Here is a 144,179-nt window from a genome sequence, read left to right as displayed (position 1 = left end):
GGCTTCCTTGACCCCACAGGAGTCTGGGAAAGCCATAGCCCAGGCCTATGCATTTGGTTTCCTACTATACAGCCTATGAGCAGGCTTTCTTTTCTCACTGATTATCACCCCAGTTTCCTACGAACTGGGCAACATGTTTCCATGGGCTGGTTTGGAAGAGGGCTGGCTGGTGTGACAATTCAGCATGTCCCTCGGCTCTCAGCCTTCAGCAGCTGTGTCTGCAACGGGATCCCTTGCTCAACCTCCCCTCATTTGGGGCAGCTCCTTTCCCCGGTGAGAATATTGTTTTGTAGGGGCAGCCAGTTGTCCTTGATTTGTAAGAGGGTGGATCTTGGGGTAAGGCCGAATGTTAGCCTGGACATGCTGTGCAGTAATCACAGGGAGCTTATGTAAGAGAGACCCAGGTGCGACTGAAACCAACATGTCTGGGGTTCCTATGAGCACATGGTTCACGCTGTTGTGACAGGACTCTCACAAAAGGAAGGAAGGAAGGAAGGGGGAGGGGAAGGGGAAAGGGAGGGAAGGGAAGGGGAAGGGGAGGGAAGGAAAGGGAAGGGAAAGGAGAAAGGGAGGAAGGAAATAAGCAAACCCCACTAATTCATACTACAGAGAAGAGCATGGTAAATGCATGTCACACCAGCATGCTGTTTGAGTGTAGAAGGGGAATGACTTGCAGGGTGCTTGTGTGTGCAGGTTGGTGGAAGGCTAGTGGCAAGAGGATGAGGATAGTGCATGCATCACAGAAGAAAAAAACATTTTGTTCGCCCATTCATTTATTCATTCATTCAACAAATATTGTTTTCCTTCCTTAGCTAGCAAAAACAGACTTGTTCACTGCCCTCTGAGAACTTGTGTCATGCAGAAGACCAGCAAAACAATGTAATGAGTGTGATAAAGTGCAAGACTGTGGAAGGTGCAGGAAGGTGAGAGACGTGCTGCTGGGAGGTGTCATCGGCTCAGGGAGGTCAGAACTGGATGCACTGGGGTAAGTGAGGGTTTCACCAAGTGGAGGGAGGGAAGGCTGAGCAGTGAATGGGTCTGGAAAGGGCTGGTTGTGTTCAGGGGAAATGTGAGTGGTCCTGACATCTAAGAAAGGTAGGGAATGAGCATGTTTTGGGACAACTATTTGCCAGCCAGACATTTCTCATGTTCTGAGCTTATGTTATGCTAGAACAACCCTACAATGTGAGAATTCCCTTAGTTTTGGCTCCCCTGAAGGTGAATTCTGGGAGGAAGACGTGGATGCAGATCATTTATGGGGGAGGTGATTCCAGGAAATAGGAGGGAGGGAGCCCAAATAGGGAGGCAGGAAGTAAGGAAAAAAACATGCCAAGGGTGATTTATGGGTGTGACCACTGGGGCTCTTGTCCCTGGGATCTCCTGGAAGGCATATAGAAGGTCCCCCATAATATTTTACTTGAAGGAATGGACAGAGATCAGGAGTGAGGGGCCCCTGAGACACCTGTTGTAGGTATTATATTCATTTAAAAGGCAAGGATCAGAAAATTTTAGCCTCTTGCCCAATTATTTTTACTGCCAGTGAATTACAGAGCAGGGATTTGAACCCAGGTAGGCGATGCCTGCGAAACTCACACCCTTACCACCATTTTCTGCTGGAATGGATGTTAGTATCAGTGTTGCTATGATATTTTTCTAACAGTCACTAATTCTGCCAGGCCTAAAAGTGATGCTAAGTCTGCTGCTCGCTACAGCACCTGCAAAAGACGAATCACGTCCTTGGGAGCTAGTGAGGGATGACACTGTGTCATCTGCAGAGCAAACTCGATGCCCTAACCCAAGCATAAACTGGTGAAAGGGACGACAGCAGGGTCTGTGGTAGACAAAAGATGGTCGGAAAAAAGAAAGATGGTAGCAAATTCTTTGCAACTTCTCTCATCAAAAGTGGCATTTAAATCTCCTCCTTCTAAATGCAGTCTGGTCTTAGTGACTTGCTTAACCGATAGAGTGAGTCAGGAGTAACTTCCTGAGCCATTCAAAGTTTGCCCACAGGGATCTCTGTAGCTTACAGCTGGGCGTCTTGACTGGAACACTTGCTCTTGGTGCCATGGGCTGCCATATTGGATTTCTAACTTCCCTGAAGCTGCCAGGCTGGAGAGGCCCCAGGTAAGTGCTCTATTGGAGAGTATCTGCTGAGCTCAGTGTCCCTGGTGCCCCTGCCAAGGTGCCAGTGTATCAGAGACCCACTACACCAGGCCTCCGCCAACCAAGCGCCAATGACCTCTGTTGATGCCGCATGGAACAGATGAGTCACCCAGCTACCCTTATTCTTGACCTACAAAATTGTAAGAGGTAATATGCTTGTTATTTTAAGTTTCTAAACTTTGAAGTAATTTGTTCCTCAGCAGTAGATAACTGGAACCTAGCAACTACTTTCTGTTTCCAGTAGTCACTGAAGTCTTACTCTTCTTAGAAGGAAATGTACCATTTTGAAATTTAGGCCAAAATGTCCCTGCTTCGACTAAGTTCCAATAATACACACATTTACAAATCATGGGGAAGTTTGGGCATCTCTCTCTTTTTCTCTATGATCCGTAACTGGGATCTGGGATCAAGCCTCTGAAGAACTTGCCCGTAGGAGGGGAAAGCACACTTCCATTCTCAGCATTGACTTTTAAGCGGAGGACCTGAGTCTCCAGAGTCAGTCTGTAAACATGAGGGCACAGAGCAGTAGAAATGTTGTGTAGTGTGAGGAGATTTCCAGGAGGGGTTGCAGGTAAAGCAATGACTATGGTGAGCTTTCTGAGAGGAAGTAAAGCAGAAGTACAACCACAGTTTGGGGGAGTACCCACAGATGAGGCCACGGGTCTGAGGCGGCCAGCTGGGTGCTTGGAAAGTGAGGAGCTTGTTTGTTGAGTTCATGTCCAGGCTTGGGGAGGGATTCCAGTAGGAAACACTGGTGTCCAGTACCACTGTGAGGTCCAGAAGACTGGCCGTGCACATAAGACCACCGCCTTCCTCACCTTGCAAGCGACCTCAGTCACATAGGTGTTGATGGAAAAAAGATATCTTTCACCAATTGTGTAACTGATTTATTCAGGCATCTCACCTCTTTGGAGGCAAAAGCATGACGTGGTTTGTAAATTCTTTTTTGATAACTACTGCCAGCTTTGTCCTGACATACACATTTTCCTCTGGGTGGGGATCCCCCTAATGACTCATCAGTCCATTTCCATGACTTTTCAGTAATGTTGAGTTATTGCAACAGTCTAGTTCTGATTGCTGAGATTCAGTATTGATCATTTAAAAAATTTAATCTCATGACATATCTTCCATTTACCCACTGCTCTGTGTGTGTGTGTGTGTGTGTGTGTGTGTGTTGTGTTCTTGTGTATATGAAAGGGTCTGTCATCCTACACCCTCTTAGTTTCCCCTGAATGAACACCTCTGTGTTGGTTGGGGTTGGCAGGGGGATAGGGAAAGCCTTTGAAGTTTCTACGGATGGCTGCCTCTGGCCGGGCTCCTGTCCTTTTTCTACTGGCTCTCTCTGCTTTTTGATCTTGAGCTGAATGGGTCTGGGGTCTTTGTGGTGCTTTCTACCAAGTGTTGGCTCTCTGGAGGTGGGACAGGGCACTGGTCTGTTTCTCAAGGGTCTTGGGGAGGGTAGTCTCATCATACATACTCTCCTGGTTTGTATGATAACATTAGTATCCCTAGTGCCATGACCTTTTCTGGTTGAAAATCCTCAACATGGTGGGCTCCCATTCCCATTGCATGCTTCCCATTAAAAGGCAGATCATGATTTTTTGAGCCTTAGTAAATTCCAGCCATCATGAGAGATCTTTCACTAATGTTACCTGACCAAATCCTCTGAACTCCAGGGGAATTCTGCCCAGGCCACACCCACTGTCAGTGGCCGTGCTGGGATTTTCATCCAGTTCTCTGCCTTCTTGTCTAATGTTTGTATACCTTGTACATATCTTTGCAACTATCATTTGTGCTCTGAGAGTTTCTCTGAGCCTCTTTTTAAAGATGTGGTAACCCAAAGTTCACATACTTTTCCAAATACGGCTGGAAATTGGTTTTGGGTAAACGCACAATGCCCGTTTCTGATTGCGGTGGCTTTACTACACTTTGACTCAGTGGGGTGATGGGTAAATGTTGCCAAGAAATGGACACAGTGAATGGCTGTGTTTCTTCCTAGGGTTATGATGGGTAGGCTGACATGTTTGTCTTATAAAAACAGGAGAGATGACTTTTCTGAAAGTCATTTGAAGGAAAAGTATAATTATTAATACTTCCAGAGAAGTACAGCTGTAGATTCCTGCCTACTATTCATTTCTTTGAATGCTCTTTTGGCAGTTGAACAGCTTGCCATTTTATCATTTGGAAGAATTGAGGCATCGGCAAAGTTAGAGATTTCTTTGTGTCGTCCCACATTTTGGATCATGTTGAAGTATTTGTACATCTCGAAAGTTGGTTTTTGTCCCTAGGTTTCCTGTCCAGCATGATCAATGCTTGCTTCTCTACAAGCTGTATCTTGAAGTTGTCAGGTTAGATCTGGGGCAGGTCTGAAGTAGGACCAGGATCCAGAGGAGATGATGACTTCCAGAGGAGGTCATTTATCAAACCTGGGATTTCCACCTGGGCAAGTCAAGAATGGGTACCATAAGCTTATATAATGACGAGGTAATTTAAATCGGATTTACTCAACATTCTAGGATGTATTAGAGGGAGCCATTTGATGTTTGAGTGGGACAAGGGCGATGAAATTGTCCTTTGAATATCATTAAAGAAGGGGATAGAAGTCATTCATGAAAAGGTGGCATCTAGTAAAATCCCAAAAGGGTCAAGTAGAGTTGGGGTTAATATTTCCACAACAGTAAATGCATGTCTACAAGAAAACTTTTAATGGTATGAATGATATTCCCTTGAGTCAACATCTCAAAAATTATTTAACCAATCTCTGCCACAGGGCATTAAGTTGTCTCTAATTTTTAGTTATTATAAACATCCTTGACTCTGCCAACACCTATTTAATAGTTCCTTATGGTAAATTCCTGGGACTGAATTTGCTGAGCCCAAGGGATGTGCATTCCAAGGGCTTTAAGTAAAATACCCCCTAAAATGTACTACATGCTTACCTTTTTACCAGCAGTGGTGGAGATGCCCCAGTATTCCTGTGCCTGACATTGTTAGGAGGATATTTTTCTTTTAGAGAAATTCAAGGTGAATGAGCCATTAAGCCCAGGAGGTGGAATAATTGCTTTTCAGGATGCACACTTTGAGCAGAGAAGTTGATGAAGTCCTTACTGCCCCTCAATTTCTGGTGTTTGCTTTTTCACATCAAAAGTATAGATGGAATATATCCAAAGTTTGGAATCAGCTATTTAATGGCAGTGACTATGATGTCATTTGGTGCTGCCAAGCCCCAGGGAATCCTCAGTCTGTGAATTTAGAACTGGGCTCCACTTGACTAAGGGGCGGGCCTTGGAACATGGCTCTGAGGGGATGCTGCCCTGGGGTTCTGTGAGCCTTGCCCACCCAGGATGGTCAGCACCAGGGCAGACAGGACATTATAGAGTCAACTTTTCAGGATCCTGGCTACAGAGGTAGTTAAGCAAACATTCTCACCTGACCAGGGACAGCCCTCAAATCTTGGAAGAACCCAAGAGCAGATTATTGTTTTTAATAGATACGCGAATTTAAAAATTATTTTTTGTATCAATTTCTATAACAAACATTTAACCAAGAGTGGTTGACCAGATGTCTATAAGATAGGGTGTTAGAGATACTAAGGATGAAAGTATTTTCTTCCATTTCCACAACACCCTTTGCTCTGAGAGCTGTTTTTCCGACAATGTCCTCCTCCTACTCTAATTCATTTCATATTTTAAAAAATCTGGCCACAAATTGCCTCAGAATTGTCCTTTACCTCTGACCATCCCACCTCCTTCCTGGATGTCTCCAGAATGCATCAGCCTAGGAGATGACGTCATAATGTGGTGGCTGACTAAGCACCAGGCTAGCCTGGGTTCAAATCCCAGCTCAGCCAATTGCTCACTGTGTGACATTGGACAGGGTCCTTAAAATCTCCATGAACTAGGACAATAATGCCTATCTCATAAAGTGGCTTTAGGATTAAATTAAATGAAATAATAAACGGTGGTGGTCTGTCACAGAATAAATGATCCTTCAATTGTCATAATCTTCAGATGACATTGATCATGATTTCCAAATCCTGGTTTCTCTGAGCCTAGGTTCTGGGGGATTTTCGAATTACAGTGATTTCTCTGATTGTTGGTTGATTTCCTGGCTTACTGGGGAGTTATCATTCCCTTGGTGTCCCAAGGCCCCCTTCCAGGCAAGCACCCTCTCAGCAGATGCTGATATGTGCCCCCCCCAGACCCAAGCCTTGCTTGCAATAAACTCAGTTACTCATTGCAAACCAAGGGTGGTTTTTATGGGCTGAACAAATCAGGGAGGGTGCCCGAGGGCAGGCTCCGTGGTTGGGACAGGACAGCCTGGAGAATACAAATCTGTAAAACTATTTTAAAAAGATACTTTTAGACTGAAAATGGACTTTGCCCATTTTCTCCTGGAGCAGGAGAAGCAGGGTATGCTAGGCAATACATGGAAGATCTCACACACACACACACACACACACACACACACACGCACGCACACGACCCCACAGAACAGGGAGTAAGTTCATGGAACATGCTGTCCCCAAAGATGGCACAAAATGAAGAACGGGTTTTGTCAGGGATCTAGAAGAAGTTGTGGAGAGGGTGTCATAGCAACATGTGCCCAGAAATCAGTGGGAACATCTTGAACCTTTTGAGGTTGCCCTGAGGGAAAAGAGTCTCCCCACTGTCACAGTCTTCTCCTTGTGCCCTGCAGACAAAGCTTCCTCAGGCCACTTCACCTTGTCCCTGCGCATCTCCTTCCTCTTGGAACCTTGGTCTATCTGGTGAGCCCCCTCATTCTGGGTCTTTCTTTCTCTTCCTTCCCGGAGTCTGGTTATGGGCTAGAAAATCATGAGCTCATACTTTAACTTAGCTTATACCGAACTCATTTCATCCTTGCAACAACCCATGGGAGTGGTGAGGCAGTTCTAACTACACCCATTTAATTGAGGTTTGAGAAAGCGAGAGAGAGAGAGAAAGAGTGCACAAGCAGGGGGAGCGGAGGGCAGATGGAGAAGCAGGCTCCCCTCTGAGCAAGGAGCCTACTGCTGGACTCCATCCTGGGACACTGGAATCATGACCTCAGCCCAAAGCAGCCGCCTAACCGACTGAGCCATCCAGACATCCTGATGGAGGGGTGTTTTCAGCTCCGCGGGCAGGGAAAATAACTTTCTGCATAAATGTCCAAGCCAAAAAGGATTTTCCCTAATGTGGTGAAATACCAAGGGCCATGCCGCATGCCTATTACAGGTAATCTCACTAAACGCCCAGCCAGGGTTCAGGGCTTTTGCCTTTAAGTTCATTTAGCCCAACTTTAGGTGGGCAGCATGCAGAGTGCCAGCTGGGGCTGTGTTCCGCCAACAGGAATGAGTGTGGAGGGAGCACGTGCAAGACCTGGCAGGTGAGGACTATCTGAAGTGGGCGTGGGCCTGGTGGCATGTCATCAATACAAACAGTCCTGGTTGTGCTTGTAGGAACACCCAGAGCGATCACATTGACTCACTGGTTTGTGGGAGAGAAGTTTATCTGTGTATATACTGACGATACTTTCTCAGTCTGGAACGTTTCTGAGGATGCACGGAAGCCTGGTTAATGTCGCTGTCTCTGGGGAGGAGGACAGATGTGCTGGGATGGGAACAACACTACTTTTCAAAGCACTGTTTAACCAAACGCATATATTCCTCTTCCATTTCATTAACCAGACTGACTTTCTCTAGCTGTATCAGGGCTAATGGTGAGATCTTATCCACCTGTCACCAAACGTGGTGGAATTTCATGTTTCTTATTTGCAAAACAAAGGAGTTGAGTTAGAGACATTTTAACATCTTTTCTGGCTCCTTCGAAGGATTCCTTTTAACACTGAAGTACTTTAGGAAGTTAGTTGTACCTAAAAGCAATTTTTCATCTGAGATGTTTAAGTTGGCCACGATGTCTGCACAGGGTTTTGCAACCCAGCCAACCCTGCTCCGCAGATGGCCAAGACAATGGAGACGTCTAAGATCAATTACACATGCCCCTGTCTCCTCACATGGCCAGAAAGGGAGAGCGTGTATCACTTCCAGTACATTCGATAGATGCAGTAAACCTTCCTGTTTGTGTGGATAGGTGGGGCTGTTTAAATCCTTGTCAAGCTGACAACCGGGATTCAGGCCAACAGTTGGAGGAAGCCAGTAGCCTGTTTGATCAGGATGCATGAAGGCTTCTGGGATCTTCCATCAAATGGCCTTGTTTTCAGAAGTTTCCTCTTGCTTCTCATTGATATCAACCAGTGCTTTGAAAGCCACTATTGAACGATGGCTGGCTGGTTTTCTCCGAAAAACACTTCCAGAATGGAAATAATCATGTTTCACTAAAGCAAGGAACTTAAATAAACAGTCATTTCTTCCCTCAGTGGAGGACTTTAATCAGTTGGACTTTACTGTTAACGTTTCTTTGAAGCAAACTGATAAAACAGGGTCACTTATGGGAAGGGTTGCAGATGTGCTAAGGCAAAGTTTGGCCTCCCCAGAATTCTGTCCCAGGGTGACTGATGAACTGTGCACTGAAGGGCCTGGCTGGTGACTCAGGAAAGACTTTATTAGGGCCATTGCCCTGTGTGTGGAGCCACTGAGGTCTTCAGGAAGGTTACACTGCAGCCAGAAACTTCACTTTGTTGGTGCCCAGTGATGTTCAGGTTCCCACAGCTGGGCTCATTCTAATCAAATTTAAGAAGCTATTAAATTCCAGAATGCCCATTTGTTCCTTATAGCGGGCATATCCCTTCCAGTGATCTATGGAGGAAACTGTGGGACTAAATTTGGGATCTGAAGGCTGCATGAAATCAATCCACCATTAATGTAGGTGGAATTTTCCTGAATAGAATTTTCGGACAGTATAGTACAGCCATTAAGAGCATGGATTCTGGACCCAGACCGGCCAGCACCGAGGCACTGAGTCCCAGCTCCTCTTATGTTGGTGACATTGGAGAAGGTTCCTTAAGCTCTTTCTCTGCTACTGTTTCCTTATCTGTGAAACTGGCATAATTTCATTGGATGTTTTCAAATCTTGGTGTGAGGATGCGATATGATATGTATGGTACCTAGAACAATGCCCAGCACATAGTAAGTACTAGAAATGTTAATGGCTGTCATTATCTAGAGAAGGGGTCAGCAAATTCTTTCTGTGAAGAGTCAGATGGTAATACTTCAGGCTTTGCTGGCCACACAATCTCTATCTCAACCACTCAATTCTGTCATTTCAGCACAGAAGCAGCCATAGATGTTAGGTAAAGATGTGAACATGGTTGGAAAAACAGGGAGTGGGCAGAATTCTGTCCTTGGGCTTGATCTACTGGTCCCTCATCTATAGAATCCCTGGGATCCTGGAGCACCAGGTAGAATTGCTGATATGGGCAAGGGGCCAAGAAGAGGATTGTTTAGTCTTTATCCTCAAGGTAATAACTCTCTCACCCTTTGGGAGTTTGGAAGGGCAAACAGGGAGACTGAGGCACCCATTCTCATAGAATGAAGTTGGCAAAATTGGATTCCCCCGAATTTTTCCCTAAGCCTGAGCAGGTCAGTGCTCACACAGATAGCAAGAATCCCTTACGCTCATTTGAAAGGAATGAGGGATGTAAAATCCTACCCAAGGACTAGCTGCCAGTGAGGGATATTAAAGGATCATGAAAGATGGGATCTCCACTGAAAGGGATCTTAGTGGTCAACTATGAGATGCTGCTATCCCCTCAAGTGCACCCTGATCAAGGAGGAGTATGTTGACTCCTCTATTGGCCTTGACTAAGAGCATCCTCTAGCAAAGGCATCCATGATGGCTGGGCTCAGAACTGCCCTTAGGTCTGTAAGACAGCCCTGCCCCAGGCCCCACACTATAGAGAAATAAGCTACAAATCCCAAAGACTTCTTTTTTTAAATTTAATGTCAGTTTCCTAAGGAATTTTTTTGAAGGTTTGGCCAAACACTGAGCAAAGAGGGATTATGGAAGGAAGTTGTTTGAAACAAACTGGACCCCTCTGAGCCTAGGGATACTGGGGTGGGAGCACTGGGTTTGTGTGGGAAGAGGAGAAAATCACAGGTCTGCTCTGAGGACCCAGAGATAGTTGCTCCTTCTGTTTAAAGTTAACTGCCCCCAGTTGCTAAAAGTGGGTGTCTTGGCAGGAGCTGGGATCCCTGGATAACTATAGTCTCTTCCTCCCTTTGGCTGGGAGGATGTGGTTTTGGAACTGCTTAGAAACTCTGAGTCAGAAGAGTGGGGTATGGCTTGGTGGGGATGGCAGGGAATCCTCCAAAGTTTTAGGGTCAGAGAACCACCTGGTTGCTAGCCATAGGCCCCAGACATAAACAGGTAGAAATTCAGGTTTAGCATTCTTAAGTCTATATTAAATACCTTAGAAATATCCAGATACATGGAATGTGGCCTGTCTTTGGACTCTCATTTCAAGCCTCAGAAATATTAGGAGTGAGCCTGGCTAAGTTCACAGCACCCTGTGTTCCTGGATCACCTGATTTTCCTGGTTTGGCTCCTAAATATGTCCCTTCTAGATATTTTATCAACAGACACTTAATTTTGGTCAAAGCTCTCCTGGCCGGGGTACACTCCTTTCCCTTAGAGTACCTTTCATGCATCAAATTTTATCCATTTTACATAGGTCAAAGTAATCCCAAATTCCCAAGGTTCTAATTTTGTACTGCGATTGCGTGTGTGTGTGTGTGTGTGTGTGTGTGTGAGAGAGAGACAGAAAGGGGTGGGGCAGTGAGAGACAGTACACATGCATATGTGTATATATGTGTACGTGAGTGTGTATGTATATGTGTGTATGTACATATACATATGGATACACATATATGTTATTTAGTTTTTTATTTTGTCTTCCAAAATCGCCTCCTGGATTTCCGGAATATGAGGAGGGTTGGGGTAGTGAGTACATGAGCCGTATATTTGCCACTCTCAGTTATGCCCTTAATAGAGTTAACAGTTTGGAATTGAGTGAAAAAATACCCTCTGCAAGCTGAAATAGACACTGTAGTGGTTATCTGTTGCTGTTCAATAAATTTCCCTTGCTTGAACAAGGACAACTGTTTATTAGCTCACAGTCTCTGAGGGCCAGTGATTCAGGAGTGCTGGCTGGGCTGCATTCTGGCTCAAGACCTTGAAGAGATTGTAGTCAAGATGCCGGCCGGGGCTGCCATCATCTGAAGGTTTGACTGGGACCGGGAGTTCTGCTTCCAAGAAGGCTCATGGCTGACCAAGTGATGCTGACTGTTGGCAGGGACCTCCCTTCCCCACCTTGCACACGTCCTACAGGGCAGCTGAGGGTCTTCATAACATGCGGATGGCTTCCTCCAGAATGTGGGGTCCTAAATGCCACTGTGGAAGCTCCAATGCTGTCTATGTCCTAGCCTTAGGAGGCCTCTGCTCTTATTTCTGCCGGTCAGTCCTGATTAAGCAGTTGAGGTATAGGGCGTGCCTACTAGAAAGTGAGGATCATCTGGAAAGGATCATCTTAGAGGCTGGCTACTGCAGGTGTTATAACGTTCCTGGGTAAGATGTAGCACCTGAAGACCTGAATCCACCCTATTCAGGCCCAATTTATTTATTTTTTTAATTTTAAAGATTATTTATTTATTTACTTGACAGACGGAGATCACAAGTAGGCAGAGAGGCAGGCAGAGAGAGAGGAGGAAGCAGGCTCCCTGCTGAGCAGAGAGCCCAATGCAGGGCTCAATCCCAGGACCCTGAGATCATGACCCGAACTGAAGGCAGAGGCTTTAACCCATTGAGCCACCCAGGTGCCCCTCAGGCCTCATTTTTGAGAATGTTGCTTTCTCGGATTGTCTTTGGTGGGCCCTGGGCCTATAGATGTTGCCTCCACCTGTTTCACCTACAGCTCCCCACTCATGCCCAAAGAAGTCCTTGGATTCAAGATTTTGTAAGAACCACCCAAAGAGTATGTGATTACCAGATCCAGAGAGTCAAAGATCCACGTGAATATGTGTACACCGATTCAGCACAATGCACAGGTATCGGCACAGTGTTGTCCTGTTAACCACTGATGCTTTCTCATTGAAGAACTAGCCACAGATGCTGCCCCAGAGAGCTCTGGCAGTAGGTCTGTCCTCCTCCTGGTCCTCTTCACTGACTGACCTTGAATAGCTTCTGCATCCCACTCAATGCATTGCTTTTCTCAATTCTAATTCAGTTGACACGACAGTTTGAAAGAGTCTCTGTATTGCCGAGGATCATCTTTAAAGGACTGAGTCCTACTGGCAGAGTCCAATGAGCTCCATGAACTGTTTCTAGTGCTCAAGATCCTTGTGTTCTCATTTGCTCACTCACTCATGCTTTCATTCATTCAATTGTGACTGTGTGTGCGCTATGTGCGGGACTGGTGTGGAGCCCTTTTGCTCTTGGGCTGGCAATTGCATGATGTGTCAGACACTGCAGAGCTCAAACTTGGTGCTCCCTCATCAGGGGAGGCTCTGCTAATGGCTTCTGCAAAGCATTCTTCTACAAAGTGGCAGAGGAAGCTGCCTGCAGCCCAGGGAGACCAGATTTGAGAGATAGCTCTCACTGTAGGTGAACAAGGCTTTCTGGGCTCACTCTACTGAATGGACCCTTGGAAAGGTCCTTCTTATTGTTGTGTGGCTCTCTTTGCTGTTGTTTCTGAGGTTCCAGCATCCTAGTTACAGATGCTCAAAAGGCTTGTGGTCTTGGTGGGACTTTGCTTCTTTCCTGATTTTTTGGATCTCTTCCACAACGGAAAGTTCTCTGGTCTTCTCCAAGAATATATATATCCTTTGATACTTGGATATCTGGCCTCCCAAAGGAGAAAGGATTCAAGTCAGTTCTTTTAAAAGGGGGAATGACTGGCAGAAGCAGGTAGTATGACAGTAACCTGAAGAGGCCGTGGAAGGAGATTGAGGAAACAGATGACACAAACCAGAAGTGAATACTCAGAAGGAGTGTGCCTCTGGAGACATTCAGACACAGGGCAGGCTGACCCAATGTCTTGGTTAAGAGCCCACATAAACTCTGGCATGTTCATCACCCAGCATTTGGGGCCATGCACAAAGTCTGTTCTACTGAAGGGGCTCCCCATTCATAAAGTTCTACTGGGATCCAGGGACTATGTGACTATGTGAAAATGGATGCTCTCTGCTCAAAAAAGTGACCTAGAGGGAGTGGGGAGGTCTCTAGAACTCAGGGGGTGATGGCAGCTTTTTCTTCTGGTTAGCTAGCTCAGACCTACGGAGTTAGCTCCCAGCTCAGCTGCCATGGGAGGAAATGATCCTGCGGGGCCATTTGGATTGGTCTTTCATCAAGGTCTCCATCCCTGGGGTGACCATAAAGGTCTGCTTGGATGTGGACTCTGAAGGAGTCACCAAGAATTGACAGGTCAATTGTGTCGTCTTCTCTTCTTGAGGGGATGGTTTGGGGAGTGTGTGTGTGTGTGTGTGTGTGTGTGTGTGTGTGTGTGTGTGGTGACTTGCTGGTTCAGAATCATTAGTTTCTTCCCTAGTTTGAACCCTGTGAAGATGTGAAAACGTTTGAGCACTGACCTTGCTCCTTTTCTGCCAATAGAAGGAGAGTTTTCTAGGCCTTCCCCGTCTAGCACCCAAGTCCATCTTTATGTCAAGCTCCAAAACAGTTTTTTAAGATATGCTAATTACCTGAAGAGAGCTCTTTCAAGGGGAAAACAAATGAACTACTTAATTAATACACCCAATTCCATGTTTGCAGTAGGCACACAGGGAAAGGGAAGGGATGGCTTTATCAGCACAGGCCGCAGGTTCCCCGCTATTGGGGGACCCTGTGCATCCCATCTTTGACAGCACACAGCTCCCTATGACCCTTTTCAGGCTTTCCAATCAGAGAACCGGGTGTGAACCTAAAATGCAGTTGGGTACCCAGCCACATAGGATGGAGACAAGGAAACTTAACATTTTTTGGCTGCCTGCTGTAGTCAGGCATCCAGGCAAACCCTAGTCACTGGAGCACATCCTCTGCCTGCCCCCACACAGTCTGAGTCAATACTCTGCTGGTCTCCATCCCTGGTTTGACTTAGGGGCTTGGTGAAATTCTTCTGCTCTGGAGAGTGGGGTGAAGAATCATTCCTGTCCCCTTGAGGGCTTGAATCTCACATGCGATCCCAAGCCACTTTGGGACTGTTCCTCTCCCTTCCTCCACCTCAGACCCACTGGCCCCCTCGCTGTCGAAGGTTCATTTGTTCTTTCTCCCAGCACTCCTCAAGGGTAGCCATTTTGCAGGGCGCTCACCTTCTGGTCCTATAGCGATGAGTCACTTTCCGCCACTTGGATCCGACCATCCCAACCTCTGTAACTTTGTACCCAAAGCCACGATGCAATCCCTGCTTTTCTTTCTTGATTGCCTCTCTCCAGTATTAGTAACTTGGAATCATTTGAAAGAGTACAGCTAGTGGGCAGACCACTGGAAAGGAATTCTGGGCGTCTGGCTGGTTTGGGCCCAGCCGCTGTGAGCTACCATGAGTGCCTACTTCTGTAGGTGCTTCTGGAAGCCTCGCTGAGCAAAGGGAACCCCAGCTTCAGTCTGAGTCAAAGACAGGGATGTGAGCCATGCTCAAGGCCTGATAAGGGCTGGGGGTGGAGAGTTTCGGCTACTGTTTTATGGGATATGATCTCTTCTGCCTGTCCCTTCCTTCCCTTCTCCATATGTATTTCTGTATATGGGAATATATATATGCATCTGCGTGTGTGTACCTGAGTCTGTCATACATGTCTATCTCTATACACATACACACAAATGAGTCAAAGTGAAATAATTCAAGCTCTGCTTTCAAAATGACTTTTGAACATTTTCAAAATTCTGCTTTAGAATTGCTTATCAAAACATTAAAACCGATTTTTCAAACAAAAGGAAAATGAAAAAAAAAAAAATCCCTGTTTTACAGGCATAGTGGATGTCTCCAGAGTCTGGGGGAGCTGGAATCAGGCAAAACCGAGCGAGTCTGCTCACCTGTCACCGTACAGGATTAACCATGAGCTGGAGGTCTGGCCCTGGGCACCAGTGGAGGGCAAGCATGTGGCAAGGTGGGAAATCTCGTGGGGCAGAGTGCTCTGGCAGGTGAGTGACATCCCGGTTTGGGTCTGACCTCTGTCACCAGGTGTGCCCATGTGACCTTAGACACATCACTTCCTCTCTCTGGGCCTCTGTTTTCCCCTAAATAGAAAAAGCATCCCTAAGTGACCCATGAGTTCCTTGCAGAACCAGCATTCCTTGACTTACAATCTTGGGGCAGTGGAATCTGAGGACCGTTGTCATGGGTCAAGTGTCATCCCAGGGGCCCAAGTATCACAGCACTGTGGAGGATAATCCCGTGGCCTTGGTTCTATTCTGACATGCAGAGGTGAGGATGGCAATGGTTTGGGACTGATACACTTGCCACATGGATTTTCTTCATCATTTCCAAATGAGACCCAGAGTGAAAGGGGCTGGGGACACCCCCACTAGGGTCTGGGATTCCAGCTCCTTCCCTGAACAGGTCTCTGATCTTGGGCACCGAATTGTTACCTTTGCCCTCAGGGGTTTCTCTAGCAGAATATGTCTCTGGACAGGCCAGAGTTTGGACTGTGCCTATGGCAATGGCTTCCTCATGGCGTTGTTCACACTGTGATGGTGAGTGCATCTCACAGCCTCTGGAGTGAACGAGGTTGGCATAGGAATCCTGGCCATGAGTATCAGCAGACCAGAGCTCAGAGCCATGGTTTAACAGGCATTTTGTTAATAACACATCTTAGCGAGTGCAAAGCAGCAAATCGATCTTCCAGAAAACACTTGACTTTAGATTCTTGGAAGAACACTTGAATTTAGATTCTTTTTATAGCTTCACAGCTATAAACGTTTTTCTCTTGGATTGAAAGACTGAAGTGGGTTCACCGAGCATTCTGGGTTTTGTGAGTGTTTCCCTTGGATGGCATTCAGAGCAGCAAAATCCTCTTACAGATCCCAGCTTGGAAAGTCCCCATTTTGACTCTAGTTGACCAAGGATTAACTTCACGTTTGTATTAAATGAGCAGGCCATTTCTCTCATTGACATATTTATGAAGATAATATTTTTAAGAGTTCTAATTTATGTTTTCTTTACCTAGGTCACTTTTTTTTGAATTGTGGTAAAAAATATAAAGATGACTAAAAATATAAAATTTTGCATATAATCTCACTCCTTATAATGAAGCACTTATATTAGTAAATTTTTTTATTTGTAACAACCCATCTCAAGCTAACATGTGAGGGAGGGAGGGGAAGAGAGAGAGAGAGAGAGAATCTATTGGATTAAAAGACAGTAAAGTTAAGTAAAACCTGGGGACAACACAGCTGCAGGTATGGTTGAATCCAGGGGCCATCAGGGAGTCTTATCTTTGTCTCCTTAATGATTCTCTCCCTATGGTGGGCATATTAGTCACTGGTAGCTCAACCTTTATATTTTCACAACAACCCACCTGAGAAAAGATAATCTTCTCAGATATTTCTGTTCAGCTATGTCCTATGGTTCTCCCTGGACTGCTCACTATGGCCATGGGCATGGTATCATCTGATTGATGAGGCCTGGGTGACATGTCCTCACTCATTCTACAACTCATGTGGCATGCTTCTGTCTTTGTATCACTGTTTCCTCATTTCTAAACATAGAAGAATATTCTTCTGGTTTGTTTTGTAAGGCTCTCTCATAGGTAAATTGTTTGGTGATTGCATTCCGTCCTGTGCTTGATTTTTCTGGGTCTACAGCATTGCACTACAGTTGCAGGTGGGCACGGACATGGGTGGTAGCCATCGTAAGCTCAGGCAGTCCCTGAATCTGGTCCTATCCCTCTCTCTCAGGATTTCCAGAGAGCTTTCTCCTTTCCTGAGATTTTTAGTGCCTACAATTAATTGCACCCAGAGCCCAAGGTAGAAAATCAGGTCGAAATGAAAAGCTTGGGATGTTCTTGACAAATCGCAAAGCCTTGCAGTGTGTCTCTCACTGGTCAAAATCCAAGGCTGGTGCATTCAAATGAAACTTGGTGACCATTTACCTTATTTGACTAATGCTCAACATCATTGCTGTTTCGGTGAATGGTTTGTCCAACACAATGGCTGTTGTAGAAAGTGATTCTTGGGGTGCCTGGGTGGCCCAGTGGGTTAAAGTCTCTGCCTTCGGCTCAGGTCATGATCCCAGGGTGCTTGGGATGGAGCCCCGCATTGAGCTCTCTGCTTAGCAGGAGGCCTGTTTCCTCCTCTCTCTCTGCCTGCCTCTCTGCCTACTTGTGATCTCTGTCTGTCAAATAAATTAAAAAGAAAGAAAGAAAGAAAGAAAGAAAGAAAGAAAGAAAGAAAGAAAGAAATATCTTTAAAAGAAAAAAAAAAAGAAAGTGATTCTTTTTCCTCTCTTGAGATGAGGCTGTGGAATCACTAGGGACACCTCCCTTCCCAGGAAATCCCCTTGAGAGCTGGAAAAAGTCACCATTTTCTCAGGCTATGCTGAGAGCTCAGTGAATTGGTATTAATTAAAATTCCCATTTTTGTGAGATTTTCCTTCAAGACCCGGAAACAAATGACTGGGGAAAAATGAATAACATGACACCTTAAGTATCAAAAGACCTGAAATTTTTCCGTGTGTGTCGTCTTACTTGGAGAGTCAGAGAGATGGGCTTGCACTGGGTTTGTAGGTGGAGAAGTTGAGGGTCACTTGAGCCATTTGTCTAACGTCACAGGCTAGTTGGGGCCCAGTTAGAACCCTGACTCTTTTTCTGGGTCTCACAAGCTCAGACATGGCGGCAGACAGCTTCAGTTGTATGTTTGGGGTGACTTATTTTCATATCCTCCCGAGGAAACCAGACCTCCCATAGTCAACAGAACTTGATACTACACATCCTAAAATTTGAAAACTCACCTGACCAAAAAGACCTTGCAATTTTATTTGCTTGAACAGGGCTCATAACCTTCCACAGAGCTTCCATGTCACACTCTGAATAAATAATCACTCCCCCTGTTATCAAATGTCCTTTGGCCTCTTTTCAAGAACCTGTGACCAGTTTTCCCTTTCAAACAGCTCTTTGAAGTTTGTTTAGTGTGAGCACAAGGCCTTCCCTCCCCTGAGGGTCACAGAGCAATTACTGGAAGGTTGGTGGGAGGTGCTTCTTGGCTTCCAGTACACATGAGTGCGCATCTCTGAGGAGGCTGGTGTTTAATATTCAGGAACTGGAGCCCTTTGGTCAGAAGAAATGTGCAGGTCACCTCAAAATATGGGAAGAAAATGCGAAGCCACTCCCTTGCAGTCAGGGAGGGAAGGCAAGAGCCTGTGCCCCCGACACCCTCAAGGCACATCAAGGAACCCTAAGGTTCCTCTGAACACAGTCTGAGAACCACTGGACTGGAGGCTCTGTATGAAGTTCTAGTTGTAAGAGTCTGTGAGATCTGTGGTAGGGGGTTGCTAGCAAAGACCTGCCCCTCACCAGAGGCCTCCAAGGAGTAGACATTGGCCTCACATGCAGGCAGATTCCTTTCCTCTCTTTGCTTCCTACCTGCCAGGCAAGATGGTAGGTTTCAGGGAAAACAGAAGGTTATGATTTGACCTTTTTCCTCAAAGAGCTTGTCACTCAGTTTTCATAGTAAATGTTCCATACATATTTGATGAACAGAGGAGAGAACCCCTTCTGAGGTATACAGAAGCCAAAATGGATGCCTAAAGTGCAGTCCTCAGTAAGAGACCATTTGACATCGCATTCAGAACATACATCCATATGCATGGGTGCAACTGAACACTGAGCTGTACTCCATTCCCTTTCTTCCAGCAGTAGTGACCCCCAGAAGTGTTTCCATAACCCGTTGATGGGGTCCTGCTCGGGAGAATGCTGCTGAGGGTGTGCTCGCTGGTCATTCTCCCAAACTCACACTGGGTTACCTTTAAGCTTCTCCTGCTACATCAAGGGTTAGCAAACTGCAGCCCCCAGGCCAAGTGCCTCCTATCACCTGTTTTTGTATGGCCCAGAGGTACTGGCCGAGCACCACAAACTCAGGTTGGTGTGTCCCCCCTCTCTGCTGTTCCCTACTCTGTTCCCAGCACCTGCTGGACACCATACTATGGGCTCCCAGTCTGGGAGCTAGAGCCTCAATAACCTCACTTCTAGCCTCCTGAGGCAGACAGGCTTTCAAGGAAGAGAGGGTCTGGGGGTCACTTGGCAAAGAGAATTGACAGTGGGGGCTCAATCCCCTTCAACTCCCCCATCGCACTGATCTGGCCTACAGGGCACTCTTCTTCCCGAGACTGTCTCCAGCAGATGCACCTGGGCCCAGAATGGGCTTCCCACCCAGGACAAATAGATATTTGCTTCTTGGATCACAATGTCTAAAGTATTTACTATCTGGGATTTTACAGGAAAAGTTTGCCCAACACAGTGCTCTACGATGATGGGCTGTGCATAACATAATTCTATAAAAATTCATCCACTTTTAAAAAAAATTTAATTAATTAAAAAAAGATTTTATTTATTTGAGAGAGAGAGTGAGCAGGGGGAGGGAGAGAAAGAGGGAGAGGGAGAGAAGCAGACTCCCCACTGAGTGCAGAGCCCGACATGGGGTTTGATCCCACGACACTGAGATCATGACCCAAGTCAAAAATAAGAGTTGGACGCTTAACGGAGAAAGTCACCCAGGTACCCCAATACTCATCCACTTTTTTTTTTTTTTTGACAAACAGAGATCAGAAGTAGGCAGAAAGGCAGGCAGAGAGAGAGAGAGAGAGGGAAGCGGACTCTCCGCTCAGCAGAGAGCCCGATGCGGGGCTTGATCCCAGGACCCTGTGATCATGACCCAGGCCGAAGGCAGAGGCTTTAACCCACTGAGCCACCCAGGTGCCCCCTCATCCACTCTTAATAACAATAAACAGTAGTATTAACTATCACTTATTGTGGCTCAGAAAGGTTAAGTAACTTGCCCAAGGTCACACAGCCAGTAAGTGGCAGACTGCGATTTTGCAGCGATGGTTTGGCAGGAGAAGAGAAGAAACCAGAGTTGATACCCAGCCATTTTGCCCATGTGTTGATACCCCAGCCTCAGCTTCTCCAGGGCCCACCCTTGCCCCAGAACCACAGGGCAGCTGCCTAATGTCTCTCGTCATAAGCCCACTCTGGGGTGGCTGCCAATGATTTTTTTTAAATTATCGTGGTCCTGCCTTGGAACACTGTGGCCAGAAGCTTCTATCTGTCTGGGATTTTCTTTCCTGTGTGGCCTCCCAGACTTAGTGGTTCCTTTGTGACTTGGCTAACTCCCCTCCGGAAACTTAGGTTTCCTCTTCAACTTCACCCCGTGGTTCAGGGAGGAGATCGCTGTTTTTAAGTGGTACCGTGCTCAATTTCTGGTGCGTCAGAGTTGACAAGCCCCCTTGCCTCTTATCCGCCCCTGACTCACCCTCACAGAGCAGACACATCTCATTACTGGGCACCATCCAGGAATGTGCTCTTAAATGGATTTTCCAGGAACCAGAGCTCACTGCTGCGAATACCCAGCTTCGGAAACTTGTAACTATTTTGCACAGTCATCTTTGTAAGATAAATGACACCGTGTTTTGTGTTCTTTAGCAGAGCTCCTTGAGCGCAGTTACTCTTTCCCCGAAAACGTAGTAGACTCATTGAAAACATGAGTTATTGTCAGGTCAGGGCTGTGACCAAAAGGCAGCGTAAGGTGGTGAACTGCATGACTTTGAGAGATTTACATAAAACCTTGACGTTTCTGTTTCCTTATCTGTGAAATGGGGATGATACTCTGACTGACCTGCTAGAACCAGATGAGGGAGAAATGAGAAGATTCTCGTAAAGACTTTGACAACGTGATTGGCACGCAGCGTGCTCCCACTAGGTGACTGATACTATGACTCAGACCTCATCCCACCTGGGGTAGTAGCTCTCAATCCTGACTGTGCACTGGAGACCCTGGGGGGAGTTTGGAAAGCCTGATGCCGGCCCCCCGACTCTCCCCAATCAGTTACGTCAGGATCTCGGGTTGCTAGAGCTTCAGCATGAATGCTTTTGTTTTGATTTGCCTACATTTATGCCTCCTTCCTCCCACCCCCATGTACTACGCCCTTGCCCTCTCTTAAATGCAGCTAGAGCTGGGGACCCATGTTTGGAGGTGTGTGCAGCTATTTGCTCCAACACTAAATAGCCCGATTCTCTTGATTCTTTCAAGAATTTCTAGTTTTATTTCAGAGCTTTTCTGCTCCCCTTAAGAGCAGCCAATATTTATTAAGGGCTTTACAAGACACTTTGCCTGGCTTGATCAACCCTTCCCTGCACCCCCACCTAGTTCCTGGTACCAGGGAACACAGTTTAAGGAGGCACTCACTCTCAGGGGCCCACACTGCCCTCAGTGTGCATGTCATCATCAGTTTTGGGCCCTGGGTACCTGTTTGTCTCTCCCAAGTCTCTGTCTCACCCCATCAACCACTTGGCCCTTCCTTCTCCATAAGGACTGGAATATGTGTCTGTTTTATTGCCTGAGACAGCACAATCCCTCTAGAACTGTGACTGAACATGCTAGGTGCTCATGCATGCATGAACAGATGGCCTTTGCAGGAGCCTTGTGCCTTAGGTACCATCACTATTCACCATGCCTCTTACATGTGGGGATACTTAGGCACAAAAAGGCTAAGTAGTTTGCCCAAGGTCTCCAGAAAGTGGCAGCTCCAGCGTGGGCTAGCACCCTGCTTCCTGATTCCATCACTCCCCCTGCCTGGAGAAGTGCTGGGTCCCAAGGCTATCTGGTCCAGGAAGCCAGTAATCATGTTTAAAAAAAGAATTGGCTGGTATGTAACTGAGCCCTGAATATCTAAGAAATGTTATTTCCTCCCCTTTTCCTGATGCTCGAAGCCCAGCTATTATTTGTCAACAAATAAAACTGTTAGCTCAGAAAGTTGGAAGTGTCCTTTCTTTCCGTAATGCCAGCCCAAATCCCAGGCCTGCTGCTGATACCGCCCTCCACCGTGGAGATGTCATCCCGGAGGGTGCTATGGGGCCCACACTGACCACCCTGATCCAGCCACAGGAAACATAAACATCACCCGAGAGGGAATCTGGCCGGGCAGGAGGGTGCTGAAAGGTGTGGAGATACGCAGCAACAGCAGCGAGTTGGTGGGGGGGGTGTCCTGGCCAGTGGGGAAGGACCTGAGCGCTGGTGGAGGAGGGGTCCTGAGGACAGTGGGGTGAGGAGCTCTCAGTGTGGCAGCTTGGCATGGAAGGCTGAGTCAAAGGGAGGAAGAACCGCTTCTTTCTGAGAAGCGGAGTAACGTCTGAGTCATGGTACTATCTGACCCTGTCTGACAGACAGACTGCCAGCCTAGCTTCCAGGCCTTAGAGTGGCAACCCTACCAAGTAGCTCCTTCCTCCCACCAAACCCATCTCCCCAGGGGAATTGTTTACCAGACTCTCGGTTGCGCATTCATTCCCCCAGGACAAAATACGCTCACCTTAGACTTCTCTAGACTGTGATTTTGAACCGTATGCTTCTATTGTTTCCTAAATTTATTGCAAATACACCGTTAAAGTCATACATGATCAATGCCTCAGAATTTCATGTCTGTTCTTAACCTCCCCATAAGGAGGGTTAGCTAAGAATGATGTAGAGACAGGGGTAAAATTGTTTGGACTCTGAACTTGCTTCCAGAAAACTCTGCACCGGGAGGATCTGATTACATAAACTCCCCAGCAAGCCAGGTTTTCTTGATACACCCCTTGAAGCAAGAGCCTTATGTCGTTGCATCCTGCAGAATAGCTTGTTTCTGTAGAACTCATTGACTGTCACCGGGGGTGGGACTTTGTATCCAAGTGGCGTTAGGGTAGGTCTGCACAGCCCGGAGTGAATGGAGTTACTTAGGGCCACCCATGAATGCAGAGAGAGCAGGTGATGGGATTGTTGGCGAGTGAGAACCTGTGGGCACCCCTCTCAGCTGGGCCGGTCTCTTGTCTCGGATCTGAAGTAGGTCAGTGGGGTGCACCTGGGGAGAGGTTATGCTTCCAGGAAGCCTGATGTGGAGCTAATGTGCCCTGCAGAGAGAATTGAGGAAGGTTTTGTTCTGAGTTTTGGTAAAAAGCAGAGAAGATCATGAACATGGGACACTGGACACAAGAGCAATCGCTCCCCAATTGTCCCCCTTCTTCTCGATCTTGCCCTGAATGATGGTTGGCCTACTCATCAAGGCAAGATTTCATGGTTTACCCAACTTCCTAGTGTTTTTTTGTTGTTGTTGTTGCTGTTTTTAGTAGGCTCCATGCCCAGCATGGAACCCAACGTGGGGCCCGAACTCAAACCACCAGATCAAGACCTGAGCTGAGATTAAGAGTCAGACGCTGAACTAAGCCACCAGATGTCCGCCACCCAAGGGCTCTTAATCTTCTAAAATCTGCTGCATCTGCTACCAAAACATGTATTTATGTTCTTCCCTGTGTCTCCACTGCCTTAACCCAAACCCAGCCTGGTAACTGGTCTCCCTTCTAGTTTCACCTCACTCCAATCGTCCCCTGATTCTAGTTGGAGCATCCTTCCGAAGCCCAGAAATCTTCCAAACTGTTACTAACAGCAGTGACCCTTGACTGTCACTCTGTAGCACAGGGAAGCTCCCACTCAGAGGGAATGCCCTCCTCCTCCCTTCCTTAAGAAAACACAGCAGCCTGCACACGAGGGGGTCTACACTGCAGCTGCTCTCTCCATGAATCAGGACTTCATGATTGAGCAACACTAGCCCAAAGGTGTGGACACACACAGCAACAGCAGTGAGTGGGGGGGTGTCCTGGCCAGCGGGGCAGGGCCTGAGTCCAGAGGGCCTTTTGCAAACTCTCCCTGACCTAACTTTCTTTCCTTTTTTTTTTTTTTTCACTTTTTAAAATTTCTTTTCAGCGTAACAGTATTCATTGTTTTTGCACCACACCCAGTGCTCCATGCAATACGTGCCCTCCCTATTACCCACCACCTGGTTCCTCAACCTCCCACCCCCCCGCCCCTTCAAAACCCTCAGGTTGTTTTTCAGAGTCCATAGTCTCTCATGGTTCATCTCCCCTTCCAATTTCCCTCAACTCCCTTCTCCTCTCCATCTCCCTATGTCCTCCATGTTCTTTGTTAGCTCCACAAATAAGTGAAACCATATGATACTTGACTCTCTCAGCTTGACTTATTTCACTCAGCATAAACTCTTCCAGTCCTGGCCATGTTGCTACAAAAGTTGGGTATTCATCCTTTCTGATGGAGGCATAATACTCCATAGTGTGTATGGACCACATCTTCCTTATCCATTCGTCCATTGAAGGGCATCTTGGTTCTTTCCACAGTTTGGCAACCGTGGCCATTGCTGCTACAAACATTGGGGTACAGATGGCTCTTCTTTTCACCACATCTGTATCTTTTGGGTAAATACCCAGTTGTGCAATTGCAGGGTCATAGGGAAGCTCTATTCTTAATTTCTTGAGGAATCTCCACACTGTTCTCCAAAGTGGCTGCAGCAACTTGCATTCCCACCAACAGTGTACAGGGAGGAGTCAAGATGGCGGAGAAGTAGCAGGCTGAGACTACATCAGGTAGCAGGAGATCAGCTCGATAGCTTATCTAAACATTGCAAACACCTACAAATCCAACGGGAGATCGAAGAGAACAAGAACAGCAATTCTAGAAACAGAAAATCAACCACCTTCTGAGAGGTAGGACTGGCGGAGAAGTGAATCCAAAACAACCGGAAGATAGACCGCGGGGGGAGGGGCGGGCTCCCGGCAAGCGGCGGAGCAACAGAGCACAAAATCAGGACCTTTAAAAGTCTGTTCCACTGAGGGACATTGCTCCAGAGGCTGAACTGGGGTGAAGTCCACGCGGGGTCAGTGTGGCCCCAGGTCCCGCAGGGGTGTCGGAGTGTAGCAGAGCTCACAGGTATTAGAACGGGGAAGCCGGCTACAGAGACAGAGCCAAGGACTGAGCTCTCAGCTCGGGGTTACCTTGAACTGGTTGCAGGCTGGGTGAGCTTGGAGCGCGGCCAGAGGCCGGGGATACGGGAGTGATTGGGCACTGCTTTCTGGGGGCGCACTGAGGAGTGGGGCCCTGGGCTCTCGGCTCCTCTGGGCCGGAGACTAGGAGGCTGCCATTTTCATTCCCGTCCTCTGGAACTCTACGGAAAGCGTTCAGGGAACAGAAGCTCCCAAAAGCGAATCCAAGCAGATTACTTAGTCCAGCCCCTGGTAAGGGCGGTGCAATTCCAACTTGGGCAAAGACACTTGAGAGTCACTACAACAGGCCCCTCCCCCAGAAGATCAACAAAATATCCAGCCAGGATGAAGTTCATCTACCAAGGAAAGCAGGTTCAATACCAAGGACAGCAGCGGAATTCCAGAGGAGGAGAAAGCAAAGCACGGAACTCATGGCTTTCTCCCCATGATTCTTTAGTCTTGCGGTTAATTTAATTTTTTTTCAATTTTTTTTCTTCTTCTACTAAATTTTTTTTTAAGATTTTATCCTTTTCTTTTTTAACGTTTTTTAACTAGTTTATCTAATATATGTATTTTTTCTTTCTTTTTTATATTTTTTAATTTGTTTTCTTTTTAAATTTTTTCTTTTTTTTTTCTGAACCTCTTTTTATCCCCTTTCTCCCCCCCACGATTTGGGGTCTCTTCTGATTTGGTTAAAGCACATTTTTCTGGGGTCTTTGCCACCCTTTTAGTATTTTACTTGCTCCTTCATATACTCTTATCTGGACAAAATGACAAGGCAGAAAAATTCACCACACACAAAAAAAAAAAAAAGAACAAGAGGCAGTACCGAAGGCTAGGGACCTAATCAATGCAGACATTGGTAATATGTCAGATCTAGAGTTCAGAATGACGATTCTGAAGGTTCTAGCCAGGCTCGAAAAAGGCATGGAAGATATTAGGGAAACCCTCTTTGGAGATATAAAAGCCCTTTCTGGAGAAATAAAAGAACTAAAATCTAACCAAGTAGAAATCAAAAAAGCTATTAATGAGGTGCAATCAAAAATGGAGGCTCTCACTGCTAGGATCAATGAGGCAGAAGAAAGAATTAGTGATATAAAAGACCAAATGACAGAGAATAAAGAAGCTGAGCAAAAGAGGGACAAACAGCTACTGGACCACGAGGGGAGGATTCAAGAGCAAGTGACACCATAAGACGAAACAACATTAGAATAATTGGGATTCCAGAAGAAGAAGAAACAGAGAGGGGAGCAGAAGGTCTATTGGAGAGAATTACTGGAGAGAATTTCCCTAATATGGCAAAGGGAACAAGCATCAAAATCCAGGAGATGCAGAGAACCCCCCTTAAAGTCAACAAGAATAGGTCCACACCCCGTCACCTAATAGTAAAATTGACCAGTCTTAGTGACAAAGAGAAAATCCTGAAAGCAGCCCAGGAAAAGAAGTCTGTAACATACAATGGTAAAAATATTAGATTGGCAGCAGACTTATCCACAGAGACCTGGCAGGCCAGAAAGAGCTGGCATGGTATATTCAGAGCACTAAAGGAGAAAAACATGCAGCCAAGAATACTCTATCCAGCTAGGCTATCATTGAAAATAGAAGGAGAGATTAAAAAGCTTCCAGGACAAACAAAAACTGAAAGAATTTGCAAACACCAAACCAGCTCTACAGGAAATATTGAAAGGGGTCCTCTAAGCAAAGAGAGAGCCTAAAAGTAGTAGATCAGAAAGGAACAGAGACAATATACAGTAACAGTCATCTTACAGGCTAATAATGGCACTAAATTCATATCTCTCAATAGTTACCCTGAATGTTAATGGGCTAAATGCCCCAATCAAAAGACACAGGGTATCAGAATGGATTAAAAAAAAAAAACCATCAATATGTTGCCTACAAGAAACTCATTTTAGATGCGAAAACACCTCCAGATTTAAAGTGAGGGGGTGGAAAACAATTTACCATGCTAATGGGCATCAGAAGAAAGCTGGGGTGGCAATCTTTATATCAGATCAATTAGATTTTAAGCCAAAGACTATAATAAGAGATGAGGAAGGACACTATATCATACTCAAAGGGTCTGTCCTACAAGAAGATCTAACAATTTTAAGGTATCTATGCCCCTAATGTGGGAGCAGCCAACTATATAAACCAATTAATAACAAAATCAAAGAGACACATCAATAATAATACAATAATAGTAGAGGTCTTTAACACGCTCCTCACTGAAATGGACAGATCATCCAAGCAAAAGATCAACAAGCAAATAAAGTCCTTAAATGACACACTGGACCAGATGGACATCACAGATATATTCAGAACATTTCATCCCAAAGCAACAGAATACACATTCTTCTCTAGTGCACATGCAACATTCTCCAGAATATATCACATCCTGGGTCCTAAATCAGATCTCAACCGGTATCGAAAGATTGGGATCATTCCCTGCATATTTTCAGACCACAGTACTCTGAAGCTAGAACTCAATCACAAGAGGAAATTTGGAAAGAACCCAAATACATGGAGACTAAACAGCATCCTTCTAAAGAATGAATGGGTCAACCAGGAAATTAAAGAAGAATTGAAAAAATTCATGGAAACAAATGATAATGAAAACACAACGATTCAAAATCTGTGGGACAGAGCTAAGGCAGTCCTGAGAGGAAAATATATAGAGCTACAAGGCTTTCTCAAGAAACAAGAAAGGTCTCAAGTACACAACCTAACCCTACACCTAAAGGATCTGGAGATAGAACAAGGAAGAAACCCTAAACCCAGCAGGAGAAGAGAAATCATAAAGATCAGAGCAGAAATCAATGAAATAGAAACCACCAACAGTGTAAGAGGGTTCCCCTTTCTCCACATCCTCTCCAACACACAGTGTTTCCTGTCTTGCTAATTTTGGCCATTCTAACTGGTGTAAGGTGATATCTCAATGTGGTTTTAATTTGAATCTCCCTGATGGCTAGTGATGATGAGCATTTTTTCATGTGTCTGATAGCCATTTGTATGTCTTCATTGGAGAGTGTCTGTTCATATCTTCTGCCCATTTTTGGATATGATTATCTGTTTTGTGTGTGTTGAGTTTGAGGAGTTCTTTATAGATCCTGGATATCAACCTTTTGTCTGTACTGTCATTTGCAAATATCTTCTCCCATTCCGTGGGTTGCCTCTTTGTTTTGTTGACTGTTTCCTTTGCTGTGCAGAAGCTTTTGATCTTGATGAAGTCCCAAAAGTTGATTTTTGCTTTTGTTTCCTTTGCTTTTGGAGACATATCTTGAAAGAAGTTGCTGTGGCTGATATCAAAGAGGTTGCTGCCTATATTCTCCTCTAGGATTCTGATGGATTCCTGTCTCATGTTGAGGTCTTTTATCCATTTTGAGTTTATCTTTGTGTATGGTGTAAGAGAGTGGTCGAGTCTCATTTTCCTACATATAGCTGTCCAGTTTTCCCAGCACCATTTATTGAAGAGACTGTCTTTTTTCCACTGTATATTTTTTCCTGTTTTGTCAAAGATTATTTGACCATAGAGTTGAGGGTCCATATCTGGGCTCTCCACTCTGTTCTGCTGGTCTATGTGTCTGTTTTTATGCCAGTACCACGCTGTCTTGGTGATCAGAGCTTTGTAGTAAAGCTTGAAATCAGGTAACATGATGCCGCCAGTTTTATTTTTGTTTTTCAACATTTCCTTAGCAATTTGTGGTCTCTTCTGATTCCATACAAATTTTAGGATTATTTGCTCCAGCTCTTTGAAAAATACCAGTGGAAGTTTGATCAGAATGGCATTAAAAGTATAGATTGCTCTAGGCAGTATAGACATTTTAACAATGTTTATTCTTCCAATCCAAGAGCATGGAATGGTCTTCCATCTTTTTGTGTCTTCTTCAATTTCTTTCATGAGTGTTCTGTAGTTCCTCGAGTACAGATCCTTTACCTCTTTGGTTAGGTTTATTCCCAGGTATCTTATGGTTCTTGGTTCTATAGTAAATGGAATCGATTCTCTAATTTCCCTTTCCGTATTTTCATTGTTAGTATATAAGAAAGCCACTGATTTCTGTACATTGTCTTTGTATCCTGCCATGTTACTGAATTGCTGTATGAGTTCTAGTAGTTTGGGGGTGGAGTCTTTGGGGTTTTCCATATAAAGAATCATGTCATCTGCAAAGAGAGAGAGTTTGAATTCTTCATTGCCAATTTGGATACCTTTTATTTCGCTTTGTTGTCTGATTGCCATTGCTAGGACTTCTAATACTATGTTGAACAAGAGTGGTGAGAGTGGGCATCCTTGTCGTGTTCCTGATCTCAACGGGAAGGCTGCAAGCTTTTTCCCATTGAGGATGATATTTGCTAAGGGTCTTTCATAGGTAGATTTTATGAAGTTCAGGAACGTTCCCTCTATCCCTATACTTCGAAGCGTTTTAATCAGGAACGGATGCACTGGATTTTGTCAAATGCTTTTTCTCCATCTATTGAGAGGACCATGTGGTTCTTCTCTCTTCTCTTATTGATTTGTTCTATCACACTGATTGATTTGCGAATGTTGAACCATCCTTGTAACCCAGGGACGAATCCCACCTGGTCATGGTGGATAAACTTTTTAATGTGCTGCTGGATCCTGTTTGCTAGGATCTTGTTGAGAATCTTAGCATCCATATTCATCAGTGATAATGGTCTGAAATTCTCCTTTTTGTAGGGTCTTTGCCTGGTTTGGGGATCAGGGTAATGCTGGCTTCATAAAGAGAGTCTGGAAGTTTTCCTTCTGCTTCAATTTTTTGAAACAGCTTCAGGAGAATTGGTGTTATTTCTTCTTTGAAAGTTTGGTAGAATTCCCCAGGGAATCCATCAGGTCCTGGGCTCTGGTTTTTTGGGAGGTTTTTGATTACTGCTTCAATCTCGTTACTAGATATCAGTCTATTCAGGTTGTCAATTTCTTCCTGGTTCAAATTTGGGAGTTTATAGTTTTCCAGGAATGGATCCATTTCATCTAGGTTGCTTAGCTTGTTGGGATATAACTGTTGGTAATAATTTCTGATGATTGTTTCTATTTCCTTGGTGTTAGTTGTGATCTCTTCCTTTTCATTCATAATTTTATTAATTTGGGCTTTCTCTCTTTTCTTTTGGATTAGTGTGGCCAATGGTTTATCAATCTTATTGATTCTTTCAAAAAACCAGCTTCTAGTTTCATTGATACGTTCTACTGTATTTCTGGTTTCAACCTCATTGAGCTCTGCTCTAATCTTGATTATTTCCCTTCTTGTGTGTGGAGTTGGTTTGATTTGTTGTTGATTCTCCAGTTTTAAGGTGTAAAGACAGCTGGTGTATTCTGGATTTTTCATTTTTTTTGAGCGAGGCTTGGATGGCTATGTATTTCCCCCTTAGAACCACCTTTGCTGTATCCCATAGGTTTTGGACCGAAGTGTCTTCATTCTCATTGGTTTCCATGAATTGTTTAAGTGCTTCTTTGATCTCCTGGTTGATCCAAGCATTCTTAAGCAAGGTGGTCTTTAGCTTCCAGGTGTTTAAGTTCCTTCTGAACTTTTCCTTGTGATTGAGCTCCAGTTTCAAAGCACTGTGATCTGAGAATATGCAGGGAATAATGTCAGTCTTTTGGTATCAGTTGAGTCCTGCTTTGTGACCGAGTATGTGGTCTATTCTGGAGAAGGTTCCATGTGCACTTGAGAAGAATGAGTATTCTATTGTTTTAGGGTGGAATGTTCTATATATATCTATGAGGTCCATCTGGTCCAATGTTTCATTCAATGCTCTTATTTCTTTATTGATTTTCTGCTTCAATGATCTGTCTATTACTGAGAGAGGCATGTTAAGATCTCCTACTATTAATGTATTCATATCAATATGACTCTTTATCTTGATTAATAGTTTTCTTATGTAATTGGCTGCTCCCATATTGGGGGCATAGATATTTACAATTATTAGATCATATTAGTGGATAGTCCCTTTAAGAATTATGTAGTGTCCTTCTGTATCTCTGACTACAGTCTTTAGTTTAAAATCTAATTTATCTGATATGAGAATCACTACCCCAGCCTTCTTTTGAGGCCCATTGGCATGAAAGATGCTTCTCCTTCCCTTCACTTTCAGTCTGGGTGTATCTTTAGGTTCAAAATGGGTCTCTTGTAGACAACATATGGATGGGTCCTGTTGTTTTATCCAATCTGCAACGCTGTGTCATTTTATGGGCGCATTTAGGCCATTCACATTGAGAGTGATTATTGATAGATATGTTTTTATTGACATTGTGTTACCTTTGAAGTCTTTCTGTCTATAGATTGCCTGACTGAACTTTCAATTCTTATTTTACATTCAGTGGCCTCCACCCACCCCTTCTGTGCCATTCCTGCAGCACAGGGTTTGTGTTCTTCCTTGCATGGATGGGCGGTTTCTGCAGGGGGTTCCGTTTTCCATTTGCTCCGTTCCTTTGACATTTCTGCCCCAGGCCCATGGCCAAGGCTTCCTTCATCCCCTCGGTGTTCTGTGTGCCTGCTTGTTACAGCACCTTATTGCATCCTATTACATTCTCTTGTTCTGATTTTTTAAAAAATCAACCTTTTAAAGGAATTATTCACAAACAGGAAAAGGCACCCATTTTCAGGATGCCTGACAAGCATATAAACCTGTGGAATAACCACCACAGGCAAGATGTAGGGTATTTCTGGCACCCTGAAAGGTTCCCTTGTGCCCCTGCCTGGTCATTGCTGCCCACCCCAGCCTCAGGAAACCACTGATCTCATTTCTGTCATTATAGGTGAGCTTTGTCTTTCCTGGTGTTTTTTATACACAGAGCATGGAGTTTGTGGTTTTTGTGTTGAGCTTCTTTCACTCAGCAGAATGTTGTGGGGATGTGTGTGTGTGTGTGTGTGTAGGTTATTCCAAGAGTGTTCTTCTATCGTACAAATATGCCATCATTTCTTTTGCCAACTTTCCCAACCTTTTGACTGTTATGACTAAGTTTACTGTAAAGTACAGGTCTTTTGTGGACATATGTGTTTATTTCTCTTGGGAAAATATCTAGGATCAGACTTGTTGGGTTAGAGTAGGCGTATATATAGTTTGGTTTTTTTTTTCAAAGATTTTATTTATTTATTTGACAGAGATCACAAGTAGGCAGAGAGGCAGGCAGAGAGAGAGGAGGAAGCAGGCTTCCCACTGAGCAGAGACCCCGATTCGGGGCTCAATCCCAGGACCCTGGGATCATGACCTGAGTTGAAGGCAGAGGCTTTAATCCACTGAGCCACCCAGGCGCCCCTATAGTTTTATTTAAGAAGTATCACTTTCCTCCAAATTGGAGGAAATACTTATATTCCCACCAGCATGTATGGGGTTCCTGGAGCACCGCGTCTGTGTCAACATTGTTGTTGTCAGTCTTTTCAATCTGAGCCATGCTGGTGGGTATGCAGTGCTATCTCATTGTGTTAGTTTATATTTCCCCTTATCATGCTGTATTTTCATTATTTAGGAATGGTCCTCCCGATCAGACTTCAGTGTGGGGACAGCTGCACTCAGCTTTGCTGGTTGAGTGAACATATTGTGAATATGGACACAGTCTCTCCTCCTCACTCAACCTGGGACATCCTGAGAAGAGGGTCCATTAGCACTGGGACTGAGTTCTTTGGCCTCCGTGTTAACCCTGGGTCGGTCCAGGGCAAACTGGGATGGTTGGCTACCCAGGGGACGCAGGTAGCTGCTGGACGGTAGGTAGGATGTTGAGTCACGATTATACCCAAATGGAACTTTCTTGTATGAATGGTGGAAAAATGCCATCTTTCCAGTTCAAGGAAACTCAGGCTCACTCAGTCTTACATGCCTCCTCAAGTATTAAGACTGGTCCAAGACTCTCTGCCTGGCCCTTCTCACTGGGAGCTGCTCCATGTTGCCTGTTGGCTTTGTCCTGGATCTCTTGAGGGACGTGCTTTCTGGGGAAGGGTGGGGGAGCCAAGGAACTTTTCTGAGGCCTCCTGCAGCTCACCAAGTCTCCTGAAACCCTGAAACCTCCCCAGGCCATCTTCCCAGGCATCCCACGTCCTTCTCCCCAACTCCCTTGCTCCAAGCCCACAGCCTCCATGTTGGAGATGGGCCTTCAACACAGAGGTTGCCTAGAAACCTAGACACAGATGCCTCCTTGTCTTGGGTCCCTTCCACCTCACTTCCACTCCAGCCCCAAACCCAGTCATATTCCCTCATACTTCTTGTGTTATGTGCTGTTTCCAGTGTGTACACCCAGTTATGATGACATAAACTCTATGCCCCAGGCTTCCAGGCTTTGGGCTCTTGATACATAAGGATATGTTTCTTGAATTACAACAAAGAAAAGCAAAAATAAGAACAAAACTCTTTTCTCACGGCTTTTAAGATGAGCACTTGGACAGTCGACCTGGTGGCCATGTTGGCAATTGTGTTCTGTTAGGGGGGCATCCAGGGAAAGTTGCCCACTATCTTACAGGGAGGGTGGTGAGCACAGGAGAGGACAGAAGAGAGAGGTGGCCCTGGAGCATGATTTGGAGGCTTCTTGGAAAGCTAAAACTGAAGAACTTGAAGGGGAGAGCCAACTGTGCTAAGCAGGTGGCAGGCCTGGAAACTCATTTCAGAGGAGCCTAGTCTGAACCAAAGCACAAAGCTGGCCGAGTTTGCCATGTGGAGACACTGATAAGGCCACCTGACTGCAGGGAGGATGTACTTCTAGGGGAGATAAGAGTGGAGGGTGGTGGTACAGTTCCTTGGGAAGTTCACCTCAGATCGCCTGCTGGTTTCTGATAGGCATAGCTGGACACCAAGGTTTGCCTCCCCTCCCTGCCCAGTGTCTTATATTCACAACAGGCCTTTCCTTGACACAACATTTCACCTCAGCCTTCACCACCATCCCACAGAGCGGGTGCGATTATTCCCATCTGTAGAGAGGAAACGGGGCCCAAAAGAAGCAAGTCATCTGTGTCAGGTTGCAGAGCCAAGCCATTCAGTCAGCCCACAAATACTTACTGAGCGCCCCTGTGTGCCAGAGACGAGCACCACGAGCTTTTGTTTCTTTTGTACTTTGTAAAATTTTCAAGACTCAGTAGGTCATTACCCTCCTTATGTGAAAATCTGCATGGATTTCAGGATCTTTCCTTAGTCTCCGTAGCACATGGAACATGCATGGAAATGTTCCTGTAATTATGTTTGCCTACACCTATGTACATATGTCTGGGAAAGGTAGCTTCAAAGCCAAGCTTGGCTCAACATTTTCTTTACAAGAACTGCTACCCTGAGAGCAATCAAAAACTCTGTTGAGGGGCGCCTGCGTGGCTCAGTGGGTTAAAGCCTCAGCCTTTGGCTCAGGTCATGATCTCAGGGTCCTGGGTTCGAGCCCCGCATCAGGCTCTCTGCTCAGTGGGGAGCCTGCTTCCCTTCCTCTCTCTCTCTCTCTGCCTGCCTCTCTGTCTACTTGTGATCTCTGTCAAATAAATAAAATCTTAAAAAAAAACAACCCAACTCTGTTGAGGGGCACGTGAGGGGCCAGTTAAGTGTCTGCCTTTGGCTCAGGTCATGATCCAGGGTCCTGCCTATTTGTGTGCTCTGTCTATCTCTGTCAAATAAATAAATAAAATCTTTTAAAAAATGATCTACTGAAGGCCCTTAAAAAATATCAAAGTGTGTGTGTTTGTGTGTATTTAACATTCATCACTGCAAAGTGAGACAGAGCTGTGAGCTGGGATGGAAGGAGGCCGCAAAGCCAGGCTCAGAGCCTCAGGCTGCTGGTTTCTGGGGAGACTAAATTCCTGACCAAACTGCTTCTCAGTTCTCCCACCCCAGGGAAGAAAAGCCTGACCCTGAGAACCCTGGGGATGTGGCTCAAGACTCCACTGGCTCTCAGCTCTTCATCTGTATTCCTCACATTGAAAACAGGAGGTCACATCCAGTTAAGGAAAATTCCAGGGGATTTGTCTTGATTAATCCTCTGAAAAATGAGCAGGGCAGCCAGATGACTTTTCCAAGGCTCCTTTTCAGCTGGTTGGGTCAGTGAGTCTAAGGTTCCCATACAGGGCCCCTCCCAGTTTCCCTGGAACTGTGTTTATGACTGTGTCACTTCCAGGGTCAGGAGGCCCAGCCCAGCTCCTGAGCTGGATCCAGGGAACTGTTGCTGCTTCTAGGGTGTTTGAAGACATGGACTGTCCAAGGTAGCTTCAGGGGCTCCAAGCAAAAATAAATTTCAGAAAGGGCTCCCTTTAAGAAAAATGAAATAACGAGAACTGGGACTTATTGGCCACTTTGTGCCAGGCCCTGTGAGGTAATTTCTATTTATTCTTATTATTCTGGAGATCAAGACACACATTCTTTTTCAAGGCAGGCAAGGAACTGGAGAAAGTGATTGAAAACTAAATAAGCACTAGGTTATGCACATTGATCTCATGTAAAAATGATGATATTTGGAGCCTATGCCCTTAGTATCTGTTAGACCGTAACTTTTTAGGTGATGGTATCTAGAACACTTCAGCAGTCTAAAACTGAAATATATATCCGTGCATATACAAGTTCGTTAAAAGTAACATGTATTTATTGCCAAAACCTTAAAAAATCAGTTCATAAAGGTAGAAATAAAAGCTTCCTCCTCCCCTCTGATTCTAATCTATATCTCCCTCTATAGCTTAATTTATTTTTTAAGTAAATGGAGTGATATGATGCATATAATTCCCTAGCATTTTCCTTATTAATGGAAATTTGTTCACAACACTGCTTATACACCTATCTATACTTCTTACCTGTGCACAGTACCTTATTACATGGCTGTACCATACTTTCTGTCCTTTTTAAAAAATATTTATTTATTTATTTATTTTTCAGAAAGAGAGAGAGAGAGAGCCCAAGCAGGGGGAGCAGCAGGCAGAGAGAGAAGCAGACCTGGTACTCGATCCCAGGACCCTGGGATCATGATCTGAACCGTCAGCAGACACTTAACCGACTGAGCCACCCAGGCATCCCTGTGCCATAATTTCTTCAACCACTTCCCTATGGATGGTTCCATCATGAGATTTTTGGCTGCGGTATCAGAAAGTGACTCAAAGAGGCTTAACCAATGAAGACATTTATTGGTCCATGTAACTGAAGTCCATGGGAAAATGTAGCTTTGAGATGGGCTTAATCCAGTGGTTATAGTTTGTTGGTCTTGTTATCTTTGGCATTTCCTCTTATGTGCCCTTGTCTGCGAGTTGGTTTTCCTAGAAGGTTACTTCCCCTCATGGTGGCAAATGACTGTTGTAGCAGCACCAGGCTTTATAGTCTCTCATCAGAGTGATGGGGGAGAGAGAATCACTGCTGCCTCACATGCCAAGTGAGAGTCGTGTGATTCATCCTAGTTGGAGTCCTTGATGCACCTGTGCCCTGGCCAGTGGCCAAAGACTGGCCAACGGTCATGTTACATGGAAGCATTTGGGCCATACATTCTCTACAATGGACTCTGAGGGTCTGTCCAAATTTTTCAAGGTTGGAAAGGATATTAAAAAAACCCCAGTAGCTTCGTCCCCTATACACAGGGCTGCTTCCTAGTGCCAAGGCCAGGTTAGGATAAACTTGGAAAAATAAAATTGCTGGGTGAAATGGAATGCGACCTTTAACTTTTGCTTGGCATTGGCACTTTGTCGTCCAAAAAAGATTTTAACAAGATATGTTTACAATAGCTGTGCCTGGTTCCTTTTATCTCATACTTGCTTCTTAGAACTCTTTTGGTCTCCACCAAAACAAGTTATTTTTCTATTATGGTGATTTATGTTTCTTTCATTTTTAGTAATCTTGAACATAGTTTTCATGTTCATGGGCTGCTTCTCTCCTTCTGTAGATGGGGTATTCATATGCATTGCCCAGTTTTGGCTTGGATTTGTGGGAATTATTCATTTCTTATGAGCATTAACCCTTTGTGGGTGATGCATGCTGCCAAAATTTTGCCCTAAGTTTTCCTTTGTTTGGCAAACTTAATTTTTTTCTAATATTGTCTTTTCTGGATGAAAGGATCTCGCTTTTGTGTAGCTGAAATGATACGTTATTTTCCTTCACAGTCACTAACTTTGAGGTCATGCTGAGTAGTCCTTCCTTTGTTGACTACAAAAATAGCCTCCTACTTAATTTTTCTCTTTAACTTTTTAATTTCAATCTCTGATCTATTAAAATAAGTTTGTTGTAAGGACTGTATTAGAAGTTGGATTTGAACCTTCATCTGTCTGGCCTTCAGGCTGGGGCCCCCTCACTGCCTGCCCCCCTCAGACAAGCAGGCCGCCAGTCTCCTGCCAACTTCACCTTCTGACAGATTAACCCTGGAACCACACACACGCTCACACGACAGGACAAGATCAGGGCTTGTCTTCCAGTTACGGATGGGCCTAGAAATAGTGTCAAAGAGCTGTCAGAAGGATATTCTCTCAGTGCAAGAGCTAAGGGAGTACACTTCTGGCCAGTGTTGAACTTGAACCAAGTAAAATAGGCTGATTGGTCTGTTTGGAAGCAGCCCTGGGCAGTAGGTATAAAACGTGCTTTGTATTTCTCGGTCTGGAATATCATGAAACCTTTTCAATCTCTTTGTTTTTCCTAAATGCTCTTGCTTGATCCAGCCATTAGGTCAGGTGGTTCTCAATCTTCAGAGTATGTGAGGATCAACCGCTGAGAAAACTCAGTAGGAGGCAGATTCCCAAGGCCCCATTCCTGGTGCAGTCTGGGGCCAAAGCAGGAGAGACTCTTATTTCTTCGTTGCTAGGCCTGGATATTTGCGTCTTCCCCAAATTCACATGCTGAAAGCCTAACTCCTAAAGATGATGATATTAGTGGGTGAGGCCTTTGGAAGATTATGAGGTCATGAGAGTGCAGCCCTTGAGAATGGGACAAGAGCCAATGAGAGAGCCCACAAAGCTCCCTGCTCCTTCTACCGCGTGAGGATACGATGAGAAGTCTTCAACTCAGAAGAGAGCCCTCACCTGACCATGTGGATACTCTGACCTCAGGTTTTCAGCTTCTAGAAATGTGGGAAATAAATTTCTGTTCTTCATAAGTCACCGAGTTTGTGGCGGTATTGTTTTTCTTTTTTTAAAATTTTATTTATTTATTTGAGAGAGAGAGAGTGGGGGAGGGAGAACACAGAGGTAGAGTGAGATGGAGAAGCAGGTTCCCTGCTGAGCAGAGAGCCCAAGGCAGGGCTCGATCCCAGGACCCTGAGATCATGACCTGAGCCGAAGGCAGAAGCTTAACTGACTGAGCCACCCAGGCACCCCCAGTTTGTGGTGTTTTGTTACAGCAGCCTGGACAGACTGAGACATTCATTGCACAGGTATTTCATGAGTGTTCAGAGCACTGTTCTCAGGGCCATGGTTAAAATATGGTGAATATAGTAGGCAGGTTTCTGTTCTCATGTAGCTGACATCCTAGTGGGGGAGATAGATCATAAGCAAATAAAGAAACAAAAACTCACCTGGGCACCGAAAGGGCCCATCAGGCAACACGATGGTTCGGAAAATGTTGGGATGTAAAGAGGAGCCGTGGCCTCCATGAATTGGAACAGAAACAAAAATTCAATCACTGAAAAATCTCTGCTATTAGTGCCTTCCCTCCCTCCTACCTCCACCCCCGCCCCTACCAGGTACTGACAGTTTAGAGCAGACTGGTAATGATGAAAAAGGGAAGTGTGGTGGATTTCTCAGAAGTTCAAAGTGTGACTCCTCCACCGCTCTTGTTACCCCTTACCTGGAATGTCACAAAACCTCCGTGAAATGGCTTACAAGTCTGAGCACGTACGAACCACCTGAGAACTCTTTCTTGAATGTCAAATGGGTAAAACAGTACCCCTTTAATAGCCTAGATCTCACATCCTCTTCCCATTCCAAGGCAGGAGAGCCTTTTGAAGAGCTATGGTTTGTGTTTAACAATCTCTAAGCTCAAAGAAAAGAGGAGAGGTAAAATGTAATCCTACCTTACCCAGTAAAAAGCTTCTTTTATATGGTTTCACTCGGCTTTCCTCAGAATCCCCTTAAAATTGCTGTTAACTGTATGATGAGCAGAGAAGCAAAGGTCAAGTGACTTACCAAGGTCAAACAGCTTATAAGTAGCTCAGTTAATTCTCAACCCAGCTGTCCCAGTCTCAGCTCATGGTCTTTTTATTTGACCAGTAATGACCATAAGGCTTGAGGTTTGGTATTTGAATTTAGTTTTGGTAATTTTCAAAGAGGCTCAAATATTAAGCTTTTTGCTGGCTGTCTTAATTATCTATTGCTGCACAATTCCACCCCCACCCACCCGGCCCACCACCAAGTCCAGTAAAAGAACCACCATTTTGTTTTCTCCCCTGAGATTGTGGGTGGGCTGGGGTCAGTCAGGCAGTTCTGCCCCATGTGACATCAGCTGGGACTGCAGTCATGTGGGAGCTTACTTGGGATGATGGGGGTTCATGGTGACATCTTGGTGAGGACAGCTACTGACAGGGAGTCTCTTTTCCATGTTGTCTCAGGGCCTCTCTGTATGGTGTTTCATGTATTGCTCCTTCGGGGTAGACTACTTCTTACACTGTAATTCAGAACTCTCCAAAGTATAAAACCGGAAGCTGCTGGGTGTTGGTGAGGTGTTGGCCTGCGGCTGGCATCACATTTTCCCTGCTTCCTGTGGGTAAAGCATTCACACTAGATGCAAGCAGAAGGAAAACAAACCACCCCTCTCAAAGGAGAGTGACAAAGATCTGCAGCCTTCCTTCATCCACTGCGATGTCTCATCAGGAGCGTGCCCATTTTCTCACTGAGGTGCTGCTGAGTGAAAAGGTGGGAATATTTTTCACAATGGCATTCAATGACTCAGAGTCTGTAAAGTTCCTTCAATGGAAAAGGATATGGAAATCGAAAGAGAAAATTCTATAAAGCAGGCACTGAAATAGATGACTCCAAGTGTGGGTCTTAAGTCTTCTACTTACCCAAGTAGGTGTTCAGGTATGGGTGTTGTTTTAAAGGCGAGGTGAGGATTCTGCCAGATATGAGAAGCTCTTTGCCATCCACAAGAGGGTTTATACCTTTCTTGGTCTCCTCCCACATGCCTGTTGGAGATCAAGACATGTCTACCCACTCATCAGGAGCAAATTTTTAGTGCAAAACCACCCCACACATTCCTAATTGTCTACTACATTTTCCAGAAGTGTCCCAAGGAGGCCCAGATGCCATAGATCTATTTCTTCACAAGATATGTAAAGGGTATCTTGATAGGTAAGAATAGAGGGGTTCCTGGGTGGCTCAGTAGGTCAAGCAACTGCCTTCGGCTCACATGATCCTGGAGTCCCTGGATCGAGTCCCACATTGGGATCCCTGCTTAGCAGGGTGTCTTCTTCTCCCTTTGACCCTTCCCCCCCTCATGCTTTCTCTCTCTCTTTCAAAACAATAAATAAAATCTTAAAAAAAAAGGGGAATGGAATAATAGGTTTTAGCCTTCAGAATTTATGGGGGAAGATTATCAGAGCCATTTAAATTTTTACCAGGAAAGGGTTGACCCAATTAGCTTTAAGATCAGTCTCTTGGCACTATTGGCAGTGGATGGCAGGTGCCCAATCATGTTAGTTACAGTCTGTGCCATGAAGGGATTTATTAAGCATCCCTTAAACTTCTTAGAGCCTAATTTCAAGAGATGTTACACCACTTCATGTATAGTTTAACACTTTCGTTTCTACCCAGACTTTCTGCTATTAGTATCACAGATTTTTCTTCCACATGTTACAAGCTCCACAATGCATTGCTGTTATTTTGGTTTAAACAATTATCTTTTAAATAGATTTAAATAATAACAAAATCGTACATATATTTCCAAGGTATTGTCATTTCTGTTGCTTTTCATTCCTCTGTGTAGATCTAGGTCTCCATTTGGTATAATTTTCCTTTTGCCTGGAGGACTCCCTTTAACATTTCACATACTGTAGGTCTGCTGGTGATGAATTCTGTCAGCTTGCATGTGTCTGAAAACAGCCTCATTTCCCCTTCATTTTCAAAAGATATTTCCAGGGCATAAAAAAGTATAGGTTGACCCAGTGCTGTTATTTCTTTCAGTGCTTTAAAGATATTCATCCAAGGTCTTCTACTTTGTGTCATTTTTGATAAGAAATCCGTGGTTTTTGTCTTTGTTCCTCTGGCGGCTTTAAAAGTTTCCTCTTTATCACAGATTTTAAACAACTTGATTATGATGTGCCCTGGTATAGTCTTTTTTAGGTTTCTTGTGCTAGGGGTTTATTGCATTTCTTGGATCTGTGGGTTCATAGTTTCCATCATATGTGGAAAATTTTTGGTCATTATTTCTTCAAATAATTTTTTCTATCACCTCATTCTGCCTTACTTCTTGGCTACTTGCTCTGGGGACTACAATTCCACATGTATTTGGATACTTTCAGTTGTTCCACAATTTGTCAATGCTCTGTTCATTTTTAAAAAGAAGATTTTAGAGAGAGAGCAAGCAGGAGGAGCAGCAGGCAGAGGGATAGGGAGAAGCAGGCTTCCTCCTGAGTAGACAGCCCAATGTGGGGCTCCATCCCAGGACTCTAGGATTGTGAACTGAGCTGAAGGCAGACGCTTAACCAACTGAGCCACCCAGGCACCCCTATCATTTTTCTTTCTTTTTTTTTTTTTTTTTTACAATTTAAGATCTTGTTTTTAAGACTTTATTTAAGAAAGAGAGAGCATGAGTCGGGGGAAGAGCAGAGGGAGAAGGGACTCCTCACAGGAGGGAGTGCAAGGTGGGGCTCAATCCCAGGACCCTGAGATCATAACCTGAGCCGAAGGCAGAGCCTTAACTGACTGAGCCACACAGGTGCCCCACTCTGTTCATTTTATTTTTATTTTTATTTTTTTTAAAAAGATTTTATGTATTTGACAGAGAGAGACACAGTGAGAGAGGGAATACAAGCAGGGGGAGTGGGAGACAGAGAAGCAGGCTTCCCGTTGAGCAGGGAGACTGACGTGGGGCTGGATCCCAGGACCCTGGGATTATTACCTGAGCCGAAGGCAGACGCTTAACGACTGAGCCACCCAGGCACCCCCACTCTGTTCATTTTAATCCAAATTTTTCTTTCTGTTTTATTTTGGGTAATTTCTTTTTAAAAAAATTTTATTTTTTCAGTGTTCCAAGATTCATTGTTTATGCACCACACTCAGTGCTCCGTAATACCCACCACCAGGCTTACCTAACCCCCCTCCCACGTCCCTCCCCTCCAAAACCCTCAGTTTGTTTCTCAGAGTCCACAGTCTCTCATGTAATTTCTGTTCTTATTTCTTGAAGTTTATTAAACATTTCTTTTGCAATAGTGAATCTGCCATTAATTCATTAAAAAAATTTCAGACATGTTAGTTTGCATTTCACTAAGTATGATTTGGATTTTTAAAAATCTCTTTCATGTCTATTCAATATGTTTGATCTTTACTTTAACATCTTGAACATGTGGAATACAGTCATAAAAACTTTTAATGTCTTGTTTATTAATTCTATAATCTGTGTTATCTCTGGTAGTTTTGATTGACTTGTCTTCTCATTATGGGTTATATTCTCCTGCTTCTTCATGCTGGTAGTTAAAAAATTCTTTTTATTTAAGTAGAATTGACATATGATGTTACAATAGTTTCAGGTGTACAAAATAGTGATTCAACTTCTCTGTACAGATGTTATGGTCACCACAAGCATAGCTATCATCCGTCACCATACAATGCTACTAAAATATCGACTACATCCCCTATGCTTAGTAGTTTTGATTGGATGGTAGACACTGAATTTTCCATTGTGGGTTAGACCTAACAGATGTATATAAAATACTCTTCCCAACAACAGCAAAATATACATTCTTCTCAACTGCACATGGAACATTCTCCAGGATAAAATATATGTTAGGTCATAAAGTAATCTTCTATACATTAGACGAATCAAAATATACAAAGTATGTTCTCTAATCACAACAGGATAAAATTAAAAACCAATAAGAGAAAGAAATTTAGAAATTCACAGATGTGTGGAAATTAAACAGCACATCCTAAATAATGAATCAAAGAAGAAATTAAAAGAGAAATTAGAAAATACTTAAAGATGCAAGAAACTAAAAACATAATATACCAAACTTAAGAGATAAAGCTAAAGCAATACACAGAGAGAGATATAGGAATGTAAATGACTATATTTTTAAAAGCCTCAAATAAATAACCTATTTTTCACCCTAAGAAACTAGAAAATGAAGAAAACATAGAATCCAAAGCAAGCAGAAGGAAGTACATAATAAAGATTAGAATGGAAATAGATGATATGAGGAAGGGGAGATGCAACGTGGAGGGTTTGGGGGTAGGAAAAGAATAAATGAAACAAGATGGGATCAGGAGGGAGACAAACCATAAGAGACTCTTCATCTCACAAAACAAACTGAGGGTTGCCAGGGGGAAGGGGGTAGGGAGAGGGTGGTTGGGTTATGGACATTGGGGAGGGTATGTGCTATGGTGAGTGCTGTGAAGTGTGTAAACTTGGCGATTCACAGACCTGAACCCTGGGGCTAATAATACATTATATGTTAATTAAAAAAATTAAAAAATTAAATTAAATTAAAAAAAGAATGGAAATAGATGAAATAAAAAATTGAAAATGAAATAGAGAGTATCAAAAAGACCAAAAGTCGGTTTCCTGAAAAATGGGCAAATTTGGTTAGGTTGACCAAGACAAAAAAAGAGAGAGAGAGAGTTAAATTATTAAAATCAGGAATGAAAGAGGTCACTTTACTTGTGGCCTCACAGACAGAAAAGGTATTATAAAGGAATACTTTGAACAACTATATGCCAATAAATTAAATAACCTAGATTAAATGGGCAAATTCCTAAGAAGGCATTACCAAAACTGACTCAACAAAAAAGACAATATGACTAGACTTACAACAGATTTTAAAAATTGAATTAGGAACAACAAAAAACTTCTTGCAAAGAAAAACCCTGGCCCAGATGGCTTACTCGTGCTCCAGCAAATATTCATTTCTACCAAATACTTAAGAAGAGTTAATGTTAGTCCTTCAAAAAACTCTTCCACAGAACGGACAAAGAAGGAACACTTGACAACTCATTCTATGAAGCCTGTATTACCCCGATACTAAAACAAAGACATGATAAGAAAAGTAAAATGAAGATCAATATCATTGATACATACAGACAGCAAAATCCTCAGCAAAATACCAGAAAACCAAATAGAGCAACTTATAAAAAGGATTATATACCACGGTCAAAGGGGATTTATTCTAAGAATGCAAGGTTGTTTCAACATCGAAAAATCAGTCAATGTAATACACCGTATTAATGGAATAAAGGATAAAACAGCATGATCATCTCAATAGATGCAGACAAAGCATTGAACCTGATAAATTTCATGACAAAAAGAAAAATCAGGGCGTCTGGGTGGCTCAGTGGGTTGAACCTCTGCCTTCAGCTCAGGTCATGATCTCAGGGTCCTGGGATCGAGCCCCACATCGGGCTCTCTGCTCGGCAGGGAGCCTGCTTCCCTCTCTCTCTCTCTGCCTGCCTCTCTGCCTACCTGTGATCTCTCTCGCTCTGTCAAATAAATAAATAAAATCTTAAAAAAAAAAAAAAAAGAAACATCAACAGGCTAGGAATAGAAGGGAATGTCCTTAGGTAGGTAATGTGCATCCTTGAAAAATTCATGTCTGACATTATACTTAAGGGTAAAAGACCGTTTCCTCCCTCAGATCAGGAATAGAAGGATATATATCTGTTTTTACTGCTTCTATTCAACATTGTACGGTAAGTGCTAGCCAGACTAATTTGATCAGAAAAACAAAGCATTCATATGGGAAAGGAAGAATTATCTTTATTTTCAGATAATTTTAAAGAATCCACAGAAAACTGTTAGAATTAATAACCAAGTTCAGCAAGTTTACAAGATACAAGATTGTTGTATAAACTAATAGTATTTTATATAGTAGCACTGAAAAATCTGAAAATGAAATTAGAAAACAATTCCATTTCTAATAACATAAAAAGGAATAAAATAGTAACATTTAAAAGAAGTACAAGGCCGGTATATTAAAAATATAAAACATTGTTGGAAGAAGTAAAAGGAGACCTAAATAAATCAAAAGATATCCTATATTCACAGATCAGAAGACTTAACATTTTTAAGATGGCAATAATCCCCAAATTGATCTGCAGATTTATCATAATCTGTGTGAAAATCCAAGCTGCCTTTATTGCAGAAATTGAAAAGCTGATCATAAAATCCACTTGGAAGTGCAAGAGATTCAGAACATCCAAAACAATCTTGAAATAAAACAAAAACAAAGTTCAATGACTTACACTTCCCAATTTCAAAAATTAGTACAAAGTTACAGTACTCAGTGTGGTGCTATCACTAAGTCTAAACATAAAAACCAATGAAAGAGAATTGAGAGTCCAGAAATAAGCACTTCCGTTTAGGATTAACTGACTTCAGCAGGAGAGCCAAGACAATTCAATGGGGGAAAGAGCAGTCTTCTCAAAAAATGGTCCTGGGATATCCACAGGATATCCACAGACAAAGGAAAAAAGTTTGTACCTCTACCTCACATCATATACAACAATTAACTCAAAAGGGATCATAGACCCAACTGTACAAGCAAGAATGAGCAAACTCTTAGCAGAAACTATAGGCATAAATCTTTATGATGTTGGATTGGGCAATAGTTTCTGAGCTATGACACCAAAAGCACAAGTCATAAAAGAAAAATAGAAAAGTTGCACTTTACCATAATTAAAACCTATTGGTTTTTGAGAAAGCGAAAATATAACCCATGGAATGGGATAAAATATTTGAAATTATATATCTGATAAGAAACTTGGATCCATACATATAAAAAACTTTAATAAGTTAACACAGAAAGGCAGACAACCCAGTTGGACAATGGGCACAGGATTTGAACAACCATTAAACAACCATTTTAACAAGCCAATGAGCACTTGAAAAGATGCTCAACATCAGTCATTAAGGAATTAAATCAAAATATAATGAGATACCAACTTACATCCACTAAGATGACTAAATTGTGAAAGATAGGTAATAAAAAAATGTAGGTAAGGATGCGGAGAAATTGGAACACTCATTCGTTGCTGGCAAGGGTTCACTCAGATGGTCTAAAATAGTTTGGCAGCTCTCCAAAATGTTCAACATAGAGTTACCCTGTGACTCAGTAATTCTACTCCTGGATATATACCTAACATAATTAACAACAAAAGAACCAGTTCACCAGTGTTACTGGGAACATTATGCATTATGGCTAAGATGTAGAAACAATCCAAATGTCCGTTCGCTGATGAATGGACAAACACAATGTGGTATATCCCCACAATGGAATACTATCTGGCCACGAAAAGGAATAAAGTCTGGATTTCACCCACTCTTCAAGACTAGAGTTTTCCTAAAAAACCTTTTGTAAGCTGAAATGATGTAAGGGGAAGAAACAATTACCATTTCGTAAAAGTGAAAAATCTCATCGGATATCTTTTAGTTAGTAACAATAGGTACTACTGTCTTTTGTAATAGCCTGTAGTATAAAGTGAACTTTCAGACAGCTAGCGAGATTTGTAGTATGGTACTGCATCATGGATGAACTTAGAAATCATTGTGCTAAGTGAAAGAAGCCAGTCACAAAAGGGCACATATTGTTTGATTCCATTTACATGGAAAGTCTGGAAACGAGCAAATCCATGGAAACTGAAAGTAGTTCTGTGGTGGCCAGGGTGGGTGCAAAGTGCATGGAGAGTGACCACCTAAGCACATGAGGTTTCCTTCTGGGGTGGGGAAAATGTTCAGAAATTAGGTAGCGCTGATGGACGCACAGCTCTATGAATCTACTAAAACCCATGGAATCATACAATTTTAAAAGGGAGAATTTTATGATATGCGAATATGTTCTCAATAAAGCATGAGTATCTGAAACTACCTATTTCTAAATGCAGAGGTTTTAAAAAAGCCTGTAGAAATATGCTGCGTTGGTTGAAACTGGTTGGGAGAATGGGAACCACACCCAGTGGCCTGTCCGGCACGCTCCCAAGAACCAGAAATAAAGTCTCTCCTACAACCTACCAGAGCATCTATCCGTCAGTCTGGCAGCACAGCAGTTTCAGCCACTGCCCTACACATGATCAAGTGTTTTGTAGTAGAATACAAATGAAGATTGAGTTAGACTAATAGTACCCAGGGACAGGAAATAACACTCCTTCCCCAGGCTTGGGTCAGAGTTTTGGGAAGCACCTCAACTACCACTGAGTAATCCATCTTCCTGCCAAGGAAGAAAGCCAGAGGTCTTGCACCCCTGATTAGAAAGAAGGCCAGGGTTCCTTAGACGTGAATGACACCTTGATTCTCCTGTGGAAACCAGAGTGGACATGCCGGAAACTTGTGTTGCGGGTTACCGCTACCTGGAAGTCGTAGAAAGGGTGTCAGGTTGCTGGTGGATTTGGGCTCGCTGGACAAGGGTGGTTCCTGGGGCTCCTCTCTTGGTTATCTCAGAGACTGTACTAGGAACAGCCCATCCAGTCACTCATGGTCACTACTAGCCCATTTCACTGGGACACTGACATGAGAGAGAGAAACTACAGTCCCACCTTTAAAGAAGTGAAAATATGGGTCACAGAATGTTCCAGTTCAGTGTTTTTCGAACTTCAGCCTATCTCAGAATCAGTGGAAAGTACAGATTGTTCAGTCTCCCAGCCTTATAGAATTTCTGAATCAGTAGATGTGGGCCAGAGTGCCTACCACCCTGCTGTCCACACACACATTTTCTTCTTTTCTCCCTCCTCCGGTTTTTTCTTCAAATTTTCTTCTGTTTCTTTTTGGTTTTATAATTATCTTTGCTTTGTTTCCCTCTCCTATATATTGTGTCCATGACATTTTATATCCATTCCTTTAATTTGAATGTTATTTCTGGAAAACTGCCTTTCATATGGTCGGTTCTGGTTGAAAACATGAGAGAGAAAAAAATACTAACTGTATTTTCCCAAAAATGATTGCCTTTTTTTGTCCTGGAGCCAAGGATGTGTAGTGCATCTGGAATGTTTTCGATCAAAGCGCATTCCTTATATTTTCAGACGTCGTTGATTCACTTGAAGTAAAACTTTGGAATCAGGGTAGACTAAGCCGTCTCTTGGAAAAGCTGCCATGATGATGCCCCGCGCTCCGCCATGGGCAGGTGATAACAGAGGCATTGGCTTTCCTGCTCTTCCCTCTTCACCCTGCTCTGACAAAAAAAAAACCCTCCTGGAGACAGAATCCTAGTCCTTCTCACAATACCATTTCTATTCTCTTGACATGCTTCAAGGGGGTGTGCCATCAGTCGGGCTGCCTTTCAGAGAGATTTCGTGCCGGGAGCTGTTTGCTCAGTGGGAGTGAAAGCTAAGGGTTCCGCCTATAACATCGTCTGGCTGTTAGAGATTGTTAGGGTTTTCCAGCGTCTTCCCTAAGTAACCATGCGATGAGCATGGAGCTTCTCATGTGAAGAACGACTTCCTCCCAGGAGCTGCCGTCAGGGGTGGGGTTTGGACCTGTGGCCATTTCACGAGAGAACGGGAATGATGTCAGAAGCATCGTGAGGCTTAGCAGGGTCATTCCTGTGGGACCAGGGGATTCTGTGGGGGCAGGTTCATGCGTTAGCATAGCGGTAATTGCTGACAGGCTTCTGAGCACATCTCGTCCTGCCCTGGACTCCAAGAAGTTCCTGCATCAGGAGGGTAAGCTTCGTGTGCTGACTCATTTCCACAAGTTAGAGAGCACTTTCTTCAGTGGATGTTCAGAAAGGAAATGCAAACTGGATACAACTTTCCTACCTGTCAGCTGCTGACTTATACTGAGAGTGCCTTTTTTTTTTTCTTTCGGGGAGGCACCTTCTCCCCAGCTGCTTTGGTCCCCAAAGTATTGCGGTCTGGAGTGATACCGTCTCCTTGTGTGTAATCCTACCAGTGCCTTTTTTTGATCAAAGAACTGGAAGTTCTGAGTGGTCGAGGGTAATCCCCTGAGCTGGGCTTGACCCAAGCATACGGGCTCTTCCATCTCAGGCTACTCGGATCCAGTGTCTGAGGGGATGATCTGAATGGTTGAATAGGTCAGAGCACTACTGGTGATTCATTTTTTAAGTATTTTCCTCAAGTACCTGCAACCATAGTTACCAGTTATTTAAAAACAGCTGTATGTAGGCTAGTGCTTGAGGCTGAAGAGAAAGGCCAGATTAAAAACCCTGGCGGGGAAAGCCTATTTAAATGAAGACCGGTAAAACTAAATGCAGCCCGTTGATGGTACAGGAGAGTGAACTTGAATGTGAGGTTCAACAATTGAAAAAAATTGGGGGCCATTACTGTAACCAATCTGAAGGGGTTCACCGCTTGGGGTGCGTCAAATTGAACCCAAGGAAATGAGGAAAGCAAAGAACTCTTTATTATTCATTCTATAAGTAAGGAGACTGGGAACTCTCAAAGCACCGTCTCGCTGTGGGGTTAGCACAGGTAGCTGTGGTCGGTGTTTTTAGGGGGTAGGGGGTAGGGCTTGCATGGAACCTTTGGCTCAGTCTCCTGTGTCTCCCATGTCAGCATGCCGGTGCGTACACGGCATGTTCAAAAAATGGTGGAAAGCTCCACCCATAGGAGGAGATCTTTGTATTATGATGAACTAAAGGTAACCTCAGGGCAAGTCAGAGGGGCTTCTGCGCAGGTCCTCAGCTCTAGTCTAACTCTAACTGGCTCGCACAAGGGGCTGTCAGGAGAGACACTTGGTTTGGGCTACGCTTTGGCTGGAACTGCTGCTTCTGCAAAACCAAAACACATCCCTTCCCTGCTTTGTTGTCCTGTCCTGTCCTGTCCTGTCCTCCCTTCTGCGGCAGCAGCCTTCAGCCCTCTTATTTGAATAACTTCCCACTGTAACTTAGCTAACATTACCTCTTCAAAGATTGCTTCTGAGTTGCTCTTTCTCCCTTTCCCTTCTAAGATTAATTGTATGTTAGACTTTTTAAATATGTCTCACATGTCTCTTTGTGCTCTTTTAAAAATTATTCTTTTTTTCTAGTCTTGTATTAATTTCTGTTAAATTGTCTCTCAGGTCACTAACCCTGGCTCTGTGTGTAATTAGTTGTTAACTCATCAATAGCCTTAAAAAAAAAAAGTCTTATTTATTTGAGCCAGAGGTGCGGCTCGATCTCATGGCCCTGAGATCACGACCTACGCTGATACCAAGAGTCTAATGCTTAACCGACTGCATCACCCAAGCGCCCCACCATTAATTACTTTCTTATTTCAAATGTTAAAGTTTTTAATTTCAGACTGTCTATTGGATTACTTTTTTTATAGATTCTCATTTGTTGATGTTACCATCCTTTCACCTACTTAGGTCGTATTTTTTTCCATCTTCTTGAATTGTATTAATTGTAGATATTTTATAAACCTCATCTGTTAACCATAATGTCTTGGTCATGTGTAAATAATTCTCTTGTCTGTTTTTTTTTCTTCTCTTCATCATTGGTCATCTTTTCTTGCCCCTTCAGTAAGTTTTTAATTTCGCCAGACAACGTGTACAAGAGGACCATAACTATTATTAATCTGAATTATTATTATTGTTCATCTGATTTTCCTTTTTTGTTAGGCAGTTGAAATGAGGCGTTGTTTAGCTCAAACCAATCAGGATTTGCAGCTTTAAAAAGAAACGTTAGAACCTGGCTTACCCAGGGGTGTCATGATTGAGGCTTTTCTGGGCTTTTCATAAAGAGCCTTGTGAGCCTCTGTTTCCTTAGCCCTGAAAAATTGGGAGGTCCAGATATGCACTCGAGAGGTTCAGAGCCCTGTTTTCCCATGTTCAGTACCATAGAGAGTAAAAATCTGGCAAATGTCTTGAGAAGAAAACAGGGGTCATGCTTGAGGCAGTCTCTAGGAGATGTTGAATTGGAATTACCTCAAAACTCAAACAGATTTCACTCTGCATTTGAAAAGTTTTCAGACCCTGTCGCCAGCTACCTGCCTTACTCAGGCCTCCACAAACGTCCCATTTTGCAAACCAGTCATGCGCTTGAGATCCCTCATTTCTAAACTGTCAGAGTTGTCCCACACAAGCACTAAAAACTTTCCTGGTTCTCTTTTCCCCAGCGGGATCCTCTTCCTGGGCCAAGCTCAGTTCTCTGCTTGCAGATAGAATTGGTAAATGCCAGTAGAGGAAAAAAGGGGTTGGAAGTCGTAAGCTAATATTCTAATTGTTCCTTGTTCCCCGGAAGTTTTTTCCCCACTCCTTATCACTTTCACAGCTCTCTGATGTTTTCAAAAATACAGCTACTTAGATATGTCCATATTTGCCCAATTACTGTGGCAAGGTCCAGTGCATCTCTTCTCTAGCATATCCTTCCCAGAAGCAGAAGTTCTTGACAATGTTATCTTGATACTCATTTCCAGCTGATTATACGAACCCTGTGTTTCTCAGTGTTCTTTAAATCAACTTTTTTTGGTCTTCCTTATTCATTTGCTCATTAATGAGTTCAATAACATTTTGGCCATGTGCAGGACTGGTTCCTCTAGAAGCAGAGATCTTGCTCTACAGATCTGGGGTTTATCTGTATAGTGGGACACATAGAAGGGAAGCAAGAGGAGGCTGAAGTCAAAGCTGTTATCTGAGACAATGACGGTTGGAGTGGGGTCCAAGGTGAGATGTGTTTTCACGTTCCTGTTCCAGGACTAGGGTTTTTGCAGGCCAAGAGGGACTATCTTCTCAGTATGGATTTATTCAGGATCAAGTGAAGTTTTGCTAAGATGCCCTTAGAAAACTCGGAGTCCAGAAAGGGGGATAACACTACCCCTAAACCAAAGGTACATACAGATGTCTGTCTGTGATACATCTTTGAATGAGAGCCTTTTGGAATGAGAGGCTGAATAGTAATTGGTTTCCATCTTTTATTCATTAAGAGGTTGATAAGAAAATAGTACTTGGTGTAATGGACTGTTTGTGATTCCCGTAATGGAATGCAGAACCTCTGTATGGATTTAGGTTTCTGTGGCCCCAAATGCCCAAGATAGGTAGTGGGTAAAGGTGGTGGGGGAAGGGAAGAGTGAGTTGAAGACCAAATTGTGGGGGGGGCAGTTTTTCTAACGGACAAAAAAAAAAAGGTTCCCAATCTAACTCGTCTTATTTTTTTTTTAAGATTTTATTTATTTATTTGACAGAGAGAGATCATAAGTAGGCAGAGAGGCAGGCAGAGAGAGTGAGAGGGAAGCAGGCTCCCTGCCGAGCAGAGAGCCCGATGTGGGACTCGATCCCAGGACCCTGAGATCATGACCTGAGCTGAAGGCAGCGGCTTAAACCACTGAGCCACCCAGGCGCCCTCTAACTCGTCTTATTGAGAAGGCTAGCAAAACCTTGTAAAACCCTGTGCAGAACAAAACAAAATTAAAAACTGAATAAAGCAACCCAACAAACAAAACACTTTTTTTTTCCTTCCCAAGTTTCTGGAATTTAAATTCCAGTTAGTTAACATAGAAGGTAATATATTAGTTTCAGGTGTAGAATTTAGTGATTTAATACTCCTATACAATACCTGGTTCTCATCACAAGTTCAGGCTTTAATCCCCATCACCTGTTTCACTCATACCCCTGCCCACCTCCCCTCTGGGAACCACCAATTTGTTGTCTCTAGTTAAGAATCTACTTCTTGGTTTTCCCTCACTTCCCCCTTCTTCATGTTCATTTGTTTTATTTCTTTTTTTTTCTTTAAAGATTTTATTTATTTATTTGACAGAGATCACAAGTGGGCAGAGAGAGAGGAGAAAGCAGTCTCCTGCTGAGCAGAGAGCCCGATGTGGGGCTCGATTCCAGGACCCTGAGATCAAGACCTGAGCCGAAGGCAGAGGCTTAACCCACTGAGGCACCCAGGTGCCCCTCATTTGTTTTATTTCTTAAATTCCACATATGGTCATACAAATCATATGGTATTTGTCTTTCTCTGACTAACGTACTTTGGTTGGCATAATACTCTCCAGCTCCATCCATGTCATTGCAAGTGGCAAGATTTCTTTCTATTTTATGGCTGAGTAATATTCTTTTTTATGGCTGAGTGATATATATATATACACAAAAATATGATATAGATATAGATATATTATATATATGATATCATCCTAATAATTTGGCCATTGTTGATAATGCTGTTATAAACATCAGACTGCATATATCCCTTTGAATTCGAATTTTTGTATTCTTTGGGTAAATACCTAGTAGTACATTTGCTGGATCATAGGGTAGCTCTATTTTCTAACTTTTTGAGGAACCTCCATCCTGTTTTCCAGAGTGGCTGTGGAAGTTTGCATTCCCATCAAAGTGCAAGAGGGTTTCCCTTTCTCCACATCCTCACCAACACCTGTCGTTTCTTGTGGTTTTGATATTAGCCATTCTCCCAGGTATGAGGTGGAATCTCATTGTATTTTCCTGATGATGAGTGATGTTGAGCATCTTTTCATGTGTCAGTTGGCCATCTGGATGTCTTCTCTGGGAAAATGCCTGTTCATGTCTTCCACTCATTTCTTAACTGGATTATTTGTTTGTTTGTTTTTTTTTTTTTTTTTGGGTATTGAGTTTTCTAAGTCCTTTATATATTTTAGATACTAACCCTTTATCAGATATGTCATTTGCAAACAAACAAATACCTTTATGCCAGATAATGCATGCTCTATGTCTAGAGCAATTGATCCACAAGGCCTTCATGTTTGTCACACGGTTACCCCAGAAAAGCTATTAACCCATTCCTACCAAAATTTGAATGTTTATTTTTACTGGATATTGAACTTGGGAAATGGCTGCATGCGTTACTATATTCAGAGGTAAGAATCTAGGACCTGGACACATGAATGTTGGTCAGTGTATGTGAGGAGATGCTGCATTTAGACTTTAAAATGTATGAAGGTGACACAGTTTTTATACTTGATTGATTTTCTAGAAACTGCTATTAAAGCCTAGCAGTGGAGATATGTAGAAGGAAATTTCCTAGGAGAATTTTTATTTAGCAAAGAAATAGTAATCAGTTGTCTGATATCCTGATACACACGCACACACACACACACACACACACACACACACGTGAGGTAGAGGAACAAAGGCAGCTGTCCCCTAAAAGCTTAACCTTTGAACCTCACCTCCTCTCTCCACAACAGGGCTCTTTCTTACCACTATTTATCATGAACTGTCCATTTTAAAGATTTATCATAAAGCTACAATAATCGAGACAGTATGATCTTGGCATAAAGGCAGACAAATAGATCAATGGAACAGAACAGTTAGTTCAAAACTAGAGGTACACACATATGGACAGATGATTTCTGACAAAGTTTAAAAAGGTATTGGAGACAGGGTAGTTTTCTCAACAACTGATGCTGGAACAATTGGACATCCATATGTGAAATGAAAACCCACATGCCAAAAAAAAAAAAAAAGAAAGAAAGAAATATTAATCCCCATTTCACACCGCTACAAAAATTATCTTAAAAATATATTACAGAACTAAAAGTAAAACCTAAAATGATAAAACTTCTAGAAGAAAGTATGAGAAAACATTGAGAGTCTTGGTTTAGGCAAAGATATATATAACCCAGAGCATAATCTGTAAAAGGAAAAAGTGAATTGGGCTTCATCATAATTAAACATCTTCTGCTCTTTTAAAGATACTCAAGAGAGAGAAAAAGTGAGCGAGAGAAAACATTACAAATCTTGTATCTGATAAAGGGCTTATATTAAAAATATACGCAGAAATCTCAAGATGCAATAGTAAGAAAACAAAAAGTCCAACTTAAAAATGGGCAAGAGGTTTAAATAAATGCTTCATCAGAGAAGATATATGGTTGGAAAAAAGCACCTGAAAAGATGCTCAACATCATTAGTTCTTCGGGAAATATCTGTTAAAATGGTTAAAATGGATAAGACTGACCATATTAAGTAACGGTGAGAATGCGTGAGAAATGGAACTCTCGAATACCACTGGTGGGCATGTGAAACTGCTTTGGGAGGCAATTTGGTAGTTTCCCCTCTAATTCAAAATATACCTACTATCTGATTAAGACATTTCATTCCAAAGTATTTACCCGAGAGAAGTGAAAGCCCAAAAAGGTTTGTACACAAATATTCATAGCAGTTTTACTTAAAATAGACCTAAACCAGAAACCACCAAAAGGTCCATCAACAATGGAATGGATAAAAACAGTGGTATATCCATCCAGTGGAATACTATGCAGCATTAAATACTATGTACCAACTACTGGTACATACTACAATATAGAGGAATCTTTTCTTTTTAAAATAATTTTATTTATTTATTTATTTATTTATTTATTTATTTATCAGGGACACAGAGAGAGAGCATAAGCAGGAAACTCAATGTGGGACTCGATCCCACGACCCTGGGACTGTGACCTGAGGTGAAGGCAGATACTTAACTGACTGGGCCACCCAGGCGTCCCCCAATATAGATGAATCTTAAAATAGGGAGGGGGAGCGGGCTATGGACATTGGGGAGGGGAAGCGAACCATAAGAGACTATGGACTCTGAAAAACAACCTGAGGGTTTTGAAGGGTCAGGGGTGGGAGGTTGGGGCAACCTGAGGGTTTTGAAGGGTCAGGGGTGGGAGGTTGGGGGAACAGGTGGTGGGTAATGGGGAGGGCACGTTTTGCATGGAGCACTGGGTGTTGTGCAAAAAGAATGAATACTGTTACGCTGAAAAAATAAATAAAATGAGAAAAAAAAATGGAAAAAAAAAATAAATATACAGAGTGACAAGAGACAGACAAAAAGACCATATACTGTATGATTCAATCCACATAAAATTCTAGCAAATACCAACTAATCAGTAGTAATAGAAAGGCAGATCAGCAGTAGCCTGGGGTGGGATAAGAGGGATGAATTTACAAAGAGTTTTTAGAAAATTTTAGGGATGATGGGTATAGTCATTGTCTTGATGTGGTAATGATTTCACAGGTTTGACATATGTCAAAACCTAATCAGTGTCCACTTGGCAGCATTTTCCGGGACTTTAACCTTTGAATTTGACTGCCCTGCTCCAAGACAGTGTCTTTTCTAACTGCCACATCACTGTACCAGACGTTTCCTCTGAGAGTCACATACATCCAATTCCTGCATGGCCAGTAGTGATGATCCTGGTTTTTTGATAGTATAATGGGGGAAAATAAAATTTCAGTTGTGGTAAAAAAAAAAAAAAAAAAAAAAAGGTTGCAGTGATGATAAAAAATGCAGGAAAGGACACCAATGACTCTATGAGGAAGAAAAATTCTGCCTGTTTATAAATTCTGTTTTATCTGATGAAGTTTCACTCCAATTTTTTTTTTTCTTTTAAAGAAGGAGGCAAGGGGTACCTGGGTGGCTCAGTTGGTTAAGCGTCTGCCTTTGGCTCAGGTCATGATCCTAGGGTCCTGGGATTGAGCCCTATGTGGGAAATCCTTGCTCAGTGGGGAGCCTGCTTTTCCATCTCCTGCTCCCCCTGTTTATGTGTGTGCACGCTCTCTCTCTGTCAAATAAATAAATAAAATCTTAAGAAAAAATCAAAGCAAGAAGGCAAGAGAGGGACACTGATTATTTTTAAGTTACAAAATGCTCAAAATTTACAAAGGGATAAATGTAATGAATAAAGCCTTAAATTTAAAAACCCGCACCCATGAACCCACCAAGTAATCTGAGAAATAGAACATTATCAATGTCTTTAAGGTTTTCCCTCTCTCTCTATCCCTCGTCTGTTCATGTGGGCTCTCTATCTCTCTTACATAAATAAATAAATAAATAAATCCTTGCACCTCCCCACTTGAGGACTGCTATTAGAACCTGAATTTCTCATCCCAGATAAAGGTCTTTTCTCCCTTGGCAACAGATAGCGGAGAGTGTCATGAAAATATCTTAATAAGAATCATCCCTTTAGACAAATAGCACTCAAGTTTCTTAGAGAGGAAGTTTGAGAGGAAGTGGAAATAACACTTCTAAAGGAAGAATTACTTATAATAACTTTAAGGAACATTGTTAGTTAGGATTCCTCCACATTGAGGGAATTGGAGATGAAGTAATGAAATTGAACTGGTTTTTAAAGGAGAACTACTTGTTATAAAGAACAACAGGGTTTGAAATTGAGTCAGGAACTGAGTGTAGTCCTACAGCCTTTTGTTAACCAATAGGTACATTTGAACCTTCTTATTTTTGTGGTTTCTATGACCGAAACCACCGTGGCAGTGAGCTGGAAAATGAATGTATTTTTGCTCATGAAATCTTCATCTATGAGGATATAAGAATAATAAACATGGAAAATGATACTTTCTGGCCACGCACGCACTCCCTCCCAAGGCACTTCATAATGGCTTCTGACGTTAAGCGAGTTAAAATAATACATGATCTACTGACTTCCCTGTACCGAAGGCAGTGATGTTTGTGATTTCTGTAAGTATCAGATCAGAGGGGCAGGAGCACATGAGTGCTCCATTTGTAATACTGAGCCTTTAATTCATACTCTATAGAGTTTTGAAGTTTCTATTAGAAGTAATACAGTCTCTTGGTAAGATATCTACAACGTACAGAAAAATATGAAGAGGAGAACAATCCTGGATTATTGGCAATTCCTTCCTTCCCAAATAACAGTGGTTAATAACGTGGAGCTGTACATCCATCCAGACTTTTGAACTGTAGTGTGTGGACAAAATCCATTTAATTTTAAAATGTAAAACAAAAGCCGCAAAGGGAACTATGTAAACTACCCATAACGGGACTTCAAAGAAGGGGAAATGTGTCAGAATAGGAGGTCGTATGCACTGCGCAAAAGTTGAATATGAAAAATGATAATTATGAAAGCCATGTAATTACAAGCATAAAAAACTACTCGTGATATAATATTAAATTGAATGAGATGGCACAGGGGGGCCCCTGGCTGGGTCAGTTGGTAGAACGTATGACTCTTGATCTCAGGGTCATGAGTCAAGCCCCACATTGGGCACATTTTACTTGAAAGAGAGAGTGATTACAAAAACATATGTGCCTAGAAAAACAGAGTAGATGGAAATACTCCAAAATGCTAACAGTGATCAGGAAGTAGGTAGCATGGAAGGACTTTCTAAACTTTATTTCTCCTATCTTCTGTATTATGGCTATATATATATATATATTACTTAAAAAAATCTGTAGTAATCAGAATCTTTCGAACCTTCCTACAGATTCAGTTACAGTATTCACTTCCATTGAAGAGCAACTGAAGACAAAATAGTTCCAACTAATCTTTTTAAAGATTTTATTTATTTATTTAACACAGAGAGATCATAGGTAGGTAAAGAGGCAGACAGAGAGAGAGACAGGGGAAAGCAGGCTCCCCCCTGAGCAGAAAGCCCAATACAGGGCTCGATTCCAGGACCCTGAGATCATGACCTGAGCCGAAGGCAGAGGCTTAACCCACTGAGTCACCCAGGCGCCTCATCAACTAATGTTTAATGGCACAAGAAGTCAGACACTTTTACTGGGCTGGAACTCACTTAGAACTTGACCTATTATGAATATAAGTAATACACTGTCTTAACCATATTAAAGACAGTGAATTCCTTATTCACTGGACGAACTGAAAACAGTACCCAAATTTCACAGAAGCGTACAGCTAGAGAGAAAATGGTGAAAGGAGTTGAGGTTTGTAGATCTAAATTCTAGTCTTGGGGGGGCCCCCAGGTGGCTCAGTCAGCTAAGTGCCTGGCTCTTGATTTTAGCTCAGGTCATGTTCTGACCCGGGTTAGGCTCTGTGCTCAGTGGGGAGTCTGCTTCAATCCCCCTCTCTCTATCCCTCGTCTGTTCATGTGGGCTCTCTATCTCTCTTACATAAATAAATAAATAAATAAATAAATCCATCCTTGCAAACAACATATCAGATAAAGGACTAGTATCCAAAATCTATAAAGAGCTTAGCAAACTCAACACCCAAAAAACAAATAATCCAATCAAGAAATGGGCAGAGGACATGAACAGACATTTCTGCAAAGAAGACATCCAGATGGCCAACAGACACATGAAAAAGTGCTCCACGTCACTTGGCATCAGGGAAATACAAATCAAAACCACAATGAGATACCACCTCACACCAGTCAGAATGGCTAAAATTAACAGGTCAGGAAATGACAGATGCTGGCGAGGATGCAGAGAAAGGGGAACCCTCCTACATTGTTGGTGGGAATGCAAGCTAGTGCATCCACTCTGGAAAACAGCATGGAGGTTCCTCAAAAAGTTGAAAATAGAGCTACCTTATGATCCAGCAATTGCACTACTGGGTATTTACCCTAAAGATACAAATGTTATGATCCAAAGGGGCACGTGCACCCAAATGTTTATAGCAGCGATGTCCACAATAGCCAAACTATGGAAAGAACCTAGATGTCCATCAACAGATGAATGGATAAAGAAGATGTGGTATATATACACAATGGAATACAATGCAGCCATTGAAAGAAATGAAATCTTGCCATTTGCGACGACGTGGATGGAACTAGAGCATATTATGCTTAGCGAAATAAGTCAGTCGGATAAAGACAACTATCACATGATCTCCCTGATATGAGGAAGTGGAGATGCAATGTGGGGGGTTTGGGGGGTAGGAGAAGAATAAATGAAAGAAGATGGGATTGGGAGGGAGACAAACCATAAGTGACTCTTAATCTCACAAAACAGACTGAGGGTTGCTGGGGGGAGGAGGGCCAGGAGAGGGGGGTGGGGTTATGGACATTGGGGAGGGTATGTGCTATGGTGATTGCTGTGAAGTGTGTAAACCTGGTGATTCACAGACCTGTACCCCTGGGGATAAAAATAGATTATATGTTTATAAAAAAATTTTAAAAATTAATAAAAAAATAAATCTTTAAAAATAAAAGTTCTAGACTTGGATTTGCCCTTACTAGCCCAATTTCCTATTTCATTGTGTGAATGGAGAGAAAATGCCCTGCCTGACAGTGATTTGTCGTGAGAGCAAACCAAACCAAAACAGTCTATAAACTGAAAGAAAAATCAGAGGGCCAAGAAGAGATGGTAGAAGGGAGTCCTGTTAGAGGTTCATGCTCAAACCCACACCCCCCAAGCGGCCTTTGTTTGAATGGTTCTGGGATGGGGCAGACACAGCATTTTTGGATTTGGCCCATTTCATGGCTGAGAGCTCCACTGTTACAAAGGTCTTTTTTATATCAGCCTCTAGAACTTTCTGCCCCATTGTCTTAGTTCCATCTCTGGGGTAGGATATCTTGGCCCTTGGCCTGGCCTGATGGTTTCCAGGTGTGCTGCTATCAATCCCCTTAGTTTATGGGCCAACAGGAGAGCCTGCATGGCCTTCTCAGGCCAGGAAAGCCTGAGCGTGCCTCGATGGGAACATGTTTAGAAAAGACGGCTCTGCAGATTGACCTTGAGAGTGAGCACCCTCCCCTGTGTTAGAAGTCATGCTTCCACCAGGCAGCTCCGCATGCAGTCTCTGATAGCACTCAGGATTCATGGAGGATGTCTCAATCCATCAAGATCGCCCACATTGGTTTGGTTTTGTTTTGCACCAATGCTTCTGCTTTTTGTGTACCCTGTCCTGTAATTACCAAATTAGAACTGGGAAGAAAGAACAAGGTTTTACATTTGTCTCTGTTAAATTCTGTTTTGTTAGATTGGCGCTGTGGTTCCCTCCTAGTGGGATCTTACGGGTTGCTGATTTACCCAGTGACTTTTCAGTCTATTCTACCTCGGGGTCCCCCATCACGTAAACATGCCAGGTTTGCCTTAGGCTGCAGGGACTCGCACTGGGCCCACCAGCTCCGCCTCCAGCCTCTGACTTGGCTTTGTGACCTCCTCCCTTTCATACATGGCCTCTGGAAATATTACCAGGATCCACCTCTACACTCCCTGGCTCTTCTTGCCAGTGCTCACTTGCTATTTTTTTTTTTTTTTTTTTTGCCTTCAGATTCTTCCAGTTCTGCTTTCTAACTTTGAATTTGCTTTTGTGGGGATTGGAGGGGAATGTATTCCTTCCAATCCTCCCTCCCCTCATTCTCCTCCACTCTTTATTTAGCACAACTGGGGAGTCACCCATGACCATGGGAACATGCAGCAAGGCTGCCATTTTCCTAGTAGGGACCAAAGAGGGCCCCTGAGGTTTTCCACCGGAGACCACTCTTCAGGTGGACCCATTTGCCGTGGAGCATGGGTGTTTATGAAAGTATGCAGTTCTACCAACTGTATTCTTCATTTTGTTCACACACAAAAAAAGAGGCTTGCAATTGCTTTCGTGAGCTCTTGATTCATTAAGTCTGCAGTGTTCTGCATAATCTCCCCATCTATAACCCCATCAAACAGATTGAATGAGCCTCACCAGACTTGACTCATTCTTAGTCAACTCATGTTTTCTCTCAGTGATCACAGATTCATTAAGTGCTAAAAACTAGTTCTGTAATAATTCATCCAAAATCTTTCCTGTTCACTAATTTCTACTTGTGAAATCCCTCAGACCCAGGGATGGCTGAGGAAGCTCTCTGGACATAATGAAATATTAAAGAATGGCCTCCTCCTAAGAGGTTTGGTAGGAAGCTGGAAGACACCACGTGACTTGGTGGTCTGGAAGGGTCATGGGGACAATCTGATTGTTTATATGTTGGTTGCCTGGAGCAGGAGTGAAATCAACATGCAAGTCCCAAGCCAGATTCTCCCAGGGCTTAACCACAAAGGTTACCAGGTGGCCATTTGGCATGATGTGCTAATTTTCCTGTTTAAAGGAACAAAGGTTAAACTAACAGAATGTGTCACTGGAAGGTACTTCAGAGATCATGCAGACCAGTGGTCCTCAAACCCAAATATGCCCATGAGTCACCTGGGCACTTGTATTAAAAAATGCAGATTCTGATTCAGTAGTTCTGGGGTAGGGGCCTGAGATTCTGTATTTCTGACCTGTTCCCTGGTGATGCTCTTGGCCTATGGCTGTACTTTATGTCACAAGGACTTGGACTACACTGTATTTTTCCCCCCAGATGTAGAAACTGAAGTCCAGAGAGGAGATTTCCCCAAAAGCACATGATGAAGTTAAAGCAGCTTCTTTCCTTTGGGTCTCCTGGGACCCAGGTCAGTGTCCATTTAATTGCAGAATTGCTGGACCGTAAAACAGAGGTTTACCTTTTCTTAAGGACTCCCAGCCTATGGCGGGAGAACCAAGGTTAGATTCCAGGTATGGCCATGTGTGCACCCAGACACATACACGTGCACCCACACATGTGTTCACGCTCGAAGACATTGCCTATGCTTCTTCATATTGTCCTCTCTCATCCATTGCTGCATAGGAAACACATGAATTATAAACACATTAAAGATACTCATAAACGTAAGTCAATCCTGAATGTGTAAACTTTTTCTTAAGAATATTCTGGGAAAAATACACGAGTTGTTTCTGACCTCTTAAGGATAAATACAGAACGTTCTGGGGTTCTGCAGAGATCAGTGTGTCATAATGATGTTTTCTATAGATGGAATAGTAAATGCTCTGGGCTTGGCTCGGTGAGTTCCATGCTCCAGCATTTATAAAGGATCCTGGAGTTTGGAGATTTTCCATTAACTTCTGGTATTGAATTTTTGTTGCCAATTATGACTGTTTTTTTGAACTCTGTGGAGGTACTAAGCAACTGAGAAATCCCAGGGAGAAGTGTGTGTGTGTGTGTGTGTGTGTGTTCATGCACGTAATGACATTTTTTTCTCCTTGCTGAGAAGCAGAAAGAGGAAGGGAGAAGACATTGTCTGGAGTGGGAAAGAGGGTCAGAAAAATCCTTGAAATGAAATCTCTCCCCTTCACTGGAAGTTTAGATAAGTTGATAAACTAAACCAATTAGGGAAAAAGTGAGGTCACAAACTCTTACTTTGGGAGGCAAATACCTATGATGGGTCAAGCCCATTGTTGCGTCTGCAGCCAGCTATCTACTGGATGGGAAGCTTCTTGAGGCCGAGGTAGGGTCGTCTACGTCTTTTTTTTTTTTTTTAACTAATTCCAAAATGCTTAGAAGAGAGTCTTGCATCCAGTGAGTGAGCGGCCAGAAGCATCTCTGGAATGAAGTATCATTTATCTTCCAGCAGCCGTCATTCCTGGCCTGCAGCCCCGGAAGCTGCTAGTGTGCTTCAAAGAGCATGAGAGCTTCATCTGGGTCTTATGCTCATGAGCTGGTGTTTGTCTGGAAGTTGTAAAACCCCTGCTAACGGTGGCTTCTTCTCTCCTAATTGGCCTCTTCTTGTCCACTCAGAGTCTCTCCATTGGTGTTCTCTCTTTCTTAATGGGAGGAAAGAGTGGGAGGAGAAGGAGGAGACAGAAGAGAGGAAAGAGGGGGAAGAAGAAGGCCAAGGAGGAGGAGGGAGAGGAACAAGGGAAGGAGAAGAGGGGGTGGGGGATGGGAGGAGATAGAGGAGCAGGGAGGAACTGGAGGCAGAAAGAGGGAAAGGTGCTTGTGCAGAGGAAAAGGGGTCAACCTCCTTCCCCTGAGATGCCCCTCCCCTGGCTCCCCAGCTACCACTGATCTCTGCTGTGGGAGTCCGTGTTAGGACACTCTGAAAACCCAACTTGGCTGACCTGGCAACACCAAAAGGTAGATGTTGGCTCTCATCACTGAACATTCCTGAGATAATAGGGGTTGGATCAGTTTCTAGCACTTTCTTTGTAGTTCTCTGGAAACCCCTCCCTTGTGCCTGGGCTTCATTCTCAAGCTCACTTCTGTCATCTTAAGAAGGGTTCTCATATCTGCCGTAAGGGTGTGCTTCCCACCATTGTCAATTGGTCTAAATCTGCTTGCTCACATTTTATTTTATTTTTTAAATTTATTTATTTGACAGACAGAGATCACAAGTAGGCAGAGAGGCAGGCAGAGAGAGAGAGAGAGAGGAGGAAGCGGGCTCCCCGCGGAACAGAGAGCCGGTTGTGGGGCTCGAGCCCAGGATCATGACCTGAGACAGAGGCAGAGGCTTAACCCACTGAGCCACCCAGGTGACCCTTGCTCACATTTTAGATAGGTTTTAAAAATATTAGCAAACTACTGCAAGAATGTTGCTTTAAGCCTCAAGACCATTCTGCTTATTCTTTATGTTGTTAAAATCCCTGCCCACGGCTAAAGTAGAACATTTGGTATCTCAATTAAATTTCATTAATCTACCAATTAATCATGGCTGTTTGGCAATTACCCAGAATGGGAAGGTGTTCCGGGACACCCTCTGGAAAGGACCCCACCACCGCGTGAGGAAACCGCCTTGTCGCTGAGTATATACGTTCGCGAACAAACAGCACTGATTCCAGGTAAGACGTGAAGAGCAACACCGAACGGGCTCATCTGGGCTCCACCCTGTGTGGGGAAGGGACCTTGAGGAAGGTGTTGATTTTTTTTCTACACGTTTTCTAAAATGGGTCTAAAAAATTTAAATGTGCTAGGAAAACGTCTGACACATAACAAGTGGCCCCTCTTGCTGTCTGTTGTTATCACAGAGGCACGACACGGGAGTGGGGTGGAAACGATCATCCCAGGACGCAGCTGGCGGGGAGGTGAGCTTCCGTGAGCGGTGGTAAAGGTCAGAAGGATGGGGAGTGGGGCCATGAGAAGGGGGAAATGCACATGCAGATGCTGTCACGTTCAAGAGAAGAAGGAGAGGGAGTGGAAGGGTAGTAGCTACAGAGCACATGCAAACACAAGTTTGAGCAGCATCTTCTCAAGTCGGTGGGTGGCCCTCCAGATGGGCACAGTCCAAGGGGTTCTTGCAAAGGGCAGTGGGAACAAGGCTTATGCAGGAACCTAAAGGCCAACATGGGAGGTTTGCTCATGCTGCAGATTTTTGAGCTGCACTGTGAAAACCTGGACCCCGTGTCCTGCGGAGAACACGAATTAGAATGTGGGGCATAGGAGGGGCCAAAGGAGAGAGAGAAAATAGACAGCAGGCCAGTATCATCTCTCCTTGCTGCCTCTGGTGGAAGCCAGAGGCTCTGGCTACAGCCCTCCCCTCCTCTCCTGCCTGCAACTGTCTGATCATCACCCCAAGCCCAGGGGTGATCAATGGGTCTCCCACTTCCAGGACACTGACAAGAGAGCCTGGCTGTGTTCCCAGGGCCTGTGGCAAGTGAACAGGCATATCATGAAGGGGCCCTGGGGCTGAAAGATAAAAGGAACTGAAAGGTCCTCCAAGCTCTTGCCTGTGGCTATCATCACAAGAAGGATCGGGAGGCTGGCAGCCAAGGGAGAGGGTATGAGTCCCCAGTCCTGGCCTTGACCCATCGGCTGATGGGACCCCTGCTGGGCTGGACATGCTGGTAAGCCTTGTCTAGGTCTAACACAAAGTCACATGGGGAGAGAAACACAGGATCGTGAAGCATTCGATGCGAGTGTGCGGTGAAGTGTGTTGGTATTTCGTAAGGGTTTGGCACGTTTTCGGAATGATTCTGGCTGTCTGCCCAGCTCTGAATTTCCTGTTCATAGCTCCCCGCATGTGTCACTGCTGAGGATTAAAGCCCCCATAGGCTCTGACACACACGTCACTCAGAGTCTCCTTTCAGCTGTAGCAAAACTGGGTCGCCTGACAAGACGTGAGGGACACTCTCGTGCTGTGCAGACCAGATCCAAAGCTCTTTGGAAAAAGAAAAGAGGAATTAGCAAGTCTTTCCAGGGCTGTGTTCAGAATGCACTTTTGCTTTTAAGAACCAACGTCAACTCAGCTGACTTAATTGGGGGAAGAAACTGCTGTGGGCTTACCCTCCAAGTCACCGCCTCCTGCGAGGCCAGCCATCTCCAAATGTCCCCAAGATGAAGAAAGGAGATGGTAAGATGATTAATTGCACTTCTGGTTTTTGTTCCCCTATTTCCTCCTCGTTTTCTTTTTGCTTACTTCTACACCGATGAAAGATTTAGGAGGGACAAATGGACTTTGATGAAACTGATCGTGTTATGCTGTTTGTTGAAAACAGGATTTTAAGAATTTCTTGGAATTATGTGGCTCTGTAGGAATATTTAACCTTAAGATGTGTCTGGGAGTCATATTAAAAGATCGACTATAATAATGTATGTTTTACTCTATGGAAGATTAACTATGAAAGATATGGGAAATATATTTTATAACTATATACTACATATGAGCCATAAATAGTGACATGACGTTTGGTAAGTCGTGAGGTTTAAGTGAAGGGTATTATAAATAAGAATCTTTTTTTTTTTTAAAGATTTTTATTTATTTGACAGACAGAGATCACAAATAGGCAGAGAGGCAGGCAGAGAGAGAGAGGGAAGCAGGCTCCCCACGGAGCAGAGAGCCTGATGCGGGGCTCGATCCCAGGACCCTGGGATCATGACCTGAGCTGAAGGCAGAGGCTTTAACCCACTGAGCCACCCAGGCGCCCCATAAATAAGAATCTTTTAAAAATGTTGCTGATGTTTGAATTAGAATGTTAGAATGCAAATTGATCCATTTGCACTAAGCTTTCTCTTGTTGAGAGGGGCACAATCTGGCCCGATGTTTGACTGAAGGCATTGCCTTACTATTAACAGACATGCATTGGTTGCATTTAAAGTTATAACGTGTTGTACTAGCAAGGCTTGTATGTGCTTCTTCCACTGAAGGCTTAAAATGTCATTTTAAAAGCACAGCATTTTTTTTTCCCTGAGGCTTTCCAGATACTACTCCCAGAGCTGTAAGGAGAACTCTGAAGAGATGATTGTCCGGTATTTCTTTATTGGACATGCCTGACTTCCATAATCCTACGGAAGTAGCATTTCTGTGGGAAAGAACAAGAAAATGGGAGAGAATCTGGAATAGTAAATATAGGAAATGAGAACACAAAAAGGAAAGCAAAATGAGCTTTACTGTTCCGTTCAATTCAATTCAATTGACAACTCCTTACTTTTATGCAAAACGCTCATTGGCGCTGTGGTGAAGAGGGCGCGGCTAGCTGAGTTAGGGAAGGATGTTTTCAGATGGTGCAGCTGGTCTGTGAATCCCGCTAGTCACCTACGGGCCTCTGGGGACCACCGCTTGTGCTGGAGGCCGAGGGAAGGGTTGTGCGCTCTGGAAATGTGTGGATCTCTTGGGGAAAGGAAGTAGATAAGGCTGCCCACAAGGAGCAGGGAGCACTTCTTGAGATGAATTTAATCTTCTTAATTCTGGTGATGAATTTAAAGAGATGCTTATTGTCTTTCTCAAGTCAGCAGATGGCTGCTCATCTTCTTTTCCCTAACACCTTCTGGGCACATGCCTGCTCGCTTACTTAGGAGAAAACCTTGCCGCACATGCTGGAGGAATGGCTGAAATTCACTTCCAAAACATCCCTTGCGAAACTGACAGGATTAGCATATCCTCACTGTCAGAAATAAAATAAAGGACATATAGATCAATAAATAAGATGGAAGATAAAAACCTATCATGGTGGGAGAAATGCCAAGTTCTTTCTACAAAAGTTGTTTGATCACATTATACAGACAATTTATTAAGTCACGTTGGTAGATATTGGCCTGTTTTGTTTTCTATTATCAACATTACAGAACTAACGTACTTAAAATGAAAACGTTGTGTCTCTTCTTATTCCCTTGGACTAGGTTCCCAGAGGGAATAGCGTCAAAGGGCATGAGCATTTCTGAAGCTCTTGATCCCTGCCACTAAACTTAATCTAGGAAAGTGCTATTAATTTACACTCCCTCCAGCACTGCATGAATACCATTTTACCACACTTTTCACCAACACTGGGTTTTGACTTTTTTTTAAAATAAATGTGCTAATGTGATAACTGGCAAAGCCTATTTTGTTGTCTTGATTTGCTTTAAGGGAACCCTTTGTAGAGCTTTTCCACTTCCTATTCTGCCCCCTTTGGGTTCAGATTCTTGTCTTTTTTGGTTGTGCACATCAAAGCAATCATTTCTTACAGTAACTTATGCCAACCTAATTTCTGGGGACTTTGACCTCATTTGATGTCACTCAGCAGGCCTGCTGAGAGCGTGGGGGAATCAGATGCTTTTGCTCTTTCTACCATTTGAACAACCCAGGGCAAAACTCAGTCTTTATTAATTTATTTCCTTTTTCCTTTTTGTCTATAAAATTTGAAGTTAAGGATTGACGTTTCATCCCACTACACGATTGTACTGGGAACAGAAATGAGACAGAGGAACGTTCTTTGAACAGAAAAAAAAGTGAAAAATATAAAACGGTACAATTATGATTGCCTGTTCTTATGAAGTTTATTTATATTCTCACCTTATAAAGTATGTCGTGTTTGGAGCACTGCATGCTGAAATTCTGACAATGTGTTCTAATTCTTGACTTAGAAACTGTGTGTGTGTGTGTGTTGCGACATAGTTCTTGGTTCTTGGTGTCAGCCTTTGTATTTGGTATATTCTAGGAGTACATGGAGATATTTTAGATTGAAGATGGTTTCTATTTTGTTGCTTACTTATCTCACTTGCGTGCAGGACAGCACACCATTCTTCTTTATTGCGTTGTCGTTGACCACTTGCTTTGCTCAGTTCCCCTTCTCAAAGGTGGGACCTGTTTTATTTGTTGTACTCTCCTCACGGCCCCGTCCGGGTCTGATACTGAGGGGGGCTCAATGAATGTTTCTTTAATGGGTCCATGAAGGGAGCTGAGAACATTGTTACCTAATTCTTCGTGGAAAGGAATTTCTTAAAAAGGAATCACAGAAGATTTTGAAAATGGAGATTTTCTATGGCAGATTGAGGATTTTATTTAATTTCATTTGGGCTGGTTTCCATTTTTATTGAGTGAACATTTAAAGCTCTTAATGGATATTAAGCAAATGAATACAAGCCAAGGGTAGAACCAGGAAAATGGAGATCATAAACTTTGAGTGTAAGTCTCATGGACTTGGTATGAATATGATACGTGTTACAGTGTTTCACTCTGACCCCCAGCTCAGTGCTATGCTGTTGAATCAGAACCAAACTGATGATTAGCAATGGTGTGAACTTGGTGCCGAATAAATAATAATGATGGCTAATACTTAATAGAGCACTTGACTATATGTGAGGTGTCATTCTAAGTGCCTCATGTGCGAGGTAGTCATTGGTACGATCTTATTTTGCAGATTAAGAAACTGAAGTGCAGAGAAGTGATGTGCCCAAAGTCACACCAGTAGTTGGTGCACAGCTGGGATTCACCATGCAGACTTACTTAGAGTCCACAGGTTGGTGAGGGTAGGTTTGAGTGAACTCTAGAGACAATGGCACATAGGTTTGGGACCACTGATGATGTTTGTGCTGTTCACTTGAGTATATAGTCACCATTCATTGAGTTCCCACCAAGGAGCACATGCTGATCTAAGTTCTTATGTCTAATCTGTTCACAATCTTGCGAGACTGGTATCATTATACCTGCTCAAGGACAAAACCAACTGAGATTCTGAGAAGCTCAGTAAGTGGCCAAGAGGTGAGATGAGCTAGGGATTAGTGATGCCCATCAATCTATATTAAGTGTATTAAACTTCCTAGCCTACGTGTTGCACTGGTCTGGATGGTTGAGTGCTGATGTGCTTGGTTCTTCATCCAAAAGTGCTGAGTCCAGTTCTGTATTTGGAGGTGCTAGGCCTGGAAACTCAGTCAATGCAGCCCCTCACTTCAGAATTGTGGGGAGGTGGGGGTGCTCTGCCTTGGTCTCTTTGAATCTATGTGGGCCATTATGAAACGGTATCTGAAGTTGATTTTCAGGCCAACATTCCCTGGCAGGATCATCCAATTTATCACCTCACCCTAGACACATTGAGTATTCAATATGCAGGGACACTTTCCTTATAGGTTTCAACCACCAAGCCCTCAATTCTACACCAAGATTGTTCAAAGAACGTCTCCAAGGAAGATGGGACAGAGTAAGGCAAGTTCTAGCTTAGGAGAGGGGGCTCCTGGGAAACTTACCTATCTTCTCTTTGTTTAGTTGTTCCAATTAGAAGGTGTGTATAAGAATATAATTTAAAATGGTATTTTACACAATTTTCTATTAAACTTTTCAGTAAGATTTTGGAACTTAAAAATATTTTTCAACAAGGGGCGCCTGCATGACTCAGTTGGTTAAGCATCTGACTCTTGATCTCAGCTCACGTCTTGATCTCAGGGTGGTAAGTTCAAGCCCCATGTTGGGCTCCACACTGGGCATGGAGCTTACTTTAAAAAAATTATTTTATCAACAAATAACATGTAAAAGGCTCTTCAGTGAAGTCTTTCCTCTCCCTTCTTCTCAGACATCTCTTTCCCAACCAGTAGACATCTCTTTCCCACCAACAAGTAGCTGAGTAACTGTTAATAATTTTTTCTACATTTTTTACCCTGTATTTGGGTTCTCCAGAGAAATAGGACCAACAGGAAATAGATACGTCAATCTCCTATTGATTTTATATGTAAAATTGGGCATATCATTGGGCTATTTTGAAAGAGAGAGAGAAAAGATTATAAAATATTGGCTCACGTGGTTATGGGGGCTGAGAAGTCCCATTGTCTGTTGTCTACAAGCTATAGATCCAGGAAAGGAGGTTGCCCAGTTCCAGGGCCTGGGAGCTGTAGAGCTAAAGGTGTGGATTCTAATCCAGATCTGAAGGCATGAGAACCAGGAACGCAAAGAGAAAATACATGTCTCTGCTCAAGTAGTTATGGAGAGTGATTTGAAACTTTCTCTGCCTCTTTGTTCTATTTCAACCTTCAAGGGATTGGATGATGTCTGCTTTACGCAGCTCAAAGGCCTGTTTCTTCCAGAAATCCCTTCATAGACACACACCAGCTCTTTGGTCTCAGTCAAATAGACACATAAAATAAGCCATCATACACACTAATGGTTTATACTCTTCTGCACCCTGTTCCATATCTGCAACTAACAAGGTGAATTTTTAACCTTTCAGTGGACTTTTAAGTTGTTTGCAATCTTTTGCTATAACAACCAGTATTGCAATGAATAACAGCCTCACCTGTGTCTTTTGCAGAAGTGCACACAAATGTGTTTATTGACTCAATTCTGAGAAGCAGAATTGCAGGTCAAAGACTTGGGCATTCGTGATTTTGATATGTATTTCAAAACTGCCCATCCATTTCCCACCTGGTTATAATAGATAATACTTCTGGGAATGTTTGAGAGCATGTTTCCCCATGCTTTGTCAACATAGCATGCTAGCCAACTGGTTCTTATTTGACTTTTGTGGTCTTTTGGGGGAAGAGGTTAACTCGGTGTGCTTTTAAAATTTTCATATCTCATTTCATGATGGAGGTTTCTTTATTTAGCCCTTTTTTTTTTTGACAGCAGTTTTAGGTTCACAGCAGAGAGGGGAAGGTATAGAGATTTCCCATATAGGTTCTTCCCCCCATTATCAATATGCTCCCTAACATTAGTTACAGTTGATGGACCAATACTGACACATCCTTATCACCCAAAGTCCATGGTTGATAGTAGGGTTCTTTCTTGGTGTTGTGCCATTTATGGGTTTAAACAAGTATGTAATAACATGCATACATCATTATGGTATCATACAGAGTATTTTATTGCCCTAAATGTCCTCTGTGCTGTACCTATTCATTCTTCCCACTCCCAGCTGAAAACCCTGGCAACTACTGATCTTTTTACTGTCTTCATAGTTTTGTCTTACCCAGAATGCCATATAGTTGGAATCAAGCAGTGTGTAGTCTTTTCAGACTGGCTTCTTTTATTTTGTAGAATGCATTTAAGTTTCTCCTCCATGTCTTTTCATGGCTTGATGGTTCATTTCTTTTTAGCACTAAATAATATTCCACCATCCGGATGTACCGGGTTTATTTATCCATGAATCTACTCAATAATATGTTGGTTGCTTCCAAGTTTGGGCAATTACGAATAAAGTCCCTATAAATAGTTATGCTCAGGTTCTTGTGTGGATGTTAAGTTTTCAACTCTTTTATGTAAATACCAAGGGGCACAATTTCTGGATTGTGTGGTAGGTCAGTTTTTAGTTTCGCAAGAAACCAACGGTCTTCCAAAGTGGTTGTGCCATGCTGCATTCCTACCAGTGATGAATGAGAGTTCGTATGGCTCCGTATCTTTACCAACATTTGGTGTTGTCAATGTTCTGGATTTTGGCCATTCTAATAGGTGTGTAGCAGTATTGGGATTATTTTAAAAACTGTTGGTGATCATAACTTTTGGTTCACCTAGTGATTGTTTTTTGAAGTCCTGCTGGGTGCCTAGCCATGGGATGCCATAGTGGGTGAGGGTGGTCTGGTTGCTGCCTGCAAGGCCACACAAAACATCTGGGCAGTAGTGTGTGTTACACCTGTTGCGATTAGCACCATGAAAGAGACAAGCTGGTGCTAAGATGGTTACTGATGAGCTGAGATCGGCCACTAAGGTGGTAGGAGTCTGGTAGAAGAGCAGGGGTTCTGAGGCACACAGGTGGAGGGCAGAGAGAACAGCAGTGTAGAGCCCTGTTGGAGGAGCAAAAGAAGGTGTGTACAGGGCTGGCCAGTTAGAGGTGAGCTTGGAGACAGAGGCAGGGAGCAGATCACTGTGGCATTTAGGACCACTGTCAAGATGCTGGAATTTATTCTGAATTTCAGGTAGTCTTCAGTCATGGGCTGGAAAGATGGTGGCAGAGTCTGTAAAATCTTACCCTGTAGACCATAAATGCTTACTTGGATGATGGATGTTACGGGGAGAAGTCATTGTATTTGGCACAAGTGATAGTGACATGGGTGACATCTGGTAGAGGGCTGGTGCCAGCCTACGCTTCACTCTTTGTCCAGCCCTAAATTCCTGTGTGTGTGACAAGTGACAAAAGCTTAGTCTAAACATGGCCATAGAGATGTACCACTAACACACATTCTACCTCTCCCAGAGATAAAACTCAATTTACCAAGGCCTTTCCCCTTCATTATCTTACATCTTACTAAATGAACCGATCATTTCGACAAGACATTATTGCATGTCTGGGCTAGGCTAAGCCTAGTGCTCAGTGCCCCTGAGAGGGAGAGGAAGAGGAAGAGGAGGTGGCAGGGAAAATAGAAAGAATTAGAAAATGAGCAGCAGCTTATAGTCTAGTTTTGAGACTGAGTCAAATGTCAGCAACCAAAAGGAAGGCAGGAAAGAAATGGCGAAAGGGTCCGGTCACTTCTGGATTCTACATGAGAATTCTGGTCTTGCACTGTGGGCCACTTGTGTGCCCTGAGCATCTTCTTGATGCTGGGGAGCCCTCTGGGCACTGGAGCTTCTCCCACATCCTTTCGTGGAGGTGCAGGTAGGCTTATCATTCTACCTTTAGAGATGAAGAATTGAGAGCTTTCCTCAAGACCACTGGGTGGGCCAGGGGCAGAGTGGGACTGTCCTCTGAGCACTGAAGCCATGGCTATCTGTACTCCAGAATGGAGCAAATTCCTAAGTTTTATTGTCTGGGGAAGGCCCTGGGGAGAGGGTTTCTCTCCACTGTGTATCCTCTTTTGTTCTGGTCCCTCTGGTTCCGTCGCAGCATGATGGGGCTGCTTTGCTTATGAGTCTGCAGTGCTGGGAAGGCCCTTCAGAAGGGGTGGACCACAGCCTCAGTAGCCTGATGGTAAGTCTAGAAACCAAGAAGTGCTTCAATCTTGTGAAGAAACACAGGGGACCGGGACAGAGTATTGATGACTGGGTGGGCACTCAAGTTCATCTCCGCACAACCAGTCATTTGTGGCCAGAGAAGAGTGGGGATTTATGTGTGTGTGGGGGGGAGGGGGGCATCTGGAATGAAGATTCCAGGATCTCTTGGCCCGTGGAAAAGGCATGAAGGGATGCAGGTTTCTGTGGCTATAGGAACGTGGAAGTAGGAAACAGGAAGAATATGAGGTCAGCTTCTTAACTTAAGCTCAGGAAACTTCTCCTGGTCCAGGGAGAAGATGGAAAGTTTGCTTCTGATACGAAAGGACTCCTCAGGTGAATTTTAGGTACTCAACCCAGACAGAATTGTCCAATCGAAAGCAAGGTAGGGTAGGGGATTATTAAGTGAGAATGACAGGTAAGAAAGGCAGCAAAAGGATTTTTTACCAAAAAAAAAAAGAAGAAAAGAGTCCAGAGACATATTTGTAAAATTTGAAATGTGCCTGTGTTAATCATGACCGAAATAAATATTTTAGGATTTCTAGATTTTTAGGCTTTTGGTTTTCTTACATTTGTGCTCAGTTGGTCCAAAACAATGGCATGGTTTGCTTTAAAGACTAAAAGTTCAGGAAGGATTTTAGCAATTTTGATGTCTGAAGCTGTCAGGCATTCCTGGAATGAATGAATGAATGAATGAATGAATGAACAAATGGGCCAATGAATAAATGCTATTGCTCTATAACTAGGTGATGGCATTTTTGTGTCTTTTGTGGATGTCTGCCTCTTTTTATAGTTTGAGGGGGAAATTATGGGATGTGAATGTGCTTATAAATTATCCCGTCTTGTTTTTAAAGAGGCTGAACCTCTTGACAGTGTGTCCCTTCTTGGCTGACAATGAGTTCTATCTTGGCTTTTGATGACCGTAGCCACTCAGTCATTTTTGCCAATAGCGTATTTCAACATGGACCACAAAACCAACACATTCCAAAGGCATGAGTGCACCTCCCCCCCAGACTGATGTGGTTTCCCTAATTCTATTCTCGGAGTTAGTGAGAGGGTAGCACTTGACTGGAAATCCTGGGGTAACTTTTCATAGATCTTTTATTATCTGTAACTTCATTTGCTGGTCTCTTGATCTCTTTGCTGTAGGCTGACTAGCAGTCCATCCATCTTGGGAGTACCAATAATGAGCACCCTGCTGCCTCCCTGCCCCCACCCCCCACCCTGATCTGTCTCCTGCTCATGATTGCTGCCCATGATGTTACCTGTGTTTCTTATACAGATTTGGATCGAGGGAAACAGAGACCCAGAGATAGCAGGTGGTTTCTCAAGATAGTAGTAGTTGATTAATAGAATCAGGTTATGAACCTGTGTCTGTTGGGCTCCCAAACTTCTTTGTATTGCATCGTGCCAAAATGATGAAGAAGGGAAACACGAGTGTATGGAATTGCTCTTTTTCTGATGTAGATGAAGTAGTTATGTTTTCATGAGTGTTAACCTTTTTCAGAGTTTGTTCACAAGAAGCCTCTCTCCTTCTACCTCTGATGGGAATTTATCATCCAAATTGGCTCGTGCTATCTGTAAGCCATATTTAAAAAAAAAAAAAAATTATGTGTGCGGGTTATTTTCTACCTTCTGAAATGGTCAGTAGATAATATTTAAACTAAAGTCAATACAAATGAAATATATATAATAGCAAGGTACAAATTAACTTGATAACTATTTCTCTGGAACGATTCAACAGATGATGCCTGAAGTAGGTGGGAGAAACCTGGTTTCACAAATAGTATCATCTTTCCATTAAAGAATCATCTGTATATCAAAAAGGTAACTGATAACAGGTGTTGGCAAGATTGTAGAAAAAGGGAAGCCGTATGCACTGTTGGTGCGAATGTAAATTGGTATAGTTACTACCGAAAGTAGTACGGAGGTTCCTCAAAAAAATTAAAAGTAGAACTACCAAATGATTCTGCAGTCTCACTTCTGGGTGCGTATCCATAGGAAATTAAAACAGGATCTTGAGGCCATATCTTCACTGCATGTTTATTGCAGCAGTATTCATAATAGATGAGGTATGGCACGACCTCAATTTTCGTCCACAGGTGAGTGGATAAAGACGTGGCATATATATACACAATGGGATATGATTCAGCCATGAGAACAAAAGAAATCCTGCCATATACAATGACACGGATGAAGCTTTAGGGCATTAGGTTAAGTGAAAAAAGCCAGACAGAGAAATACAAATACTGTATGATACTGTGTATATGTGAAGTCTAAAAAAGCAGAACTCAGAGCAACAGAGCAGAGCGGTGTTACCAGGGGCTGAGGGGAGATTCGAGGGACATGGAGGAATTTTGATCAAAGAATAAAAACTTCCAGTTATGAGATTGGCAATTTTCGGGATCTAAGGTACAGCATAGTGATTATCGCTAATATAGCGTATTACATATTTGACAGTTGTCAAGAGAGTGGATCTTAAATGTTCTCACCACAAAAAAGAAGTGGTAATTATGTGTTGTGTTGAAGGTGTTAGCTCAGGCTAATCATTTCGCAATATATAAATGTATCAGATTAACACCTTGTACACCCGAAACTTACACAGTGTTATATTGATATACATACATATTCTACAGTTACATTGATTTACAAATATGTATAATGTAGCTGAGAATGCAAAGATTCATGGGATTTCTTTCCCAGAAGGAAAATACATGACTATAATCAGTGGTGATAGAGTGTGTGCTTAGATTTCATTGATTTAAAAAATCTAGTGTGAATTTGCCATGATTACCTCTTTTGAATACATTTCCCCCAAGGATGAAACATTTCTCTAGATTAATACAGTGGGTTCCTGAGCTGACTCACAAGGAGAAAGGGAGGTTACAGTTTTGCTATTGTAATAATGTGGGAAATTACACCCAACATCACTCAACATGCTCGAGTGTTTATCATTAACCTCAAATTCTGAGGTTTATTTAACTGCGAGATCAGAATTCTAAACTTCTTTTTTCCGCATTGAAATTGCTTAGAATGCTGGTAAGATAATGTGACAAGTGTATAGAAACTATGTGCACAGGAAAGTGAAAAATGCCCCCGGGGGGTGAGGGGGGGTGGAGAAGGGGTGGTGGAGACCAGTACTTCCCTGAGTCTGGAACTGATGTCCAAATTAGAAATTATTTTGGGAAACCTGTTGTGTGTTCCTGAGACTGAACTCTCTCTTCCTTTGCCTTGCTACAGTCTGCTGGGGCCCTGTAGAAAATGGGTTTTGCTGTGTTAGTGAACCACACAGTTTTGTCAAATAGAATAAAGGTCTGCTGCATAGGGTTACCCTCTACCATCTAGAGCAGTGGTCATCAATCCTGGCTGCATGTTGGAATCACTTGGGGAGCTTTAAAACAATTACTGATGGCCCCACCATGGGAGGTTCTGATGTGATGGATGGATCTGGGTCTCAGCGTAGGGATTTAAAAAAACTCACCAGGTGGTTGTTACCATGCAACCGGTATAACGTGGGTTGGGAACCACTGACCTGGGAAGGAGACAGCCATAAATTCAGTAAATTACTGAGTAAACAAGAAGCTAGCTAGAACAAGGCTGTCCAGAGCGATTGCCAAATCCTACCTGCTGGGGGAATTTAGGTCCATTTCCCAGAACACCTTGTCCGCAGAAGTTATCAAAGCCTCTCTCTGTCCCACCCATGGGGTTTGTATTTTCTAAGACATGGAGGGCCTTAGTCCTGTAACTGTAGCCGCTGTCATTTATTTAACAAGGATGTAAACGTTTACTCAGTTCAAGCTACAGTCAGAGAAAGAGCCTATCTTTAAGCATCTGAATATCAGGGGAGCGAAGAGCTCCTGTAAAACAAAATTGGGGGTTGCCAGTGCCATCAGAGGTAGGGAGGTGAAGCCAAGGGTTCAGGGGAGCGGGAGAGAGTCCCCCGTTTCCCCTGGCCGGAGGGGTGGGGAAACCCTAGAAGGCTCCTGTGAAAGGAGTGCACAGTATTTGGGAAGGACTTGGAAGGGTGGGAAGGAACTCTTGAGCCGGAGGAGGAAGGGTGACATTTTTGGGGGAAGGAAAGAAGCAGCCTCTGGGGGAGCTGGCAAGGAGGCAAATGTTTGCAAAGAGAGTCCGGGGAGAGTTCTGGGGCCTGAAACCCAGTGATCTGGCTTTGTCCCAGAGCCAGTGGGGGACCCAGCATGGCAGGCTCAGGCTTTGACTGCCAACGTTGAAGCCAAAGGGCAAGTAGCAGCTTGCCTAGTATTACTTACTCGGCAAACCTGGATTGTTTGGAAGAAAAGGGTGTTTTGGTCTAACCATCCGTTTTGAGGAGGTGAGAAAGAAGCCCACGTAGGTTACATAGGCCAGTTATACACTGACAAGTGGGTGTATTGCACTCAGGTGGTTCAAACTTTAATCTCCTTTTCTCGAACTTCTACTGCCTCCTTTCTTCCTCCTGCAGAAGAAGTTTAAGGACTTCCCCCTCTCCACACCCCTCCTCCACCCACAGGAACGTGTCTAAAGCAGTGACAGTGAAGTTCTGAGTGTAAAAAGATTAGCTATGTTTCCCTAGACATTCTTCCAGGCGTATTGCTTCTTGGAAAACCCACCTAGTGGATGAGAGAAAGAATAGGGGCATATGCATCATGGAGGTGACGGGGTAGATGATTTCCGTGATTTGTCCCAACTTTAAAAGTATAAACCACAGTTTGTAAAGTCATAAACAAGAAGAGTGGCTCTCTAAAATTTTAATATTAGAATTTTATCAAACGACACCTTGTCCTTGAAGGGATAGATTTTACGCTCTTTGTCATTTGTGGAAATACAAATCTGAACTTCTACACTAATCAATAAAATTTAATTCCTCAGCAGTGAAAAAATAAGATTAGGTATGGCCATTAAGAGGTTTGAAGGTAGCATGGTATTTATGTAACAAATTGGGGGCACATTAGTTGTTAAGTAAATACAGCAACTGCTTTCTTTCTTCCTCTCTTTTCAAAATACAAAAATAAAATGTAAAGGTAAGCTAAATTTTGAAATAAATGACCAATCCACTTCTGCAAATGATGTTTCTGGATGAATTTCATTGCATCCAGATACTCTTCAATGTATTTTGGGAATTTTATTTATAAGAAAGTCTGTAATTGCTGTTAGAGCATCAGCCTAGAAGGGGGGTAGACGTCACTCTCCCCATAGCTGAGATCACATCTAAGTTTGACTTTAAGGTGTCAAAAAAGTAGGACTGGAAGAGATTATGCTGAGTGAAATAAGTCAAGCAGAGAGAGTCAAGTTTCATAAACATGGAGGACATGGGGAGATGGAGAGGAGAAGGGAGTTGAGGGAACTTGGAAGGGGAGAGGAACCATGAGAGACTATGGACTCTGAAAAACAACCTGAGGGTTTTGAAGGGGCGGGGGGTGGGAGGTTGAGGAATCAAGATAATCCTTATTTCCATATGAATCTTAGATACATGGCAAAGTAAATATTGTAAACTCTTAGTTTTAACATCTTGGTTTTAAATATTGGACAGTAATGTCCCATATCTCATCAAACCACATGTCCAATTTTGGAAAGGCAAGACCTCCTGACTCTACCCTTGCAATCATAGCACCTTCTCCACGTATCTTTGGGGGACCAAAAATAACAATGCAAAGCACCTACCATGGGCAACTTCCACAATGATCACTTCACCTGTGCTTTTGCCACCCTGGCAACGTGACAGAGGGGGCCCTGGAGCTGATGTAGCGCATCTGGAAAGAGTAGAGCTGGAGGCATCTCGGCCTCTCTTACCTGGGGTCGATGCTGTTTGTGGCATCCCCATGTATGGTTGTTTCTTGCTTGGCTCTCTTGTTGATATCATAAAATCAAGAGGTTGCATATATTACTGTTAGTTACCTCTGACTTCTCAGACTATTAAACAGCTGCCAACATTTCTCTTCAGTCAGTTCTGTCTTTGAGAGCTGTCTTTGAGTCTCCATCCTACCTTTCTTCTGGCACGTTCCCTACTTCTTTGTTTATGTAGGTGAGTCTCGCCTTTTGACTTATTGTGTGTTTAAATGTGTGCCCAAGTGTGTATGGCCCCTTGGGGATGTGTAACAGGGGCTTCTTGGAAATAGCCTTTGTGGGTGGAGAATACTAAGAGGCAGAAAACATTTACTCTGTTCCAAACACTTGAGTTTCAAGGGTTATCCTTACTTATTAAGACTTTGAAAAAGTGCCAAAGCTACTACTTCCTGGGGGTTTTCCATCAAACTCAGTCCTCTGGCAGTGTAAAGAATGTTTTGCAATGTAGCAAGAACAGAATATATATATACACACACACACACATTTATATATATACATGTATATATATACATTTTGCTTCAAATAAGAGTACAACTCGGGAAGCAAAGAAAACATTTGCCAGAGGATAATGGTAAAAACTGTAACATCATGCTGAATTTAGTTTGGATCTTCTTTTCAATAACTCAAGAATAATTAATTACAACATAAGCTCCTTAAAGTGCTTCAAAAATACGCCTTTGTCCGAGGAGGGTTTCCCCTTGTACTCTTATGTAAGTTGGAATATTTATCATGGAAACCACCTTGAACTTCCTTTAATCTACCAAAAATTAGAAAACAAATTGTATGCAGTTATCAGTTTATTGTTTCAAACATAATGGCATCAGATTAACTTCTGGAACAGAAATCCGATGACACCACCTCACAAGGCAATTGTAACATTCATTTAAGCCCCAGGTGTTGAGGAAGAGTCAGGTACACCTGGTGCCAGATGTCCTTCTTGGTCTAGCAGGGACAGAGTCTGGAGCGTCAGTGGGAATGACATAGTAAGTGCAGACCGTTCTCTCTTAGCTGTGCGGGTGGATTTTAGTTGGAAATCATTCTCATGGCCATAAATCCCTTCAGAGAACTCTGTAATGGCTCCTTTGGCAACTCAGGTGGACAAAAGGCTTTGTCCTGAATTAGCTCCACTGGAGTTTCCCCTGAGGTCTCAGAGTTTTCAGTTACCACCTCAGTATAAGTAACTTTCACCAGTTTATTTGACTAGATCAACCTTCATCTGCCTCATGTGGTCCTTCATGTGAAAATCCTTCAGCACAGAGACTTCGATGTGTGTGTGATGTGAGTGTGTGAATGTTGTGCTTGTTGTACGTTTTAGGGTATATGTTGTATAAATGTGTTTGTGTGTTGTGTGTATATCGTATGCTGTATGGCTGTGTTGTGTGACTTTTTCATTTGTCATGTGTGTTGGAGAGTGTTGTGTGTGTCTATATTATGTGTGTGTTGTGTATGTGTTGTAAATGTTATGTGTTGTGCATGTGTGCGTTGTGGGAGTCCCCAGTGCCTGGTCTGTATTTTAGTGGGTGCTTGGTAAATATTTGTTCCATGAAGAAACAACATAATTCCTTCATAATTCCCATGAAGCTCGTGGTAGAAACTCACAAGCTGGATGGTCAGTTCCTTGAGGAGAAGGTCTATCCCATGTTCATTTTTCTGTCCTTCAGTGTTATTCTGACAGAAGCAATGCTGGTGTGAGATAAGTAAGTGTAGGGGCTCAGATGGGAAATGTATATAGTGTAGCTAACCACAGTCTTGCTCTCAAGCTCAGTCTTCCTGAGGCAGACACATTTTCCATATTCACTTTCTCATATACTATAGTTTCCTTCTTTATTATGTTTACTATCTAGTGTCTGTCTGCACCCTAGAGAATGTAAGTTCCTCGTGAGTAGGCTTTTTGTCCGATGTGTTTCCAGATATATCCCAAGTACCTGGAACACTGCCTGCTATGTAGTCTGTGTGAAATAACCATTTATTGAATGAATAAATATAAGAATAGACGAGTTCCAGCATGTTGGGTCCATGTCAAGGTTTTTACCCAAATACAAGTCTTGTCTCAGTCACAATTTATGTTCAATCTCAGTAAGTCTTGGTAGATAGCCTTTCAGGGTTTCTCCCTCTTGCTCTTTTTCTGGTCCTCTCCTTAAGGTCATTCTAACACCAATAAGGATTGCTTCCCATGCTGGCATTGTGAACAGGGCCCCAACGCAATCTGGCCCCGGTGAGATGTCTCATTCCACTTTGTCAGTGGTGGCAGTCCTGTCCTTAGGTCCCTGCTACATTTTGTCTACTGTGTGTCCATTGGGTGTGACAGGTCTCACCCAGTATGGGCCATGAAGCCAGCCAGTGCTGATGACTCTGAGCCTTGCCATTGTTGCAGGTGTGAGGCCCCTGGACTCCGTCCATTCTCCTGGTGTCAGGAACTCTTGCCGGCCCTTCCCACTCTGCTGGTGGCAACTTGTCTGTTGTACCATCCTCCTTGCCTAGCCAGAAGCCAGTCTCACTCTGTACCCTCCTTCTCTGAGAGAATTGCTGTCTGCCCAGGCTACCTCAAAGGGAGGAGGCCACCCCCCTCTGACCATAGGTTTCTGCTCCCCCTTCCAGATGTGACTATAGGAGTTGAGCTCTTGTTTTCTCCTTTTTCTATTTCTGTGGGCTCTTCTCATCAGCTTCAGGACATTCCCTGTCCAGCTATGTGGTAGAAAGTCTCCACTGCCCTAGTCTAGCCCTTTTAGTCTTCAGTGTATGGGTTCAGTCCACCTCCCTGACTTTTAAGATGTGAAGTCCAGTTTGTGGAGGTCCAAATAAATCCCTTTGGTCTCTCAGCAAAACCTGGCACACTTTTTTCGTACATTTTAAGATACATTTTACAATAGATGGTAGGTCATAGTTAATTGGCATCATTTTTTTTTCTTTCCTATTACACATATTACAGTGAATGACATTTTAGCTTAGGCTATTGCCTGGTCATGGCCTTAGACTCTATTCTGGAGTTCAAAAATGAGCAATACCTTGTTTGTTCTAGCCTCTGTCTTCCTCTTCCCAAGGTAATGGATGCTTCTTCTTCAAAGGTATGAAGTCACTGGCCCAGCAGAAGCACAGGGTGACCCAGAAAAAATATATGTTGTTTATGTATTCAAGAAATATAAATCCCAGTATATAGTATCACACTCTGAATTAATACAAATGGGATTGGAGCAACTTAATGCAATAGATTGGCTTCCATGCTCCACCCTGGAATGCAGCAAAAAAAAAAAAATATGGGTCCAGCTCAAAGCCCAGCCTGCCCACAGAGCAAAGACACGAGGACTCCCAGACAAATGGGGGCAGTGCACAGCCAGGCTGTGGGCCAGTCAGTCCTTGAGAGGTCCTGGTGCAGGGTGAGGATGAAGGCCCCCCAAACTGAAGCCATTAAATGCTAGAATAATCCTCCTGTCTGAATCCTTGATCATTCAGAACACTTCTGATGATATTTTGGCTTCTCAGTGTGTCTTTTCTGGAAAAAGAAAATGTGTTATCAGTAAGTAATAATACCTTGTCCTTTGGCAGTCCTGGTCTCTGTCACTCTCTCCCCCACACCTCCACCCCATACACATGAGAATGAATGAGTGGATGAAACAGAGGAGAGCCAAATATTGCAAAAACAACCAAATCTAAGAATCTATGAAAAAATCTGGTAAGAATGAGGGCTGCCAGCTAGATGCTGATTACAGATAATAGGAGCAGGCACCGGCAAGAGCCACTGGCTTGTTTAAATGAGTTAAACTTTCTCAAACAGAAAGGAAGAAATTTAGTCAACATTCACAAGCGCCTCTGGAAACCCAAAGGCGGAGAAGCAGTCTGGCTTCCTGAAGGGCCGAACCAGCCCTGGTGGGGGAGGGGTTGTCTATCAGTGGAGGAAGGAGTCCCTTTTCATTTTTTATCCCTATTTCTCACTTTCTCTTTCTCTGAAAACTGGCTTTCTTTGCTTCTCTGGATCATATGGAGGAAAATGTGGCCATCCTGCATCTCCCAAAGGTGTCCAAAGAAGAACAAAACATTTGTTTTGACTCCAGCCATGACACATAGAAATTAGCTCTGTATATTTCAGGCTCGATGCAAAATTCTTGAGAGAGAGCATGTAAACATTCCAGCTTTGGATCTAATGAGTACTCCCGGCCCAGCCATCCAAGAAAGGCCAAGAGTATCCCCCTACACCCACACCTATGGACTGGAAGTCGGGGTCAGGGAAGTTGGTTGACTTTCCCAAGAAATAAGGGTATGCTATACACTGAGTAGACACCAACCCAAAGGCATCTATATGAGTGCAGAAAGATTGAATGTAGCCTTGAGTTAAATACCCAAGTACATTTAGTCTATTTCCTTAAGGTGATATTGTGTCCCGTCAAAGGTGTGTTGATTCAAAGGATGACATAATATAACGTCAAAGTTTCATCAGTCAAATACATTTAACCACAGATGTACCAATGTCAGGCTATCCATATTACATTTGAAGTTGCATTTTTTATCTTGTTGGGAAAAGCATTGTGAAGTCCACTTTGAGAAGCAAGCTGAGTTTTCTCATAAATACCCTTAGCTTCTGTGGAATGAAGTATTCCCAGAACTCCAAACTGAAAGCAAATATGAGTACATCAAAAGCACATTTACCACAATTAATGGTAAATGAAAGGGCCAGGGGAATTTCGTATACATGCTTTACATTTATGCAACAATAAAATGTTATGGTTGAAAATAATGTACTCTAGTGCAGTTCCAAGAAAATATAGAAATATGAGTAGAGTGTCTTCTGTGGATTGTTCTTGGTGGATGGAGAGCAAAGAAGGGGACATAGAAGAAACTGTCGGGAGAGGAAACGAGGGGAGAGGGTCGAAGGGGGAGAGGGGAGGTTTTCGAGTGAGGTTATCTCAGATGCTACCCTCACTACTGAGCCAGGGAGAGGTTTGACAAGGGTAATGCAGGAGATGGCAGAGTGGTCATCCTCCTAGCTCTCAAGGCTGATGGCTGGGAGATCTCCTGGAGCCTCTTTCTCAGCCACTCCCCAACTATCCAGAACCCACTGATCATTTAGCATGTGCTGTGTTCTCCCTGCAGAGTGACTTGGTGGGAAAACCACAGTAGAGGATTTATTCTTGCAGCTTCATTGTCTCTGTGTGAGAGAATGATTCTGAGCTGAGATTTAGCTTGGCTCAGAGTAGTGTTCTTTTCCCCTCATTGGTCATAAGTCTCAGTAACCTTTTTATTGTTTCTTGGACTGAGGGCTTCCTGAGAAAGTGAAGGGAAGAGTTTCTGACAAGGGTTGAGGGCTGTCACAAAGGTGAGCTCAGAATTAAGTCACATTCAGCAGCCAATATCCACTTGGGGGCACACAGGTGAGACACGAGAATAAGGGAGATGTTTAAAAAGGTGAAGCACAGGGGCGCCTGGGTGGCTCAGTGGGTTAAAGCCTCTGCCTTCGGCTCAGGTCGTGATCCCAGGGTCCTGGGATCGGGCCCTGCATCGGGCTCTCTGCTCAGCGGCGAGCCTGCTTCCTCCTCTCTCTCTGCCTGCCTCTCTGCCTAATTGTGGTCTCTGTCTGTCAAATACATAAATAAAATCTTTGAAAAAAAAAAAAAAGGTGAAGCACAAAATGTTAAGAACTTTCAGCCTCCCTGTGGCACTTACGGCTCCAGAGTCTCAGCCAGCCTGGTTGAGTTGAGGCTTTCTCATGGTCTTGGGTGTAATATTTCAAAGCAGGCTTACAAGGAAGGCTGAGAGGGTCTCCCACAGGTAGGGGTGGGAGGGTTGTCTGTGAACTAAAGATCTCTTTTGTGATGCTTTGGATGTTGCCAAACTTGGAATTTGAAATGATTTTCCAGTTTTCCCAGCACCATTTATTGAAGAGACTGTCTTTTTTCCATTGTATATTTTTTCCTGTTTTGTCGAAGATTATTTGACCATAGAGTTGAGGGTCCATATCTGGGCTCTCCACTCTGTTCCACTGGTCCATGTGAAATGATTTTCCTAGAAGACTTACCATTGAATAGAGCACCAAGTGGGATGAAGTTAACAGTGAAAAAGTAGAATCAAAGACAGTAGTGATGTCATCTCCAACCAGTAGCTTTGTTTTCAGGGACAAATTAGATGGTTCTGATAGGTAATTCTTTACTTCAATGGACCTAATGCTCTTTTTCTTAAAAAATATTTTACAAATGCCCTCTACTATTCTATAATGAAATTTACTGATAATATATCTTACCAATGCATGATATTAAAAATTTAACTATAGAGGCAGCTGGGTGGCTCAGTCAGTTAGGTGTCCAGCTCTTGATTACGGCTCAGGTCAGGATCTCAGGGTTGTGGGATTGAGTGCTGCATCAGGCTCCACACTTAGCACAGAGTCTATTTGAGATTCTCTCTCCCTCTCCCTCTGACTCTCCCTCCCCCACTCTCTCTCTCTCTCGAAAGCAAATAAATAAAATCTTAAAAAAATATTTAACTCTATTACCCTAACCATGATGTGAAGGAGAAATGAAAGTTATTCCACATTCAATTTCACGTGTACAGACATGGGTATGATTGAACCGGAAGACACAAAGAAATTGTCAGTTGCTTGCAGGGACACCCAGAGAGGTCTGTAGTGTGGCAGCTGCAAACGCAGATGAAAACAGTCCGTGTCTCTCTGGAGATTCACCTATCATTAGTGGCATTGCTGTTGATGATGTGATTTTCTCCGGTGGTGTAAAATATTTTTTTAAGTTCCAGAAAAAATAAAGTTCTACCTCCCCTCAATTTTTGTGGTAGCTGTGTCTCCAGAAAATTGAGTACATCTTAAAATGGCACAAAAATTACTCTGTGATTCTGTGGAAAATAGAGTTAGGCTCCAGGCTCGGTTTTACTCACATTCTAGTCTGGTGGGATATTTGAGAGTTTTGTAGGATGAAGGACATTTGGTTGTACATTACTGTCCTGGGTATTACAGAACCTCTAGTATCCCAGACTTCTGTCCACTAAATGAAGCACCTGCCCAAAGAGACACCCCAAAGTACTTCCACCTAGACTTAGAAATACCCTAGGGTGAGCTGTTCCCTTTCCCAAGATCTATTTTCTCATAATCACGAGTTGGAAGAGCCCGGGGGGATTGTTGGTTAATAGGTGTTGATCTGTGGAGCAATTGGTAGCTCTTTAGTCATCCAGATTTCCAGGCACCGTCTGTGGTGAGATTCTGCTGAGGAAGTAGGGTTCTGGAATGTGCATGAGACATGGGTGCACATCCAGAAGTGGGGCCCACTGACTCAGTCATCTCTCTGATTCACGAGGCCCCTTTCCCGTATCTAGGGCCAGTGGCTATCCAGTCTGCATTTGAAAGAGGAGGGTTTGAACATCAATTCTCTTTCCAGCCCACTTGTTAGTCCAAATGCAAGCCATGAATTGGAACAGCAGGCTAAGTTCTCATGTAAATCTCTTCTCTGGGTCCTTTCTTGTATATGGCAGCTGTATGGTTGAGGGTGAGAAACACTTTGCTCCAGGTCTCCATATTGTAAAGTCCCATTGGCTGGCTCTGCTCCCCACCTACCCTTGGAAGGACCTAGAACAGATAAGTTGTTTTCGGGATAACGACCTGCATATTCATGGCTAGTTCCTGGTGAAATAAAGATGGTTAAGAGAACTATAACCTGTTGTGGAAGAGTTGGGGCAAAGAAGGTAAAACTCTGTTAAATGGAACGGATGAAAAAGACCGAAATCAAACATCTAAGAGCCTTCAATGTGCAGAGTTAAGTGATTCATTCATTCATTCAGTAAATAATTTAAAATGCACCGACTACACATCAGGCTTTCTTCTAGACAATGGCAGTACAACAGTGAAAGAAACAGACCCAAACCCTACCCTCAAGGGCTTACATGGCAGGAGGCATAGAAGGTTATGAACAAGATCACAAGGTAGTAGAGACAGTGAGCCAGAAGATACGTGGACTTCAGATGGGGTCTAGCTGTGTGTGCACTCTCGTGTGTGCACGTGTGTGGGGGACATCCAGGGGCTTCAGCTACCTCTTGGGCATGGAGCATTTCTTTGGCAATAGCGATTTAGAGTTTAGTAGTGGAGAAAGAATGGGAAAAAGATGTTGCTGTTGTCAAGACAGGAAATGATTCAAGTTTTGGTAGAGCTTTTTAACAATGAAAAATGAAGAGAAACAGAACAACTTTGGCATGGCAATAATTGAATTTCCGAGTTTACGTAAGGAATGTTGAGAAACTTCTGGTTTCGTACTGACCTTTTGTTTGTTTGAAGTGCCTCATTATCTCTGAAGACTGTTTGGATTCCCGTGCCTGATAGTCGTCACCATATTGACAAAATTCACTGTCCTATCGCAGGGACCAAGTTCTTCCACATTTCACACTTGATTACTTTAGCCTTGCCAGTTTGCACAGAAATATCTGGCTTTTCACATGTGGTTTTGGTTAGTGTTTTTGGAATGAGGAATTTATCAGTGGTGGTGACAAGTACATACTCTTTCAGCCAGAAATGCTGATGTATCTTTACCAGAAAACCCCCTATTCAAAATGACATCACATTAGGATTTTTTGCCATATAGAGCTTCTGTAATGTTTGCTTATTTGCATATCATTCAGTTAAAAATACTGCCAGGGGATGCCTGGGTGGCTCAGTCAGTTAAGCGACTGCCTTCAGCTCAGGTCATGATCCCTGAGTCCTGGGATCAAGTCCCGCATCGGGCTCCCAACTCCACGGGGAGTCTGCTTCTCCCTCTCACCTTCTCCTCGCTCATGCTCTCTCTCACTGTCTCTCTCTCAAATAAATAAATAAATAAATAAATAAATAAATAAATAATACTGCCAGGTACATTCATTATCTGTGATTTTCTCAATAACTCTCTGGTGTAATTGGGCAGGTATTTTATACCCGTTTCCCAGGTTCAGAGATCCCGAGTAAGGTACCCAAATTTAACTGATGTATGCCAAATAATGATCATCTCTATTATTGACTATGTATTAGACCATGTTTAAGTATCCTTTCCATATTATTCAGTCCTCACAACAACCCAATAAAGCAGGTACTATTAATAACAGTATTTTACCATCAAGCAAACAGAGAAGTTTAGTGACTTACTCAGCACCACACAGCTAGTACGTGATAGAGCTGGGACCCAAGCTATGGCAGTCCAGGTCCACTGTCGACACTTGCAACCACTCGGCTCTTCTCCCTCTAGTTGTGGAAAGCAGACTTCCTATGTTTTAAGGTGTTTTTTACTTTACAAACAACGATACCACAACAATGATAAATGGCAGAGCAGTGAAAGGTTGCATTGTGACTGGCAAAGACCAGCAGCTTTGGAGAGTGAGCTGAGTTCCAACAGGTTATTCCACTCACTGGATAATCTTAGGCAAATTCCTTAAGCTTTGTTTCTGTCTCTAAAACAAGGGGATAGTGACGCTGTTCATAGCGTGGTGAGCATAAATGTGATGTCCTATTAAAGCATCTAACTGACTGTCAGACACGTAATAGTTGCTTGATAGTTAACACATTTCCTTCCTTCATAAATGATCAGTTATTAGGCATGGATCAGATAAAGCGTGGGAACATTACGATGAAGTAGATTAGAAACAGCACTGGCGATTTTGCAAACTCTTTGAGAAATTCGGGGTGGGACTTGTACTACCTAAAAGAGCATTTCAGATCTCAGGGATGAGTTTAGACCCAGTTCCTGGAAGGTGACGCTTATGGAGGCTGCTGTTCTGTGAGTTATCATTTCACAGTCAGGGTAAAAGATGAAGCAACTGGTGTTGGGGGTGATTCTCCTCTGACTTCTTGATCTGCCCTTCATCCTCGTTCCTGGGAAGATACTTCCATGAAGTACACAAGGGTCTCTGTGAGGCTGCAAAAGCTTTAGACAGAACAGAGGTTCTCAGACTTGTGGGCTAAGGACCCTTTTATGTTCCGAAGAATTATTGAGAACTTTAAAGAGGTTAGTTTATGTGGGTGAACTCTGTTGATTAGAAACTATTAGAAATTTAAACAAATTAAAAAATAAAATTTTATCAATCATCTGAGAATAAACATAAAATCATTACCTTTTAACACAAATAACATTTCTTTTACAAAAATATATTTTGAAAACAAAAAATATTGGAAAAGTAACATTGTTTTACTTGGTTCTGGAAATCTCTTGAATATTTGGCTCAATAGAAGACAGATGAATTCTCATATCTGCTTCTGCATTCAGTCTTTGAGATAGACATCATGTAGCTTCTGGAAAACCCACTGTATACTTGAAAGAGAATATATATATATATATATATATATATATATATATATATATATGAAGAAGACATGTTCCATCTTTGAATCATTATCAAAGTAGTTTTGACCTTGTGGACCTCTGAAAGGATCTCAGAGATTTCTGAGAGCCACTAATACAAGATATTTTTTCTTTTTAACAACTTTTTTGACCACTCATAGAAATTTCCTCTCAACTTTGCCCTCCTGATACCTGTTTTGAACCAATCACAATTGCTAATAATTCTTCCTTTTAAATTCTTGGGTTTGGCAACCCTAGAGATAGATAACTTTGTTCTTTGGACTTTATATGTCTTCCACCCCCCTTCTTTTCTTCCTTTCTTCCTTCCTTCCCCTCCTCCTCCCTTCACTTTCTTCCCTTTCCACTCTCTGTGGCACAATCTTGGTCTTTCTGCCTCTGTGACCAGTTGTCACATTGTTCTTTACCTGACATCATTCACAGTTTACTTCCTTCCTCAACAGTCTCAGTCTTGGATAACCTTTATTAATTCTGGGTTATGTTTTATAAATATTTCAAAAAACTTTCCCAAACAAAATTGAAAGGAAAAATTTTTTGAGATGTATAAAGAATGGCCATGTTCATGGCCAACTGTCAGGGAAACTCTGGAAGCTGTGTAGCCAAGTTCTGCTGCCAGCAAGATTTACTTCTCATTGCACACAACAAAAAAACTACACAAAATACATGAAGCCAGGGTTTTTAAGGCACTGGACCTCTGCCATTGAAGGCCAGGAACCCCAGAGAGATTGTTCCTGCTTACCTATTTGAGAGAGTTTCCAGGCTATGGAAGAGAGTCCAGCCACTTCCATAGGAAAGGGAGACCCAGGTGGAAACCAGCAAACTTCCCAGCAAACTGAATTGAGATAGAGCTAAACACCAAGGGAGACCAAGATGACTGTAGCTGACAGAAGAAATACCAGAGAGGGGATAGTTGCAATAAGTAAGAACTTCAAGTCTGCAGGGGGTCCGCCTTAAGAGTTTAGCAGAGTACAGAAAAGCATATGTATGAGGCAACTACCTGAGGCCAGAAAATAAACTACCCTGCAGGGGTAGATGAAATAGTAGCAATACACAAGGCCAAGAATAATTTCTGTTCCAACAAGCCAGACTGGAGAGCCTCATAACCTATAGGCATTTGGGAGGGCATGAGGATCAAGGGTTTCAGCAGTGGGACAAAATGAGCCCCATGCTGAATGCTGCCACAGCCCTGCCTAACGTGTCATAATGGCAAGACCCAAAATAACTGAGGCACTTCCAATAAGTAAAATGCATCTCCCAACACAAAAATACCAACAGGTTAAAATTCACACTATTTGGCATCTAAAAAGAAATTACTGTGATTGCAAAGAAGTAGAAAAATAAAGAGGAGAGCAATTAATCAAATTGAATTAAAAACCAATGCGAATGTTAGAGTTAGAGACCAAGGCAATTAGAGACCAAGACATTTGAATGGTTATTATCACTGTATTCCATATATTTGAAACAGTAAGTAGAGAAGTGGAAGATGTTAAAAATAAAAAAGAGACCCATCTCTAACTTCTAGAGATGAAGACTGCAGTGTCTGAGATCAAAATATACTGTATTGGATGTTGCAGAAGAATAGATTAATGATTTAAAACCCAATAGAAACTATAAAAATGAAACACATAGGAGAGAAACAAATGAACAAACAGAAGGACAGAAGTATCAGTGAACTGTAGGATAATTTCAGGCAGATGGTTACATATATGATTGAAGTCCCCCCGATGAAGGAGGGGTGACAGAAGAAATATTTGAACAATGGCCAGAACTTTTCCAGATTGGATGAAAATTACAGACCCATTGATCCAAGAAGTTCAATAAACCCTGAAAAACCCAGAGAAAAATACATTACATTCTGTGATAATCAAATTGTTTAAAACTGGTGGTAAATAATAAAATCTTAAAAGCTGTCAGTGAAAGAATGCACAGAAGAACAAGGATGACAAGATGGCAGATTCCTCACAGAAGTAATGTAAGCTAGAAGACTTTGAAGCATTGTTCTAAAGTACTGAAAAAAATACTGTCAACCTAGAATTCTATACACAATGAAAATATCCAAATGCAAAGGCAAAATTAAGCTGTTTCAAATATATAAAACATGAATTCATCACAAGTAGACCTACGCTACAAAATATTAAAGTCAATCCTTTAGGAAGAAGGAAAATGTAGAGAGAGATCTGGAACTATCCAGAGGAATAAAGAGCCCTTGAAATGGCAATGAAATCACGACTTAAATTTCTTTAAAAGAAAATTGACTATTTAAAAAGAAGCAGTGATAGTGTGGTATGAGGTTTATAACATATGTACAAGTGAAGTGAATGCCACACATAGCAGAAAATCCAGTCAGGAAAAGATGGAACTATTGTAAGTTTCTTCTTAACTTTATATTTAAACTAAAGAAACTATTATATATTTAAACTTTACCATATTTAAACTAATTTACTATATTTAAACTAAAGAAACTATTGTAAGTTTCTTCTTAAAAATTGAATTATAATTGACATACAATATCATATTAATTTCAGGGGACAACATGGTATGATTTTATATATTACATAATGATCACCTTTGCCTTCTGTACCATACAAAGTTATTATATTATATTATAGACTAGGTTCCTCGTGTTGTACCTTTCATCCTCATGACTTATTTATTTTAAACTGGAAGTTGTACCTCTTAATCCCCTTCACTTGTTTGCCTACCCCAAACCCCCTCCCCTGCAACAATCACTGGTCTGTTCCCCATATCTATGAGTCTGTTTCTGTTTCATTTTGTTTTTTAGATTCCACACACAAGTGAAATCATATGGTATTTGTATTTCTCTGAGTGACTTATTTCACTTAGTCTAATATCCTCTAGGTCCACTTACATTGCTGCAAATGGCAAGGTTATATTCACTTTTATGGCTGAGTAGTATTTCATTGTATGTAGGTATGTGTGTTTATATACACATGTATACCATATACAGTATATGTGTGTGTATGTGTGTGTGTGTGTGTGTGTGTGTGTGTGTATATATATATTAGGATGCCTGGATGGTTCAGTTGATTAAGCATCTGACACTTGATTTCAGCTCAGGTCATCTTAGGGTTGTGGGATCGAGCCCCACATCGGGCTTTATGCAGGCTTTATGCCTGCTTGAGATTCTGTCTCCCTCTTCTCCCCTCTCTCTAAAATAAACAAATAAATAAATAGGCAGAAAAGTGTAAAATCCATGACCTCGGCATCCACTGTAACCAGAAAAAGAAACACAAATTACACGTAAAGCAAGCAGAAGATAATAAAGATCAAAGCAGAGAGCAATGAAATAGGAAACAGAAATATAATAGAGAAATCAATGACACCAAAAGCTGATGCTTTGAGGAGAGCAGTAAAATCGATAGATGTCTGGCTAGCATGATCAAGAATAAAAGAGAAGAAAGAAATATAAATATCAGGCTTAGGTAATATCAGTGCACTACACAATAAATATTAGAAAGATAATTATGCTAAGTGAAATAAGTCAATCAGAGAAAGACAATTATCATATGTTTTCACTCATATGTGGAATATAAGAAGTAATGCAGAGGATCACAGGGGAAGGGAGGGAAAACTGAATGGAAAGAAATCAGAGAGGAAGAAGAACCACTGGAGACTCTTGATACTGGGAAACAAACTGAAGGTTTCTGGAGGGATGGGGTCACTGGGTGATGGGCATTAAGGAGGGCACATGATGTGATGAGCACTGGATGTTATTTGCAACTGATGAATCATTGAACACTACATCTTAAACTAATGATGTACTATATGTTGGCTAATGGAACTTAAATTTAAAAAAATAAATAAAAGGATAATGACAGAATATTAGGAATAAAATTATGCTGAAAGCATTGACACTTACATGAACTGGATAATTTCTTTGAAAGACACAAACTACCAATCTCACTGAAGAAGAAACAGATGACTTGAATAGGCTCCTGTCTACTAAAGAAATTGAATTTGTAGTTAAAAATCTTCCCAGAAAGAAAACTGCAGGCCCAAATAACTTCCCTGGCAAATTCTGCCGAATAGTTAAGGAAGAAATAATATCAATTCTGACAGACTTTTCCAGAAAATTGAAGAGGAATAAATATTTCCTGACTCATGAGTTCTCCCCAACTTTTTGAGGTTAGCATTACTTGGATATCAAAACCAGATAAGAGATTACAAGAAAAAATAATTATAGACCAACATTCCTCAGGAAGAAAGACATAAAAATTCTAAACAAAATACTAGTAACCCCATTCCAATGATATATAAAGATGCTAATACATCATGGCCAAGAAGGCTTTATCCCAGGAATGCCAAGTTGGCTGAGCAATGGAAAGTCAATAAATATAATTTACTGTGTTAACCAAAAAAGAATTTCTTGTAAAAATTGTAAAAAAAATCATAAAAAACTGTAAAAACCAAAAAAGAAAAACCATGAAATGATCTCAACAGATGCAGAAAAAGCATTTGACAAAATCCAACTTCTATTCCTGGTAAAAATTCTCAGAAAATTAGGAATAGAAGTATACCAAATAAAGGGCATCTAGGGAAGACCTACGGCTAACATCATAGACTGGAAGATTTCCCCTAAGATTAGGAACATGGCAAGAATGTCCACTTTCTTCACTTCTATTCAGTATGGTACTAAAGGATCTAGCTGGTGTAAAAAGTCAAGAAAAGAAATAAAAGTCACCCAGATTGGAAGAGAAGAAGTAAAACTGTTTTTATGTGCAGACAACATGGTGATTTACTTAGAAAATCCCATGAAATCAATAAAAAGCTACTAGAATAAATGAGTTTTGTGGATCACAAGATCAATATGCAAAAACTTAGGTAATATCAGTTTTAAATCCAAAATATTGGATTTCTATATACTAGTAATAAATTGTCAGGCATCAAAATTTAAAAGCCAGACCCTTTATAATTGATAATATCATTATCAATATTATTGGCATCATTTTCATATCAGTAATATGAAAAACCTTGAGATAAATTGGAAGGAAGATGTACAAAATCAGCATATGAGAGGGTAGTGACAGGGGTGCGGTTCTGCCCTTGAACCCACCGTGTGCCTGCACAGTTCTTGTCTGTGGTCTCTGCTCCCTGCCCTGCCTCGTTTGGGTTTCTCTGCAGATGGCATTTCAGTCTTTCCCAATTGCCTTTCCCTGGGGCCTCTATGTACCTACTTCACTACTTCCACACATAGAGCGGGGAAGGTGGAGAAAGTGCTCAATACATTCTGAGCGTTGTGTTTTATTCTCGACTTCCTCTCCTTTTCCTGGGACAGCATAGGGAAAAACTCTCTTCCTAGAGCTTTTCTCTGTATTCAAAATCTTATGCACTTACGTTCCTCAGGCTCTTAGGAAAGCCTGGGCTCTGGATGCCACCCACGCTTCTTCTCCTTGGGCATCTTCTCTGAGATTGTTTCTCTGTGTCATTATTTTGATGTCCAGATTGAGAAATCATCAAGTTACTTGACAAGCACACAGTTAATATGTCAAAGCAATAGGGCAAAGCATGGTAAATGATTTTTTTCATAGAGAATAACAAAAAGGAATGAATGTAGTGTGGTAAGATTTTACAATGCTAACACAACTGTACTTTAAATTTTGGTCTCTCTGGGTGTTGTGCAAAAAGAATGAATACTGTTACGCTGAAAAAATTAATAAAAGGGGGAAAAAAAAAAAAAGATATGATCACCCCCATGGGGGGAAAAAAAAAAAAAAAAATTTGGTCTCTCTCTCTCTTTAAACCAAAAAGTAATAAATATCCCATTGCTGATTTTATGATCTTGTGACTATGGACGATAGTGTTGTCTCTGCAAGAAATCATTGTGGGTGCAATAAAAGCTTGGGGTGACACTTACCATAAAAAACTTCTCTGCATTCTCCTTTTACCTGGTCAGTTGACTGCTTCCGACATTCAGGGTTGTATATGAATATTCTGGGACAGGGGAGGGAGATATCCACCCCTTCCCCAATACATGGTTCCTCTCCTTGAAGATCTTGGGATATAGACACAAAAAAATTATGGACAAGGCATATACTGATGAATATAAAGTACTTACAAAAAATGAGTACATAAAATACAGAGAAAACATGTGGTCTTGTATGATTTAGCTGAGCAATGAAAGGTAGACTGAATGATGACATGGTTGATCAGAAGGGAAGAGGAAGGTGTGAAGATTCTTTCTTGGGTATAGATTTAAAATGAGCGGATTGTTTATTTTGGATGAAAGCTAGTGCCCCAGAAAAGGACCTCTAGTCCAGAGGCCCTGAATTGTCTAGACTGTAGAGTAAAAACAACGTCCAAAAGAACATTCTGCAGTGATGGAAATGTTCTATGGCTGTGCTGTCCAACATGGTAATCACTAGTGACGTGTGGCTATTGAGCTCCTGAGCCCTATAGCTAGGGCAACTGGAGGAACTGAATTCTTAATTTTATCTAATTTTAAATAATTTAAATAGCTTCATGTTTCTAGAGGTCCCATGTATTGGATAGCACAGATCTTCTGCGTTTACTTTCCTGAGTTGCTCTATTTCTTGGAAAACTACTGAATAACAACACTAGATCTTGCAGTTAGCAGTTGCTGAAAAGTACAAGGTTATAGCTACTTCTTTTACTCAAAATACCATATTTAATGGTAAACCTGTTCGACTATCCCCAAACTCTCATTTTCCCTTAATTTCCTGGTGAGATAGTCATAATCACAATTTTCAGGAAGTCTGTAACTGGGCAGTGATCAGATGTGATACTGGAGGAGGGAGGCTAGGTGTCATTTTCATTCAAAGAGAACTTGCATGCTCGAATGACTCTGTCTGGTACAGGACAGGCCAACAGAGAGTGGTGACACATTCCTGAGTAGGGTCATTGCTTTGCTTACCTATTATTGTGTTACAAACTCAGTGACTTAAAACAACAATGTACTATTTTGTTTTGCATGGCTCTGGGATTGCTGGGACTCAGCTGGGTGGTTCTCCTTTGCAGACTCTCCCATGGTGGGAGTTGGTTGTGGTTGTCATCTGGTGCTGTGGACTGGAGTGCCTCCATGGGACCTCCATGTGGTTTAGAATTTCTAATAGGATGGCAATCCCAGGAGACTAACACCTCTTACCTGATAGCTTTGGGCACCAGGAATGACTGTTTCAAGAAACCCAAGAAGAAGCCGAAAGGTTTTTGATGAACTGATTCCCGAAGTCCCCAAAAGTCAGTTCCACCTCATTCTATTGGTTGATACTGGTTGAGTAAGGCAGCGAGCCCAGCCCAGATTCAAGGGGAGGGAAACGAGACTTCACTTCTTGATTGGCAAAGCAAAGAATTTGCAGCCATCTACCATCTACTACAGTAATCATATTAAAAGGGAACCACTGAAAGAAAACAAATGGACAGTGATGTTTAGAAAGGATCAAAGAATTGAGAGGCTGCAGCATGGATCTGGATTTTGGAAGGTGCTGGTGGAAAAGAGAAAGTGACAAAACACAGAGATGAGTTACCAGAAACTTGCAGAGAACCAAAGACGGTGGGACCCTGTAGAAATAGGGACCCTGTGGAAATACCAGGGAAAGCATTTCAGGCAGCCAGTAGACTGGCTTTAAGACTTTTTTAAGGCAGACTTAAAAATGAGTCTAAGGAAGGCAGGATTTTTGTTTTGTGTCTCGTATATGACTGAGGACAAAGGCTTCAACAGGTCCCTCTGAGATGATGTGGGAAGCTGGTCACAGCTGCCTTTTGGATGGTGATGGGTGGTTTGGTTACTGGTGCTTTGACTTTTATGTGTTGAACCAATGATTGAGTGGCCACCCACTCAATAAGAAAATAGAAAGGGGCCACCCATCTGATTCCATTAGGTGCAGCTGTTCTTAGAAGCCGCCGAGTCTGTGGGTCAGCTTGCTGTGCTGTTTCTGTGTTGTGAGCGTGGAAAAAAAACAGGTGCAAGAAGCCTTTGGCACACAGTTGCTTTCACTGGGTGACATTAAAGCTGCAATTAGGACAAGAAGTTGGCGTGACTGCCTGCCTGCCTCGTCCGTCTTTTCGTCCTCCTCTTATAAAGGAAGTTAAGAAATAGTTTACTGCCCGAGGCAATTTTATGATACTCTCCACTTTCTCCTCCGCTCCCATCTCAAGTTCACATGCTACTTTCTGACTGGCAAAGTCTTGCAAAATCGGAGGAATTTGAACAGGAACACGATAAGAGAAAACCACAGCTAACTGCTTGGAGGAAGGGACAGGACTGAGCCAGTTAAAACGAGAAGAGGCAGTAATGGGAGGTACTACGAGACACAGATTGAAAAAGTGGTTATTTGGAGGTCAGGAGGTGGAAAATGTGTGAAAGGAACGCAAAATGAGGCTGTAGAAGGAAGTCCATGTAGGACAGTGGTTTTTGAATCTCTCTCAGGGAACACTGTGGTTCTGTGAGCAGTTACTGGCAGGTCTATAAATAACAAAAAAGAGGCGTAGCAAGAATCACAGAGGCCCTGTGTGCAAAGATGTAATTTTATTTTCCACAAACAGAAGTCAACTTAGCCCACGGATCCTCATTTCCATCTCTAGCATCAGAAAAAAAAAAAAAAAATCTTGCCAATTCAGAGTTGTTTAGTCTCCACTGGTTCAAGACTCCATCTCCTCTTTGCAGAACCCTTCCCTCTCTCAACCCCTTTTGTCCTTCTGGACAGTCACTGGGGTTCTTTGGGGGGTGGTGGAGGTGAAGGGCATGGGCTGCTCACTGCTTGTCCTGCTGTCTGGAGAGGGTCTCTGTCCATAGGTCATCCTCTGGACTTAATGACCCCAGCTGGGATCACACTTGCCCCAGTGTCCCCAGCTGCCAAGGCTGCTCTCAGTGGTGCTCTTCTTACCCCTCAGCAGCCCCGTTGGAGACTCTGGGGACTGAAACACCCTGGGAGTGTTGCATCATCGTTTGTGAAACAGCCCGTCCTCAGGCCCAGGAAGCTCTATGGTCATAACTGCCTCTTGGCACAGACCATACAGGACATAGGCTTTGTCCTATTGATGGTCCTGATGGACTGTGACGTCCCTGATGGTGTCCAGGACTTTGTTTCTTGTGCACTATTAGATCTTCCTCTCAAAGAAGGGGATTTGAGCAGCTTGATGAGAGGGGCATATGAAATATGATCCCTTTTTTTAAAAGTAGGATCCATGGTGGTCCAGTGCAGAGTCCGAAGCAGGGCTTGAACTCATGACCCCGAGATCAAAACTCGAGTTGAGATCAGGACTCAGACACTTAACCGACGGAGCCGTCCAGGTGCCCCCAAATCCCCTGGGAGATGGTCTCTCAAGAAAGGTGGTCTGCGGGTGGCCGTCAAGTCTTCCAAATGAGAGGAGTCTCAGAAGTGGGAAGGCAGTGAGGGAGACACACTCCAGATTGTGTCACAAGACTCTGGCTGTTATTTCTGTTTCTCGAACACAGTTGGCATTGCTTTCATGAAGGGCATGTCTCACACTGAGGTACACTCTCTCATTCAGAGCATGTGCATGTGACTGAGACCAGAGTATACAGGCGTGACAATCTCCACCTCACGAGTCTTCAGCTCTGGTATGCAGCAGGACAGGTGGACAGATGAGCTACCTAGGAAACAAAGGGAAGAGGGAGTCGGAGAAAGTGGTTAGCATGGCTGAGGGAGGGAGGAGGTGAATTCAAGGTGCCAGATAGGACAGTGGTTATAGGTGAGGAGGGGAGGGCTCCAAAACCCATCCTCATATTAGAGGGGTGTTTGTCTTATCTGAGTCTAGGGGCCCATGTGTCCAGCAGGATAGTTGGGCTAGGGGTGGGTGGGAAGCATCAGAATATGAAGGAAAAAAAACAAGGAAAAGTATAACTTTAACATCTCTATGACTGCACAGATCAATTTTACTCTCGACTTGTAAACTGTTTAAAAACCTTCACTGTAAAAATGGTGAGATGTGTTTATTTCACCAACAATGCTAGTTGTTGGTGAACTATCACCATCATGATGGGGCCTTGGGCTTAGAAGAACAGGTGTTCCCAACCCTGGCTGCACGTTGGAATCACCTGGGAGTTTTTTTTTTTAAGATTGCACTTATTTATTTGACAGAGAGAGAGAGATCACAAGTAGGCAGAGGGGCAGGCAGAGAGAGAGAGAGGGGGAAGCAGGCTCCTTGCTGAGCAGAGAGCCCAATGTGGGGCTTGATCCCGGGACCCTGAGATCATGACCTGAGCCAAAGGCAGAGGCTTAACCCACTGAGCCACCCAGCTGCCCCCACCTGGGAGTTTTAATAACACTGGCATTTGGGCCTCAGCCCCAGAGAGTTTCATGTGACTGATCTGGGAGTCAGGGGTCCAGATCTCTCTCCTGGTGATCCTAAGGTTTCAAGAACCACACTCTAAAAAGGAATCCTAAAGATATGGGGCCATCTGATGAATTCTTACAATACCATGTTACTGGCCGTAGAGTTGAGCCCATTCCTTGGAGCAAGAGGAACCAGATGCAAACACAGGAACCAGATAAAAAAATTTTTAAAAAGAAATTATCATCATTCCAGACCACAAGGCAGCATTAGGACTGATGAATTATTGCTGCTGTTTTCTTTATCTGGGCCAGGGCCTGCCCAGCCTGGAAGGGATATAGGAAGGGAGGGTGTGAGTTCTGTTAGGAAGGAAGCCATCATCATCTACTCAATGTCTCCTCAGAGGAGGATGGCTCATTAGGTCCTCAAAACAAATCAGAGTCCAGTCACTTGCTGGAGCACAGAGTGGAAAGGGAAGAGCTACTTCCGAGCCCCTGGCTGTTGAACTTAGAGCCCAAGCCAGCTACTCCTACTCTGGTACTTCATCCTCCTTCCCTCCGTGCACCGAGGTTCACACCTGGCCATTCACTGCATTCCTCTGCGTACCAATTCTCACGTGCAAAATGAATGGATGGAGTAAGTGGGTCTTAAGCTGAAAAGAATTACCTGGTCTGGCCAAGAATTCTGGTATCAAGACTATACCACCTGTAAACTCCTTTTTCATCTGGGCACATAATAATAACAAATAGCAAGGGACTCCTGTGTTGTATTAACCTTGTGCAGGTGCTGGTTTACAGTAGTAATTTATGTCACCTCCCCATGATATGGGTGCTGATACGATCCCTTTTCACAGAAGAAGAAACGGAGGTACCAAGAAGTTAGTGCGTAAGAAGCCGGGGGCGGGCAGGCCTCAGGCTCCAATGGCTGACCCACACTGTCTTGTCTCTGGCTGAAAAGTGTGGGACCTGGGGGCGCCCGGGTGGCTCAGTGGGTTAAGCTGCTGCCTTCGGCTCAGGTCATGATCTCAGGGTCCTGGGATTGAGTCCCGCGTCAGGCTCTCTGCTCAGCAGGGGGCCTGCTTCCTTCTCTCTCTCTGCCTGTCTCTCTGTCTACTTGTGATCTCTCTCTCTGTCAAATAAATAAATAAAATCTTAAAAAAAAAAAAAAAAGTGTGGGACCTGAAAGCCCACTGGTGGGTCGGGAGCTCGATTTGCCCGGCTCATGCCCAGGACCCCACAGTTGGGTGGTAGCCAGATTACGATGTCCAGGTGAGTCGCTCCAAGTCACTTCGTGTGGGATGGCCGTCACTGCCCCACGTGGGGCGGGGACCCCGGACCCGCGAGGATGCGGGGGGCAGGGCGGCGTCCCTGGCTCCTGGGCTCCTTCGCGTAGGGCGCGGGGCACCCGGCCAGCACGCTCCCTCCCTGACCCGGCCCGCCCCGGCGTCTCCGCCCGCCCCCGTCCGTCCCCGTCCGTCCCCGCCCGCGGCGCCCGAGCTGGAGCCCGAGCCATAGCGCAGCAGGAGCCGCGCCCCGCAATTCCCCGGCGCGAGGGCGGTGTGGCTCCTGCTCGTGCCCGCGCCCGGACCCGGGAGCCGGCCCGGAGCGCGCGGCAGTGGCCGGGAGGGGCCGGAGCGCAGTCGGCCCGCGCCCCCAGGAGCCCCGGCATGTGACCGCCGTGCGCCCGCGCCCCGGAGCTCCCGAGCTCCTCGCCCAGCTCCCGGGGCGCTCGCCCCGCCGCGCTGGGCTCGGGCCGTCGGGGGCTCGCCCAGGTAGGAGGAATCTGCGGTGTGCCGGGCTGGCTGGCCGGCAGGGCAGGCGGGGGAGGGGGGCGTGGTGGAGGGTACCCGCCGTGGCTTTGACACCTTTCCCCTCCGCGCCCACCGCGCAGAGAGCGTCCTTCCTCCGTCCCCCTTTCTTGTCAGTTTGTTGTGGAAGAAGGTGATGGCGGGGATATCTGTGGGGGTTTTGTTTGTTTGTGTTCCTGTGTGAAGCCGGAATAAGGGTTGTTCAAATGTCTTTGGTGTGTGGCGGGGGGGGGGGGGGGGGGGGGGGGGGGGGGCTTGCGATGGTCCTGGAGGGTTGTTCCAGGGTGTGTGTGTGGGGGCGGGGGGGGGGGGGGGGAGTTAAGTAAATTGCTTCCAGGCATTTGAATCTGGCCAAGTTCAGCTGCTTTGGGAGTGTCCCTCTCAGGGATTTAGGCTCAGAGGGGTCAGTCTGGTCAAGAAGATTAGGGAAGAAGGGTCTACACAGTAGGGGAGGGTAACTTGTGCTGCCCCTTCCCTCCCCAACCGCCTAGGGAAGAGCTGATGCTGGGTGTAGCTACAGACGTGCAGAAGGCATTTATTCACAGCAGGCAGGGCCAGTACTTCACAGTTTATAAGACCCTTTACATTTCTCTTTTATCCCCCCAGCAGTCTTGTGAGAGACATGATATTATCACTTTCCTTTCACAGCAGAGGCTTACATAGGGTGACACTAACTTGGGGGACTGGCACCCCGAAGGAGAGTGAGCCCTTTGGACTTCAGAACTATGCCTTCTGCCTTCTGGCGTGATGGCTCCCGTGACCTACCAGGACTTCTCTTCTGTGCTGTTGAGGGTACTTAGATTCCTGCCAGGGCGGCTGTCCCCAGTGATTCCCGCTGGCACGAGATGCTCCCCAGACGGGCATGTTCTAGGGGTTTTATCTCCCCAGTCTAGGAACCAAGTAAGGGATGTCTCGGCCACAGATGCTGTGGAGAAAAGGTGAACTGAGATCCATCCATCATTGGAAGGCGCTGGCTGGGTTACTCTGGCTTGTACCAGGCTTGTGGAAGGTGAATGTATCAAATGGAACTCCGTGACTATTGATGAACTGAAGAGAGCCAGGAGATGAAGCTGGGGGCAGGGGTGGGGTGCTTGGGAACTTTGCAGCCGCTTTCCCACCCTGTTTATGTGCAGCTGTGGGCACCTTTTCCTCTCTTGACTGTTTTTAATTTCTGATTTAATATTCTATGTTCACATTCTGTATTGTGTTTTGAGCTAGACAAAAACGTGGGGCCTTTGGGATAGGATTTGATGAGTGAAGGGATAGGGAGCCCCTTATTTATTTTCAGTCTTATTTGGCTAGCTGCCACTGTACTGTGTGTGGAGCATGACTTACACCTGTCCACCCTTGGATAGCCTCCATGTGTTCCAGAGGGATGTTTGACCTGAATTCTCCATGTGACTTTCACACGGCTGAGTTAAACCCCCCTTTTAAAATACGCTCTATGCTTCCTGTGTGGGATAATGTGGCAAGGCTTTCTTTATGGTTTTTTTTTTTTAAATAACATCTTTTGAGTAATTCTTTTGCTGTTGGTGACACACTGTTCAATATTAGATCCACTAATTTATTTAACAAATGTTTACTGAATATCTCCTATTCCGGGTCGTATTCTAAGTACGGAGGATAGAGCAGTGAATAATAAGAGAGTTGCAAATCCCTGCCCTCTAATGGCTATGAATCGTCTTGGTGAAGTCCCGGGACAACTGCAGTCTCTCTGCATAAGGAGGTTCTTTGAACTGTGCCTCTTTGACTGGGGTGTGGGCACCCTGGCTGCCTACAAGCAGGACACCATTCAGTGTCTCCAGGGTAGAAGGCAGGAAGGTAACGGGTGCAGACACAGTGCCTGGGTTCCTGAGGATTGGCAGGGGCACTGAGATATACTCTAGGGCCCCGTTGTGCACTTGGATGGGGGATGATAGAAAGCGCGTGCTTGGGATGCATGGCTGGAGGGAAGATGTTGTCAATAGAACGTCCTATCGATCAACTTCAAAGTTGGACAGTTGCAGTGAAATTACCACAGCATGGGCTAGGGAGGTATCAAGCATCAGCTGCATATGGACCCACTGTGAACTTGCCAGCTGAAGGACAGCAGGCATCAGGAGGCACTGGGACTCACTGGCCATGGTCCAGCCCCATGAGGTTCCCCATTGCTGCTGTGCACAGGAATCGGGTTTGTGTTTTCCTTTCTTTGAGGTTTTGAGGTCATCACGTGGGCTTGCGGGATCTGTGTTCTCAGCAGCTTTGTTCCTTGCTCCCTCCACCCTTGCCCTTGCCTGCTGTGACCCCAGGAAGTGTGCTGCAGCTTCAGGGCCATGCTCAGCACTTGGGAGCACTTGGAGGAGCCCTGGCCCCAGACTGATCTCACCAAGCGCTGAAAGGGGCTAGGGTTTCCGAAGGTCCCTGGTCACCTGCATGCCTTTGAACTGGGCGCTGTCTCCTCATCTCATACACGTGGCAGAGTAGGGGATTCTTTGTTTCTTTTTTCTATTCCTATCTGTTCCAGAAAGGGTTTATAAGATTCCATGGATTAAAAATCAGATGAAAGAAAACCAGGAGTGGAGATGAAGTGCGCCTGCAGTGAGTCTAGAAATGTGTCACATGTATAGATTTGCAGAGTTGCCAAGTGTGGCTACAAAGACAGAGGGAAGCCTGTTCCTTACCCTTGCCTGAACCTTAGCGGTGCCTGAGGCGCTCTGATGAGAAATGGCAGGACTTGACCACAGAGCAAACAAACTAGCGTGTCTGGGGGTGCGCCCAGACACCGGTGTTTTTAAAGCTCCCAGGTGGTTCTGACGTGTAGCCAGTGTGGACGACACTGATGTACTTTCCTGCCAGCTGTAGGAGAGGGGAGACCCGGTGGGGCACAGCCATCTGTGTCTTCAAGATGTAAAGAAAGTGCTCAGAAATAAAAGAATTCCTGCGGTGGAGAAAAGTGGGATGGTTCCCCTGCAGGTCCCCGTTTAGGAGGATCGATCTTGGGCTTTCTCTTGAAACGATTCTCCATTGTCGGTGGTGCAGTTGGGTAAGCGAGTTGCAGCTGGACTTCGGATGTGAGTAGGAGGTGGGGGAGGGGGCCTGTGCACCCCGAGTTCTGCACGTGCAGCTTCCCAAACCAGAGAATGTTAAGGACCCCAACAGATACAGCCTATGACTCCTGACCCTGAGATCAATCAAGAGTTACATGCTGTCACTTTGATGAGTGCTTCTCAGCTAGTTCAGAATCCCTTACCCCCTTTAATGCAAATATTTACAATTCTGAAATGATATAAGAAAACTTACCTGTAATGGAATTTCCAACTAGTTAGCATAATAGCTAGATGTAAAGAATCACTGTGTGGATGGGTGCTTGAAGCAGAGCCAAACTAGAACCCAGCGAAGCCACTTAATGTATTATGGAGGCTAGACGATAGGGTCGCAGGGGATGGCTCCAAGTGTGGTCTGGAACAGAGGCACCCTGGTGGGGATCCAAGTACCCCTGAATGATGAGTGACTTTTGCTTAAGGTCTGAGGTCTAAATGGTAGTCAAAGCCAGTCTCCTCTCTCTTTTCATAGTAATCACATTCCTGGAAAATTCAGTATGTTTGAAACGTGTGCCAACAATGTATATTCTGTGTAACTGGAGGATAGAATTAGGCGCTGGGCTCTCCAAATGGTAAATGATGTGCATGGCTTGGAGGTCGTGCAGGACAAGAGACAGTCTTTACTTTGCAGAACTTCCCTGTGTTGTTCTGGAAGTGACGCTACCACTCAGTGCTTCGTTGTGATCACCCAAAGTGTCCCCTTCTCTATACTTTCAAAAGTGCTCCCTTAGCAGCCATACCAGCCTCTTCGAGAACCAAGGGTTTGCCCTCATCACTTAGTAGTAAGTGATTAAAGCCCTAATGTCACTTTGCACCCTAACATAGCAGGGTGCAGATGGGGTGGAAGCCAGCCATCCAGAGTAATTCATGTTGATAGTTACGGGGTCCTATTGGTGGTGGTAGAAATCAGGATGGTGGGGCCATGTGCTGTGAAATATGGCTAGTAAGCGGCACAAAGGAATTTGGGGGGAGGATAGAAATGGTCTGTATCTTGATGGAGTACTCCTGGGGTATACAGTTGTTATAGTTAATGGAATTCTACACAGGTATACCGCATTCCTGGGGTATACAGTTGTCATGGTTAATGGAATTCTGCATGGGTATACTGTATTCCCGGGGTATACAGTTGTCACAGTTAATGGAATTCTACACTTAAGGCTTACTATGTATTTCACTGTATGCATATTATATCTTGGTAAAAAAAAAAAAAAAACAAGAGGAGTGAAAACAAAGAAAAATTCATGTAAAGAATGTCTAGTCCCCCGTGACTACCTGTAACACTCACTTTGAGAAACAGAACTATTGTGGTGGGCTGGCGGGCAGTGCTTGGGGACAAGCCATGGGAGGCAGGATTCAGGTATGGAGCCTTTGGCAAGTGGAATGGGAGCTGTGCAGGAAGGCTAACAGGGTCAGGCAGATCATTTGAGAGGAGACAAGGGCTGGGAGAGCAGAGCCTTTCCCATTGTTGGGTCTGGTTGCTGTGGTCCAGGAGCACAGGTTCATTGTGGAAAATGGACACTGTGAAAATTCAGTCCAGCTATCAAGAGGCTCTGGTCTGGCCATTCCTGTCAGTAGCCCTCTGCTGATGGTAATCCTGTCCCTCTGTGCCTTATTCTTCCCTTTTCTGTTAAAACCCACGTGAAACCACATCTGGTGGCTTCATGCCTTGTCATAGCTGAACACCTTGGACAGCCTAGCGACACCTAAAACCTCTGTGACTATTTTCCCTCTATCTCCATATCCCTGTGCATGGTAGCCTTTGATGATTAGAGAACTTTCCTTGTCTCATTTGTGTGAGTAAATAAGCCAGATGAATCTGCTGTGAGCCATGCATTTGGATTTTCTGATAGGAAGATGGCCAAAATTTGGGTGTTTCTCAGACCTTCTGGGATGATGAGTGTTTCTGTTGCCTCCATCATGGGTGTGGTTTTGTCTGCTCATAGTTATGTAGAACTCTTTCTCTGGGGGAAAACCAGGGATAGCCGTGCTGAACGGATGCACAATAGAGTTTTAGGATGCCTGTGTATGGTGGGGTATGTGTCACTCTTCTCTGCATAACAGAAACGGTTCTATTATACTGCGGTGACTCCCAGACTTCTTTGTGTCCACATCCTTGGTCTCCTTCCTTTCCTGAGCGTGGAACCATCCTGGGGGGCCTCCTTGATGTTAGGGCGAGGTTGCTCTGTCTGGCCCCATGGGTGTGACATTGTGTGGCCCTTATCGTTCCATTTCCCATGACTGGAACCAGGTAGAGATGATTGTTGTCTATGCAGGACAGTGCCTCCCAGATTTTTACCAGCAAAGGACTCCTCTTGAGAAATGAAAAGTAGATGCTCAGTCTAGCTCTCTAAAGTGGCTCCCTTAAGGGCCATTTCTTTGATGACTCATACTTTAGCTCTGGGAGATTTTTCTTTCCATTTCAGAATATAGCTGTTTTCTCTAATATAAAAACGACTCCACCCAGAAAATCCTTGAGTCAAATCAGTATCCCAGGAAGTTAGATTCGGAGTTCCCTGGCTGTCTACAGCTTCTTGGGTGATTTGCAGGTTCTAGATTAAGAAACAGGGACTTGTGTAAGCCCAGAATTCTAAAGAATTTTCCACAATCACGTGGTTCTATGGCTTTATAAGTAGGTTTCTTTATACATCTTGTCTTGAAAACTGACATTTTTGGTCTTAACAAAACTGGAGACTGTGTAATTGCTGTTTGAGTCCTTATAACAGGTGAAGATCATAATTATAGACTTGATTTTAATACCATGCCTCATTCCCCATATGTGTTCACGATGGTTCTCAGCAGAACATGGAGATTGTGACAATTTGTGAGCTGAAGAACCTGCTTTCCTCTTTGCTTCTTTCAGGGACTATCCTCAGGCCCTTCCCAGTTACAGTCAATTAGTCAGAGCCTGATTCTCTATTTCTCTGTTGTGTCAAATATACATATATACATACGTCGAATAATGCGTGGGATGGGAAGTCGTATTAAACGATGCTGTGTATGTATTTGTCAGGCACTCAGTGTGAAGAGTGAGCTGGTAGGAGGTGGAAATGTGGAAAGTACCAGTAGGATTTCTGGTTAAATTTCAGACGTAGGGCCCTGCAGGTCTCCAGGAGAAGGAAGGGGAGGAGGCTTTTGCTGGTGTCGTCTCTCTCGTCTTGGGTTTCTGCAGAGGTGTGGCTCCTGCAGAACTACCTGTAGAGCCACGTAAGAGAGGTCCCATGCAGGCCCCGTACTTTGGAGGGTCCTGCACCGCTTCTCAGCTGGCCTCGGGCCTCAGCATGGCCAGGAGTCTGTGGGGCTAAAAGAATGTGCCTCCTTGGAGCTTGTGCACACCAGCATGGTCATAATCCAGGCACCTGGGACCCAGGAGATTCCTTGTCCAAACAGCCTGGGCAGAGCACACACACAGGTCTCTCCCCCTACGGACTCCGCAGCCACCGTGCCTCCCTGGTCTGCTGAGTGGCCCGGGCTGTACGGGTTGGGGGGAGGGTAGATTTGGATGTGAGGACTGGGATGTCTATCTTTATGCACTCTCAGGGCACCTCATGATATGTGACGGAGCTGGGGGACCATCTAGGGAGTCCAGCTGGGAGGCTGACATGGACAGGAAGAGCACGAGCCACATGGGGGACTCGTCCATGCAGATGCTGTGTGGGACAGTACAGCCTGCTTCCAGAACCTGGTGCCCGTCACCCTGCTCCCAGAGGTGGACCCACGGGGGCATGTGTCTTCATGAGGTCTGGGGTGTGTCTGATGCGTGCCACCTCTGTCCTGTGCCTGGCTTCTGGCCTGGCAGGCAAGACACACAATGTGGGGGAATTCCTCAGGAATAAAAAGGAAATTCCTCAAGGTTGTGGGAAAATTCTTCAGGAATAAGAAGGCGTTAATAGAGGAAGGCACCGCTTCCCTCTGCACCGGAGCCCCTGGGCCTTGTGGAAGCCTTGTGGGTTCTGGCAGCTGTCCCTCCATCCCCCAGCTGTCACTTTCACTGTATCTGTGCAGGGTATGGATTTCCTCGCAGCCAGACAGGACGGCACTAGGAGATGAGCAGATCTTCTGCTGGGGGCCTGCGCGCTCATTGTTAACCCTTACACCCCATCTCTGCTTCTGTAGTCGGCCTGCCTCTGCGTGCTGGAGTCGGCCGTGCTCCGGTCTCATTTCCACTTTTCTCTCTAACAAACAAGAGGCTTCGCACATATCCACTGTGTGCCACAGAGCCGTGGTGTGTACCGGTTTCCAAGTACGTTATGATCACGAAGAGCGAGGGGAACTGTACTCCGGAAGTTCACGATGGATCGCTTTGTTGCGTGATGGTCATAGAAAGCTCTGCTTCCTGTTTTCCCACCTGCATGGGAATGGACCAGGCTGCTGGGGGCGGCGGGGTGACCAGCCAGGGCCCCCTGTCATGCTGGGGCCCGGTCCGGCGTCAGTACCTCCCTCGCCCCCACCCAGACCCTGCACCCCCGCTGAAATCGGCTGTGGAGGGGATGGTAGGCAGGGCGGAAAGTTTCATGTGTAATATAGATGTCACTGCCTGTAAGGGTAAGAAAGGAGCCGTGTGTTAATTTATTGGGAGCATTAATCCTTCTCTCTTCCTTCATCCTTTTATTTTATGTGGAAAATTCCTCTGAACAATAAATAACACAATAGAATAGATCTGTGACTTTTTTATTGTCAGTACTTTCTAAAAATATATTTTGAATTTTATTCGTAAACCAATTTCAAAAATCACAGCAGGTTTTGCCCAGTTGCCTCTGGACAAGGGAGGTTGACTTAGCCAGTATCCCGTCTGGAGGGAATTGTGCCCAGTGTCTGGTCCTGCTCCTTCTGCTCTCCCTCAGCGTCCTTCCTGGCTTCCCGGCTGTGCGGCCTTTGTGTCACCCCAAAGTAGTAATCTTCCCTTTCCAGTGTGGTTCCCAGCCTCATAATGCTTCCCCTAGCATTTCTCTTCTCTGACTCACACTCAGTACCTGTATTCCAACCTTTCTTCCCCTTGATTCGAGGCCAGGTCTTCCTCCCTGTGTAGTCTAATATGAAGATGTTGGGTAGATGACTCCTTCTCTCCCTCCCTCCCTTCCTTGCTTCCTTCTTGAGCTCTTACCACAATGCAAGAGGAGTAGGATGGGGCCCTCTTCACAGGAGTATGGGAGAGGGAGACAGTCTTCTCTGTACCTTTCTCTCCTGGCCCAGGTAGCGAAGGGCAGCTACCAGGGGAGCCCTGGGTCCCAGAGCCAGAGGTCTGAGGCACCAGGTGCCCTGGGTCAGGAGGAACCTATGGGACTTGGTGCTCCTGGATGTGGAGGAGGGGGGCGTTTACCCGGGCCCTGGGAGAAGCCTCACATCAGAGTTGGCTCAGAGCTGGTGGGAAGTCACAGAAGAAGCGGGCAGACTGGGCAGGTTAGAACCAGGTGACAGACCTGGGGAGCCCTGTGGAGACACCACAGAGGGAGAAGGGCAGATGGCAAGGAGCAGAAGCCATGAACCAAGTAGCAGAGGATGGGGAGAAGAGACAGTGATTATAAAAGTTCTTTTAGAGACTTTCGGGCAAAGAGGAAGAGGGAAAGTGAAGTGGTTTGGGGGACTTGGGAAGTGAAGTCTGTTAGAGGTTTCCTGGACTTTCCAAATCAATTCATTCCTCTTGCCCATCCTTCTCCCCATCCTTACGCTGTTCATTTCTCTGACTCTCCCTACAGATCCCCCATGCTGTGCTCATTTCTGGGCCACACTGATGGAGGTGGGGAGGGCACTGTGCTTCGGACAGGGGACAGGAAGATCAGGGAGTCTTTGATTTTGTGTTTCAATTGATGTGGATAAACCTCTGTGCCTCTGACCACTTAATGTGATGCTGTGTACCTTCCCGTAAACCTGACATGAATGGTCAGGTGCTGCTTAGTCCATTTATTCTAAGCGGAGTGTTTGGTACTGCATTAGTCAGGCTGTTTTATGGATCGGACATGAAAAGGCCTTATTCTTCAGCCTGACCAGTGTTGCAAAGGCCTCAGGAAATCAGTCAGATGTGAAGCAAATACCAGACTCCGAAATATCCCAGGTAAACCGTAAAAACCAGGGAGTGGATGGTGGAATGCCCATAGGGCACATCACAGTTCAGCTTTTGGGGAAGTTCTTTCAGATTCTGTCATTGGGAATGCAGGTGAATCGATATGCTTGCTAGAAGGAAGCCTGAAGATGCACAGTGTGCTTGTCCTTAAAAAGGGCCTGTTCATGTTCTCCCTGGCATCTGGTTCATTCTCTGATCTCTGTTCTCCCAGGGCATAAGGTGGTGAGGTGCCCACAGGTGGTACCACCCTTCTGCCTCCCCGGGGCAGCTAAGTGCCAGGTTTCGTGCAGTTATTCCAAGAGAGGTGGTGGTTGTCAACCTCTGGGTATTCCTCATCCCCCGCCCCTCAGTTTTCTGAAACCATTGTCTCAGAGGACTGTGGAGCGTGGTGCCCTTTAAACATGCTGACTCATTGGTTTTGGACACTTCTCAAGGTCTGGGCAGTGGTCGGTGCCTAGAAGCTCCCTCACTGCAGCTCACACTGGTGTGCGTGCTTCCTTCCCCAGGTAGAGTCGCCCCTCGAGGATGCTGACTCCGTGCCGAGAAGCAGGACCACTTCACCCAAGGAAGAGCCGTCTCCAAGGTAACGGTTGCTTCCCCCGCAGCGGGCCCGCCGGCCGATTCCGTAGACAGCTGGAGTCTGCGGCCTCAGCTCCAGGTGATTCCGGCGTGTCTCTCAAGGTGCACAGAACATTCTGTTTGTCCGCTCACATTCCTCTGGGACAACTCCGTGGTTTTATCCGATTTCTGAAGGGGTCTGTGACCCCATTGAAGGCCACTGCTCCCCCACTTTCCAGGGTCACTGACCGGTCACTAAGGTTATGACCGGTATGCTGATGGCTCCCAGCGCACTGTGTGCTGTCCAGTTCCAGCACCTTCCAGGCCCTGTGTCCCTGTCACTCAGCTTTCAGCGGACACTTGGAGTCTCCCTTCGTGTTGGAGGCGACACTTCCGGCTAGCCCCAGCAGACCCAGGCCCAGTGGTGCTGTGAGCGACTTCCTTTGGGCCTCTCTTCGGGCTGTCTGTCGTTCTGGAACCTGTCCCTCACCTGGCCCAGCCCTCATTGGTCCCCACCTGAGTGAATAAGGGCTGGTGCATCCCAGACCCCCTCCGTCACCCCTCCTTTCGCAGGCCTCTGAGCAATTCTCAGATCTACCCCCTTTCTGTCTGTCCTTCACTGCTGGCTGGCTCAGGCCACATCCGCTCTCGTGTGGACACCCCCTCACGGCTGCCTGCTCTCTCCGCCTACCCTCTTGTCTCCGGTTTATATTCCACACAGGTGCCAAGATCTCTGTGAAATCTGATTATACACCACCATGTAGCTTAACACCTTTAAGTGAGTCTCTTTTGTGCCACCTATGAATTACAGCCCCAGCTCCAAGCCGGGCTCTGTGTTCTGGGCACTGTCAGCCTCCCCAGCTTTGCTTCTTGACTTCCCACCTTTGGTTTATGCTCCAGAAGTAGGTGGGACTGGTCTCCTCCAAGTGCTCTCTACCACCTCCTGAGGTTCAGGTAACCCCTTCCAGGAGACTTCCTCCAGGCTGAGTGAGGTCTCTGGCCATTGCTCTCCCCAGAGACACCTCTGCATCACTAGATAACTCTGTGGCCCTGCCCGCTTTCCCTGCCGGCTGTTGAGCTCCTTGAGCCAGACCCTGGTCGTCATTCCTGTGTGTTCCCAGAGCCACGTGAGGCTGCGGGCATGCAGTAGATATCCAGCATACAGTTGCTGAATTCAGCTGTGACCGAATGAAGGGATGAATGGATGACTGCAAACACTTCACCAAAGCTTGTACTTGTCATCAGCACGGGGGTGGTTATGATAGCTTACATTCGAGGGGGACCATTTGCCCGACGGTTCAGTGCCCCTCACACGTGACAACCATTTCCCCTTCAGCAGCTGTCAACCACAAATACTGCTCATGTCATCCCTGTCTTGTCAAATGGGGAATGGAAGCATCGACCAGAGGATGGAGGGATGTGGGGGGAAGGGGATGTGTGGGACGCAGCTGTGATCACATGAGGCTTATGCCTAAATGGTGGCCGTCTTGAAGAGTGGCTGCTTGCTTTATTTTTTTATTTCATTAATTATTATTATTGTGTGTGTGTTTTTTTTTGTTTTTTTGTTTTTTGTTTTTTTTATCTCTGGCTCTAGCACTCTGCCTTCAAATAGCACAACACAGATGCTGTTGAGAGACTTCCTCCCTTGGCCAGCCTTTCAACTATTGGCAGTGCAAGTCTAGTCAGGTTTGGCATCATCCTTGAAATTTCTGTGTTGTGTGGGGGGGCCTAGTGGGATTTGTGGTAATTTTTGTCAGGAGCACGGTTCGTTTAGTCTCAGGTGCATCTTTCTGTCCGTCACTTTCACTGTCCGTCCTTTGACACATGACTCTTAACCCCATCTCATGGCCCAGAGCTGACCCCCTTGCCCTAAGGTTCTGGGGACTGATAGGGATTCAAAAAGTCCCCTGCTGAGAGGAAGGGGCTGCTCTCTCCCCTGGTTTTTCTCAGAACAGTTCTGGGGCAGGCGAAGCAACACCTGGACCCAGGGGATTTGGCTTCCGTGTTCCACTGTCGGAGTGGGAATGGCTCAGTGACGATCTGACTGCCCCTTCACTGATATATACGAAGGAACTGAGGCCCAGGGAGCCATTGTGTCTAACACCACACTGCCCTGCGGTGGCAGGCCATTAGCCTTGGACTTGTATGAATCAGCATTTTCCCACAATTAATTCAGAATTACATCTTGAGATATAATCTATATAAAACTCACCCTGGCACCTTCCGCTTCTTCTCCCATGCTTAGTAATCAAACAAGTCCGATCTTGTAATTGCATGAACTAATCGCTAGCACTGTTCACTTAGTTTCCTGATATCTTTATATTGTTTCAGATAACTAACACCAACAGTTGATTGGCCTGGAACCGGCCACTGGGAAATATTTTTAACCCTTTATTTTCTGCCTCTCTATCATGGAGCCTTAAAACACACACTCACCCAGTTGCAGAAAGAGCTAATAAGCCGGGTTGCTAGACTTCTTACTTTAATAATCTAAATATAGTTTAGAAGTAAATATAATAATGCAGTTAATCTGGGCAAACTTGGGGGAAGGCCGGTTTATGTGAATAAAATGTCAGAATTACAGGGTATCTAAGGAATGCAGTCCTCCTGCTGTGAGGTAGGTCCAGAAGCACGATCACATTGATGCAGGGAGACTAATAACCCATCAGCATGGCTTGAGGATGAGGGTGGAAGCAGGTGGGAGTTAGTTTATATGGTTTTAAAGATTTTTCTGCAATAGTAACATTTTAATTTTTGTTTCACATCCATTCCTCTCTTTTTCAGGAGAATATGAAAGTGTTACTCAGGCTTGTTTGTTTTACAGCTGTACTGATTTCTTCTCTGGAAGCTGGTAAGTTAAGCATTTCCTCTTTCTTGCCTTCTGAGAAGCCCTATTATTTAGAATACATGAAGTGTCTTCCCTGACAGAGTCAGTTTTTTCTCCTCACCAGTTTCTGTTGAATCCCAGAACAGAGACCCTCCTGATCATAGAACTGTACTATACATCCTTTCACTCGTGGTTTGGGAAATTGAGGCACAGTGAGGCCAAGAGCCCAAGCTCACATAGCTAGTGTCAGAGCAGCAGCTAAGATCCAGGCCTCCAATGTGAAGGCCTGGTCTTCTCCAACTTTGTTGCGGATTGAGGAGTGTGACGGGAGATCCTGGCTTTCGTTCAGAAGAGGTGTTAAATGCAGTCATTAGGAACCCACAGCTGAGAAACATCCAGAGACAGCTGGATGTCTCCATCCAGTTTCTTTGTTTTCGTTTTTAGCTTTTTTGTTTATTTTTTGTTTTTTTAGTCTGGCTTTTTTGGGTCAGCATAATTATTTTGAGATCTGTTCATATTGTACAAATGGATAGATATTATTTTATTACATGGTAGTTGTCTATTGTATGGGTATATCTCCGTTCATTTATCCACTCACATTTGATGGACATTTCAGCTATTTCTGGTTCTTGACTATTAAGAGTAAAGGTGCTACGAAAGCTAGCTCTCAGGTCTTTGAGTGGACATATATTTTCATTCCTCTGAGGTCAATACCTGAGAGGGGGATGGCTGGGTCACAGGGTAGGCTTATGTGAAACTTTTTAAGAACCTACTAAAGTGTCTTCCAAGGAGTTGTACCATTTTATATGGTCACCAGCAGTAAATGAAATTTCCACATCTCACCAACACCTGATGTTGTCCACCTTTTCGATTTTAATACCAAAAGGAGTAATAGCTCTTTGTAATTTTAATTTCTATTTCTTGCTAATGATAATGAACTTCTTTTCATGTGCTTTTTTGCCATCCATATATCATAATTCACTTTATCTCCTTTGTCTGGTTTATGCTAATAGCTTGTCTTTTTAAAATAACTGCTCTCAGGCTTATGGTATCCATCTTTAACTTACTGCTGTCTACTTTCAAGTGACACTATACTATTTCACATATACCATAGAAAACTTAGAATAATACACATCCACTTCTCCCTTCTTGAGCTTTGTCAGATTGTTCCTATATGTTTTATTTCTTTATATGTTATAAATCTCACAATACTTTTTAAATTTTTACTTTAAAGATAACATTCAGTTATCTTTAAAGAGATTTAATAATGCTATGGCTTGAGGTTCACTAATCTTTTTTTCTGTAGTGTCAAATCTGCCGTTAATCATATCCTATGTATTTTTTAAGTCAACTTTATAGTTTCATTCACTAGAAATTCAAGTTTTAAAAAAATATTTTTTAGGTCTCTACTCAACATGTTTGATCTAGTATCTTGAAGAAATGAAACACAGTGGCAATAACTATTGTAATCTATTAATTCTGTGATCTGTATCATTTCCGGGTCAGTTTTGATGGATTACTTTCCTCTTTTTTTTTTTTTTTTGAAAGATTTTATATATATGAGAGAGAGAGAGAGATAGCATGAGCACAAGTGAAGGGAGGGATGGAGAGAGAGGGAGAAGCAGACTCCTTGCTGAGCAGGGAGCTCTGGATCCCAGGACCCTGAGATCATGTCCTGAGCCAAAGGCAGATGCTTAACTGACTGAACCACCCAGGTGCCCGATGATTTTCTTCTCATCATTGATTGTATTGTCCCACTTCTTTGTACACCTCGTAATTTTTGATTGAATGCTAGACACTATAGATTTTACCATTTTGGGTGCTGGGTGTTTTCGTATTACTAAAAACGTTCTTGAACCATTCTGCTACAGGGTTGTTACTTGGAAATAGTTGATCTTTTCAGGTTTTGCTCTTAAGCTTTATTAGTCAAGATCAGAAATAGTCTTACCTTAGGCCTAATTTGCTCCATCTACAGGGTCAAAACCCTCTGGGTTCTCTACCTGATGTTCCATGAGCCGTGAGGTTTTCCATTCCAGCTGCTGAGAACAGCAGTATGTGGTCCAGTGGATATTCACTCTAATCCTTTTGGCAATCTTCACTCTGACTTTGGGTAGTCCCTTATGTGCTTACACCAATTGGTACTCAGCTGAAACCTTGAGGGAGAATGTACAGATCTCCAAAACCCTCTCTCTATCTATGTATCTATACAGCTCTAATCCCTTTCCTGCTCTGTCCTCCAAACTCGTGGTTTACCTGGATTTCCAGTTCTGTCTTCTCCATTGAGACAGAACCTGGCCTTGTTTGTGTTTCCTCCTTGCAATGTCATGACTTAGGATCTTTCTCTAGGCAGTATCTTGGGAAAATTGTAGGGCTCACCTACTGTGTTTTCCATCTTTCTGTCATTTCTGTCCTTTGTTCCTCAATGTTCAATGTCTTGAATATTTCATATACTTGGTCCATTTTTTCAGTTCGGGTGAGAGGGCAAATCTAGTCCATTTTGTACTGAAGCAGATCTGTCTCCTGCTATATTAGCACCAATCTTTAGATGAATAAAGAGGCGATAAGAGAGGTTAAATAACTTTCCCAAGGGCCCACAGATAGTAAGTGGCATGACTGGATTTGAATATAAATCTTTCAGTCTTCCAAGATCATGCCTTTCATTATAAAGCTGTTAAAACTCATATATAATATGAATTGATGCATTTTCTAATCGATGCGTTTAAATGTCAATATTGCATGAAGAAACATGGACGAATTTCTCACAGAAGCTGTTTTCTCTTTTTCCCTTTTCAAGACATATGTGAGGAACGCACAGAACAACTAATTTTAGTCTCATCTGCCTATGAAATTGATGTTCGTTCCTGTTTTCTTAACCCAAATGAAGAGAAAGGCCCTATAATTTGGTATAAAAATGACAGCAAGACACCTATATCTATGGATGTAAGTGCCAGGATCCATCAGCACAAAGGTGAACTTTGGTTTGTTCCTGCCATGGTGGAGGATTCGGGATATTACTTTTGCACCGTGAGGTAAGAAAGGAATCGATACATTGCAAACCTGTGTTCTGTGTGCCTGCAGTAGGTAAGGACAGAAACATCTTTAATTGTGCTGAATTCACCTATTTTTATTGATTTTAGGAATGCATCTTACTGCCTCAAAATTAAAACAACCATTAAGTTTGTACAGCATGAACCTAACTTGTGTTACAACACAGAAGCTGTATTTACGCAGAAACTACCTGTTGCAGCAGATGGACAACTTGTGTGTCCCTATATGGACTTTTTTAAAGATGAAACAAATAAGTTACCAAAAATACAGTGGCAGAAGGTAATTTTATATTCAGTATGGTATTTTACTTTTCCAGCAAATAGAAAAGTTTTCTGACCTAGACAATAGGGTGAATCTGCAGAGTACTTTTTCATTTCATGTATTGGTTGCTTTTGCATGGTGAAACTTGATAGAAAAAAAAATTTTTTTTAATTTTAAAACTGCGTACATTTAATGAAAGTCTTACTTTCTGTTAATTTTATTTAAAACTGGATTGGGTGGCATTCCACTTCGTGTTTTGGTGCCTTTGATCTACCTAGTTTGTTGGAACTTACATGGGGAATCGTCTTGTTAGAGGTTAAGAAATACAAAATAATTAATATCAACGCAGAAAGGAAGTATAGCATTACTAAGAAACTATGGCATTAGCATTCTGTCCCCAGACATGTTTTCCTTGCAAAGTAAATTTGTCTTTACTTGTCTTCAAAGTGCAAGACTCACAGGCATAAAGATTTAATGTCCTGGAAATGTAATTGGGATTATTGGAAAAAAAAATACTATATTAAAACTTGTACACAAGAAACATAGTCATAGGGGCGCCTGGGTGGCTCAGTGGGTTAAGCTGCTGCCTTCGGCTCAGGTCATGATCTCAGGGTCCTGGGATCGAGTCCCACATCGGGCTCTCTGCTCGGCAGGGAGCCTGCTTCCCTCTCACTCTCTCTGCCTGCCTCTCTGCCTACTTATGATCTCTCTCTGTCAAATAAATAAATAAAAATCTAAAAAAAAAAAAAAAGAAAAAAAAAGAAACATAGTCATATATATTCATATATGTGCTCAGCTTGCATTCATGTGTTTGGTGTAAAACAGGGGTATGATGATGATTACAAATTTTCCTGAGGTTTTCAATTCATATATGTATGAATATATATGAATATGTACATATACATACACACACACGCACACACACACACACACACACCACGCGCATACAGTATTTGCCAATATGGAAAAATGGAGTTTCTTTTGCTGGTAGGCTGGGGAAAATCATTAATTGGTTTTAATACTTCCTTCCTCTCCATCTTTCTAGGATTGCAAACCTCTACTTCTTGACAATATATACTTTAGTGGAGTGAAAGATAGACTCGTTATAGCAAATGTGACTGCAGCACATAATGGGAAATATACCTGTGGAACATTCTACATGTACTTGGGAAAGCAATATCGTGTCACCCGGGTTATAGAACTGAAGACTATAGGTGAGTCATAGCTCCAATTCTAGGAGTTTGAATCTGGGAAGGCCCAGAAACCATGATTCTAACGGTACCTTCATCGTTCAGGGAGAAACTAAACCCAAGAAGAAGCTTGATAACTTGCCCAAGATCGCATGGCTTTAGCTTTTTTGTTGCTGATACTGTGTACACGTTTTGCAATCCTGCTTCAGATGCAGTGCTAATTAGACAGTCGGTAAGAGCTGTGTTTTCCGACTGAAGGAAGAGGCTTGTTCTCTGCCATAGCTGAAGATGGTTCTTCCAGAGAGCTCTGGGGTTCCTCGTGACCAGTGTATGAGGAAGGGCAGTCCTGAGCACTTTTGCTGGGGGAGTCTGAGTGTCTAGCAGTAAGGAACATCTACTTGATCTCGATGGGCTGGATGCTAATGAGCTTTGGAATGTGTTGCATTCCTAGAGTGTACTGTACTTCTTGTTGGTTTCTTGTTAGCTCAGTTACTTTCCCTCTCTAAGCCTCTTTCCTCCTCTGTGAGATGATACCAACTTCCAAGGTTATTGGGGAGATCAGTGACCAAGTATGCTCAGCCTGTGATCATGTGCCTGGTGCAAAACAGAGGAGAAATGAATAGGCATTGATAATTATTCTTGTAAATATTCCCGAGGCTTTCAGTTCTCTATTAACTGTGTTTCACCTTAAAAGCAATTTTTCAAGAAAATGCACTCCCACAAATTACTTGGGGATGAGCAGAATGCTCAGCCTTTCTGTAAATAGACTTTGTAAACTTTCAATAATAAGAGTTCCTCTAACCATGAGTTTAAAAGTTAAAGGGACCTTATTAGTGGTTATGCTGGGACAACCGGCATAAATGGGGACTGTCTCGGGTAAACCCTAAACACAATCACCCTACATAGAGCTAAGTTTTCTCAATTCTCTAATAACTTATATATTTCAAACATTAATTTTATTGAATCAAAATGAATTCCTTGCCTAGTTCCTACAAGCATTAGTGAATTATAATTTTCCACGCTCCTTACATTACAACCATCTTAGCAGCCCCTCTCTGGCCGTGGGGTAGCTCTGGTTTGTCTTTCTTGACATATAGAAACCAGACCAGCAGAGAGAATATTAGAGAGAAGTAGGGAATTTTTTTTAATAGGTCAAATACATTTTAAATACTCTCTGTCTTCTTTTCTGATCCCCTTTATAGAAATAATATACTTCAGAGAAGAGGTCATATTTTGTTTTCATAGAACAGACTCAAAAATATCAATTGAGCATAATTATGTACCAGGCACTGTTCTAGGTATACATTAGGGAACAGAAGAGACAAAATCCTGCCCTAATGGAGGTTATTTTTTTTTTAAAGATATTTTAAATTTATTTGACAGAGATCACAAGTAGGCAGAGAGGCAGGCAGAGAGAGAGAGGGAAGCAGGCTCTCTGCTCATTGGGGACTTGATCCCAGGACCCTGTGATCATGATGTGAGCTGAAGGCAGAGGCTTTAATCCACTGAGCCACCCAGTCTCCCCTATTATTATTATTTTTTTTTTTACTGTGGTGGAATACTGGGCATTTCAGTTCATACTTTCTCAGGCTTGGCCACAGATGGACCTTCAAGTCAATCTTCTTGGAAATGATACACAGATGACTTTCTGGAGCTCCTTAATATTCTTCTGCCCTTTTAAATAAATTCTGCCAAATCGCCTGGCATTGCTCTCTTGGGTCATGACTGCAATTACTAAAGAGAAGCAGGTCTAGCGCGGGGTGGTCTCCCTGGTTCACGCATCATCCACAGAAGTCCCTCTCCACAGCTACTTGCTGTTCCTGACTTGCTTCGCGAGAGGCACTTGTCTGGAGTCCGGGTGATGTGTGTGTTTGTAGCACCAAACTCAATGGGTTGTGCAGGGCCCACGCTTACCAGCAGGCATTGTGCTTAGCTGTGACATCTGCATTGGCCTCTTTCCTTCATCTCTTGTCTTCTGTCTCCTGCCGTCTACGCTCTGGGCACGCGGGGGCGTATCTGGCCCGCTGCCACATGGTATGTCTTCGTACATTTTGCTAACTGTGGTCATCAGTTGAGATTCTGATCTGTAAGAGACTAAGAAGCCCTGTGGATGTTTGTCTTTCAGAAGAATACAAGCCTCTGAGGCCTGTAATTGTGAGTCCGGCTAACGAGACGGTGGAAGTAGGGCTGGGTAAGTGGGTTCCAATCACCCTATGCTGAAATCATGATGTTGAACTCAAGATTAGGATAAACTCTACCATTCCTACACATCACCAAAACCGTTTACTGAGTAGATGTGTAATTAGTGGGAAAATAGCACAAAGTATGTCTTTAAATGTTTCTTTCGATTTCCTGCCTCTCCTAGCAGAAATCTAGCCACGTCTGATTTGCCCGCCCTCACTTTCCTGTGGATGCTTATTACCCCTGAAAACATCAGCCAAGGGCTAAGTTCAACAGGACTAGAAATGAGAAATGTAATTTATCTGAGTGGCACGGGATGGATTTCTTAAGATCAGAACTAAGCTTTTAGACTGAAGGATAGGATAACAGACCAATAAGGAGAAGTACTTTTCTAGAACGACCACCAAATCAGTGACATTTTTTTATTTCAAGAGCAAAGACAAAATCCTATAAGCATCCAGACCTACATTATACAATCCAGTAACCACTAGCCATATGTGGCTATGTACATATAACTTTAAATCAAGTAAATTAATTAATTTAGTTCAATTAAAAATTAGTCCTTCAGTCACATTAGCCATATTTCAAGGGCTTAATAGCTTTATGTGTCCAGTGATTACCGTATTAGCACAAACATAGAACATTTCTGCCATCACCGAATGTTCTCTTGAAAACCACTGGTTCAAACATAAAAACAGATTTTGGTATCAGAGGATCAAAAGCCGGGCTGGCATACAAAGTTCTTTTCTGTAAAAGTCACTGCATGAAGACAGTGAATAGCTGTACGGAGATTAGAAGGTAAACATTTGTGACCACAGAGATCACAAGTAGGCAGACAGGCAGGCGGGGGGAGGGGGGGGCGGGGGAATCAGGCTTGCTGCTGAGCAGCATGCAGGGCTCGATCCCAGGACCCTGGGATCATGACCCGAGCCGAAGGCAGAGGCTTTAACCCACTGAGTCACCCAGGTGCCCCCTTTCTTAATTTTAATGCCACAGATCTATTGTATATCTGTTGCTCTAACACGGCACTTAATCGGGCCACAAACCATTGCAATATCTAGGATTTTCTTGCCGTCTCCCCAAGAACCACTTTTTGCCCTGTTGGCCATAGCTTCTGTTAAGAATTCATGTTCTAGAGGCATACATTTTAGGCCTCTGAAGTTCAGGTGGCATTGATCTCCAAATCTAAAAAATAGCTTCATGTTAGGAAATGATTATTTTAATATACCCCGATGACCAGGTGCGCAGATTACCCTGTCATATGATTATCCTGAAGGGTGTCAAACAAGCTTATACTAAGGTTCAATACCAATAAAATGACTTAGGAAAATAGGAACTGGGGCATACTTCCTTAACTTAATAAATAACATCAATTCAAACTAATAGTCCCTGAATTTCTTTTTTTTTTTAAGATTTTATTTATTTATTTGACAGACAGAGATCACAAGTAGGCAGAGAGGCAGGCAGAGAGAGGGGGGAAGCAGGCTTCCCGCCGAACAGAGAGCCTGATGCAGGCCTCGATCCCAGGACCCTGAGACCATGACCTGAGCTGAAGGCAGAGGCTTAACCCACTGAGCCAGGTGCCCCAGTCCCTGATAATCTTAATGGAGAACCACACACAGTACTGTGAGACATTCTACAGGCATAGACCCTCCAAGCAAAGATGCCCAAATAACTGGCATTACTTAACATATTCTAGAAGTGCCCAGTTGATACCATCATCCATAAAAGAACAAAGCATGCTTACTGTAATGGAGAAAGGACCTTATTATTTTCAGATCATATAATGTATGTATTACTTTCACGAGAGTTACTGGGGAGAGGTTAGAATTAATATATTATTAATTGGCCAGATACAAAATTAATATTCTAGGTGTAGCGGAAGTCCCTTCAGCTGCGGTGGTGTGCTGTGGGGAAGAGATGGATTTGTAAGTCCCCGAGTGAGGTCCTGCCTCCCTGAGACCACTACTGCGGGGAGGAGACTCTGGGCGAAGCCGTCATCACTGTGTTTGACCAGGAGGCAAAACCTTCAACCGGGGACTTGCGGGATAAGAAGGAGAGAGCTTACATTAAACTCCGAGTCATTGGACATGGCGGCAGTTGGATTCACTTTGAAGTGACGATGATGGACGGCACATGTCAGGAAACTCACAGAATCATACTGTCAAAGACCGGATGTTCCCGTGATTCACTCAGGTTTCTCTTGGAAGGTCAGAGGATTGCTGATAATAACAGGATTAATGACAATGAGAGCTGGAAATGGTGTGATTGAAGATGTGATTGAAGTTTATCAGGAACAAACAGGGAGGTCATACCACAGTTTAAATATTATTTTTACTTTTTTCCTCTTTCCCCTCAATCCTCTTTTAGTTTCAAAAATAATTCTTTTGTCATGTGGCGTTCAAGATGGAATTGACGACAGGCCCCTTACCTCCTTAAGGCGTCTGGTGGTGAGAATTCTGGTGTCCATGAAAACATCATTATCGTTTGTTTTCCTGGTGCTGAGTTTTGGTGATGAAACCTCAGTTTCTGTCACCCTCTCCTTTTTACAAATTGCGCATGTGCACAGAGGGGCCACCCTTTTCCAGGACTGTGCGTCTTCAGGCTTGCGGTAAATAACCCGCCGATGCTAGTGTTCATAATGGCTTTCCGACTGACCCTGAAATTCTGGCTCGTGATTACTTCCCTCCTGGACGTGTGGCTTTCAGCAGGAGACGGAAGTTTCGCAGAGAACTGAGCTGTGGAAAAATGGTCTTTCCTTAACTTAAAGCTGCTTTTAAAATTTGAGAGTCTGGCCCCAAAGAAGAGGAATATTGGGCTGAAGTTGAGGTGGCGTAGAGATGGTGAAGATAGGGACTAACTCCAAAGATGGCTTCACTGGAGATAAACCATTTTAAGATTAAAGAAAGATCTTGTTATAAGACTCCCTGAAAACTTGTGATTTTCATAAGTAGTTAATAAAGTTTTTCATGCAGAAGTGTACGCAACAGAGCACTGCTCTTTTTATCTTATTTGTACTTTTTGGCCTGGGTATAGGGGTTTTAAATGGATATTGTCTATACCAACTTCATTAAAATAAAAATATTTGTAAAAGCAAGCAAGCGACTAAAATTGATATTCTAAAATGGTAAACGTGTTTGGCAATAACCAGCTAGAGAACAAAATGGGCAAAGAGATCCCATTTGCAACAAGTCATAGAGATGTTTATAAAATTCTTAGCAAAATCTTTCAAAAATATATAGGATTTATAGGAGAGAAAAAAAAAACACACACACAAATTCTGACCTATCTCTCAGGAAAATTGAGATTTAAAGCTTTCATATCAACAAAGAGTGGGAGTGATGTTATTTCCAATGGGGAGAAAATTTGTTCTTAGAGGAAAAAAATCTAAAGTGATATACTGTGTCTGTGGTATTAAAAATTCACGGGGAGGGGGTGCCTGGGTGGCTCAGTGGGTTAAAGCCTCTGCCTTCGACTCAGGTCATGATCCCAGGGTCCTGGGATCGAGCCCCACATCGGGCTCTCTGCTCAGCGGGGAGGCTGCTTCCTTCTCTCTCTCTCTGCCTGCCTCTCTGCCTGCTTGTGATCTCTGTCAAATAAATAAAACAAAATCTTTGAAAAAAAATTCATGGGGAGGGAAACAGTTAGGATAAAAATGTCTTAAAAGGCTCCAAAGGGGAACAATGATGAAAACAATCTTGAGAAACACCGAATTAAGGAAAACTGTAATAGAAATGTATATTTTTTCTTACATGGAAAACTGGAAATTGTAAAGATAGCAACTCTTAAAATTATAGTTTTAATGGAACTCCAATAAAAATATGATGGGCGCAAAAGTTGGCAAGTGGTTCTAAAATTCACCCAGAAGATTAAAATGATGAGATTATTAAGATAATCTTGGGAAGAAGAGCTCTAAGTGATACTAACATTTACCCTAACACTGCAGTAATTAAGATTTGTGGTACCATTGGCATCAGTATACACATTCAAATCAAGAAAGCCTCAAACAATTTATTTTCTAATAAAAGTGGCATCACAAATTGTTACTCAATAAGTGGTTCTGAAATGATCAGTCAGCTATTTGGACAAAAGCCTTAGGTTAAATCTCTCCCTCACACCATACCCAATTATATTCTAGATAGAGTAAAGAACTAAAACAATACAATAAAACAATGAAAACATTTTATATACCTCAATGAAAATGTACATAGATATTTTCCTGATTTTAGAAAGAAACTGTGAGAACAGATAAAACAGAAATTTGACCAAGTAAAAAATAAAAATATCTATACCCAAAGAACTTCCACAAACAAAAATAGAAGGAAAGCAGTGAACTCTGAACAGTATTTGGAATAGTTTTCATACGTGACAAAGAGTTAATGTCATGGCTATTATAAAGAGCTCCCACACAGCAGTGAGGTTTGTATGAGACTCAAGTAATGGCATAACAAGCAGTTTTTAAAGGCAAATGAATACTAAACTTATAAAGGGCACGTTCATTCACCCTGATTTCAAGCAATGCTGTTGAAAATTTAAATGGAATCTTTTTTCTCTTGTTGGTCAATGACCAAAAGTATTTGGAATCTGGGGGCAAAGGGGTTCAAAGGCACTCCCTCACACTGCTGGACAAAGTGACGTTATGTATAGTCTCACTTGGGCGAGGGGGGCTGGCTTTTTAAATCTGTATTTCCAGATTCAGAGTAGTGCTTCAGTATATGTACAATATTGATGTGCAAGAATAATCATTAGAATGTTAATCCTAATAGTGAAAAAATTGGAAACAAATTGTGTTTAGCAATAGGAAAAGCATCAGTCATAATTATTTGTATTATGGAATAGTAAACAGCCTTGAAACGGACTATTTTGGAAGGCTGATCTCATGAGCAGGAATTCCCAGGATACAATATTCACAAAGAGTAGACCATAACATTCCCTTTTTAAAATTGCATGTGTACACAGAGAAGATGAGGAATAAGAGGCATGAAGTTACTAATCAGTTATCTCCAAGTGGTGGGTTTAAGGGCAATTTTTCTTTTTCTTTGTACTTTTCTATAATTTAAAATCTTTATTCAATGGCCGTTTATTAATCTAGCTAGATCAGATAAAAGTCAGTTGCTAAGATTAAAACTACATTGCTTTGCAGGATCCAAGCTGCAATTAATCTGCAATGTCAGTGGCAAGTTTAGTGACTCTGTCTTCTGGAAGTGGAATGGGTCATCAATTGACGACGATGACTCAGTGCTGGCAGAGGAATATGTACTGTAAGTATGCTACAATGTGCAACAGAGAAGTGTTGGTATTAAATTTCATGTCATGAAATATATACAACCTTGATGGTTTAGTTGGATAGCAAAAGTTAGTTGATTAGCCCTTGATGCTTTGCTGTCCCTGTTGAGTTTTGCTGAGCTAAACAGGATTTATAAGACCTTCTACACGTCAGGTAAAAGTCCATGTCATTGTGGTGCAAAAAACAGACCACTTGGAAGGCTTTCTCTTGAATTTGGATAAATATGTTACAACATTCCAATGAAGCAACTTTCCTGAATTACCCTTCATGTTGTTCTGGTTTTTTCTTCTTTTTTTAAATTTTTTTTTAAAATTTTCTTCTTTTTTTAAAGTTTTTTCATTTTTTTAATTGTGTATGTTAGTCACCAGTATGTTAGTACATCATTAGTTTTTGATGTAGTGTTCCATGATTGTTCCATGATTCGTTGTTTGAATATAGCACCCAGTGCTCCATGCAATCCGTGCCCTCCTTAATACCCATCACTGGGCTAGCCCATCCCCTCACCCCCCTCCCCTTCTAAAACCCTCCGTTTGTTTCCCTGGAGTCCATAGTCTCTTGTGGTTCGTCTCCCACTCCGATTTCTCCCCCTTCATTTTTCCCTTCTCCTAATGTCCTCCATGTTATTCCTTCTGTTCCACAAGTAAGTGAAACCGTATGGTAATTGTCTTTCCCTGCTTGACTTACTTCACTCAGCATAATCCTCTCCAGTCCCATCCATGTTGATGCAAAAGTTGGGTATTCATCCTTTCGGATGGCTGAGTAATAGTCCATTGTGTATATGGACCACATCTTCTTTATCCATTCATCTGTTGAAGGGCATCTCGGCTCTTTCCACACTCTGGCTATTGTGGACCTTGCTTCTATGAACATTGGGGTGCATATGGCCCTTCTTTTCACTACATCTGTATCTTTGGGGTAAATACCCAGTAGTGCAATTGCCAGGTCATAGGGTAGTTCTATTTTTAATTTTTTAAAATATTTTATTTATTTATTTGACAGAGAGAGAGGTCACAAGTAGGCAGAGAGGCAGGAGGAGAGAGAGAGGGAGAAACAGGCTCCCCATTGAGCAGAGAGCATGATGCGGGCTCGATCCCAGGACCCTGAGATCATGACCTGAGCCGAAGGCAGAGGCTTAAACCACTGAGCCACCCAGGCGCCCCCTATTTTTAATTTTTTAAAAAATATTTATTTATTTGACAGACATCACAAGTAGGCAGAGAGGCAGGCAGAGAGAGAGAGAGAGAGAGGAGGAAGCAGGCTCCCGGCTGAGCAGATAGCCCGATGTGGAGCTGGATCCCAGGACCCTGACCAGAGCCGATGGCAGAAGCTTTAACCCACTGAGCCACCCAGGCACCCCTATTTTTAATTTTTTGAGGAAACTCCATGCTGTTTTCCGAAGTGGCTACACCAATTTGCATTCCCACCAACAGTGTAAGAGGGTTCCCCTTTCTCCACATCCTCTCCAACATTTGTTGTTTCTTGCCTTGTCGAGTTTGTGTTATGTTTTTTTAAAAATTTAGGAAGGACTCATTAAGTGGGACCAAGAATTGGGGGCTCCACGTCTCAAGTGGCTGTTTCCTCTCTAGGGATCAACTCCCGACTCCTTAGCATTCTCCTTGGCCATCTGCTCCAGGCTCCTTGTCTCATGCATTCTTCTCTGTGCCCTCATGGTGACTAGAATGCACACCCATCTTTTTCTTCTTGGAAGCTGGTAATTTTACTTTGATCTCTGCTTCTGAGTCTTTTACAGACAGTGGTCTTTGCACTATAAAATCTCAGATCAGTATTGCTAACAGCCTGATTATTATTCCTGTGCATAGGGCTGTTGATAATTTCTGCTGCGATTCATGTGGTGAATAAAGAGATCAACCATGTATATGTGTCTCAGTTATAGTTTTCCTTAAACAACTTCATTTATTCTCTCTCTTTTGAACAGAGTGAAAAATCCTTCAGAAAGAGGAAAGGATATAGTCATCGCCATTCTTAATATTTCAGAAGTGGAAAGTAGGTTTTATCTATATCCATTTACTTGTATAGCCAAGAATACAGATGGCATAAATTCAGCATATATCCGATTAATACATCCAGGTAAACAACAGAATATTTGAAATGCAGTTTTGGTTTACTGTTGCAAGAGTCTATGACCTTGAGGTTCACAGTGCTGTTTCCTCTGCCTGGAATGCTTTTGGAGTCCTCTTAACCTGGCAAACTTCTATTCTTTCACTTGTCAGCTGTACCATTTCTTCTCCTGGAAGCTTTCTGTGCTCTTGCCTGCCCTTAACAAGCTTTCTGACCAAACAGACAAGGTTAGTGCCTCTGTTAAATACTTTCAGAGAACCCTATGCCCCGTTACAGTATCTGTCATCCTTAGTTTTCTTTATTGATTTAAATTCTATGATGGTGCTGACCACGTATCGCAACAGTCATTCTATTTCCAGAGCTAGTAGTGACGTAAATCTGGCTTATCATAGGTATCTCATGAACATTTTAAGTAAATGACAGCATCATAGACAGGGAAGGCCTAAATATCTACGTTCCAGAGAGGATGTCAGAAGTTACTGCGTTTTTTTCAATTATATAATCAAACACAATATTAAAAATATTTGTGAAATATTTTGATTATTTGTAGTTGGATTAAATATAGGGTATTTATGAATGGGTACATGGGAGAAAATTTAAAAACCTATAGATAAACTATTAGAATTAGAAATGAATTTAACAAGATCACTAGTGCCTCTTTACATGTAAACATATGTACGTACATACAGTATTTCTATGTAGTCAATAAATACCAACAACAAATAGAAATTAAACTTAAAATATTGAATTTACAATAGTATCAAAAATTATCATATACTTAGGATGAATCTGACAAACGCTATTTAAGACCTCTGTGATACAAACTAAAAAAAGACATTGAGATAAATTAGAAAAGACCTAAATAGGTAGAAGGATATACAATATTCATAGATTGAAAGACTCTGTATTATAAAGATATCAGTTCTCCCCAATGAATCTATAGATTCAAAAAAAATTCCAATCAAAATTTCAACAGTATTTGTGCACGTTTGGATATGTGCTTATGTGGGTGTGTTGTTGTGGGCAGGTTTATTCTTAAAGTCATATGGAACTGTTAAGGGGCAAGAATTATCAAGGTGAACAAAAATAGCAGATCTGGAAGATTTACACTAGAGGTATCATGATTTTGTGTGAAACTACCACAAATAAGGCTATCAGTGTGAACTATCCATTGGGCCAATTGGATATTGGTTTGAAAAATGGTATATATCTTGATTCCTATTTCTTATTTAAATCAGCTGCAGGTGGATCAAAGACCCAGATTGGGAAATTAAAATAATAGAGCTTTTAGACTCTCTTTTCTGGGTGCCTACATGACCTCTGACGTTTAGAAGGCACTTTTTTCTTCTTTCTTCTCTACACCCCCTTACTTCTCTGCCCCTCCTCCACTGTAATCATTGGAGGGAATGAGGCTAGAAGAATGTGGAAGGGTGACTCATTCTGTTTGGCATTCCTAAGCCCCTTCTTTCCTTTCCCCTAGACTTCAGCTTTCCTCACCTGATTCTTACACCTCCAGAAACTTCTGTAGGGTTTTGAGTGACTTGTCTTGTTTTACTCTGAAGTGCTCTATCCTATGCGCTTTGGCACTTTTTCGGTGTTATTGTATACAGTGGACCCTTGACTAACATGGGAGTCAGGAGCACCAACACTTCTATCCCAGTCAAAAATTTGAGTATAACTTCGAGTCCCCAAAACTTTACTGCTGATAGCCTGCTGTTGACCCGAAGCATCATGGATAACATAAACAGTTAATATATATTTTGAATGTTATGTGTATTATATACTGTGTTCTTACAATATGGTAAGCTAGAAAAAAGAAAATATTAAGAAAATCATAACTTACAGTAACTGTATTGTTAAAAAAAAAAGTATAAATTGATCCATGCAGTTCAAACCTGAACTGTTCAAGCATCAACTGTCTTGTAAAATTTAGGTGGAAATTTAATACAGTGCACCTCAGTTTTATAAAGTATCAAGTCTAGATGGCTTTGTACATTAGTATGTTTTATTAAGTGGTAATAATTATACGTTAATATTATCTGGGATTTGGGATGGCAGAACAGTCCCCAAAATGGTTTCTCCGAGATGATAATATTTAATTGGGTATGCCCAAATTTTAATTCTTTTGGTTCTAATATCTTTTTTTCCTCTTCTCTGCTATAGTGCCTGATTTCAGGAAGCACACAATTGGTGTATTTGTCATGTTAACAGTAATAATTACATGCTCTGTTTTCATCTACAAAATCTTCAAGGTTGACATTGTGCTTTGGTACCGGGATTCTTGCTATGATTTTCTCCCCCAAAAAGGTATGATTTTGTATTCTGGGCAACTTTTCCTTGTCGGAGAGAGGGGATAGTTAAGAGATATAGAAGATAACTGAGAGGGTTTTTACTTAAATTTTAAAATGAAAAGTGGCATATACAAGCATAGTAGTTACTCTTATACGTCATTATAGTTTGGGGACTGAACAGACTGAATAGCATTGCTTTGCAAGTTCCTGCTTTAGTGTTCCTAACGGTGGGATAAACAGGCATTTCAGAGCATTTGTTTGCCAGTCCAGTTTAGTACTCTTGAGGGTCGGCCCCTTGCTGGGTAGGACCTGTGCTGGGTAGGACATAGCTGACCCCATGATCTGCCTCCAGAGGAAAGAGACGATGATTTTCATGCATCAGGGAAGCTCCGCTTTCTCTTTTGTTTAAACCTTGCAAAAATAATTTAATACTACAATACTACATAAAAGGAAGAGTGGATAGAATTCAGGGCTGAGACACAGGGAAGAACATAAGACCAGGGAGCTAAGGATAGTTCCCCGACCAAGAGGAAAAGAATCTCTGCACATGAGCCGGCCATTCAGTAATAAAGAATCTATTCAGAGTTAGACACAATAAAATAGAAACTTGTAGGGGAGGACCACTTAAAAAAGTTACTGTATTTTTGGTACAGCTGCTTCATTCATACCCTCACACACACACAAATTAATAATTCATTCTGAACTGCATGTTGGGGAGACTGACTTTACCAATTCTTTCCTTTTTTTGGATCTAAATATTTCACATTTTCCCCTCTAGCTTCAGATGGAAAGACCTATGATGCTTACATACTATATCCAAAGACTCTTGGGGAAGGGTCCACCTGTCCCTCGGATATTTTTGTGTTTAAAGTCTTGCCTGAGGTCTTAGAAGAACAGTATGGATATAAACTGTTCATTTATGGAAGGGATGCCTATGTTGGGGAAGGTGAGTGTGTCGTGTAAAAGAGTAAAAGTCTTTGTTGTAAAAATAATTGCTAAAGTTAGGTTTCATCTTTCTAGGAGGACTGTGGTGTAGGTACACAGATTTGGCTGTTTTAAGAACCTCCTCGGTGATGTGTGATGGCGATTTTCACATCTATCAAAGCAAAATACTCACTTTTCTCGTATTTTGCTGGCAGAAGAATTAACCAAGTTTTATTTAGTTTTGGAAAACTTCACAACTAGTTGGATCCAATAGTTGGATCCTGAGACAGCAACACAGGAGTGGAAGAGATCAAGTGGTTTAATACCTGAAATAGATTCTGAGTCCTAAATGAAATATTCTGCCTTTGTGGGTCAGGTTTTGAGCTGGTCTATAAAATCAAACTTCTTTCACCTTAATTAAGATGAGAAAAAAGAGGGGGCATCTCGGTGGCTAAGTTGGTTAAGCAGCTGCCTTCAGCTCGGGTCATGATCCCAGGGTCCTTGGATTGAGTCCCAAATAAGCTTCCTGCTCAGTGGGGTGGGGGGTCCTGCTTCCCCCTCTGCTCCTCCCCTGCTCATGCCAAAAAAAAAAAAAAAAAAAAAAAGGATGGGAAAAAAGAGCATTAGAAGACAAAAGGGATGGGATGGGAAGAACCTTCTGGGGTTTTGGTTTGGGAGAGAATGATTACTATTTGAAATTTTACTCACTCTTACTGTGCTCATGTTTTTCAGACATCGTTGACGTCACTAATGAAAACATAAGGAAAAGCAGAAGACTGATTATCATTTTGGTCCCAGAAGCATCAGGATTGGGCTGCCTGGGGAATTCATCTGAAGAGCAGATAGCCATGTACAATGCTTTCGTTCAGGATGGAATTAAAGTTGTCCTGCTCGAACTGGAGAAAATCCAAGACTATGAGAAAATGCCAGAAACCATTAAATTTATCAAGCGGAAACATGGGGCCATACGCTGGTCAGGGGACTTTAGAGAAGGATCATGGTCTGCAAAGACAAGGTTCTGGAAGAACGTCAGATACCACATGCCAGTCCAGCGGCAGCCCCATTCATCCAAACCCCAGTTTCTGTCCTGGGCCACAAGGCCAGACACTAAGAAAACGCTGCAGAAGGAGGTGCAGGTGCCTCTGGGGTAGCAGGGGAGAAACTTGGTCCAGAGTTCCTTGGGTGACTCCCGTCTTCGGGCATTGTAGGCTGGGCTGTGCCCCCACTGACCGTACAGTCATAAAATGCACCTGTGGCGTCCCTTATCCCTGAGGTCATCTGGAATCAGATTGTTAAGGGAACAGAATGTGCTGGTGATAGCAGGTCAGCCCAATTCAGAACCCAGGGCTTGGAAATCCTTCTAGAAAGCAACAGAAGCCCCGCCTGAGTGTTTGGACTGCTAACAGGCGCCGGGACTGCAAATGAGAGGGAAGAATTAGCAGGAAATATTTAGCATCTAGAAACGGTTTTATGAAGTTGTCTACAGTCCAAGGGCAGGGCCGTGGCCCAGTCCGGTGACTGCCTGGTCCCTTGCCCCCCCACTTCCTTGGCAAAGTGAGACTGGTATTTCACAGACGAAGGTAGGAGAACTTTCCGTTTGCTTCGCACTTGCCATATGCATCGACAGCCAGATCTCCTTTTCCAAAGACCGAATTTCATTTTACAGACCTTTATAACTCTCATTTCGGTGAAGAGAGGGATGCGTGAGGATTGCACGTTTTTGAAATAACCTTGGCTTTGTGTTGGAGAGAGAGACTAAAAAGCAGGAATTGCAGAGACCTGATCCAGCTCTGCATGGTTCCCTTGCTGGAATGACCATTCTGTTCTACCCTCCTCTTCTGCGTTCCACTTGACTCATTGCTTCTTCGGAAGGACAACTTCCACGTCACTTCTTCCTCCTCCTCTCTGCCACACACCTGGCCCACAGATTGATTAGCTGTCCTTCACGAAATGCTGCTCTACGCTCCTCCTGCTCTTAAAAGCCCTCTGCGGGGCTCCTCCTGGTTGAGGAGCCAAAGCCCTTCCCCTAGTCTGTATGCATGGCTGTTCCCATCACCGTCCTGCTGTGTGAATTCCCAGGTCAGCCTCCTGTGCCTTCACGGCCACTGCTCCTGTGACCAGAATGCCTTCTCGAATTTTCTCCAGCTGACCAGAGTTTTATGAAATTTGAAATTTACTCCAGCTGTTTCTTTAAGAGATTTCCCCAGGAAACTGCCCTAGGACACCAGCTCTCTCCTCAGAGTCTGGTAACACTTAGTCTGTTGGCTGTCACTTTATGAGACGGCGTTCTTTCTCCAGCCAGAAACTCTGCTCTTGGCTGAGGAGGCTGCGGGTGTGTCTCTCCTTGCCTGGATGCCTTCCAAGTAATTTGTCTACTTGACGTAGATTTGGGTAGGGCTTTCTTACTGAAAAATGTCCACAGATTATCAGATTTAAGTTTTGTAATCATCCTAATGTTATAGAGAAAGCAAGTGACCTATTTTTTAAAAAATATGTTCTTAGTGCTGTCGGACCTAGGGCTCACAACGGTGTTGTTGGCTTTGAGTGTAGTGTCTTGAACACTTCGGGTCAATAAATGTCCCTTTCAGTCCTACCCCTAGCACTTTTGTGAGAAGAAATGATTGTTTTCTAGGATGGTGGCTTGGAAGGCTTGCATTTAAGAAACCAAATTCTAAACTTCTGAGTGTTGGAATTTACAAAAATTCTGGTTAGGTTTTCTGAAAACCATTTCTGCTTTCATATATTCTTTCTTGAAAGGTAAATATTTCTTAGTGAATTAAAAATGAAAGCAAGTTAGATTTTTGGTATAGGAGACTATTTTTTAGAACTTGATGGTACTCCTTAGAGAAACCCCAGAAAACTGAAAAGCCAAGTTCACATGCCACTTGCCCCATTTTAAAGGTTGATGAACATGGACAGGCCCTCTGTTTTTTTATTTTTAATGTTCCTTGTTACCAGTGAACACAAACTGACACAGTGTATCCCCGTCCCCGACAGTGATCAGAGCTAGACAGAAACAGAGCTGAATGCTCTGCCTCTTCTCTCTCCACCGGCTTTCTCTTGGATCCCATCTGGCAGCCTCGAGTGATAGCACCGTTCTGGAACTGCTGTTTCCAAAAAAACAGCCTTATTTTTATTTGGCAGCACACACAGGGCTGGGGTTTGGGGCTGTCATGGCCAAAAGGCCCATCAGCTACTTAAAACCTAGGTTGCTGATGATTTTTAGTCTGTCACCTATAAAATACACTTGCGTGTGTAGCACCAAGAAAGCCCTTTCTGAAACCTAGACTCAGCAGCAAAGTTGGCCAGAAAAGTAAGGAGCGGAGAGACCAACCAAGAATTACCAATAGCATTGCACCTGGAGTTCAGGGAGGGACAAGAATCAAGGGATGTGCCTGGGACCAGGAGGAGCCCCAACAGGAAAGCGCATGTCACTGTGTCACTCCCACTTCCCAGGGGAGGATTCCAGAGGAAGGAGCGACACTCTTAGTTCTCTGGGAACTTCCTTTGTTTTATTGTTTTCCCCCCAAACCTCTTCTAAGCTCTTCCTTTCAGGCCTTCCTCATTAATTAGATTTTACTGCATTATCTGATGGTGGTCAGCCTAAGTGTTTGAAGGAAAGTTTGCCAACAAAACCTTTGGCTTCCGGTAGTGAAAACTGGCTTAGCAGAATTTGTGTTTTCCTACTCCTGCCGCCTCTTTGTGTGTTTGTGATAAAAGAAAAGATATTGAGCCATTTTTTCCCAGTGGCATTTTTGATAAATTATATTTTTACTGGTTAATGATGAAGGGTTTTTAGAAATGTCTTTATATGATTATGAGCAGATACCAAGTATTTTTATACAGTAAAACACCCGTTCATGTACAGCATGTATCCCTGGTCAATGGATTGAATTTATTTTCCAATAAAATTGGCAAAACCTGGTATTGAATATTCTCATGAAAATCTGTTTCTGCACGGCCGTGTCCTGGGCTTACCTGGCCACACTCCCAGGTCTATGTAGGGAGGGGACCCCTGGTGCCTGGGGGATTTGGAGGCTATTAGCCGGCCACTCAGGCCTGAATCCCATCTGTAGCTTCAGGGGCAGTCTACCTGTCTGCTTGCTTCTAAAATGGATTAAAATGTGAGTTTGTTTCTTTAATTATTTGCTGTTTACTAGTTCAAGAAAGTTAAGGGCAGCATTTGTATGGACTTTTTTACATTTTATAGAAAGTTTCTGTTGCTTTTCTCCTTCGACCCTGGAAGTGAACGAAATCGGCCAGCATGGTGTCCACAGCGCAAGCGCACAATGCTCAGGAACTCCAGGGATCAGAGAGAGCCCTGCCCTGTCAGCGCTGCTCTGTTCTCACCTGGCAGCTCTTCTCACGAGCAGGTGGCTCTTCAGCAGGCCGGAGGGAGGCGGGTCAGCCCAGAGTCTGAAGAGCCTACCCTAGATTCTGCCTCCTCCTTGGTGTGCAAATGTGGACAAACTATTGGAGCCCCGGTTTCCTCACCTACAAAATGGGTATAATGTCTCCTTCGTAGAGCTGTGTAAGGATGAGAAGGATGAGGTGTCCTCTGACAGGCACTGTGCCTAACATACAGCAGGTCCTCAGGAAATGGAAGCTTGGTTAGCAGCAATTCTACGAATAAACTTCGGTCATATTAGAATCTGCAAATACAATGCAATTGCACAAGAGAATCTGCAAACCAGAAGTGGCAGCTGACACCGAGGGAAGCGGGAAGTCAAGCCTTTGGAGAAATAAAATACAAATGCTCAGATGAAGCTGTGTGACACAAGACGCCAAGAGCCCTGCTCCCATCAGCCCCCGAGTGGCTGTGTCACTGAGGCCTGAGGACCGGCTCATTCACACTGGCCCTCTGCTGCCCAGGGACTGGAAGGGATGTCTGGTTGCTAAAGAAAGGGATTTTACACGTTCCTGAAGGATTTCTCAGTAGGAACGAAAAAATGAAAGAACCTCTGGAAATTTGGGGATCAGCTATCCAGAAAACTTGCCTCTACGGAATTTCTTACTGGAAACAGTCAGAGAGATTTCCACCAGAGTTTGGTTATTTTACCACTTAATATGTTTTTTTAACAAACAAACATGTCAATGCTAACAATCATTTAAAAAAAATATTTAAAAGTGGGTTGTTTTTTTTTTTTTTTGAATGAGGAGTTTTATTCTCTTTATCAAATAACTTCCTCAGAATACAGTTTGTTTTGTTTTTTTGTTTGTTTTTTTGCTCTTTGGAAATGTTTCTTCATCGGGATGTTATCTGGTAGAAAAATTCCTGGTTATAAATTCCGGCACTGTCATAGTTTTGAAGTGAGAGCAAAGCACTTTGTTGGTTTTTACCTCTGTTTTCTCATCTGTGAAATAGGACTTCCTGTGTTTCAAGGTTTTTATGTATGGAAAGCCTCTGTCCAGCATCTGAGAAAGAACCTCAAAAAAAAAAAAAAAAAAAATATATATATATATATATATTTAATTTTGCCTTTTGATCAGATAAAACAACAACAAAAAAAATCCATTTATCCAGAATGTATCTTTTTCAGATTCTGGGGTTTTGGGTGTGGAGGGAGAGGAAGGCATGCCATCTTTGTTTTTTTTTTTAAAGATTTTATTTATAAGAGAGAGAAAAAGCAGGGGGAGGGGCAGAGGAGAGGGAGAAGCAGTCTCCCTGCTGAGCAGGGAAAAAAGGCATATCATCTTGGAGTTAACTTCTAAAAATGATAATAACTTCTATTTAATTCGGTTTTAACAAGTCAGGATCTGGCTTGTTATTTTATTTTTTTTTTAAGATTTATTTATTTGACAGACAGGGATCACAAGTAGGCAGAGAGAGAGGAGGAAGCAGGCTCCCCGCTGAGCAGAGAGCCCCATGTGGGGCTCCATCCCAGGACCCTGGGATCATGACCTGAGCCGAAGGCAGAGGCTTTGGCTTGTTGTTTTAAATGTACACTTCACCCTGGAAAAATGCAGGTTTGAACTGTGCATCATTCCAGGATCAATTGTAGCAGGTTTCCCAGATATTAATTGAGGGACTTTTAAATACAGGTATCATGGAGTTATAAAATCAGATTTCCTCAAGCTAATTTGTCAGAAGAAAATCTTTTCATCTTTGAGGGTAGAAAGTGTGAGTGTGGTGAGTTGGGCTTGACGTGAAAGCCACAGAGAGGGTAGCAGGTAGCAAGAGAATGTTCTGGAATTGGGATGGAGCCAGTTGTTCCTTTTTCACCGAGATAAGATACACAAAAGGACCACGGCAGTAACCAGAATTCATAAAATGGGAAAAGTAGATCCCACATAAAAATATGTACACGGGGAGGTAGGTGAGAGAGATCTTCTTTTGCTATATCAACATTTATTTTACAGCCAAAATATGATTGTGTGTGTGCGTGTGCACATACTTGTTTTAGGGAGAGGAAGAGTTACAGGAAACAGAGAACACTATCTAAAGGGAGTATTAACCTATCAAAGCAAAAAACATGTTCATCGTGACACATGTTGCTCAGGTCTTGGCTGATTAAAGCACGCAGACCCTGCGTGTTCACCTTAAGCCAGCAAGAAAAGAAACATGGCCGCAGGTGGGAGGCTACCCCCAACATTAACACGGCAGTCAGGAGAATTTGTAGCTGTGAGACTGGTGGCGCCTGTACCACTTGAATCTAGATGAACAGGATGTTGTTTTTTGAGGCCTGTGCTGGGAATTGGAAGACGAATTTACTCAGAGTGACAGTCAGTGAAGCTTGTTTTTCTCAGAACCTTTGACCTGGAAGTGATCCCAAGTGTCACTGGGATCCCTCTTCTGGGTCAGGGACAAGCTGCCCTGATACCATTCCATAGTGTTCCCCTGGTTTTCCTTTCACTAAATATAGCCTGAGACTGGGACTCCTGGGACTTCTTTAGTGTGTGGGGGCGGCGGCATTGCATGAGGAACAGCTCCCAAGGGAACCCACTTCTCCTTTCACTTTGTCGTCAGTCAGTCCTGCCTGGTGGTGGCTGCTGTATCTTTCCTCAGTTGTCCTCAGCATCTTACCTCAGTTGTCCTACTTAGTCTGAGATAGAGTCGAGCTTCTCGTCGCCTTCACGGCTGTGCACGGTGGTCGTCTGTTGAACACTATTGTTAGAGGACGTCCTGTAATCCTGCTTTCTTTGGATTCCTTGTTTCCTAAAACTGGACTCCATGTCCTCTCTCAAATTCCCAAACGTAGGGGAAATATTTTTGCTCTCAAGTTTACTTTTGGATTGTTTTAAAAGTGCTAGTTATCTTCCTCACATTATACCAGACACTGAGAACACTTCAAAATCAGAAAACATTTAAATCTAGCCAAAGAGAATAGTGTGAAGAGATGGAACTTCAGGAAATGAATTTGTACTGTAGAAGGTCTTAAATATCTGACTAAAATATCTGCTCTTTATCATTCGGAGATGGCATAGGGGAGTTATCAGAGATTTTGGTTGGGAGGACATTCGAGAAATGTTGGCTGGGGGAACCTGATGATGCAGACGAATTAGGGAGTAAAGGTTTAGGGAGGCTGTTAGCAAGTGGGGATAGGAATCCCTCTGCAAGTTGTTGGTATTAGAACCATTTTTCTTAAATGAATTAAGACAATATTTTTGTATTATGGAAACAATATTGGTTTGAGAATGCAAAAATTTCTAAAATGTACAAGTAAGACAAAAGTCATTCATAACCTTACAACTTAAAAATACTTAGGGACACCTGGGTGGCTCAGTTCCTTAGGTTCAGAGCATTAGTCATGATCCCAGGGTCCTGGGATGGAGCCCCACATCATGCTCCCTGCTCAACAAAGAGCCTGCTTCTCCCTCTGCCTGCTGCTCTCCCTGCTTGTGCTTTCTCTCTGACAAATAAATACAATGTTTAAGAAAATAATTACTAACATTTAAAAAAAAGATTTTGTTTACTTATTTGAAAGAAAGATCACCAGTAGGCTGAGAGGCAGGCAGAGAAGGGAGAAGCAGGCTCCCCACCGAGCAGAGAGCCTGATAAGGGACTCGATCCCAGGACCCTGAGATCATGACCCAAGCAGAAGGCAGAGGGTTAACCCACTGAGACACCCAGGCATCCAATAATTACTAACATTTTTGAAAAATATTTTATGTATTTATTTGAGAGAGAGTACAAGAGAAGGAGAGAGTTAGCATGAGAGGCGGGGTTAGGGGTGAGGGGGGCAGAGGGAGATGGAGAAGCAGACTCCCTGTTGAGCAGAGAGCTGGAGGCAGGGCTCCATTCCTGACTCTAGGATCAAGACCTAAGTGGAGGTCAGATGCTTAATAGACTGAGCTCTCCAGGTACCCCTAATTACTAACATTTTATTGTTTTTCTATTGATATAACTGAGATCATTTAATATGTACAGTTTAATCCCCTAACTTTTTTTTTAACTTAGTAAAAATATTTGCCCATGTTACTATTATTTGAGATGTGATCTGAGAGGAACAATTAAACCTATCAAATGGATGGTCCAGAATAATTTAGCTTTTCTGCTTTGTTTGGACAGCTAGATTATTTCCAGTTTTTAGCCATTGGTTGTGAAAGTGAAATAGTCAACCCTACCTAAATATCTTTGTCCACTTCCTTCACTACTTGCTTTGCATAGATTCCTAGAATTGGTGAGCTGGAGGGCTCTGGATCTTTTCAGGATCTTTGCTAATTGAATTGCATAGATGCATTTGCTTTGCCTTCCCACAGGAAGTATGTGGCACTGAAAATACTCATTTTTAAATCTTCGTCAATTTGATAGGCAAAAAGGGTATCCTTTGTGATAAATTTTTTTTAAATTTTTTTTAATGTTTATTCGACATAAATTTTTTTTTTGTAAGTTAAACAATGAGGTCAAAAGTTTCATTTAGCATTGACAGTTGGGGGTGTGACCCTTACCCCCAAATTCTTTAAAACTCTAAGCTAATCAGCAAGAGGACCAAGAATGTAGCCCAGATGTTCCAACTCCCAGATAAATAATCTTTTTAACCAACCACTGTTAACAGATGACATTGATTAGGGATAAATGTAAGACCCTTCACTTACAACAAAAAAATGTGTAAGTATAGGTGCGGTAAGATGGCTTAGCAGCAACAAAAGTGAAAAAAAAGTATTTAGGATGTTCTCATATAGTAATTCTAGAATGAACGAACGAATGAGCAATGTGGGGCAAGAACAAGCCAAAATGGCACACCAGTCCATCCAGACCATAGGTTATATCAACACAAGGGGAACATTTATAATTATAATGATGAAAGTCCCATGTCCTCCATGTGTCAGAGGCAAAGACATAAGCCAGCAGCTGAGTGGCCTTGTGACTTGGTGGAGTCTCTGGTGTCAGGTACTTGGTCTGGGAGAAGGAGCGTTGTAGGAACATCAGCAACATTAGATGCGTGGCAATGTGGAAGACGAGGTTCTTCTTTATATGGACCCAAAGGGTATAAAGATAATCCCTAAGTGGATGACATTTCTTCCTCCCATTCAGAAGGATTGATTTGCTAGTAGGCCTACTACTGGACTGGGCTGCCATGGAGAGAATGAATTCCTCCCAGTCTAAGCTAAGCAGGGATATGAAGAAATCCAAACAGCAGATGCAAGATTAAACCAGGTGATATACAGCAGGTGTCTCTTGTGGAAGGCAATGCCTCAACCAGATCAAGTGGTGCTGGGCGGGTGGGGGGGAAGGCTGTTATAATTGTGTGTGTGGGGGTGTGTGTGTGTGTGTAACATAAAAGTCCTTAAACTGTGAGGGCTTAGAAATCTTGATGATTGCTCCATGCAATGCCCCTTGTATAGGAGGGGGCATATTACTCTACCCAAGACAGAGCCAAACTGTAGGTCCTATTCCAACCCTGTGATTTCATGATTCTCTGAATCAGACTGAAGGTAGACTGAAATTGAGAACAGAGAGACGTTCAAGGGTACACCAAGTGGGTCCCCATATGTTCATTTCCACCATCATCAACCTAAACCTAACCACATCACCTCTTCCTTGGTCTACTCCAGTAGACTCTTACCTGGGGCCATGTTTCTCCTCTTGCTGCCCCACTCCTCAAAACCAATTCTTCACACAGCATTCAGAGGAAATTTTCTTTGTTTTTCTTAATCAAAGTATAACCTACATTTGGAAAAGAGAACATATGGGAACAGCTTCATGAAGTGTTACAGACATAATTTATCCACACTGCCAGCATTTAAATCTAGAAAGGAAGATGCCCAACCCTGGAACATTTCCATCACGTGCCCCCTCTAGACACATAGAGCCCCTGCCCCAAGGGAAACCACCATTCTAACTTTCAACAGCACAGATGAATTTTTCCTGGTTTTGAAATTAATGTAAGTGAAGTCAAGTAGCATGACATCTTATGTTAAATCTATTTTCTTTTGTTTGACATCATATATATATATACATGAGATTCATCTGTGGGGTTCATCCATGTCCTTGCCTGTGTTTGTGCGTAGTCACCCCTCATAACTCCACAGTGTTTCATTGTGTGACTCTACATTTTCTGTTTTACCTCTTCTGTTGTTGATGCACATTTAGGTAACTTCTAGTTTTTGACTGTTATAAATACCACTGCTGTGAATATTCTGGCAAATGTCTTTTCTGTGAGCATAGGCATGCATTTCTATTTGGCATATCCCGCAGAGTGGATTTGCTGAGTTAGCATCAGAAGATACCAGCAAGTAGTTTCCCTAAGTAGTTGTGCCAATCTCTGCTCCCACTAAGAGTATGTGATAGCTCCAGTTGTCCCACACCCTTGTCAACACTTAGTAGTGTCAGTTTTTATAATTTTAGCCATTTTGATCAGCTTTTAATGGTCAAAGTGACATTTTAAAAATGTAGATAAGATCATATCTCTTTTCTGCCTTAGACCTTCTAATAGCTTTTAATTTTACCTAGAATAAAATCCAACCTTCCTTTTATTGCTGATGGCCCTGTGTATGATTTAGCTCCAGCCTACTCTGTTACTTCTGTACCCAGGGTTCCTGCTGACTGACTCTATTCAGGTCACACTGGCTTCATCTGTGTTATCTTGAAATGTGCCAAAGCTCCCCTCCTTCAGAGATTTTATGCTAGCTGTCCCTACTAGAAGCAGAACTCTCTCCCGAGATAGCTACTTGGTGGGCTACTAGTTGTCAGCTCAGCTATGGGGTCTCTTCCTTAGTGAAGGCTTTCCCAGCATGCTATTATTTCATCATATTGTAAGGGCCTATTTAGCCAGAGCGATTCCATCCAGTTAAACTATGACCTTGAATGACTTTGTTGTTTATATATTAAAACTTAAACTGACGCTGCTACTTCCCCACTCAAGGAACTTACTTAAAAATAAGTCCTGGAAACCAGTCCCAGGTAACAAAGCCCAAATACAAGGGTGGGTCAGGCCAGGTGGAGGTATTCAATCAGTGGGGGCGCATACTGTCTCCTAGCTACCAAGGAGTATGGGCCCGCCTTTGCCCGCCTTTTGGGCGCCAATTCTGACCAAGGTGATAGGCTAGTTCAAATATCTACTATAGGGTAAATTGTAATTCAGTTGGTCACTTATGTGTGACCTAGCATGATTGTGCAGCTTTCTCTGTGTGTTACAATCTCATTGGCCACCTGTGCATGGCCAGGCCCAACCACATGGCCTTTGCCTTTAAAACCTAGTCTGGAAGGCCGAGAGAGGTCTCCTCTTTGCAAGAGACGGCCCTGGCCGGCCAGTTTGATTCTCAGTGCTTGGTGCGAAATAAAGCTTTGCATGACCTTCGCTTTGTATCAGTCTTGCTCCTTTGATTATGGACCCAACAATATTTCATATCCTTTATGGATATATAAATACATAAACCATCTCTTACTCAGTGACTCTCCCATATCTATTGTCCCCCCCCCCCCCCCCCCACTCCACACACCAGCCACGGGACTGCAAGTTCTGAGAGGATCTGTCTTCTCTACAGCTGTTTCCAGCGCTCAGAATGTCTTCCGGTGTGTGGCAGGGGCTGTGTGAGTGAGCCCACGAGCTCGCCGATCATCGAGGCTGGGGGAGAGGGCCGGCGCGGGACCTCAGGAAACCAAAGGCTGTTGCCCTGCAGCTTCTTCCGTCTCTGGAAGTTCATGTCATCTCAGCAACAATAGCCTGCCACAGCATTGCGACTGTAGATTTCAAATCTCCCTGAGAGGACAAATGTGAGAACATAAGAACCTAAAGGTATAAAGATCTGGCAGAACCTCCACCCCTCACCCTAGCCTAATCTGGGTTTCTGAGCATTTTCCCGTACACGTGAACATATTTCTGCATCATTATCCCTGGGGAACTTTACGTGCAGGTTCGGTTCAGTGGGAAATCATTAGATATTTAACTAGAACACAGAAAAGCCACTGTCTGTTATGTAAAATGTACATTCACAGGTGCGACCTTCCCTACAAATCACCACCCTGCTACTCTTCCGTATACGCAACACATCCTCGTGTGAGGAGCAACTAGATTGAAGGTAAAATTCAGCCAGTCT

General features: G+C 43.3%; 1 protein-coding gene across 7 annotated transcripts; it reads left to right on the top strand.

The window, feature by feature from the left end:
• The first annotated feature begins 65,627 nt into the window (after positions 1-65,627).
• On the top strand, positions 65,628-135,624 carry IL1R1 (interleukin 1 receptor type 1). Of its 7 annotated transcripts, none has more exons than XM_045980820.1 (13): positions 65,628-65,936; positions 111,560-111,636; positions 113,206-113,297; positions 114,396-114,462; positions 117,233-117,467; positions 117,576-117,765; positions 118,793-118,961; positions 121,063-121,128; positions 126,262-126,379; positions 128,342-128,493; positions 130,648-130,791; positions 131,554-131,721; positions 132,432-135,624. In XM_045980820.1, the coding sequence occupies exons 4-13, from the start codon at positions 114,402-114,404 to the stop codon at positions 132,848-132,850; spliced, it is 1,722 nt and encodes a 573-aa protein (XP_045836776.1). In that variant the 5' UTR covers positions 65,628-65,936; positions 111,560-111,636; positions 113,206-113,297; positions 114,396-114,401; the 3' UTR covers positions 132,851-135,624. The 7 variants fall into 7 exon arrangements, with proteins under 7 accessions (XP_045836776.1, XP_045836775.1, XP_045836772.1 ...); XM_045980819.1 differs by having other exon boundaries at positions 111,560-111,734; XM_045980816.1 differs by lacking the exon at positions 65,628-65,936 and adding an exon at positions 101,614-101,879.
• The last annotated feature ends 8,555 nt before the right edge of the window (positions 135,625-144,179 follow it).

This window comes from Meles meles, chromosome 16 (genome assembly GCF_922984935.1).
Source record: "Meles meles chromosome 16, mMelMel3.1 paternal haplotype, whole genome shotgun sequence".
Taxonomy (NCBI): Eukaryota; Metazoa; Chordata; class Mammalia; order Carnivora; family Mustelidae; genus Meles; species Meles meles.
Note: the sequence above shows the minus strand (reverse complement) of the source record. Positions and strands in the feature narration are given on the sequence as shown.

Bases quoted from the DNA above. Each gene is read 5' to 3' on its own strand.
- IL1R1 (XM_045980820.1), top strand. From the start codon at position 114,402: ATGAAAGTGTTACTCAGGCTTGTTTGTTTTACAGCTGTACTGATTTCT. The intron at 117,468-117,575 runs GTAAGAAAGGAA...TATTGATTTTAG, and splicing joins TATTACTTTTGCACCGTGAG to GAATGCATCTTACTGCCTCA. The intron at 130,792-131,553 runs GTATGATTTTGT...TTTCCCCTCTAG, and splicing joins TGATTTTCTCCCCCAAAAAG to CTTCAGATGGAAAGACCTAT.